We start from the raw sequence: 144,179 nt of genomic DNA, 5'->3' as shown, positions 1-144,179 counted from the left end.
AAATTATAACATTAGTACTCATAGACTCCAATTGCTTTCATCAGAACAGGTCATTATCTGACTTGCTCTTGTCCTCAAAGGGAAAAACACAATTTTGGAGTGAATTCTTAGTGAATTATATGGTGGATGAAGCTATATTGAATGAAGATATAGAATAGAATGGAAAAACTGATTCTTTTTTTAGTTAATCGTTGATAACATGTAGAAACAGACAGTTGCTGGGGTTGATTGAATGCTGATGTAATCAATAGAAAACTAGCAAACACAGCCTATTCTAAAGCAACAACTGGAGTTATTTAATAAAGTCAAAATTAGTAATATAATGCTTTTAGCCTGTTTTTATTGGTCAGCTATAAACATTTTATAGATTGACATTAAAAATTGATATCGAAATTATAAATCTATCTAGAATTGAAACAGGAAAAAGAATTGGTTTAAGTAAGGAGACCTGGGGATTCTCAGATGGCTGAGGGATAAAGAATCTGCCTGCCAATGCAGGAGATGCAAGAGACATGGGTTCGATTCCTGGGTCAGGAAGATCCCCTGAAGAAGGAAATAGCAACCCACTCCAGTGTTCTTGCCTGGGAAAGCCCATGGACAGAGGAGCCTGGTGAGCTAGATCCATGGGGTAGAAAAGAGCCAGACACGACTGAGTGACTGAGCATGCACACACAAGGAGGCCTGGTCCCAAGGTCTGTGCCAGAAGCGCTACAAACCAGCAGTATGATCTTAGGTGGGGTATGGCTGACTCATGTTGATGTATGGCAGAAACCAACACAATATGGTAAAGCAATTATCTTCCAATTAAAAATAAATTTAAAAAAACACGTATAAAAAATAAAATAATAATAATAATGGGAGCTACCATTTATTGGAAGTTTTTTTTGGACCGGGGTCATTTCATTTTCTCAAAGCCTTATGGAGCAGGTACCATTCTTATTCCCATTTTGCAGATAAGAAACTGAGGACACAGAGAAGTAATAATTTGCCTGCACTCTCACACCTCATAAGTGACAGAGTCACAGAGCTGGAAACTCAGGTCTGGCTGGTTCTTAAGCACAATAAATATGTGTCTTCTGTACAAATATGAAGGGTGGAGCAAATGGTCCCCTTCCACTTCTAAAATTCCTCACTCCTCATCCTTATATGCACTCCCAAGCAGAGGATTCCTCAACTTTTTAATGGAGGAGCCCCTTTTTGCTGCCCAAATGCTTCCAGTCACTACAAGGAGAGAGAGTATAGGAAAGTCACTGAGGAAAAAAAAAAATGGGGAAGGGGCACCACAGCCAGCTCACTGCCCTCCCCTCAAGAATCTCAGAAAATTGGGTGGAAATTTAAAAATACAACAAACTTGTGCATGTAACAGCACAAGAAGCAGACTCCCAAATACAGAGAACAACAGTGGCTACCTGTTGATGGGGGGCTCCGTATAGGGGTGGGAAGTGGGAGATACAAACTACTGGCTGTAATATAGGCTCACCAATGTGTTGTACAACATGAGGAGTATAGCCAATACTTTGTAATAACTGTAAATGGACAGCAAGCTTTAAATTGTAAAAAAAAAAAAAAAAAGGAAGACGACGACGAAGAAGAATTTAAAACATAAAACAAAAGTAAAAATAAAAAGGAAAAAAAGGAACTGTGGAAATAGCTCATCAGAATGATCCCTGCCACAGCTAGGACCTCTTGCCCACCATAGATGGTCTCGCTAAGAAGATGCAGGACTGTGGCAAGGGATGACAGCATATGCTAAATCAATAGCTGGAAAATATGCTTCATTATAACTGCCTTGCAGGCATTGTCCTTGGGTCAATCTTTCCAACTCATAGCCCAGACAGTCTCCTGGCACTCTGAGACAAAATTCACAATAACATCCTACATAAAATACAACTCTGCTCAAAGTAGTTTTACATCCAGACTATTAATGAGAAATTGCTTAAGAGACCTGGTACCCTGATCTCAGGAAGAGCCCTAGGGTCAGGGGGTGTATATAGTAGGACAAGCAGAGGTTTGGATCAAACCCTTTCTGTCATGCTCTGTGTGGTCTTGAGAAATTTATGTCACGTCTTTGAGCTCTGGTTTCCTCATCTAAGGGAAAAAGTGTAACAGAATGTAGCTCATAGGTTCACCATCAACATGCCCATCGACACAGGGTAGTTATGAGAGTCAGCAAGATCATGGTTGCACAGTGAGTGCCTGACACAATGCAGGAGCTCAATAACCATCAGTTCTCATGTTCTGTGTTCCCATCACAGAAAGATGCTTCTCTCACTAGGTCATCAAGGAAAGATATTAGCTTAATTACTCCAAAGTTGGAAAATTTGAGTATTATTTAAATTTCATCTTAATTTGAAAAAACCTCAGGATGCTATTTTCAATGAAATGTATCAATCATAACACTTGGAACTCAGATGCTACACTTTGGCTAAATGACTTACTGTGTAAATGGCCATTTACAACACACTTGAAAACTACAAGTGAGCTGCCATAGAAAGATAGCCTTTTCTCAGACTCTTTAAAAAAATTTTTAACTAATAATCTGCTTTAATCAGATTTGTTTAAAAGGACAGAACCACCATTGCACATTGACTTTACCGAGCACACAGAGAGGGATATAAAACCTAGATATTGGTCTCTTAGTTTGTCCTTTCCATCAGAAGTTGGAATAAGTAGCTGACTCCAGAGTTGGAAATCCTTGTAAAGGGGGAACTCAGTGCCCAAGAATCTGGATTGATAGATGCCAGGGAGAGGCAAAAAATAGATCAAGGCCCCTATCAAGGGCCTTAATCCCTACCAGTTTGTCCAAGCCAACTCTGGAAGCCCGATCTTGTTCTTAACTCCACTGCCCAAGGACTAGACATGGTCATGTGCCCTGGCACCCAATGAGATACATCCTTAAGAGCCCTGTGGGTCTCCCATACATATAGGGATACATCCATGTCTATATATTAATATTTAGGTGCATAGTCATTTAGCTGCATTGAAATACATTGAAGCATTATGGATATAATTTTAGCAAAGTAAATGGCAACTTTTTATATGGGCATTCAAGAAAGAAAGATGTCTCTCTTATGCAGGCCGTAATTGTGGAACTTATGCTAATGGAATCATTGTAACACTTTATTCATAAGGGTCATTTATAAATGATGTATGAATGTCCATAAATGTCTCTCTTATTTGCTATTAATAGTTAGGAATGCTATTATTTTTACATAAGCCAAGTGAGATGCCTTTCAAAGGAAAGCCACAATAGATATAATCTGTTGGAATGAGTCTGCAGACAAAATAAGCATATTTTTGCTTGGTTATTAACTACAATAAAGTATTTCCACATGGGTTATTTAAGGTTTTATTTAGATTTCATCTTTAATTTGGAAAAACCTCAGGGTGCTATTTTCAATGAAATGTATCAATCATAACACTTGGAACCCAATTATTACACTTCAGCTAAGTTACTTACTGTGATCTTACCATTTACAGCACACTTCAAAACCATAAGTGAGTTGTCATAAAAAGATGTCCTTTTTCCCAGACTCTGCTTTTTTTTTTTAAACTAATAATCTGCTTTAATCAAATTTGTTTAAGGGGAAGGGACCACCACACATTGTCATTACCTGGCATAGTGAAGGGAATATAAAACCTACAGTTTCTGGTCTTTAGTTCATCCTTCTTATCAGAAGTAGAAAGTTAAATACTGTCTTGCCCTTCTTCTCAGTGTTAGAGGGAAGGTTTAAGAGTTAGAAGTTCCTAAATGATCTTGTTGGAATTTGTTATATCCTGTTAAATGTTCTATTGATAGAATTTTATGAAATTATTTGTTTCAGATGTAGCAGAAAAGGCAAATATTTTCCAGGGTGATGTTTAAAGATAGCCCAGGGGCTTCCCAGGTGGCTCAGCACTAAAGAATCTGCCTTGCAATGCAAGGGACAATGGTTCAATCCCTGATCTCGGAAGATTCGCATTTGTCACAGAGAAGTTAAGCCCGTGGGCCACAACTACTGAGCCCACTCACCCTTGAGCCCATGCTTTGCAACAAGAGAAGCCACTGCAGTGAGAAGCCAGCACATAGCAAGTAAGAGAGTAGCCCCCCCGGCCCCAACTAGTGAAAAGCCAGCACAGCAACAAGGACCCAGCACAGACAAAAATAAATAATTATTTTTAAAAAATAAGGGCTTCCTAACCTAGATGTCCATTGGCAGACAAATGGATAAGAAAGCTGTGGTACATATACACAATGGAATATTACTCAGTCATTAAAAAGAACGCATTTGAATCAGTTCTAATGAGGTGGATGAAACTGGAGCCTATTGTACACAGTGAAGTAAGTCAGAAAGAAAAACATCAATACAGTATATCAATGCATATATATGGAATTTAGAAAGATGGCAATGATGACCCTATATGTGAGACAGCATAAGAGACACAGATGTAAAGAACAGACTTTTGGACTCTGTGGAAGAAGGTGAGGATGGGATGATTTGAGAGAATAGCATTGAAACATGTATATTACCATATGTGCAATAGATTTCCAGTCCAGGTTCAATGCATGAGACAGGGTGCTCAGGGCTGATGCATTGGGATGACCCTGAGGGATGAAATGGGGAGGGAAGTGGGAGGGGGGTTCAAGATGGGGAACACATGTACACCCATGGCTGATTCATGTGAATGTGTGGCAAAAACCACCACAATATTGTAAAGTAATTAGCCTCCAATTAAAATTTTAAAAAAAGAAAAAGAAGAGGAAAATAAGGGGGAAAAAAATAAAGGCAAGGGGGAATGAGAAAGTGAAAAAAATAAGTAAATAAGGGCTTCCCTAGTAGATCAGCTGGTGAAGAATTCACCTGCAATGCAAGAGACCCCAATTCAGTTCCTGGGTAAGGAAGATCCGCTGGAGAAGGGATAGGCTACCCACTCCAATATCGGGCTTCCCTGGTGGTTCAGACAGTAAAGAATCTGCCTTCAATGCAGGAGATCTGGGTTCAATCCCTGGATTGGGAAGATCCCCTGGAGGACGGGACAGCTACCCACTTAAAAAAAATAAAGATAGCTCAATGGATGTTTTGCACAGAGAGTCACTCAGAGGTAGCATGGGCAGTGGTCATCCAGCTTTTAGACTTCTGTGCTCCCCAAAAAAGGTATGAATGTGGTAGGCCCAGGAGGGTCCAGACTGCCACCTCCACTCTTTGGAAGTTGATGGTTGAGACCCAAAGGGAGAGAACCACAAAGTAACTTCCAGCTAGAGACTGAACTGTGCCATGCCACATGAGACCTGCTAGCAGAGGGAGGGGGAAAGAACCTGCCATCCTCTTTGTCTAGCTTCTCTGACCACGTGCCCTTCCTCTCTGTATGGAAAGGTTGGACTTCAAGCAGACCTAGAGTATCAGCTTCCCGGCCCTGCCCCGCAGGTCATTTCCAAGCCTCAGTGTCCTTTAACTTGCAGTTTTGATGCCTACTTAATAAAAGTTCACACCACCTAAGAAGGGAGGCACTTTTAGCTTCTTCTGATTACCACCAAGGATGACAGGTGGAACTCTATGAGAGCTGGGGGAGAGAGCTGGGGGACAGGGCTGGAGGAGGAAGGATCCCAGGCTCAGAGGTCAGCAGGTAGAGGACAATCTCAGTCAGATTTATCGTTTTGCCTGGGGCCAGATTAGTCTAAAAGCTTCACGCTTTTGCACAGATCTCCCCCAGGATTAACAGCTCACGGAGGGGTCACGTGCGTATGGCCTCACTCTCACCCCTCTGGGTAAACATCAGAAAATCTGGCAATGTACCATCCAATTATACATCCATCCTTTGGCCTCATGTGCATGATGGTTCCGGGGTCGGGGAGGAAAGATTTTTGATAACACAGGAAACTTTCAGTTCCTGTGAATAAAACTAGGAAAGCTTGTCAACCATGCCCAGGGCTGTCAGAGCACAGGCACAGGCGAAGGGGCGGAAATTCTGGTTAGGACGTTGCTCCTTATTCCAGGTCAGAAGCTTCATTTCTCTGACTGGACTTTTTAATTTTAATTATAGAAATGCAAGGCCAGGTGAAAGAAAACTGTGGCAAATGTTAATTAGACAAAGAGAAAGGGATGGATGACTGGATAGATAGAGAGACAGAGAGATGGATGAATAGAGGGATGGATGGAGAGAGATGGATGAATGGATAGACTTCATGTGCTTAGACATTGTTTTGTTTAATTCTCACAAGCCTGTGGGGCAACCAGTCTTGTTCATCATAATTCACATATAAATAAACGGAAACTGATACATATGTGTTAGTATTCATATGCATCTTTTTTATTCCAAAATCCATTTTTGAGCATGTCATGCTTACTCTATTGCCTTTCCTCACATATGTCACGAAACTGGGTTATATAAGTAACACTTTAATGGGCCAAAATTTGATCCAAGTAATATTATAGAATGAGATTGAAAGTGAAAGTAAAGTCGCTCAGTCGTGTCCGACTCTTTACGACCCCGTGGACTGTAGCCCACCAAGCTCCTCCATCCATGGGATTCTCCAGGCAAGAATACTGGAGTGGGTTGTCATTTCCTTCTCCAATGAGATTAGAAAGCAAGAAATAGATGTTGCCTCTCTGATCTCCAAAGTGTCATAACGTACTTCCAGTAACGAAGACAGCCAGGCATCTCAGATAGTCCTTTTCTCTGTGTCCTAGCTTTGATGCATGTGGTGTAATAACAACGGGTCAAGAAAAGATGGTAGTTGTGCTGTGGGTTACATGTTCAACCCCTTTGATTTTTTTTTTCTTATAATTTAGTCTGTTGTAGAGTTCAGTTGAGTTCAGTTCAGTTCCGTCGCTCACTCGTGTCCGACTCTTTGAGACCACATGGACTGCAGCATACCAGGCTTCCCTGTCTGCCACCAACTCCTAGAGTTTGCTCAAACTCATGTCCATTGAGTTGGTAATGCCATGCAACCATCTCAACCTCTGTCATCCCCTTCTCCTCCTACCTTCAATCTTTCCCAGCATCAGGGTCTTTTCAAATGACTCAGTTCTTCCCACCAGGTGGCCAAAGTATTGGAGTTTCAGCTTCAACATCAGTCCTCCCAGTGAATATTCAGGACTAATTTCCTTTAGGATGGACTGGTTGGATCTCCTTGTAGTCCAAGGGACTCTCAAGAGTCTTCTCCAACACCAGAGTTCAAAATCTTCAATTCTTCGGTGCTCAGCTTTCTTTATAGCCCAACTCTTACATCCATACATGACTACGCGGAAAAACCACAGCCTTGACTAGATGGACCTTTGCTGGGAAAGTAATGTCTCTGCTTTTTAATATGCTGTCCAGGTTGGGCTTCCCTGATATCTCAGTTGGTAAAGAATCTGCCTGCAATGCAGAAGACCCTGGTTCAATTCCTGGATCCAGAAGATCCCCTGGAGAAGGGACAGGCTACCCACTCCAGTATTCTTGGGCTTACCTTGTGGCTCAGCTGGAAAAGAATCTGCCTGAAATTCAGGAGATCTGGGTTCAATCCTTGGGTTGGGAAGATCCCCTGAAGAAGGGAAAGGCTACTCACTCCAATGGTCTGGAGAATTCCATGGACTGGTCCATGGGGTCGCAAAGAGTTGGACATGACTGAACGACTTTCACTTCACTTCACTTCATTTCACACTGGTCATAACTTTTCTTCCAAGAAGTAACTGTCTTTTAATTTCATGGCTGTAGTAACCATCTGCAGTGATTTTGGAGCCCCAAAAAATAAAGTCTCTCACTGTTTCCCCATCTATTTTCCATGAAGTGATGGGACCGGATGCCATGATCTTAGTTTTCTGAATGTTGAGCTTTAAGCCAACTTTTTCATTCTTCTCTTTCACTTTCATCGAGAGGCTCCTTATTTCTTCACTTTCTGCCATAAGGGTGGTGTCATCTGCATATCTGAGGTTATTGATATTTCTCCCAGCCATCTTGATTTCAGGTTGTGCTTCTTCCAGCCCAGTGTTTCTCATAATGTACTCTGCATACAAGTTAAATAAGCAGGGTGACAATATACAGCCTTGACATACTCCTTTTCCTATTTGGAACCAGTCTGTTGTTTTAGAGTTAACCTAACTTAAAGCATTAAGTTTATAGACACTGCAAGAGATTATCCCTTACCCTAGGTATGCCTTGGATATTTATAATTCAAGTAGCTTTAGCTGGAGAGGGAACTTGAGAGAGGAAAGGGCAGTGCAAGTGGGCAAGTAAAAATAGGATTGCTGAGAAACTGGATAATTTAATGAAGATCCCCTGAGAAGAGAATGGCAACCCACTCCAGTATTTTTGCCTGAAGAATTCCATGAACAGGGGAGCCTGGCAGGCTACAGCCCATGGGGATGCAAAGAGTCGGACATGACTAAGTGACTACCACCACCACCACAACTCAAAGCGGGAAAAAAAAATTGAGAATGTAAAAAGAAGTCTGTGGCTCCCATAGAATTAATTGTAAAGAAGATATTATCAAAATTTTTGTCCATTTTTCTGTTACAGTCATAGTATCAGATTAAATTATTAGGAGAAGAATGCAAGTGAGTTCATATTTTTACCCTTTGCCACCAGGAAAATCACATATATGCCAAGTTTCTGAGCTATTAGAATGGCTTAAATCAAGCAAGTCTCTTGGGTGGACATGCTTTTTCTAGAGGGAGAGTGAGATTCAGCGGGAAAAGCTCAGGTGGGTCTCGCCCAGGAGGAAGGCACACTAGCTAACTGGCAGCCTTTGGCAGGACCCCAGTCAACAGCGAGCAGAGAAAGAACCAGAACCAGGTAAACCAAACCTCGTTCAGTTTTACTGTAAATGTCATTGCGTAAGATGACAACAACTGCCCTTTACTGACAGCATCCAGTTAAGACCTTCAATTATATTACCTCATTTAAATTTTATGGGAACTCTATCAATAACCTCAGATATGCAAATGACACCATCCTGATGGCAGAAAGCGAAGAAAAACTAAAGAGCCACTTGATGAAAGTGAAAGAGGAGAGTGAAAAAGTTGGCTTAAAACTCAACATTCAGAAAACTAAAATCATGGCATCCAGTCCCATCACTTCATGGCAAATAGATGAGGAAGCAATGGAAACAGTGAGAGACTTTATTTTTTTTTTGGCTCCAAAATCACTGCAGATGGTGACTGCATCCATGAAATTAAAAGATGCTTGCTCCTTGGAAGAAAGGCTATGACAAACCTAGACAGCATATTAAAAAGCAGAGACACTACTTTGTCAACAAAGGTCCATCTAGTCAAAGCTATGGTTTTTCCAGTAGTCACGTATGGATGTGAGAGTTGGACTATAAAGAAAAATGAGCGCCGAAGAACTGATGCTTTTGAACTGTGATGTTGGAGAAGACTCTTTGGAGTCCCTTGGACTACAAGGAGATCCAGCCAGTCCATCCTAAAGGAAATCAGTCCTGAATATTCATTGGAAGGACTAATGCTAAAGCTGAAACTCCAATACTTTGGCTACCTGATGCAATGAACTGACTCATTTGAAAAGATGTTGGGAAAGATTGAAGGTGTGAGGAGAAGGGGACGACAGAGGATGAGATGGTTGAATGGCATCATCAACTCAATGGACATGAGTTTGAGTAAACTCCAGGAGTTGGTGATGGACAGGGAGGCCTGGAGTACTGCAATCCATGGGGTCGCAAATAATCGGACACGATTGAGCAACTGAACTGAACTGAACTATTGATTCTACCATTTTCAACCCCATTTTAACAATAAATAAAAGGGGCTTCAGAGAAATTAGGTAATTTATTCACACATACAGTGTGAGTGTGGCAAAGCTGTAATTCAGGCCATCTTGTTTCCAACCTCTAATATTAAATGTGTGTGTTTGTGCTAAGTTGCTTCAGTCATGTCTGACTCTTTGCGATACTACGGACCATAGCCCGCCAGGGTCCTTTGTCCATAGGATTCTCCAGGCAAGAATACTAGAGTGGGTTGGCATGCCCTCCTGCAGGGGACCTTCCTGACTCAGCAATAGAACCTGCATCTCTTACATCTCCTGCGTTGGCAGGTGAGTTCTTTACTACTAGCGCCCACCTGGGAAGCCCCTAATATTAAATATTAACATCTAAATCCAAATAACTGACTATCCAATCAACTGTATTTTTTTCCTGATCTCTGCTAATATTAGAAAGAGCAAACCAAACCATAAGAGGGATTTAATATAAAAAACAAATTAAAATATATCTACACTGTGTTCTCAGAGCAGTAGAAATTCACTGTGTTATTACCTCATTCATTCTGTAAGTAGATAGGAATTTATTAAGAATTTATGTTTAGATACAGAAAACAAGCTTACAGTTACCAAAGGGGAAAGGGAGTGGGGTGATAAATTAGGGGTATGGGATTAACATATATAAACCATTGTATATGAAATAGATGAGCAACAAGGATATACTGTATAGCACTGGGAATTAAGCCCACTATCTTGTACAATACTGTGTAATCTATAACATCATAATCTGCAAAAATACTGAATCACTATTCTGTACACCTGAAACTAAGACAATACTACAAATCAACAACGCTTCAATAATAACTGAAAAAAGGATTTATGTTTAGACTTAACAAAGATCGTCAATAAAGTCTAATATTAAATGCTATGTTTGTGTATTAGGTATCTACTATAAATGTATTTTATTATATTAGCAATAAGGTTATACAAAATATTTTAAACACAGTGTCAAATGAGATTTTTTTAAGAGGGCAGGAGTTTCTGTTTTAACGCACAGGTTAAACCAACTAACTATTCCCTGAACATGACAGTTACTGAGGTTTTACTTAGCTGATTTGCTAAGTCACAACTGTCTGGTTACCAAATTAGTGCATTCACGGTATCTGGAATATACTCAAATAACATTTACTAATTGCATTAAATGTATTTTTCCTTTTCCATACTCCAGTGAAATCTCCATCTTTTGGCTTTAAAACCACATTTTTAGTGCCCATTGTAATGCATACTGAGATTCCAAGACAATTCCATAAACACATCATATAAAGTATAGCAAGAATATATATGCTATTAAGTAAAATAAACTGGAAACTCTTGTCTAACATGACCATAATTCATTTCACAAATATTTATTAACACTTTGCTTTGCTTCGCCTGAATGACAGGGATGTGAATATGCATATGGACTTTTAAAGGAGTGTTTCAATCATCACCATAATTAAAAAAACTAAAGCCAGATGGCCTATCAACTTAGCAAGGCTTAGTGCAAGAAACAAGCAAATCAGCGGTGACGCTGCCTAGAAAAGACCATGCACATTTCTCGGTATGTAATAAGCACACGATTAATACTTCCTGGTTGGGTAAAAAAGAGTTCTGCCAGAATATATTTTAAAGTAAGATTGACAACTTAAGTAAATGTATATGTAATTGTATACAGCAGTAAATGTATACTGCTGTCCTGCAACATAACACTTACCAGGGACTCAGAAAGACAAAGACCAAGATAAGAGAAGGCTTCTACACCATTAAATAGACATCAAAGAAAGTCAAGTCAGAATGGCCAGGCTCTCATCCAGGCCCTGCCATGTACGAGCTGTATTTCCATAAATTACTCTGCCACCTTGAGCATGTCTTCAACTGCACCCTAACTTACAGGGCTGCTGTCAGAGTCTGTGTTAATAAAAGTGCCTAGAAAGTGCTGACACATGAAGACCCTCCATGGAAAGTAATTAGTGTAGTGTTAGGGACTGAATTGTGTCCCCACTCCCAAAATTCATATGCTGAAGCCCTACCTCCCAGTACTTCTGAAGGAGACTTTATTTGGAGATAGGGCCTCTACAGAGATAATGAAGGTGGTATGAGATCATATGGGAGCTATCCTGGTGGCTCAGATGGTAAAGAGTCTGCCTGCAATGTGGGAGACCCAGGTTCGATCCCTGGGTCCAGAATATCTCCTGGAGAAGGGAATGGCAACCCACTCCACTATTCTTGCCTGAAGAATCCATGCACAGAGGAGTCTGGCAAACTACAGTCTGTGGGGTCTCAAAGAGTCGGACACGATGAGTGACTTCATCCAATATGACCGGTGTTCTAATAACAGAGGAAATTTGGACAAGCAGAGAGGCACCGGGGCTGTGAGGGCCAAGAGGGCAACCGTGATGAAGAAGCAAGAAGAAGGCAGCATGTTCCAGCCCAGGAGACGGGCCTCCAAAGAAACCAACCCTACCTGCACCTGGACCTTTAGCCTCTAGAACAATGAAAAAATAAGTTTCTGTTGTATAAACCACCTGGTCTGGTGGTATTTGTTATGGCGGCCTTAGCAAATTAACATGTAGAGTCATTGCTATCTTTCTCAAAGTAGCTTCATTTAAGAGAAGTCTAGAATTGAATGACAATGTGATTGAGGGAAGCTCCTAAACGTTGTCTTTGGAGAGGGTTCAGCATTTATCCCCACATCTAGTCCTGCTCCCTGGCACATAGTACCTTCTTAGTAAGTATTTATTGAATGAATGGATGAATGAATATTAATAAGAAGATAAGTCTCCAGTGCCAAGTATACTGCAACCAACAGCTGATAGGTTCCTGGGAACAATGGCTAAATGCTTATTAGAAGCCAGGTGCAGTGCAGTAAAAACTATAAAAAGCAAATGCAAGAACATAAAACTTTAGGAGTCTGAGGGTTTTTAGAGAAAGGAAAACTGGTCCATGTTACCACTTCATTATCTTTGTAAACACTGCTGTGTAATCGCTAGTCCAGGGGGGCAATGCTGCTATGGGAAGGAGCCACAGGCTGGAAGCTAGAAGTTTGCTTTCTTGTTCTGTCACTTGTGAGAATCTATGGGGGAAAGTCACTTAGCCATTCTGAGCCTCTGTTTCCTCTTCTGTAAAACAGCAATATCGATACCTACCCTGCTTACGGCATAAAGCTGTGGTGAACGTCTAAGGAAAAGCTGTATGAAGATAATCTATAAACTATAAGTGTTATGTGGATTAAAGGCATCCTGTTTATAATGATAACCTTGAATCAAGTAAATACTAGCTTATAGTCTGTATATAAAGTTTTTTTTTGTTAAAAGCAGTACACAAAAGCATTCCATTTAAATTGACAATCTGTTTAAAAAGTTCAGGCCATGTAAATGTTTTCCTGGAAAATTCACCAATGTGGTACTCACACCTGATAACTCTGGATAAATGTGGTCATCCTTCATTGTTTTAAGATGGGATTTTTAATGATAATTATTTGAATTTTTTTTTGATTTGGGCAGTTCTGATTCTTAGATTCATGATTTTCTAGAATTATTATAGTAATATTAATCAAAAAGTTCCAGTGAAAAATGGAAATTATTCTTCTGAGTGATAAGGATACAGAAAAGAAAAACACAAGACATCTGTGCAAATAGAGATATATTTTAGATTTGTTTAGTTGTTTAATATATTTACATTTCAATTATTCTAAAAATTCAATACAGAAAACATAAAACCTTATTCCATAGACATATCCACAACACATTTTCCCCTGCCTTACACAAAACTAATGGAAAGGAAAGCAAAACAATAGAGGAAAAGAAAAAGGAGGAAAGTACAGACAGGTAAAATCAATATTTAGCAAAATTCTATAGTTATCAATTAAATTTTTTAAATACTGTCAACACTAATTTTTTAATAAATAGTAGCAAAATATTAATTAATAAATGTTTAGCATTCTACTTAAATATTTGAGAAGCAAAAAACAAAGGAGAAAAGGAAAGATACATCCATTTGAATGCAGAGTTCCAAAGAATAGCAAGGAGAGATAAGAAAGCCTTCCTCAGTGTCCAGTGCAAAGAAATAGAGGAAAGCAATAGAATGGGAAAGACTAGAGTTCTCTTCAAGAAAATTAGAGATACTAAGGGAACATTTCATGCAAAGATGGGTTCAATAAAGGACAGAAATGGTATGGACCTAACAGAAGCAGAAGATATTAAGAAGAGGTGGCAAGAATACACAGAAGAACTGTACAAAAAAGATCTTCATGACCAAGATAATCACGATGGTGTGATCACTGACCTAGAGCCAGACATCCTGGAATGCGAAGTCAAGTGGGCCTTAGGAAGCATCACTATGAACAAAGCTAGTGGAGGTGATGGAATTCCAGTTGAGCTCTTTCAAATCCTGAAAGATGATGCTGTGAAAGTGTTGCACTCAATGTGCCAGCAAATTTGGAAAACTCAGCAGTGACCACAGGACTGGGAAAGGTCAGTTTTCATTTCAGTTACAAAGAAAAGCAATGCCAAAGAATGCTCCAGCTACCGCACAATTGCACTCATCTCACATGCTAGTAAAGTAATGCTCAAAATTCTCCAAGCCAGGCTTCAGCAATACGTGAACCATGAACTTCCAGATGTTCAAACTGGTTTTAGAAAAGGCAGAGGAACCAGAGATCAAATTGCCAACATCCACTGGATCATTGAAAAAGCAAGAGAGTTCCGGAAAAACATCTATTTCTGCTTTAGTGACTATGCCAAAGCCTTTGACTGTATGGACCACGACAAACTGTGGAAAATTCTTTAAAAGATGGGAATACCAGACCACCTGACCTGCCTCTTGAGAAATCTGTATGCAGGTCAGGAAGCAACAGTTAGAACTGGACATGGAACAACAGACTGGTTCCAAATAGGAAAGGAGTACATCAAGGCTGTATACGGTCACCCTGCTTATTTAAATTATAGGCAGAGTACATCATGAGAAACGCGGGGGTGGATTAAGCACAAGCTGGAATCAAGATTGCCGGGAGAAATATCAATAACCTCAGATATGCAGATGATACCACCCTTATGGCAGAAAGTGAAGAACTAAAGAGCCTCTTGATGAAAGTGAAAGAGAAGAGTGAAAAAGTTGGCTTAAAGCTCAACATTCAGAAAACGAAGATCATGGCATCCGGTCCCATCACTTCATGGCAAATAAATGGGGAAACAGTGGAAACAGTGTCAGACTATTTTGGGGGGCTCCAAAATCACTGCAGATGGCGATTGCAGCCATGAAATTAAAAGACGCTTACTCCTTGAAAGAAAAGCTATGACCAACCTAGACAGCATATTAAAAAGCAGAGACGTTACTTTGCCAAAAAAAGTCTGTCTGGTCAAGGCTATGGTTTTTCCAGTAGTCATGTATGGATGTAAGAGTTGGACTATAAAGAAAGCTGAGCACCAAAGAATTGATGCTTTTGAACTGTGGTGTTGGAAAAGACTCTTGAGAGTCCCTCGGACTGCAAGGAGATCCAACCAGCCCATCCTAAAGGAGATCGGTCCTGGGTGTTCATTGGTAGGACTGATGTTGAAGGTGAAACTCCAATTCTTTCACCACCTGATGCGAAGAACTGACTCATTGGAAAAGACCCTGATGCTGGGAAAGATTGAAGGCAGGAGGAGAAGGGGATGACAGAGGATGAAATGGTTGGATGGCATCACCAACTCAATGGACATGAGTTTGGGTAAACTCTGGGAGTTGGTGAAGGACAGGAAGGCCTGGCATGCTGCTGTCCGAGGGGTTGTAAAAAATCAGACACGGCTGAGTGACTGAACTGAACTGAGCTAAATATTTGCAATGCAAATCCTGTCAGTTTCTCATTTTCTTTACTTACAGTAAAAAAAAAAAAAAAAAAAAAAACCTAGTTTCATGCTGTAAGTATGTGGTCAATCGCACCAGTTCTTAAAGGCAAGACATCAACGTTAATGGAGTGACATCAGAATTTGTGGCCTACTCTGACACCATAATTTGTAAGTTTTATTTTATTTATTTTTTTAACTGAGGTAAAGTTGATGCACGGGCTTCCCTGGTGACTCAGATGGTAAAGAATCACCTGCACTGCAGGAGAATTGAGTTCAATCCCTGGGTTGGGAAGATCCCCTGGAGGAGGGCATGCCAATGCACTTCAGTATTCTTGCCTGGAGAATTCCATGGACAGAGGAGCCTGGTGGGCTACAGCCCATGGGGTCCCAAAGTGTTGAACCCGACTGAATGACTAAGCACAGCATATAGTTGATGTACAATATTATAGCAAGTAGCTTTTAAATTCAAGCAGCCTTTTCACAACTAAAGGCATAAACAATTTCACAATATCTTACTAATAATACAGATTGGATTACTTTTTCCAAAGTAATTTTCCCAAGTCAATCTGACATAAAAAATTTCCCCATTCAATTGAGCAGGGAATAATAATTGATTCTAGTTCCACATTTGTAACCCATGTACTATTATAGACCAAGTTTCTTCACTGATATATTGAGAAAGAAATTTTTGGCTTATTTGTCTACCAGAATTAAAGTGTGAATACAAGCAAATGATTTGGATGTATTTGGTGGAGGCACCTGTGTATTGGGGGGTGCATTCAGATTAAGACAGGCACTGTTAATATATGATTCCTGAGTTTGCCCCAAAGGATCATTATCTTAATTTCTCTCCAGATCAAGAGGATGATAAACAAATTTGTAAATCTAATAAAATTTGTACTCAAGAAGAATAGAAAAATATTTTATGCTTTTCCTAGTTGTTTAAAGGTCTTTGAACTGTTTTGGGGTTTTTTTCTGTGTAAACTTTACTTCCTTTTGGGATAAGTTTTATCCTGTTTGTCTCAGCACCAAGAGATTAGCATACAATTTCCTATGCCATTACAGATATTTTGTAGATACAATTGATACATGAAAAAAAGCTTATATTTTTCCTAGGTTTATCTTTTGAGTGTCTTGTATGCATTTCCTTTTTTTAGTTTATTCTAACATGAAGAATTCTAAACATAATAACTTGAAAAAAATAACACAATGAACACTCATATACCTCCATTTAGATAAAGCAATTGTTAATATTTTTCATATTTGCTATATCTTTATATATGTATATAGAGAGATATTCTCAAATATACACAATATCATTATTATACCTAGGAAAAAATTTAATTATCAAATTTTATAGATTAAAAATTATTCCATAAGTACCACCTATATCTAGTTGTTACATATATTTTCCTAATTACCTGTGACTAAAAAAAAGCATCTTACAGCTCATTTGCTACTGACACTTTTGTTGCTGTTTCATATATTTCATGAGTTGTGATAGCTCTTTGTTATCTTTCAATCCAGATCAGTCCCCTTTCTTGCCTTCGTTTTCATGCTATTGAACATTCTTAAGCATTCAGGTCCAATTGTCTTATACACATTCTGGTTGTTTTCTCATAGTGCATCTTAGTTTGTACCTCCATCTCCTGTATTTCTGAAACTATAAGTTAGGTTAGAGGTTTTATTAGATCTAGATTAAACATTTTTGGCCAGAATAATTCATAGATGGTACTGGGTACCTCAGGTTTTATTATATAGTAGCATATATACTCATCCTTCGGTATCCTGGGGGGATTGGTTCCAGCACCTCTGAGTATACCAAACTCCACAGATGTTTAAGTCCCTTATATAAAATGGTATAGTATTTGTTTATACCCTACATATATCCTCCCATATACTTTAAATCATCTCTGCTGCTGCTGCTAAGTCGCTTTAGTCGTGTCCGACTCTGTGCGACCCCATAGACGGCAACCCACCAGGCTCCCCCATCCCTGGGATTCTCCTGGCAAGAATACTGGAGTGGGTTGCCATTTCCTTCTCCAATGCATAAAAGTGAAAAGTGAAAGTGAAGTCGCTCAGTCATGTCCGACTCTTAGCGACCCCATGGACTGCAGCCTACCAGGGTCCTCCGCCCATGGGATTTTCCAGGCAAGAGTACTGGAGTGGGGTGCCATTGTTGCTTATAATATCTAATATAAGTTAAGTACTATGTAAATTGTTATAAATACAACGTAAATGTTTTGTTAACAGTCGCTAGCACATAGCAAATTCAAGTTTTGCTTTGGGAACCCTTCTGGAATGTCTTCCCTGAATATTTTCAGTCCTTGGTTGGTTAAATCCATGGAGGCAGAACCAGGGTCAACTGTAATGTCAGGTTTTTCCTCGAGGAGTCGTGCTAAGTTTCACCAGTTGGTAAAGGTGGTGACCACCTGACCTCTCCATTGTCAACTTACTCTCCAAGGTTTACAATGAATATCGTATTCCTCAGCATCTCTCACCCGGTGCCTTTCGCATGCACTGATCATACTCATACCTGAACCAACTACATTAGGGACTACAAAATGGTGATTTTCTAATTTTATCATTCCTTCAACACTTATTAGTTGACATTTTTCTCTAAGAAAGAATTTTCTTGTGCTTTGTCTATTTCCTCCTCTTCTCTAATTCAATGATCATTTTTAATACTTTATTTTTTAGCCTTCATAACATCTCTAATGTAAGTAATATCATCCGTGTTTATAAAACAGTGAAGAAACTGAAGTACAAAGAATCCAGTAACTTGCTCTAAATAGCTAGTAAGTAGCAGATACAGACATGGAACTTAGATCTCTGATTCATACTCTTATATAATGGCTAATACATCATAGTTATCTCATAATATACAGCCTCCATTGATATGAGGCATCTGTGTAACCCCTCAATTACCAAAGACTTTTTTCTCCTCAAGTACCTCTACTGTGGAACTGTGACTAATCCTCTCCTTAGAAAATTCCAAAAGCTGATATTTAAATGTTAAACCATACAGTATAGACTGTATGGTTTGGACTATTATAAATAAAAAATAGAAAATAGGTGATGTGATGGCCAGGAATTGGGATGACATTCCTCACCCTCTTCTCCAGTTATTAAAAACCACACTAAAAAAATCTGGGAAGCTCTTGGGGATGGAATATTGGCTCACCCACAGGTTTTAGACTGAGCTCCTTGAAACCAACTTTGAGATAATTCCCCTGTTGGCATTGACCTTCATAGGGTTTGGCTGGGGAAAAGATGATTTTTTCACCATGAAGCTAACTTTGTTTTATTATAATTAAAACTACAACTGTTGGACATATTTGCACCTGGGAGACTAGTACAGTCTGTATCTCCCTATTTCTTCCCCACCTCCCTTTTCTCTCATCATTTCCTCATCCACAAAACAGTTATTAATGAGAACATATGAGATTATGTAAGACAGTACACAGCATGCTGACATTACTTCTCTTTATTTCAGTTCCTTTTTTCCTTCTTCCTATTTTCTCTCTCTGTCTTACTCTATATCTATTACTCCTTACTGGAAAGAAGCAAAGAGCTTATAGCCTCTTGTTAAAAAAGAAAAAAAAAGTGACTTAAATTTGTTCTTCTACTAACAAGCATTTACTACTAAGAATTAATGATTAGACAGGTATAGTGTAAGATTGTAGAGAGATAAAGTAGTGAAAATTTTCCTAGAAAGTGCCAGAGAAAGCATCCTTTAGAATGTTGTAAATGCAAAAATTAAGATCTGCATCTGCACGATGGCTTGGAGAGTTATTGAGGAAGAAATGTCCTCAACAACATGGCTCAAAGAGCTTTTGAAGGTCTGGGTCTCCCATAAGCACTAATTAGGGATGAACAGTTGATTTATTTCCTTGTAACAAGAAAAAAATGTATATGATATTCTACTTTAAGTCAATAAAAATCTGAAAGTGGGATTAATATGAACATGAATTTATCTCAGAGAGAAGACTTGTAGGAAAAGGTTTCTTGAGAGATGTGTTGGAAAGTGAAAGCAAAGATCCAGAACCCGGAAATAATCTTCATGAGCAGAATTTACACAGTCACAGTCCTGGACAGATCAAAGTAGTTCATTCCTAGAATTATTCTTTCAGCTGTCAGTGCTACATTTGCTTCACATCCTTCAGTAGTAGTAGGGGCTTCCCTGGTGGCTCAGACGGTAAAGTGTCTGTCTGCAATGCAGGAGACCCGGGTTCAATCCCTGGGTTGGGAAGATCCCCTGGAGAAGGAAATGGCAGCCCACTCCAGTATTCTTGCCTGGAAAATCCTGTGGACCGCGGAACCTGATAGGCTACCAGTCCACGGGGCCGCAAAGAGTCGGACACGACTGAGTGACTTCACTTCACTTCAGTAATAAGGATAGTCATTAGAAGATCTCAGATCAAAATCAACCCATATTTAAACAACAAAGCCCAGAGATGAGTCAACCCCCCTGGGCAGACTTTGAGCCCAGTGTAGACAGCTAGTTTCTAAAGTTTAACTAAGCCTCCTCCACAGTGAACTTGCCTGGGCCACTGTGAGTGAGCTACTTAAGGTGTCTCAGCTTCCTCTTTTGTACAGTGAGGACAAAGATGCTGACATCTTTCCCAGATCCACTTTGAAGAACAACTCATTAGCAATCATAAAGTACTTTGAAAATGTAAATGCTGAATTATAATTTTCATCAACAAATTAACCTTGGTGCTTTCCACTCAATCACTGCCTCCTGGGTAACTGATCAAAAGTGTTGGCTGACCCAGGCGCTTCTGAGCCCAGGATTCACCCCTACCTCTGCACAAAGCATGGCTCCTCCAGAGACCCCCTGGGAGCCCTTCCATGCCCCTGTCACCACACTGCAGAAGTTTTTCCACCGATGATCAGGACACAAGGACCCCAAATGTGAAGGATATTCAAGATTGTACTTAACAAACTCTTCAAGGAAATTCTCATAAAGAAAGTAACAGGCCCAGCCCTGGGAAAGTGTAAATCACGTTTTCTCTGGGTTTTGAAAGTTTCCAATTATGAAAGCATGAATTTATGCATTTATTTTTAACAAATATTTGCTGAACACCTAAAACGTGCACATTAGAATGAAATTCTTTATTGCTCAGCCAGTAGGAATCCTCTAGCAATCAAGATCAATAATCTATGACCCAGTGATCCATGTTAGAAGATTAAACCACAGTCTCAAAGTCAGACAGTCAGGTGACACACACATCAATTTCTAATAAGGGGAAGAGGGTGGAGAAGTGGAGGAGGCAGGACAGCGCAAACACCCAATTGTCCACTGAGTCACTGACTTTACCCAGTTCTCAGATCTTTCAAAGCAGTTAGTCAAGCACATCTTTGTACAAACGACTTCTTACTCTAGTTAAAGCAATCATCAAGTTGTAGATTTGATTTTAACTGGATGTTCTCCAGTATGGGATAACAAGTGTGCCAAGCCCTCTAATACAAAATGTACTTTAAGCTGAAATCAAAGGTGCTTCCCTTATGACTTGTTAAGTAAGTTGGGCCATAAACCCAAGTGGAAATAAGTGTGGGGAATATATCCCATTAGTAGGACTTGCATAATTTTACTTGAATATTCATTGGAAGGACTGAAGCTGAACCTCCAACACTTTGGCCACCTGATGCAAAGAGCTGACACACTGGAAAAGACCCTGAAGCTGGGAAAGATTGAAGGCAAAAGGAGAAGAAGGTGGCAAGATGAGATGATTAGATAGCACCACCGACTCAATGGACATGAATTTGAGCAAACTCCAGGAGATAGTGGCAGACAGAGGAGCCTGGTGTGCTACAGTCCATGGGGTCACAAACAGTCAGGCACAAATTAGCAACTGAACAACAACAAAAAAATTTTACTACACTTAATTGACAGCTGCAGATGGAGTGAAACATAGACTCCTGGTTTAATTGGTGTAATTCCTTTCACAATTAACCTGAGCCATTCGAATGTTCATGCACTTATCTAAGTCATTCAACATTTTTGACACTTATTATTATTCATAAATTTGGAGTGATTACATCTGTCAAGAACTTGTAAAACAGAAACAAACTGTGGAATCTGGATTGAGTGTTAGTATATAGATTCAGGACCCAAGCATACCACTTTCTAACCCCTTGACTAGGAGAGTCACTTAAATTCTCTTAGCTTGAATTTACTCCTCTATAAAATAACAGTAAATGTCCCTCCTAATTTCAGGGCCACTGTGGAATGGAATTAGGTGGCACAATGGGATGACACACATGAAAATGCTTTGTGAACTATGAATCATTCTACCAGTTTAAGGGATGATGATATTGACTATTTCTATAAGATCTTCATGGAACAGGTGAATTTGGAAACCCTTCAGTGAATAAATTAAAAAAAAAAATCTGTAGATGCCTGGGTGAGAGAGGAATTTGGGGGAAAATAGATACATGTATGGAGAACACAATGGCACCCCACTCCAGTACTCTTGCCTGGAAAATCCCATGGATGGAGGAGCCTGGTAGCCTGCAGTCCATGGGGTCGCTAAGAGTCAGAAACGACTGAGCGACTTCACTTTCACTTTTTACTTTCATGCATTGGAGAAGGAAATGGCAACCCACTCCAGTGTTCTTGCCTGGAGAATCCCAGGGACAGGGGAGCCTGGTGGGCTGCTGTCTATGGGGTCGCACAGAGTCGGACACGACTGAAGCGACTTAGCAGCAGCAGCAGATACACGTATATGTATAGCTGAGTCACTTTGCTGTCCACCTGAAACTATCACATTGTTAATAGGCTATACTTAAGCACAAAATAAAAAGTTTTTTTAAAAAGTCTGTAGATAACAGTACAATGACTATAGGTAATTATAAAGACCCATTGGTTATCATGAGGAGGAGAAAAAGAAAATAAGCTTTTATTCAGATTCTGTCTTTGGTTAAAAAGATAAAACTGGCTCCAGTGTATTTTCACAGCTATCATATTTATGTTCTTTACAATTAACTTCTAAAATATTCATATGTAAATGGCATGCCATAAAAATAAAGGATTCAGAAAGTTACCATATGTGGCAAGAATAAAGAAAAAAAACAAAATATTTCTCCTTATCCTAAGAAGTTTCAGAAGTTTAGGAGATATGGTTAGTAAAATTCAATATGCTCTCAGACAGTATATCCTCATGAATAGAATATCACTTTAAAGATAGTTGAACTCCCTAGTATCACCAAAGCCTGCAAAATGTTGTTCCTATCTTTGATGAGATAGAAACTATAATAAACATACAGGCAGGTGAAATGCAATATAAATTTCCAAAACAGAGCCATGAAACAAGTTTACATATAATAGCAAATATTTGCAATTATTAGTATAAACATATTACTATAAAAACAATAAGTGACAAAATGAAATTATATGTAATAATTCTTATAACAATGTAAATTTAGTCTTTTCTTCACTTTCTTAAGATATTTTTACGTTTTTCTAAATACTCTCGAAAGCATTAGTGTGCCATCTCTTATTCATTCAGAATGCTACAACTTCTTATAATTTTTGTATTATTTTATACAACTGCCTTTATGTATTTGAAGACACATTTGAAAGCCAGTATACATTCAATTCATCACCTCAACCCTCCTATCTCAGAAGACAGGGAAGATAAAAGTTAGAGTCCTTGTGGAGTAGAAGGAAAGACAGAGTCAAGCTCTCCTCTCCTTCTCCCACCCCACCCCCTTCTCTTTCTCCTTCTCTCTCTCTCTCTCTCTCTCTCTCTCTCTCTGTCTCTTTAGGACCCTCATCAAAAATATTAGTAGAAACTGTTAGGGGAAAAACACCTCTAGTTTTCAACCATTTTACCCAAGCATTTTTTTCCTTTTAACAGTGTATTCATTATCTATTGCTACATGACAGGTCACCCCAAAATTTAGCTTCTTAATATAGCAAACATTTAGTATTTTGCATATTTTTGTGGGTTGCGTATCTAGGTATAGTTTAGCTGGGTACCTTAGATTAAAAGTCTCTATGAGGTTACAATCCAGGGATCGACTGGGGTTATTTATGGCCATCCCAAGTCCCACGTAGGGCTGAAGGATTAGCTTTCCAGCTCCCTTGCATTGTTGGAGCCAAGGTCAACACCCTCCTGCACTTTGGACTAAGGGCCTCAATTCCTTGCAATGCTATGTGGGTATCTCCACAGAACTACCCACATCCAGGCAGCACACTTCCCCTAGGACAAGTAACCCTAGAGAATGTGCAAGAGAGCACCACAAAAGAGGTCACAATCCTCTTGTAACCTAAACACAGAAAAGCCATCCCAACACTCTTGCCACAATCTATTCAGTAGCAGCAAATCACTAGATCCAGCCCACACTCAACAGCTTAAAACAGCACTGCGTATCAGGCTTAGCACATGCTAGAAAGTGCAAAACAGTGACAGATGATTTTATTTCTACTGTGCTGAAACAAAATTGACATGTTTGGCATGACTAACTCCACTCATTAAATGACTTTGATGAATCCAATTCTCCCCAACTCCCCCAAAAAAGCTAATTTTTTAAAGCCATTTTCAGAATCATTTCTCATCAAACCCATAAACAGTGTAAGATGTGCCAGGCACTGGGCTTGGTGCCGACAGCAGAAAGAGAGAGAGAGCTTCTGCCTTCATGAGGTTTTAAGTTTTGACCCTGATTGTTTAATTCCACACCTTTGAACATTGTTTTTAATCTTTTAGTTATTTGAATTTGGTTTGGTTTGGTTGAAACAAGGAACAGTTACTCCACTAAATGAAAATGCACTTACATGCCCTTCCAAAGAGCTCCAAAGTACTGAGCAGTCAATATCTCCTTGGCCCTTAGACCCTCTATATAAACAAGTTGAGACTCATTTTACCTTTATACAGACCAGCATATGAAAGAATTAGATGCCTGTCCTACAGGACAAAAGTAAGAACAGATAATGAAATAAAAGAATTGATCCAACCTGAGTGTCTATTCATTTTCCTCCTCACTAGGAATTACTGCATTTCTTCTGAGCTCAACAAGCTGGTTTAGAACTATCCTTAATTTCACAAACCTACTTATGTAGCTCATTCTTTCTCTTTCTTTATCCCTTGATTTACCATAACCTCAAAAGCCTTTGCACTCTGTGACTCTGCAGGATTAGCCCCTTCACCTTTCACCTGCCCTTGCCCTTGCCTGAAATCACGGAACCATTGTACCACACTGTTCTCCCACATCTCTGCTCTTTCCTTCCAAACACACTGTGCTTTGCCCTATATCTTTGAGACCAGCTTCAAAAACCCATGTCAGATGTGCTTTTGCCCTTTGGAATTCTTGTTCTTCCATGGACTTGTAATCCCCTTGACTTTGATGAAGTCCCTCTTAGCTGACAACAGCCTCTTTCTATACTAAAGGCCCCTGATCTTCATCTCCACAATGCAAATCACATCATGCCTATTCCAACCATTAGAATTTCCACTATCTCCAGGGTTTGTGTCCTTGTCTGAAATAAAATAATGGGATAATCTGTGAAGTAATAGTTGGTGAGGCAGGATACCTGAATCCTAAGTCAGAGTTACCTCTTTAATTCAAGGAAAATTATAATAACATGCTGTGCTGGAAGTCCACTCACAAAAGTGATTTCAGGTGTGTTTCCATCATATTTTAGTATGACTAGATGAAGGTTACTGAGCACATAGTTAAAGAATACTACTCCATTGATATTGTTATTAACTCAGCATTTCCACGGTGATACAAAATGCCACGCAAGGTGCATTTCTGGTGTTTGATATCACATCTAAGCTTGGGCCACTGCTGGTCTAAAATGCATGTCAATAAGCAGTCATAATAAGCATTATGATTTTGGGGGGGAACTGGAATTCTGAAAAACTTAAAGAGTAAAACATTTCCGAAGATAGGATTAAAAATCAAAGATAGTTGCACACCCAGTTGAATTTCACAAACATCACTGGCTCCATAAGTTAATACCAGAAAACCTCAATGTGTCATAGCAGTGAGTGGTCATAAGAGCATAATGTGCTGTCACTGACAGACAAGTAGGCCATCGGGGACCTGTAGGGAAACTAGATGACTTCATGTCTTCTACTGTGGTTAGCAATACACAGTCGAGAGCAAGGCCGGGCCTCCAGAGGCAATCTGCAAAAGGGGCAGACAGATGTTCTGAATCTTAGAGTCCAGCAGGAGTGAGTGTATTTAGGTCAAGGAATAAGATTGAACAAGGAGAGAAAGAGCAGAAATGGAATTTGCTATGTGACCTCTAGAAACATTTTCAATAGAAAAGTATCTTGATGTGTGCATTCTAAAAGAGAAATGAGATTAGCTCTGAAGTATAGTTAAACTAACATCAAAAATCTAGATTTAAATGGCATTACATTAAAACTGCTGTGGTATTTGAGGGTTCTACAGCATAGTCCATAGAAAATAAGTTGTTTTAAAACAGAATTCAATGCACCAGGGAGCAGCATGCTTTTCTTAGATGAAGTTTGTTTTATATTAGTTGTTTGGTTAAACTTGCTTAGAAAAATAATTTCAATTTTATATAGCCCTCCTCTTCCAAATAATATCCATGTAAAAATATGGAAATTGACATACTCAGTAAAAGTATGAGTCACATTGGAGTCACTGGGATGTACTAATGTGTGTGTGTGTGTGTATGTATGTGCACTCAGTTGCTTAGTCGTGTCTGACTCTTTGTGATCCCATGGTCTGTAGCCCACGAGGCTCCTCTGCCCAGGGAGTTCTCCAAGCAAGAATACTGGAGCCAGTTGCCATGCCCTCCTCCAGAGGATCCTCCCAACACAGAACTGAACCTGCATCTCTTGTATCTCCTGCATTGGCAGGTGGGTTCTTCACACTGAGACACCTGGGAAGGACAACTATATATATATTTGTATCTATTTGCATTTACTATCTATTTCATATTTTATCTTTTCCCATTTCACATATATATACATATAAAATTAAAATTGCTTGATTCTTCAGTGAGACTAAGAAACATGGGTGTAGAATCCTATATGAACTCAGCCTGTATGTATCCTAGATGTATTCTCACAACTCCCACACAGGAGGAAATTGTCATAACAGGTGTCTTCAGATAATGGAATTATCTCCTTTTTAATGTATTTTATTCATTTTTGGCTATGCTGTTTTGGCAAGTGGGGACTACTCTTTCGTGGGGGTACATGGGCTCCTCATTGTAGTGGCTTCTCTTGTTGCAGAGCATGGGATCTAGGCATCTGGGTTTCAGTAGCTGCAGCACATGGGCTCAGTGATTGGGTCTTAGGGGCTTAGTTGCCCTGATGCATGTGGAAACTTCCCCGACCAGGGGTTGAACCCATATCCCCTGCATTGGCAGGCAGATTCTTAACCACTGGATCACCAGGGAAGTTCAAATTACAGACTTATTTAAGCAATTATGCTGGTAGCTGTATTACCAAATCTCCATCTCTTTCCCAACTTAATACTCTCTTTTGCCTACTATCTGCCCTTCCAGCCCCTGCCTCAGATACATGTAATACTCACTCCAGGCTGGATCACCTCCATAGACTGTGGTTGGCTTCTAAAAAATCCACCAAGTTTATATGATTATTGTACTTCTAGAGTCTACATCATCCCTACCCCTAAACTCTCTCCATCCTTATCATGAAGAAAATGAGAAAATGACATCAGTTGTCCCCACACAGCAGAAGATCCATGCAACTTTTCACGCTTTGATCAACTCATGCTTTTTGCTCAATCTTCCCTCCATTTTTGGGTCGTCCCAAGGATGGTTTGCTGATGTTTAGGTACTATCTCCACAGAAGTGGGGAGAAGGCAATGGCACCCCACTCCAGTACTCTTGCCTGGAAAATCCCATGGACAGAGGAGCTTGGTAGGTTGCAGTCCATGGGGTCGCTAAGAGTCGGACACGACTGAGCAACTTCACTTTCATTTTTCACTTTCATACATTGGAGAAGGAAATGGCAATCCACTCCAGTGTTCTTGCCTGGAGAATCCCAGGGACGGGGGAGCCTGGTGGGCTGCCGTCTATGGGGTCGCATAGGGTCAGACACGACTGAAGCGACTTAGCAGCAGCAGCAGCAGCCACAGAAGTGGGCCTCTACTCATGTAGAGGTCTCAGCCTGGACTATTTCTTCCTGTTTCTGAAAATCACACTAAAGAATAACATTGGAATATCAAAACATGACTAGTCAAAGTGACCTGTTGTGAGAATAAAAAAAAAATATGTTTACACACACACACTATGTTTCTAATCCTGTGTTTGGAGCCATGGAATTCAGGAATATGGCAAATAATCTTAATATATTATTAAAATATAAAATGATGACTTAATAATCAAGAAGGGCTTCTTATTCCTCTTTGTTGTAATGAGAGTAACAACTTAGTTCTCAGTTGAAATTTTTGGAAAAGGGTGACTAGTTTAAGGCATGAAATTTTTGTAATTCAGATATAAAGCTAAGGACAACAAAATCCTTGAACATTTAAAGGAAAAAAATGAAAGAAAAAGAAAGAAATGATTCCTATCGAACACCAAAGCTGAGTTTTTTCCACTTTTATTGCAACCCCCCATTTGTGGTCCTCGTCTACACATCTGTTGACCTAGTTTACAAACTACTTGTTTTTCTTGGTTTAAAAACCAGTCAGAGATAAGTGGGTGCCGCCTCCCCACTGTGGTGGTAGCAGTGTGGGCTGTGGACAAAAATTCAAATTCTGAATCAGTAGGGGTCCAGGTACTCATTTTCCTCTTGACTTCTGTCTAGGGCTTAGGGCTGTTCATAAGATTCAGTAACACTCTTTTTAGTATAAGTCACTCATAGACTAACATTCAGGGTGAATTTTTCTTGCCATCTGACATATTAGAAAAGACATTTTAATTTAATTGACACCATCAATCCATAAGCAAGTGGTTATATGCCTCTTTGTTCTTAGTTTTCTCTTGGCACTGATAGGGATGGCTAAAGAGAATAAAAGATGATCTCTGCTTCTATTGTGTAATATGTGACTGAACAAAAATACAGAACACAAATTGTCACGGACAGAAAGTAATCATTCTAAATATGCATGCACTAAGTGCCCTAATTATAATACCCCATTAACTTCTCCCACCATCCAATGAAGTAGAATACATTATGATCTCCACTTTACTGACAGGAAAAAGTGAAGCACAGAGAATCTGTATAACTTTCCCAAGGTTATACAGCTAATAAATTGCAGATCCAGGATTCAAACCCACACATTTTGATTCCACAACCTTTGCTCTTAACTAACATGTTATACTGACCCTCAAAACCCTTGAGTGTTATAATAATTTACAGAAGAGAAGATAAATGGGGGTTGGAGAGGTTCACAGAGAAAGTGGACTAACTTGGAACATGGTAAATGACGAGACACTAGGCAGGCAAAGAGCAAGGAATTCCAGCAAGACAATGAATGAGCATGGAGCACCCATGGAGGAGTAATGAGGCCAATCTGGCCTGTGCGGGCGGGGACAAGGAGAAATCAGATGAGATTCGTACAATGGGGAAGTTGCTGGAAATCCGGAACACTTTCAGTAATAACTGAATTCCTAGGAGGGTGAAGTTATTATAATTGGGTTAAAAGACATTATCTCCAAGACATATTTTGTTACATTCCAACACAAACACAGCTTCTCTCAAGTGTAGTGATCTCTAATCATTTCACTATTGGCAAAATTGAAGAGGGGGAAATACCAACTGCGAGGTTAGGATCAATGCAGGCTTATTTTTAGGTAGGGTGGGATGGCATCCAAAGAACCAGAGTTTTCAGTACTGATGGACAGTCCATTTTGATTTGGCCTCCATCTGTGATCTTTGTCTCTTAGACATGAACCAACCCTGTTTTTAGGCTAAAATGCAGTTACAGCCATTGAGGCCTGGAGGAGAAGCAGATTGAAGGAAATTTTCTCAATGCCACCTTCTCTTTGGAAGATCAATCCTAAAGGAAAATCAGCTGAGAGGCAAAAACAACAACAACAACAACAACTGTCTCCTGCCTGCACAAAGTAGCAAGGGAGGCAGGGCAGAGAAACAGAAACACATGTAAATCATCTCTGGGCATGATGAGCTGGGCAAAACCAGGGTGAAGCTGAAGAAGGCAGGGGTGTCTAAACATGTTACCAGAAAGTTAGAAAAGAGGAGGAAGGAAGTAGGCTACTCAGGAACATGGCCAGAATATTGGAAGAACAGGGAGCAATTTCATAACCTCTCAATGTCTCCAACTTCCTACAGTGTTCCAGAGAAGAGAAAATGTGCCTGAGAAGGATGATTTATTGGACAATTATCTCTTTCCGCCCTCTGCTCTCTGAATGTGGACAGCAGAGAAGTCGACTGAATTATATTTGTAGAGTTCTCCGGATGAGCTTCCTCTCAAGGCTACACAACTTTCCAGTTACTCATGAGGCAGCTCTACTTTCTTTCTGCACAACATCTGTAATTTTCACTTTGCCTTTCTCAGCCCATACTCGCTCCTCACTGACTGAGGACTGTTTACTGCACCAAGTCACAAAAATCATTGCATCTACCCTTTGCATGTTTATCCAAAGCCCTGGCTCCCTTTTTGCTTCTTCCCCTCGTTCCTTCATGCTGATTCTACCCTGGACTATCTGCTCCCCAGAACATCAAATCCCTCATGTGTGACACCATCTTTCCTCCCTTTTCCTCCAGCCATACTTTCTTGGTTTCCCCATCTGCCTCATGGCAAATATCCCACAAAAAAGAGCTTTTCTGGGCTCTCCTTCCCCAGGAGGTCTCTTCACACCCCAGCATCCTGAGTCTCCACTTACTCTGGTCCTTCCTTGGTTCTTATGACAGTTGTGGCGACCAGTGATCAGCAAGGAAGAGAGGAGCAGAGGGAAAATTGTGCTTTGGGCTCAGTAATTACTCAGATTTCATCTGTGCAGCCTGAGAGTGAAGAAAACCTGTTTGTATGGAACATCCTACAGTCCCAAGTGTGGAAAGCCAATCTCATTTTTCACCTGCTGACATGATTAACTGGGAACTTCCAGGCATGGGGTGACTGGTTGGTACCTCAAGCTTGTGCAAGCAAACCACTACATGAAGAATGCCAACAGATTCTAAACCATCAGGTAATGGTTTAGTAGAGGAGCTATAGCAGGGAATATGTACCAAAGAGATCAAAGCAGTTAATCCTAAAGGAAATAGTCCTAAATATTCATTGGAAGGACTGATGCTAAAGCTGAAACTCCAATACTTTGGCCACCTGATGCAATGAACTGACTCATTGGAAAAGACCCTGATGCTGACAAAGATTGAAAGCAGGAAGAGAAGGGGACGACAGAAGTTGAGATGGTCGGATGGCATCACCGACTCAATGGACATGAGTTTGAGCAAGCTCTGGGAGTGGGTGATGGACAGAGAAGCCTGGCATGCTGCAGTCCATGGGGTCACAAAGAGCTGGACACGATTGAGCAACTGAACTGAACTGATGTACCAGCACCTTAGATCAATTTCAGCACACTGTTTATTTTAAACCTGTGTTCCACAGCTATCAGGCACTTGATCATTTTACTGTTGTTTGTATTACCAAATGAAAGGAAAACAGTTTGGGGCTGAGTATTTTCAGTGTTACCAGTGACTCAGTACCAGGTACAAGACTCATTTTACTTAAGATTGTAGGTTGAACTCAAACTGGAGTCCTTGAAAAGAAAGATCAGTTCTTTATCCAGTGCATTAAAGAAAGTATTTCTTATTTCTATGAAACACTCAGGAAAGAAAATATTGTGCAACAGCTAGAAGAGCACTGCAAATATCAGGGTTACCAAGAGTTATCAAGAAACCTTTAAAATAATTTAAAGTGGTGATATAACAAGTAACATATGGTGTCTCTATTGATACAGTAATCCTTACCCCTTGAACCTAACTTGTACTTGTGCTAAGAAGTCAGGAGAACTGTTTCTGGTTGATCTCCCAATGCAATTTCCCACAGTTTAGTTGAGTGGGAGTGGTACTGATGATTTTCTCGTTTATTTATCCACAAAACACTAAAAAATGTGACTTTATTGGAATTATCCTTCTATGAAAAAAGAAAAACTATTTAAAGAAATGACTTTAATAAATGAATCAAGATAATGCTATACCATGAGATTAAAATATATCAAAGATATGTGGACCAGAACTATGATTTTCTCAATTCTTTGCCAGGTACCAAAGCAATTCCAAGAAGTCTTGTTTTATTAGAAGTTGGGTTTTTAAAATATTATCCATGTAAGTTCACAGTGAGCAGACAACTACCTTGGAAGTTGAGTTAAGAAAAAATAAAATTCAAAGGTTGAAAAACAACTAAAAGAGCAGCAAACTGCTCTGAATCATTAACAGTACTACGCATGCACACAGAGACACAAAAACAGCTAAAAAGGCAAAGACAAAATTAAACAGTAATGATGATTTATAGTAAGATACTCTGAGACATGACAGAAATCTCAGTACGCCAAAAGGAAAATCTTGTTTGCTCAAATTATTTGTTTCTTCTGTCTAATGAATGTAATTCTAATATACAAGTGATAACACTGGCATTTCTTTGAAATGTTGATTCAGTTTAATTATGAAAATCACCAAGGTATTTTCTAGCTGCTGCATCACTCCCTGTACTAAAGATTAATCACATCAACATCATTCATTTAATCTTCAAAGAGGAAGCAGTTGTCCACAAAAGCCTTCAAATAGCTTCATCAGTGCAATTTTTCAGTCTCAAACACTTAGCTGGCAGCATGTGATGGAGAGTAAGGTCATTATATTCATCTATTTCCTAATCTAATTTTTTTTAATGTTTCTACATTTAATGTAGATTTGGGTAAGTGTGGAGTTTTTGCCTTCCCATTGTTTGGCAAACAGCTCAAAATATGAAGAAAAATATGGATGGTGATTAACAAAATATTTGGTCCTTGTGGTTTCAATTCATAAACTGTAATGTTCAGGCCCCAAACTGGTACATTTTCCCTTTGGGGCTTTGTTTAATGTGAAAAGGACTATGCTCAGAAACCCTGTGTTTTCTCATATATTGTAGACAAAGAAAAACTTGCTGCATGAGAGACTGTTCTCAAATGAGGAACTAGAGTTAAAACAGTCTATAACAAATAAAAATTCTTTGGTGTTTTAAAATGCAAGGTGGGTTTTATATTTAAAAACAGAAATAATCAAATGACATAAGTTTATGTTACTCACTTATAGCATCCTTCCCCTTGTCGAAAGCAATAAAAATTGTTTCCTGTATTGAAGACCAACAGGCATCAGTGTCCCAGAAAATCACATTGTAACATTTGACGCACTGATCAAATCATAGTACCAGTCACTAAAAACTACTCAGCTGCAATCAAAATCATTCTCAGAGATATATAGAGCACCAAAAGGGCTATGGAAGTTGAGTCATTTGTAATTACTGTACCACTTTGAAGGGTTATAAAATGTGTCAGAAAGTAAAATTTGCTGAGTCCCATTACCAAGAAGCAAAACTTGCTAACTGGCACATTAAACTTTGCATCTTATAAAGGAATGATTTATTTAACTTTTGACTGGTCCACTTGGGGAAATCACTGCTTTGCAATATTCAGTGACTACCACAAAGGGGAAAGAAAGGAAGAATCGCACAGAGACATTCTCACGTGAGTATCTGGCAACCATACAATGCCAAATTTTTAAGGCACAATCTGGGTCCAATGGGACAAATAACAGAGTGTGTTGGGATTTTAGGCAAAGAGACCAAGGCTTTGAGTCATGAGAACAGTCCACAGCAAGTGGCAATGATATGAGGCCAGGGCACAAATTTTGTTTCCACAAATTATATGAAGACAATTACAGTATTTCAAATATCAACAGCTTTTAAATCACTTAAAATAAAACTATAATGAGCTTTGTGGAACTGAATTCTAATTGATACAACATAATTTTAAGATAAAATATAAAAATGAGAATAACCTCAGCCTGAAAAGGTTAGTGTTGCCATTTGTCCACTGTGTGTGAAATCACCAGGGTAACATGCAATTATACGAAAGAAGAGCAAGAAACTGCATTATTTACACACAGGTTCAGTATGGTAATCAGAAAAAAAACTTTGCATTTCTTAACTCATGTATTTATGAAGTTTTATTACCTAGTTTATGTAATACTCTGTTAGACATTCTGGGAAATAGAAAGGTGAAAAAGATAAACTGTCTTCTCTTGAGAAGCCTTTAACTATGGTAGAAAAGAAAGAGAGAAAACATGACTTTATGATAGAGGGCCAAGAGACTAAAAAAAGGGAAAATGTGTCTCAGAATTCACAAATAAATTTCTTCCTGGTCAGAAGATCACGGAAGGCTTCATGGCATTACAACACCTGTGCTTCTGAGGATTTACCCATCCCTAAGAGGTTGAAAAAAACAAGTTTGGGAAGAAGAAGATTAAGTTTTCGAATTTAAAGTATTCTATCTACCCTTCCAAACATTTAATGCATTTTATGCCATCTGCAGAGGATGATAAAAGCTCTTTTCTTTTCAGAAGTGTCAAAATGATTTTTATAATAATATATAAATAAATTTATGAAGACTCGATGCTCATTCCAGCTGGGTTTTCTGAAACTGAGCCTAAAATACCCATTTTAATGGTTAATGTCAGACATTTAATGCAATTAATATAAAGTGTGATAAACACAAAAAACAAAAAATTGGAGCAAGTGTACTTCAACATATTCTGGAAAAAAGAGGAAGTGTTTACTTTTCAAATAACAAAATAAGCTTATTTCTTTCATGTAAAATCTGGCAGGAAACAAAATGATCATAATTTAGAGATATTTCATACCCTTAATCATGCATTTCATAGATTTTTTTTAATTGTTTCTTCTCTCACTCTCTAGATGGAGAGAGACAGAGATATATTCAATGTCTGCCTGGTTGCAGAAGTAGAAATTTAGTGGTGAAATAAAGTGAATCTCATCTAAACACCTGTAGTAATGTTAAGAATTCAAATATTATATTCAGTAAAGGGCAAAAAATAAAACAAATAATTAATAGAGTTTACTGAATTCATCTAACTGACAAGCACTTCTGGTATGCTTCTGGTAATTTCCATTATCACCCTAAAAGTAAAGAACTAGATAATATTGCAGAGCTAGATAATATTGGGAAATCAACAAACTAAAATCATGTTTTAAAATATGTTTTCCTGTTTGCAAGCATATAAAGGATAACTACAGGTGGCTCAACAAATACGAAGGGTTCAGGAACAAAAATAATCATATTCAAACTAATACCTGATCTGAGTCCTATTCTGAGATCTGGAAAGGGTCTCACTAATATAAGAATATGCAGTGGCTCTTTTAACTTCAAGTAACTGAGAAGCCTCTTTCACGGAACTCTAAGGAGCTCAGAATCACCTTTCTGACCATCTTTCCTGTCTTCTATATATCCTCATAAAATATTTACTGTTCTTCTGAATGACCACTCTGATTATCCTTAGACTCCTTTCAGATTCCCTGATGATGTCATGGAAATGTTAAACCCATTATGCTAAGTTAGGACCTCCATCTGCAGTGACCTCTTGGCACCAGCTTCGAGGACAGCATGATATTTTTACATAAAAGTTAGTCCTCATTCAAATCCTCGAGGTCTGATCCTGAAAAGAACACTGACAGCTCAATCAACCCTAATAAATACTTAACAAGGTCCATGGAAAAAAATAATAATACAATTCCTCCAAAAAATCCATTATACATTCACAATTGAGTCATAAAAATGTCTATTAAAAGTACAATTATTCTACCACATTTTTATTGGAAAACAAGCATTTATCCTAATTTACAGATTTAACCCAAAGGTGGTACATGACATTCCTTTTCATTAAGCTATTAGAGGAGTGACGAGTGATGGCGCCCAGCTCTAATTATCTTTAATGTAGTGTTTCAAATTGATCATGCATAATGCAATTACAAATCATAATTAAATTAATTTGTATTGATTTAAGATTTTATAAGTTGCTAATAACTACAGTATAGTACATCTATTTCCGCAAGCTAACATTAATATTTTCAAACTGCCAAAGTATTGCCTCCTTTTCACTCCAGTTTTGTTCTCATTAAAAAGTTCACAAATTTGTCAGTACTTCATGCAGGTAAAAGCTAACATCAAAACCCTACTATAGGTAGAAGCCTTGAGTATTTTTAAATCCTCCAAAGGTTTCTCTAAGAAATGATGTCTAATACATTTGCAAGGATAGGATCACCTGCATTTAAAACTGTATCTCCTTCTGAAATATTTTTCCCTCATTAAGATTGAGGGCAGGAGGATAAGGGTGACAGATGGATGGCATCACCAACTCAATGAACATGAGTTTGAGCAAACTCTGGGAGATGGGGAAGGACAGGGATGCCTGGTGTGCTGCCGTTCATAGAGTCCCAAAGCGTCAGACACAACTTGGCATCTGAACAGTAACAATAAATCTCCTAACTATCCCACCAGACACGACTACCTTTTTGCACTTAATTCCAGCTTCTGATAGAGTGACTACCTGTGGGAAACCAAAGAAACCCACGGAAACGTAGAATTTCCTTCTATAATATTCAAGGAGATGGAGAAGTATCTGAGAGCCAAAAGAGGCCTGACCAAACTTTGTTCAGAAACAAAGCCCAGGGAGCTGGGCCTTCCTAGACACTTTTCGTGTCTCCCTAGCCTAACCACACACAAGGAATAGAGTTCCCCTAGAATTCCACATCTGAAGACAAACTAGAGAATCAGCTAGGAGCCAGACAGTCCCCAGACCACTAGGAACATCTCCTCCTCTGTTTTTCTTCATAACTGAGGGGAAGTTGGAAGAAGGAGGGGACTGAGACATGACTCCAAAAACCCCATCAGTACGTTTCCACTACAGAAAAAATATCTTGAACAAATTTGCCAGTTCAGTCGGCCCAATTTCTTCACATAATAAAAGAAGGATTCCTTCCCCTCCTCATTCTGGAATTTCATCCAGCAAGACCCACTGGCATAAACCACAGAGATATAATCCAGTCCTTCCGTTCCCCACAAGCCTTGGAACTGGGATAGGGTCGTGTAGATTGTTCCTCTCTCACCGAGAGTGGGTCTACAGTTGAGGGTGTTTTTGTTTTTGTTTTCTTCCCAGTGTCTTTCTGAATATATTAAATGCCTCAAGTTCCAATGAGGGGGAAATGAAGTAATCAATGTTTGAGAGGGCAGGTTTGGAAATGCAAGTGAAATGTTTATGAGAAAGCCTCAGAAATGAATACTGCAGGAAGTTTCCCGGATCGCAGCTGCCTTCTCCTATGACTGGTCAGTAGCAGGCACCCGCGAAGCTTAGGGAGCAAGCGCAGGATCACTGCCAACCTGAGGCAGGCAAGCCGCTGCTCACTAGCGACCCCTCCAGATCTCAAGGGGAAACGAGCAGAAGCGGGAGCACATCCGGGACACTCTTCCCGGGCCAGGAGGTCCGGACGGACCCATCCCTGAACCCATCCCCGAGGCTGCAAGCGGCCGGGCGTAGACTGGGCGCCAGAGCCTGGCGCAGGGAATCCAGCTCGCGGGCCGCCCGGGCAGGGGAGCGCCGAGATGTTGGAGAAGAGCATCCCTCTCGTCACCACCGTAGAGAAGCCTCGGGGGATCCTGAGCGTAAACTGGGCAGGAGACGGAAAAATACTAACAGTAAACTCAGGCGGAACCCACGCGGGGTTCCAAGAAGAAACCAGGGCAGAGGCTGCAGGGGCTCAGGGACCCTCCCCCTGCACTGGCCGCGTTGGGCTTGAATTCTCTTGTGTATGGGGTCGACCATCAGGACGATTTCAGATACAAACAAGTTTGAACGACATTTCTGTACATATTTTCCAGTTATTGTATAATACACACACACGCAGGCAAGAAAGTAAATGGGGTCGAAAACAAAGAGGGTCCAAAACTTGAATGAGTTACCAGGTCCTGCTCCTCTCTCAACCAAGGCACAGCCAGCAATACATAAACCCCTCTCATCCCCGCTGAGCCGGAGGGACTGCGTGCGCAGGGCACGCCTCGTGGATAAATGCATGTGTTCGGTTATTCCAGGGTTCTGAGGCCTCAGTTAGCCCAATCCTCATCCCCAGCTGACCAAATCAGTTCTTCGGTCTGTTTCTGAAGACATCCATTTCCAGTCAAGCACTTTGTCACAACAGATGGGATCCTGGTGGTGACTCATTCTCCCACACACTACACAGAGAAACTCTCCAATGGACCTTTGCGTCTTTGCCTAAGACTTTGCCTAAGACCTTGGCACTAAGATCGGGTGGGAGTGGAACAAATATTTTAAAGTAATCTCCAAACGCATTGCTACGTCGGAGGATAAAATTAATTCAACCAAACGTATCACATTCTTTTCCTTGACTAATAATGTTCTTAAATGTAGATGTGGACGTCCTAGGACTCTAGCTACAGTCTAGCAGTACGCTTGAAACTGCTGCCCTGAGATTGAAGTGCCAGCCATGAATTCTCCTAAGTGTTCTCTCTCTGGAATTGAGATAATGAAGCCCTACTCTCCAGGAATTAGAACATTTGTCGGGGGGGGGGGGGGGGGGGAGGGGCGGAATCCAACCACATGAGAGCTATTTGAAGAAAAAATAAGACCCTGATTTTTATAAAGTCTTACAATTGAGACTGAATTTAAGTGTTTGTTTGGAAAAGATGAGTTTGATATTTTGTGGGGTTTTTTGTTTTTGTTTTTTTTTTTTTTTGGCATCGGTATGTGTGACTAGCAGTGAGGGTTGTTAAATTTCCAAGCAGGAATCAGCTTAAAATGCATGGATTCTATTATATGTACAATTTAATCACAAGGTATTTAAAATAGACATTTCCATCTAAAATCCAATCAGAAATCAACACAGTTCCTCCAGGCATTAGATGATCATCTCGATTTTGCATTTGTAAACTGGGAGAAATAAATGTGACTTGTGGATACCAAGAGGTCAAGTACGGCTGCTCAAATATTTTTCTTACAAAATGACGGATTTATTAGACAAATAAGTAGCCCGGCTGATGCAAAACCCCCAGTGATTGAATTTTGACGTTAAGTCAACAACAACTCGAACTACATCAGTGCTTCAAGATTTAGTTATGATGGTAGAGATTACTGAACAAATAAGAGCCCGAAATGAATACAGATTTCTGAGGCTCTGCCCTGGCACCCTCTTCTTGACATTCTCCTCCATATGCTCCCCCTATTCAGACTGTATTATAATTAAAGGACTTGCTTATGCCTAACGATTGGAAAAGAACTTTAAAATAATTAGGCATATTTTTTCTGTTAAAGAAAAAAGGACAGGCTTGGGGGGAAAGCCAATTGAGTTTTATTATAAATTCCTTCGTGGCCTGAAAGTCACCCACTATTTTCTAATAGCGAGATGCAGTCTGTGTTTAGTTTTTTGAAAGATCTTATTTTCATTAACAGTTTTAATAACCTACTCTCCTCTCCTCGCACCGCACCCCCAACCCCGCCCTATCTCTTCCTTTAAAACACAGCTTTCCAAAAGATTTGAGAACTTGGGCCACGTTGGTATCCCACTCGTGGATCTGAATCCACTGCTAAATAATTAAACCGCCCCTAGAATTCACAAGTATTTAGATTTCACCTTTCCTGGGTCAAAGGCGACCCTCCTACTCCCCCGCCCCTGGCCTCTAACCCCCACCCCCACCCCCGCCCCGTGCCTCCCGGGAGCTGGCCACGGTGCTGAAAATCCTGCGTGAATCTTATGGGAAGGGAAGGCTTTTGCTCATGAAAGGGGGCTTAAATAATTGAGACTATATTTAAGCATATAGTAGTTAATTTCTTCTCTTTTCATGGAGAAGGGGCTAATCTGCTCCTTGTGTGAAAATCTGCCTTTTATTTATTCTACGTGTGACGATCTTACTGTAGTGGAATTGGTGACTCAATTTCCATTTAAGTCTTGTTGAGTCAGCCAAGAACTCATTCCTTACACCTTCTCCTTCTCTTGTTTCTCAATTTTCGTCTATGGTTTGACTCCCCCTAATCTATGGACCTGCTTATTTTGCAAGGACAAATCTATATTTGATTTTAAAGCTTCGTGTGATCAAGGGCTTAAGACAATTCTTTCTGTAGCCAGAAATTTGCTTTCTGGGTATCCCGGCACAGACTGCTAGAGGCAATAAGCTGGTACCAGATCTTTATCTCAGATTTTATTTAAATGCAGTAATAATTGCACTCTGTAAAATAAGTTGCCCATCTGGGGGCTTCTCTCTCAGTTTGTCATATTTCCCTTCCAGGTATGCATGTGCCCATACATAATTTTTACATATGTTTTTATCATGCTGGTTTTTAAATCATCCATTGTATTAGCTGTTTTCCTAAGTAAATAAACCTGGAAATACAAAACTGCTAGCCCTGAAGTAGCAATAGAATTCATAAATAGAAAAGAATGTTTCATAATTATTTTGTCACTCTCCAGGACTAGGTAATAAGTTATGCAATTGAAGCTCTACTACAGGGTGGGTGGGTGGGTTGGGGTCAGGTTGTAGTTCTCCGTTTTTCCTTTTTTAATACTAATAGTACCTTCAGTCCAATAATACATCTGTTTACAGTTTGCCTGAACTTGTTTCTGGATTTATATTTCAATATGCTCTTTAGGATGCAAAATCCTGTCAAATTAAAGAGTGCTCTTGTCTTGCCCGCTTCCAGCAAATCACTTGCAGCATCTAATAAATCCAGCTGGCGTTCTTTCCATAGCCCAATGCTGCCGAAATCATTATTGTCCTGCCTCGTTTCATGTCAGAGGCCTCTTCGCCTCATCTGTCATGAAACCAATTTCACTTTATTTACATCCATTTGCTAGTTTAATTACTGTGCTGATGAATAGCCTGAAGGAATTAAGTTACGAGTCTTTGGAAACCCAATGCGACAGATATATGGGCTACCTTTTAACTACAGGGAAGGAAACGAAGGCTCGTGTGGCATGCACCAAAATTTAAAGATAATAAGTGTTTCTCTGTATGCAACTACTCTTGAGATTCAGGATGATCTGACTTTATGTATTCATCATCTCCTGAGTGAAATACAGTGCTTTAGAACCCCTCATATTTACAGACTGACTGCAGTTCTCTACAAGACAATTCTCTATGTTTTAAATGCTTCTTTTTTCTTTTACTGAAAGAGTTATAGATGATTTTTTAAGCAAACCAAACAACCTAATGGGTGTTTTTAATTAAAGGCACCTAACAATGTTAACATTTCTCTATAACTGAGGACTTACTTCTATATGAACACAAATAGGTGCATTTGTGAAAATTTAAAAAATTAATATATCCAATCTAATACACAGTACAAAGTACTCTATTTACATACTCTAAATAATGTAACAGATATCATTTATATTTTTGTTTATCACTGAGAATCTCACAAGTATCTTCTTTAATGTATTTCTAAATCATAAAAAAGAACATTTTGCTGCCTGTCTCTTCTCCACATCCCATATATAGAGTGCTATGAATCTGTTAATGACAGAGGATTTGTGGAATGAGTGAATAATCTTTGTTCTCAATATATATAAATAGTCAATCACTTGCATATATAGACATTTAAACCTAAGATGAGTAAATTTTTCAGTCATTTCACTATCCTATAAATACTTTAGTATACGCCTGCTATCATGGCAACATTAAAAATCATATTCAAGGGTATTCTTTCTTAAATCATATCATCAATTATAGGTTGTAAATTTAAAATGGATAATCCAGAAATTGAGTCTTCACATGGGTCATAATCATTGACTATCAATTTAGAAAATAATGATACCTAAATGAACATCTGATTTTATATTTTCTCTATCCCTAGGTAACACATGAAAAGAATGGAACTTTTAAATCTAAGTGCCTCTATGTTTTCCTCTTACTGCTATTTCTGAGAGTTCTGACATTTTAAAATCAGTACTTTCATTTGATTTCCCTAAAAATTCTAAGTTTGTGGCACAGGACAAACATATTCACTGCTTCAAGAAAAAAAAATCTAAATTTTTCTAATAGACTTACTGTACTTTTTCATGTATGCCATCTCCATGTTGAGTACCTAAGATTGTGCAAACTTTCTAAAGTATTTATCTAACTGAAATTATTTTAAAATATTCAAGGGGCAGAGATAATTGTAAATAAACCAGAAGTGAGCAATAAGGGAGTTTTAAATGTTTTCCTATTTCCTCTCTTCCAAAAAGAATTACTTTTTGCACCCTGTAGACTCTGCAATTTCATTTATCATAAAGCCAGCTTAAAAGAAGGGATAAAAATGTAAACAGTTTACATGTACTATCAGAAGAACTAAAGGTGGAGCAAACTCTACTGTCAGTGCAGATACACACTGATAAATTATATATTCATTACAAATTCTCTAGACACCTCCCTTTCTGGCCCCCCTTCTACCCCCTAAACACTCATTTGCCTCATTCCACCTCTCCTACTACTTTTAATAAAGTTTGTCTACAAAACAAACTTACGTAGCAAAAACAACTTTTTGTATCAAGAGTCTTGCTTACAAAAGTTTTGCAATAAAGCAAGTCTAAATAGGACTCTCCAGGTAAAATTAACTTCTATATTAATAGAACTAGATACTATTCAAGATCTTGTGGTAGGGATTTATGAACCATCTTTAACTTGACAGAAAGGAAATCTGCAGTGGATGAGTCTTTAGTTATTTTCGTTCATTTTTCAATAAGAAACACAAATGATGGGGGGTTTTAAATGCTTTCTCTTTCCCTCTCCCCCCTCCCCCATTACTTTCATTCGCTCCCTTTCCAAGGCCCACTTCTCCCTCTCCAGCTCTTTTTGATTAATAGATCCATGTGGCTAACGGCCTGACATATGGTGTTCGAAGCAGCTTGAGATAGTACCTTAGGCATCCCCTACGGCCATTAACATATTAGGGGCTTATGTGCAGTCAGACAGTCAGACCTCATCTAGAGCCTTCGTGTTCAGAAAGGCTGCACCCCAGAGCTGTTTGATAGAGAGTTTCAATAATGCACCACTCTTCAATTTTAAGGGAGTTGCTCCTGGTGCTGAAACTCTGGGGCAAAACCAGAAGACAGTTGAGAGATATGACTCCACCACACTCAACAACAGTAAAAAATTGTGCTTAGTACAATACAGTAAAAAAAAAAAAAATCTGTTTGTATAGAGATATGCACGTGGAGACGCAGCTTCAAGCTCACAAACACGCACCAGCTCCTGAGTATTATCAGCAAACAGGCAACATCAGCTGCTTGGATTTATTTTGTTTAAAGTCTTCTTTATACTGGGAATACCAACAATACAATAACAGTACAGTTACTGATAGAGACGATTCAAAAGTGAAAACAAAATACAGCATAATGTTAAGGAAAGGAACAGCTCTTAATCATGTAGCTTGGTATTTTCTTCTAGTAGATGAAATTAAGTGCATTTTTACATCTGTAGCCTTGAAATAAGAAAGGGGAAGATAGTGATGAAACTTTGGGTTTTAAAAGATGTGATTATATTTTAAATACAGTTGCAGATCAAATTCCTGGAAAGATTACTATTATTGCTCTACAAAACCTAAAGTTACAAAGTCTTGACAATAACTCTGAAAGGTGGAGGAAGCCTCTAGGATGTACATATATGTGTAAACATATATATATATATATATACACACACACACACATAATGTATACACGTGTGTATGTATACAATTTTGGCGAGGGAGATGATACTCAAAATCAAAGCAGGCATCCCACTTGAAGCTTATTTAATTCACTTTAACATCGTAACTGAAGCTTGAAATTCCCTTTACTCAACGTTCTTCTCCTTCCAGCCTCCTGCTGATAAACCGCTGTACCCCTTTTGAACTGTACTCTGGCTGTTTGCTTGGCAAATAAATGCTGTTCCGCCCTATTAAACCTTTTAGGTAGTTTCATCTTCGGATTTCTCAAATACAGAGCTAATAAGGAGGTGCTTTGATGCTGTTTTACTTTCAAACTATAGCCTCGAGGCGTTCAAACGCGCAAAAAGGTAACCGAAAAAGTAAACTGCCACGAGCAAGACGCACCCTCCCTTTCAAAATCGCTCCGACCCTCTGGAGCGCACTGCTTGGCAGCCGAAAATCGCCTGTTCCCGTGCAGAACTGCGTCCTGTTGGCAGCCCCCGGGGTTCTGAACCCGTGCCACGTAACCCGGAGGATGAGGAGAAGGGGAAGCACTTTTAAGTTTAAAAGCCCTGGGATTCCTTGAGGGATGGGAAAGACAGGAGGCAGAAAAGGCAAAGCTTCCCCAAAGTTGATTCCAGACAAACAAATATCAGACGGGAAGTGAAGATTAAGAAAAGGCAACCTGTTTAATCACTCCGTAATCAAACTTTTGCATAAGGCGTGGCGACAGAGCTACAAGAGCGTGTTCTTAGGCGCTAAATCTGCTTTCAAACCTCGGGCTCTGATTACACTTTGGAAGGAAGACCCCGGCGCGTACTAATGCCTTTCACACATTAGATTCCCCTACAAACGTAGACACGCGCTCGCGCGCGCCAGCGAACACACACACACACACACACACACACACACACACACACACACACACACCTCTTAGTTGAATATAAGCAAATGAAACAATTGAAACCATATCTGTTTTCTTTAAAACTGGGATGAAAGAGACACCCCCTCAAAGGCGTCATGGTTCCTCTCATTTAGGTATCTTTTCAGAAGACATTAAAGCCCCCGGGAGATTCCTCTGCCCAGAGTCAAACGGATCCTACCTGCTTTTTAAAATGCCTGTTTTTTTCCATTGCTAACTCATAAAATACATTTTAAGCAGGGTAGCTGAGCTCCAGTCTCAGCCTCAGACCTCCTTGTCACATTCTGCTTCTCTTTCTTTCCCTTTCTTTCATCACAACGCCTTGGTAAAGTCGCGTAAGTGATCAAAATTAACATAAATCATTATTAGTTATTAGGATTTGCTCTAAATTACACTGTGACTATCGCACCAGCCCCATCTGCCGCCCCTGCTCTCACAGCAATAGATTGCAGATAAAATAAATGTCCTTACCCCATTAGAAGGTTCCTGTCTCTGTAGCCAAAAGCCAAACAAAAGCAATAAATACCGGGCTTTTTCTCTCCACTATTCAGCTGTGACTCTTTTCATCAGCTCTTCTTCTAGAAAAGCTCGATAGCTGCCTGAAAATATTGCATTTTATATCACCAAAGGGCGATTAATATTGCATTAACTGTATTTAACATTTTTTTTAAGCGCGAGTACTCTACAATGAGTTAGTTTCCATTAAGTACAGGGGGTATCAGAACTACTGCAAACCACTTAAGATATCCGTATAAACACATTATTTGTCTCACACTTTGTATTTTTACATATATGTAATGTTAGAGTGTAGCGCGCGATGTTTGAAGTAGAAGAAGCCGTGCTAATGGTCTGCTTAAAGGATTCAGACGCTGACTGGAGACAGCAAGATCCCTGCCTTCATTAAATGTTTATTGTCAACACTTGGAGGGGGCGGGGGTGGGGGGGTGGGAAGAGACTCGTGCAAGAGAATTTCCAAGGCTGGAAATTGTCAACACTTTGTTTTATTCTGGTCATGCCTACAAAAGTTTGCATGCGTTATGCTGCCCTGAAGCCAGGCCTCAGAGCTACCAAACTTTGGTTTGCAATTCGATTTACCTAATCAATGCAAGGAGTCTGCCTCTCTTTCTCCTGCATCCCTCCTTCGCCACTTCTCTCCAGGCTTCCTTACTTTCCCTTCTCTTTTTCCTATCCTCCCTAAATCGGAGAGAAGCGACCTCCTGGACACTCGTGTTGGGGGCAGGGGATGGGAAGCAGGCGCTCCTCGCCCCAACTCTGGGGCTCAGGAACTGAACACTGGTCCCTCTACTTGAGCTTAGCCAGCACCTCTAGGGCCCAAAAATTTCATCCTCCGTGTTTCAATCCAGAACTCCACAGAATCCTCCGGGACGAATGCCGAGCGGCCAGCCTTCCTTCCGCGCCTGGTATAAATTCCTCCCTAATAAGGTCAAATTAGTAGCAGGTCTTTGCTGGGTGCATCCTAACAGCAAAACAGAGACCGAGTCTTTATTGCTCCCCGTTCTTTTACAAAAATGTCGACCAGTTTTGAAAGTTTTGCGGTGTTTAAGACGTCTGTTGACTTTAGGCAGACGGTGGGGAAGGAAGTCTTTTTAATCTCTGTGAGAGACTGGTCCATTGCCCTATTCTCGCAGGACGCCCTCAGAAGCACTTACAGGGTGGGAAAGAATATTCTGGGGGCGCTTAATTATCAGCTGCTGAACTCCAGCGCAATTCCCAGAGGTGATTCTGCCCACGCACTGCGCATGCGCTAGCTTGGCGGGCCGGGTGCACGTCCGGAGCGCGCCGGGTCCGCCCGGCGCTCCCAGCGGTCCGCGCCCTGCCGGTCACGCCTGCGCACGCGCGCCGGACGCCGGGGACTCGTTCGTTTGACCTGCTCGGGTCATCCACACGGCCTGGCTGAGTCCCGGCCGGGGCGCGTGGGCGGTGGCTCTCCCGCCGTCCGAGAGGAGCTGCGGCCTCGGGCATCTGGAAGCCTCGGGACCCGGGTGGCGGCCGGCGGCGGAGGGGCGCAGACTCAGCGTACCCTGGGCGCTCGGCCGCGGCCCGCACACCTCGGACGTTGGGATGCCTCACGCGGAATGCCCGGGTGGAATGAGTGTTTCTAGGGAGAACGGGGACCTTGCCTGGTTCCGGGGAGAGTGGGTCCCCTCCGGGCTGCAAATTCTGACACAATCAGCTCTGCCTGAGGTTTGAATAGGTCCCCGCCAATGCGCCCGCTGCAAAGTTCAGCGGGAAGGCGGACAAGATGCCGTAGGGGGCTGGAGGGGAGGGAGCGGCATCACGGGGCCGCCTCTGAAATCACTCCCGGAGCGAGAGGAGCGTTTGTCCGCTCGCGTTTCGATGCCCTGCGGAGCCACGGGATTTCGAGGAGTGGGGGAGGGAGGGCTGCCAGTCTCCCACCAATCTGACTAGACAATTAAGAAAGTTTTTAATTAGCTTCTTGTTATCATTCATTTTATTAATTTCCAGAACTCTCAGGCCATGAATTATTCAAAGGACAAACCGACCCGAGCCGTGCCGGGCGCCCCCGCCGCACGTTCGCGGCCTGGCTCGTGCCTCGCCGCTTGCCCGCTGCCCCGCGAGGGCTGGAGGCGGCCCGGCCCCGCCAACCGCGGTGGCACAAAGGTTTGATCAAATATTAAATAACGTAATTATTGCGACAAGACTTATCTCGCAGGTGGGAAAGAGGTCCCCCCGTGAGATTTAGAATTTGGCTGCTATTTTTAAAAAATCAATTAAGCTTGCGTTATCCTTTGAAACCCAACTCTCAAGGACTGGGGCTAAGACTGCAGCGGCAGGAACACCCATCGGCTCACCCAAACCAGAGTAATTGTGATCATCACCTTTGTCACCTCGCTGGCCGCCATGACCTTTTGAATGGGGTGGGGAACGCTGCTTTTAGCCAGGTCAAAAGTCACAGTTCCAACTTCAAGGATTAGAGAATGAAAAGCCCACCCAAGTGAAAGACGGGGTAGGGATGCTGCAGATAAGATTGGCAGGAGAGACCAGGGCGACAGGGCAGGGAGTTGAGGGCGGGAGCTGGCCAGATGAGTCCTGGACCCAGGGTACCCTGTCCTCCTTTGGCGCAACCTTGTGTAGGAACGGGACCGAAGTCATCTTAATATCACAAGAAATTAAACATCGATAACAGTCACGGCAGTGAGTGCCTACGGTTTATTTATGAGTGTAATAGAAGTTGAGAGCAATTTCAGAACACGCATTAAACAAAAATCTATTCAAAAGTTAGTTGAAGCGTCTTAAGGACATCATTATCTAGACCGACACAAGGAGCGGGACCCAAAACTAGAACTGGGTAAGAGGAAATTTAAAACGAATGGATGACTTAAACGTAGCAGATGCATTTTATGTTTACTTTTCTTTTACCCTTCCTACTCCACCTCCGCCTGGATTTCCTGAGAGGCTGAAATGCAAACACAGCACAATTTTCCCACTCTCTCCAACTTATTTTGAGATTATTTAAAAGAACCACCCACTATCCCACTCAACGACTGGTGCAGGAATTCGCTTGAAGTTCTGCTCTTCAGAACCAGAAAACTTTGAAAGGTTAACTACCACTGAGTAGCAAGCCATAGCACTCTCTCCAGGAGGACATTTGTTTGCTTGTTTGTTTCTTAATGGATTGACAGTTAAAGGTATCTTAGACTAGTCTTATTATTCCTTGGGACAGTACACAGATTCACTTACTAGAGGGCAAGGCATTTCTTGTTTTGCACAGTTTCCTACTATGTAAAATAGGAAACTCTGCAAAGCCTGTATTTTCATGATCTGTTTTATTAACATAATATTGTCTTCTTTGTATTTGGTAAAGATTTTACTTAATACAGAACAATGCTCAGGTTCTTATTACATACATTGATCATCATTATATAATACAAATATATCTGTCTGCAACATTTCTGTTTGGGGCAGACTGATTAAAAAACAGCCTTTGTAAATCTGTTTATTTGTTCATTCCTGGTTTTCCAACAATGAGATCTGGTTATATTTTTCTATAAAATAACATTAAAAAAACATGCATTTTATTTAAAACTTTGATGACATTTCAAGTTAATAACAGAAACAAATCAATTTTGATGGAAGAGATCTATTTTTAAAAATACCTCTGCTTTTTTTAAAAAAACATTAACAACTGTTTAAAATCACAGCTTTTAAAATGTACTTTTTTTTGAACATCAAGCATTTTGTTTCACAGATTTGCCAGTGAAATTAAAAAGATTTGGCTAAAGTGGGATGACTTCAGAAGATATAAGCCTAGCTATTAAGAAACTTGATACATTTGGCATCTGATCTAGTCCCAGGTCACCAATAGGGAATCTCTAATCCCTCCGGAGCAGTAGGTGGCACACTAAAGTTCCAAATGAACAGAGGCATTTGACACCATGGCTGGACAGATCAGTGGATGGTTTTTATTTATGTTAACCTCCAAAGAAAAGTTATTTAGTTACAACATCTTCTTTGAAACTTTTTTTTTTTTTAGGCTAGAACGATACATATAAACCTCCAAATGCCTCTGCCCCTGAATCCTGATTCAAATATTTTGAAGGTGCCTGGCTATTTATTACCTTCCACCTCTCTGAAGTGAGGGCTGTGCTTGAAGAGATTCTGCAGTTAGAAGAGGAAAAAAAAACAAAAAAACTTTGATAAACACAGACAACTAATATAGAATTCATTTTATTCAAGAGCACCACTTTCACATGAGTTATCTTTAAGTGAATTCTGATTCAGCAGAAAAATACATCATTCTCATCCTTTCCCCTCTTTTCGCACCCGCCCCCCAACTTAAACATCCTCCCCTTCCCTGTATTTTTGGTTGAATTGAGTCTCATTTGTTGACCGGCTCTACTGGGACTTGGCCCAGTATAAACACAAAAATGCACCCAAATCATAAAACTGTTCTTCTTTCAGTTATGTTTTATTTGTAACTGTACTGGGACATATCTCTCTGTTGTATTTTGGTGCACAAAAGTGGTTCTGATAAGGGAGGAGGGAAAGATAATAGAGCAAAGACATAACCAAGGAAAAAGCTCAGCAGACATCCATGGACAGGTAGATCAATCCGTGAGGCATTTCAGGATTAACACTGGCAGTTTGTAACCACTGTGTGAGTGTGTGCGTTCAAGAAAATATTTACAGTAATCTTCCTTTTTTCCTTTTCCTCTAAATTCAAGAATATGACAAGAATGTTGTGTTTTCGGTGAAAACAGGCAGTCGACTGTGAAATCACACTATCCACAAAACGGTCTATCAGAAAGCTAGCCCAGTTTAGTGCTCAGTTTCAAATGCATAGAATGTTTGCGCTGCAAACAATGATATACAACGTAATTAAATAAATAATGCCTAACCAGAGTGAGATCTAGTTGTGTTTCTTCCTGCACCTTTCAGATCATGCATGGTTTCACTCTTTCTTATCTGTTCTCAGTTTTTTAGTTCTTATTAAAGGATGGTAATAAACCATCTCCACCCAGTCAAGATCAAGGGTGTCTTGTGCACCAAGCAGGCATTTTACCTAACCACCTTCAATTGTTTTCTCTTTTTAATCCATCAGCAGTTCATAAAGTACCTTGATTATTACTATGAAATACTATACATGATTTTCTATTTGGGAGACTGATAGTGCAAATTAAAGTTCTTGCTACCCAACATTTATCCCCAGCAATAAATTACTTTTGGATAGTAATAATAATGAAACAGTTGTTCTGCTTCCCCCCCTCCCAACATGCAGACCCTTTTGAAAGAAATGGAGGGCTTTAAACCTGTCTTTCTCTCATCTGGGATTTAGCTGATTTTCTCACAGCCAAGTCCTGCTCCAAGTGAAAGCAGAATCTTCTCACTATTTCAATGATTTCATGTTCTCCAAAAGAGAAGGGGACCTAGAAGAGTAAGATGGGTCTTGATCTGTGGAGAAAACGGGTCAGAGTATCTCTCCTACTGTCTGCTACCCCATCAATCTATTTGAATCAATAGAGAGAAAAAAAACAAACAGTAGTTTAAAATAAGCCACTTAGAAAAATAAATAAAAGGGCAAGCACGTTCTATGAGTGGAGGGAAAAGCTTATTTTGAAATGGTCTGTTTTCTAAATCTTAGCAATAAGAGCACATATGGAAAGAGAAAAACCTGGCTTCAATTGTTTTATTTTCCTAAATAAATATTTATTTCAGAGCCTCTAAAATTCTGCTTCTTAGTCAGCTCTCTCCCTAAAGACCCTCACCGACCAATCAGGCCACAGGAGTATATAGGCTGGGTCACTGGAAAACTTGGATTTCACCTAAACAAGCAGCCACTACCCCCACCCACCTCCTTCCTTTCAGCTGGCCTCCCACTTCCTTTCTGGCAATGGAGAGCAGTCACCGGAGGAGTCTTATTGAAAAAGAAAAAATAAATCAAAGAGGGTTTGGATGGGGTGTAAGACTTAGAGAGAAAATTAAACACGGAGACAGAACAACTAGCTTTGCTACCCAGAATTTCACCTTCGGGTTCGTTTGGTTTTTTGGTCTTTGACTCAGTTCATGTGCGTAAGGTTGGGGCGGTGGTAATAATTGTGGTGCTCTTTTTTTCTCTTCCTTAGGGTTGTGGGGTGGGGGGGGGGGGATGGAATGAAGCTGCAGAATACGGCTCTCTGGAGTTACATTTCTAAAGTATTTTTTTTCTTTGCTTTTGTTCTGTTTTGTTTTAGTTTGTCTTTATTTGTCTAGTTTTTGGTGGTTGGTAGGTTTTTTGTACATTGTTCCTTGGTCCCCAGGATATTCTGATAAGTGTCTCTGGTCAAAAACAGTCCATTTCCCTACCCTTCCCGTCTCCCCCCACCCTCACCCCAAGAACCATCCTGCTCCTCAAACCCCCTTCTCCAGTCTCCTCTTTCCTTCCCCCCACTGCTCCTCCCCCAAGTGCTCCCGCTTCACGTCCAACCTACTCTCCCGCATACACACTGGGCACCCAGTCCTTTAGGCTGGGGAGGGTAAGGACGGGGAGAGCAGAGGGGAGGTGGAGAAGGAGCGCTCGAGGAGGGACTCCTCAAATGCAAGCAGGATAACGGCCGCTGTAAATCCGGGGGAGGGGGGGTGATGGTGGTAAGCAGGCTCGGGGAAGGCCCCCCTCCCGGCAAAATGCCCCCAGCTCTGCCCCGCCCGGTCCCTCCCATCTCCCCCCCCTCAGTAAGTGGCGGAGAATTTCATCCGCTTCTGCTTCTGTCTCTGGTTGCAAAACCACACCCGCACCACGTTCTTTTTGAGGTCCAGTTTCTCGGCGATGGCGGCGATCTTCTCGGACGAGGGCCGGGGCTGCACGGCGAAGTAGGCCTCAAGGGAGCGCTTCTCGGGCGCGGCGATGGAAGTCCGCTTGCGCTTCTTCTCGCCGCCGTTGAAGAGCTCGGGCTTGTTCATTTTCTCGCGCTGCGCGCCCTCGGCCTCCTCCAGCCACGCCTGCAGGATGGGCTTGAGCGCGATCATGTTGTTGTGCGAGAGCGTGAGAGACTCGAACCTGCAGATGGTGCTCTGGCTGAGTGAGCCCACGCCCGGGATCTTGAGGTTGGCCAACGCCGAGCCCACGTCGGCCTGCGTCACGCCCAGCTTGATGCGCCGCTGCTTGAAGCGCTCGGCGAACGCCTCGAGCTCGCGCGGGTCCGTGTCCGAGTCGCAGATGGACGCCAGGCCCGCCGCGCCCACCACGGCAGCCGCCGCCGACGCCGCCGCCACCTGCCCGGCCGCTGCAGCCGCCGCCGCCGCCGCCGCGCCGTGGTGGGCCGCCGCCGCCACCAGCCCCGGGTGCGGCAGCCCCGACGGCATGTTCATGGCGGCCGCCGCCGCCGGGTGCGACAGGTGGCCCAGGCCGTGCATGTGCGGGTGCGGGTGCGCCGAGCCGCCCAGCAGCCCGCCGCCCGGGCCCCCGCCGCCGCCCCCCGGGCCACCGCCGCCGCCGCCCCCAGGGCCGCCACCGCCGCCTCCAGGGCCACCGCCGCCGCCGCCCCCCGGGCCGCCGCCCCCCGGGCCGTCGTGGGCGCCGCCGCCCGCCGCGCTTGCGCCGCCCGCGCCGGCCATGAGCGCGAGCGAGGGCGAGGAGATGTGATCCAGCAGGTCGCCGGGCTCGAGCGCCTGGTGGTGGTGGTGGTGGTGGTGGTGGTGCGCGAGCGGCACGGTGGACGTGGACGTGCAGGGCACGCTGTTCATCGTGTGGTACGTGGCGTCCGGCTTGAACGGGTGGCTCTTGCCTTGGGACACGGCGATGTCTACAGCCGCCAGCGCCTCGGCCCGCGCCAGCAGCGTTTCGTCTAGGCTGGCGAAGAGGTTGCTCTGCAGCTGCAGGCGACACAAACCAAACCAAAAAAACAAACAAACAAACAAACAAAAACACAAAACAACAACAACACAAAACAAACCAAAAAAAAAAAGCAAAAACACGAAACAAAACCACACAAGCCAGAAAGCACAGCGAGCCAAAGGCAACACACAAAGCAACCAAAATAATAACAACGGGAGTGGGGATAGTGGAGACCGGGAAAGACAGAATAGGGACACATTGGGGACGAGATAGGGAGTCAGATGAGAAGGGACAGGAGTGTGAGGAGAGGGGGGCAGATGCAGAGGAGAGAGGGACATGGGGACACATTCCGGGGACGGGCGTGAAAGACGAAAAAGGAGGGGGAAAGAAGAAGAAATGAAGATGTAACTCGCAGCCGGGGACCCGTGTCACGCACCCGAACACGAACAGAGACCGCCTTTCCAAGGCATGAAATCAACAGAGAAAGTGGAGGGAAGTCGAGAGACCTGGCCCCAGCGCTCCCCACTCCGATCGCCGGCGCCCGACACGGAGGCGGAGGCGACGGGAACCCGACATTAAGCGCCACGGTACAAAGCCTGCCTCGCAGCGGGATTCTTCTAAAAATCCCCGCCCGCGCATCCCCGCACTGGGATTTGTGCACACATCAGCACCCGACATGCAGCGTCTCGGAGACGGGAAGGGGGCGGGCGCGCGGGCCGGGTCCGCGGGCTTGGGGCGCTTACCGGCGGCGTGGGCAGGCAGGCCCGCCGGATGGCCTCGGAGCTGGAGTGCAGCGACGGGTACTTGTGCTCAGGGAGCGTGGGGTGCATGGCAAAGTGAGGCTGCTTGCTGTTCATGGACATCATCTTGATGGCTTAGCATGTAAATCCACAAACACTCCGAAAGTCCGCGGGAAAGTGCGCACGCCGGCTCCCCCGGCCTCCCTTCGGAGGCTGCAGCCGCGGCGGCTGGCGGCGCGGAGGCGGCGCAAGCGCCGGGGGCCGCTGATGCTTCTGCCGCCGCCGCTCTCGCCCTGCGCTCCTTTTGACCGCGCAGATCGCCGCGCACCGGCCTTGCGATCCCACTTCTCCGCGAGCTCTAGCCCCGTGCGCCGACGGGATGCACTCCTCTTACACCTGAGCCCCAATTCTCGCGGCCGGTCCGGGGAGCTCTCGCGAGAGCTCGCGGGCCAGCCGCGCTGACAGGCATCAGCTGTCTCCGTCTGTCTGACGCGCGCTCTCCCTCTCGGCGGCGCCGTGCGTCTGCGCGCGCGCACGCACTCGCCGGGCCGCGACCGGCGCGTGGGAGCCGCTCTTATAGTGACCACCAGCTAGGACAGCGCAGGTGATGCACCTGTAGCTACCCGGACATGCGCACTGAACGCCTCACCTTTCCCATCGCGGGTGTGGAGAAGATCAAAAGGGCCAGCTATTGTCTGAGGGTAGGCACCTTTCAAGGCGGAGAAAGACAAGAGGCTCGCTGGCCCCTAGGTGGTTTCCCTCCCTCCTCCACGCCCGGACCCAGATTGCCAGCCCTGAATATATGCGCATCACTCGGGAACACCTCCTCTTGGGGACGTCTAACAAGCTGTTATATAATGTATACAACTGAGCATTTGTATGTTAAATTATGCCCGCGCGTTCCTCTGTATACAGTATAAATAACACAGAAATGCAGAAGGTGCTGTCTTTTGCTGCAAGAACCTGTTTCTTTTCATGGTTTATAAATAGGTTCCTGGAGAATAATCGCGGTGACAGACATTTGTTTGAAGCAGTCAGCTGGTATTAATTTCCATATAATTTAATTTCCTCCGCACACTTCGTTGTTGTTGTTGCGAATATAACTGTATCAGGCACCGACAGTGACAGCCACTTAGGAGCCACAAGGAGCCTGTGCTTTCTACCAGGCAACGGCTGTTGAAATGAAATTGTGCATTTCTCTTATTGTTTGTCTGCTTTAACCGTGTACAAACCCACATTTCAAACGAGCTCCGGGTGATCTGAGGCTTCTTGTAATCAAAAGGAAAAATAGTTTACAGGGTGTAGTTGGGATCCTTACCTCGCTTCAGCGTACACACACACACACACACACACACACACTCACACACTCACACACACACTTCATGTTGGAAACTCCAGGAAAAGGAAATTGCTTCAGAGAAAAGGGGATAAGGTATTGAAGAGAACTTTATTTTCCCTTACCTCGTGTTGGATTGTTTGCCTCTTTCTCTATGCATCTATCTATAAATAGATGTATATACACACACATTTTTTTTTTCTTCAATAGGAGACAGAAGCCAGTTTATAGAAAAGCATGACTAAAAAATTAATTCAAATAACTTTAAAAGAACCGGACTCGAGCTCTGTTCCAACCTTTAATTATTTTTATTTTATTATTGTGAAATCAAAACGTAAGAGGAATAAATCAATTAGCTAACCTGCTATATGGTCCTTATGTGGCAGACAGATCAAGGGGCTCCCGGGGAACCCAGTTCAGGTGCCCGAGTCCCCAGGGACTCAGCGCTTGCCCTGGGTGATAATAACAGCCCAGATGTTATCGCATCTGCGGCGAGAGTGCTGGATAGTGGCAAGGGGCTGCTTGTGGGAGGCAGAGATCAGAGAGATAATCTTTCCAGTCTGTCTCACACCAAGGAGATCTGTATTTCCACCAAAGATTAGATTCATTTCTATAAGCCTAATTTGCGTTCGCGTGGATCTCTTTGGATAAACGCGAGCGTGTTTAGCGGACCCATTCACTACTCACAACCCAAGAACAGCCCACAGGCGTCACCAGGGCTTTTTTCCTCTCTGTCTTTTCCCTCTATCTTTCTCTCTCCCCCACCCCCTTGCAGCTCGAGAGGGGAGTAAGAAGGATGCTCTCTTGCTAGTGTGAGAAGGAACCTTGTTTTCATCCATTACGCGGTCCCCTGGGACTGCTAAATGCAACTTTATCTCTACGGGGAATGGACGGCGAGCAGGACATCGCTGGAGGGAGCGAGTGAGTCTACGGTAGTCGTCGCACCGGGTGTCCAGGCTTAACTTAATCCTTCCTGACACCTACGGCGGCGGTTCCCTGAGCTATTCTTCGGGGGTGGGGGCGGGGAGGTGGGGGTGGAGGAAGGACCTCGCAGAGGAGGAGCGCCTAGATCCTGTCTCCCCACCGCCCCCCCCCCCTCCCAGGGAAACAGTGGCTTTTAGGGACCCCGAAGAATGCAGGGGAAACAGACATTCAAATAGCACTGGTTTGGGGCTACATGGACCCTGCGTTGGTGGAGGGGAGGGGCAGTGGTGGCGCCTGAGTCCCCAGAGCCCATCTCAGTTTACCTTCCAACTCTTGAGAGGGTACCGACTAACCCACTGGTAAGTCCCTGGCCTGAGGGCAAGAGTTCACCATCTTGTTGAGATTCCGTTCCTAGTTCACTTGAGTGAACTGGCCCAGTTGGGGGTGGGGGGCAGATCTTTGCCCAGAGTATCTCACTTTTCTCCAGGGTTGGGTACAATTACCAACTCACTACCCACCCCTCCCAGTAATGGATTGGAAGCCCATTTAGAGCACATCTGTGTGTACCCTGGCACTTAGGAAAATACCCCCATAGAACAATACATGTGTGTAAGAAGGAAGAGAAGTCAGATGGGAAGGGCTGGGAGCAAAAGGGAGTTCAGCAAGCCAGGGTCATTGGGGTGGGGGGCGGTGAGGAGGGGGGCCAAAGGGAAGATCACTGAAGGGGTCGCCTCTCTAGCTAAAAAGGGATGCAGATTCAAACAGAAGGGCCTGTTGTCCTCAGGTAGAGCTGGATATCTTGATTCCAGACAGCTTTTTCTCTGAAATCATTTATTTCATCCCTCCCTCATTTACTTTCTACCCTACCTTCCTTCCTCAAATACTTGCTGAGCACCCATCTTGGCCAGGGCAAGACATTGGAGATTAAATGAAGTACAATATTCAGGTATCTGCCCTCTAGGCAGCCTATGAGAGTGGGGTAGCTACAGGTGAATGGGGTGTTTTTTGTGGTCCAGGGCAAGACCAAGGTGCAAAGACAGGGAGTTGGTGGGGGATGATGCTTGGGAGAATTAACCTGCCGCTTCCCTGCCGGGCCTCAGTTCCAGGCTAGAGAGTGGGAGATGGTGGTGGGTCTGCAGGCAGTTCTTGGATCTTATCAAGCCTTTCCCTACTTTCCCCAGGGCAGTGAAAAGAAAGGGTGGCCAACTGGGGCTCAGTCCATCCATGTCACTGCTTTGTTTTCCAGGTTTGGCGAGTGCAGTAACTGGATGTCCCGTGCCTGAACTAGTGATACCCACATGGGGTCAGAGCCCTGGCATAGAATTCTGGGCAGGATTTTTTTGTTTTTGTTTTTGTTTTCCTGTTTAATGACCAGCACAGATTCCCTCCTCCCCCATCTCATAGCTTTGCATTTTATCAAGAGGGAGGTAATGAATGCACAGCTATTGATTTCCAAGGAATTTCTGCCCCCAGGGACAGGGAGTCTATCATCTGGATCAGAGACACATTTCTTTCCCTCATTAATTAATTTTCTCCTCCTTCTTTGGCAGGCCCCACTTCACGTTTCCTTTGGCAGCGCCTCTTTCTCCAGCTCAGGGAGCAGACGTTGGTAGGTGGGAGTGAAGACCGGCGGGAGAGAAGCAGCGCACGGGAGGGACGGGCCGGGGGTGAATGCCCCCCGCCTTTGACCACCCCCTCCCCACATGCTCCACAGCTGCCACCCGCGGGGCAGACTTTCTCTCTCCAGAGGAGCGCGGGGACAATCTGCCCCTGCCTCCCCCCCTCCCATCCCCCGCCCCGGGGTTGAACCCGATTTATTAATCCACGTCCAGGGACGGGGATGGGGGTGGGGGCGGTCCTGAGGGATGTCCACTGGAGTGGAGATTGTGTGTGTACAAGGGGAGGAGGTCGGACCCCACGTTCTTGCCCAAACCCGGGGAGCTGGGCCAACCTGCAAGCCCGGGCGCCCCCAGAGGGAGCTCTGCTCCTCGCAGATCAGGGGTGCCCCGTTTCCGCTGGGCTCCTGCCCAGAAACTCGGCCCATTCACCGCGCAGCCAGCGCCCTGCGTGGGGGGGAAGTCGCCAGAACCCGGAGTTGGCCGGCTTCCGAGGCCTCCTGGCTTGTCTTCAGCGATGAGGCTGAACTGGTCAGCAGGGAAGTGGCAGGCCTAGAATTGGGGGGTCGGGATCGGTCCTTGGAGGAGGGAATGCACTTGGGCCTCAGATCCCCTCCCCCTCCGACACCGTCTGTCCGAAGGGTGGGACAGAGGAGGGACTCCTGCCGGACTTTTGCTTCCCCTCCGGGCGGCGGTGCGAGCGCCAAGCCTGGGCTGCTCTGACCCAGGGCCTCTCTACCCCTCGCGCATCCCGGCCCAGCCCTCTGGCCCGCCCGGCCCGCTCTGCCAGCCAGGCCGTCCTGGGCGGTTGCCCAGTCCTGTGCCAGCCCCGAGGCCCAGCCCAGCTCAAGGCGCGAGTCCACAGCCAGGCTCTCGTTGCGAGAGCATGTAGATTTCCCGAAGGCCTCTTCCTTCCTTTCTACCTCCTCTCCCACCTGCACCCAGGCCGCTTGTCTCGCTCGGTCCCAAAAGGCCGTGGGTGAGTTATTGAGGCCCGTGATGATCAGCTCCTGTAAAGCTCCGGGCTAGGACCCGCGGCGGAGGTTCTCGAGGAAGCCGATGGATAACCCACTGCTTTCATTTCTCTGGCCGTTTAATTCAAAGGCAACGTCCGTTGGGAACATTGCGACCACCCCACTCTCTTGATACACTTGAGACCTGGGTGATAAGGCAGTAAAGTTCACTGTTGGTCATTATTACTCTTGGCCGTTACATTTGTAGATATCTATGTATATATACCTCCACCCTAACCCCTCGGTGGACTTAAACCCACCTACCTTGTGAAAGCCCTAAGGATGATGCATGACCACGTCTCCGTCCTGACAGGGGCCGGCCTTCCCCTCCCGCTAGTTGCCAGAACCAGTTTCACTCTCCGAGTGACAAGGGTGGGACCGCTAAGCTTGGTCACAGGGCCCCTGGGGTTTAGGTCCCAAGGGAAGCAGACCTCCCCCGCCCCGGCCCCTTCCGAAAAGGGAGATCGCGCTGGTCAGAGAAGGGGCTTCGAGGTCTCCTGGTTAAGAACAGCAACGAACCCATCAACTCTACAGTAGACACCCGCTTCCCTGACCCCATGCGACGAGATGGAAGTTGTGTCGCCTTCCTGTCCCCGGAGAGCCGCCGGCGCAGCGCTCCTACCAGAACGCGCGCTCGCGCGAGCTAAAGAAAACCGGAGCACCCCAGCCCCCGGCGAGTGCAGTTCCGGGGACGGAGAGACTAGCGCCCATCGCACTCCGCAGGCTCGGCTCTGACTGCAGGAGCGGGATTCCCAGGAGGGTCCCAGCGCCGCGGAGCAGAGCGCTAAGCCGAGTGCGCACGCCGAGGTGCGGAGCTGGGTCCTGTCGCCCGGCTCCAACGCTCGCCCGCGCCGTCGTCAGCCGCCCCTCCTCCCCGCTGCCTGCACAAATCAAAGCCCCTTGCGAGGGACTGGGAAATAGTTGCCTTGTCATGTAACACATTGCCCTGATTTATTATAAAATTTTAACGAAATCATGCATATTTTAACAGTCTTTAATCACTGCATGAAAATTTAATTCATGGACTGTAGCGCGTTTAAATAAATGAAGTGTTAATTCATTAGGATTAATTAATTTGTTAAAGGATTGTGTGCAAGGTTAAGGTGGAAAGAAAACTCTTTGTTGGTTTCGCGGATTAATCGCCAGGTTTCGCGAGTAGTAATAAAATGAAAGGAATCCTCAGCGCGTGTCCCTTCTTTGGGTGGATCCTGAACGGGAGCCTCTGAGAGCGCCCTCAAGAGCGCGGGAAACTCGAGCTGGAGGGGCGCGGGCAGGTCTGTAGTCCCGGGAACCTGGGGGAGGTGGGGGAGCCTCACTGGCTTCGAGAATCCGGGAAGGAGGGTTTCGCCGGAACCAGAGGAAAGAAAGCGGGATCGCAGCCCAGACAGACGGGCCAGACCTCACCTCCCCACCCCCAGCACAAAGATGACCCGGTGAGTGAAGCGAGGTCGCGCCTTCCGGCCCTCGGAGCGCCAAGCCTCGGCTTAATGGACAGATGATGGCCCAGCCCTGCCACCTCCTGAGCCTTCCAGTGCCCAGGGAGTCACAGTCTCGCCGGCAGGCCGCCGGTTCTGGCGGCGAGGGCGAGCCTGGAGTCCCAGGGGACGCGCAGAGGAGGCGGACCAAAGCCAAACTTGACAGCGCAGGCTGAAGCAATCGGGAAGCCTTTGTCCATCAGGAGCCCTATTAGGGTTTCTTCAGCACCTCTTTTGAGACGTCTGAGAAATAGGCGCCCACTTGCAGGATAGCGGATACACACGCAGAAGTAGATGTTCTCTTCTGCATCAAACTCTTATCCATCCTTAAAAGACCCAATACAAACAGCACTTCGGAAGCCACCAGGTTTCCTCTCTGCTCCAGGCTATCCCGGGTGCAGACACTTTTGTACTCACCAATGTTATATAAGAATTAGAGTGGACCAGACCTAGGTTCTCTTTGGTATATGCCTATGTGAAATCCTTGCCTTAGGGTATTGGATCTTTACATCCTCAAATTATGTGTCACACTAGGCGCACACTTCTACACATTTGGGTAATCCAACTAACATTAGAGAGGATCTACTTCCTGTTACGGAGAAGCAATGGCAACCCACTCCAGTACTCTTGCCTGGAAAATCCCATGGATGGAGGGGCCTGGTAGGCTGCAGTCCATGGGGTTGCTACGAGTCGGATAGGACTGAGCGACTTCACTTTCACTTTTCACTTTCATGCATTGGAGAAGGAAATGGCAACCCACTCCAGTGTTCTTGCCTGGAGAATCCCAGGGACGGGGAGCCTGGTGAGCTGCCATCTGTGGGGTCGCACAGAGTCGGATACGACTGAAGCGACTTAGCAGCAGCAGCAGCAACTCCCTGTTAAGACAAAGCAGACCTAGGAATGTACTTAGTTTCAAGAAGTGGAGCTTCAAAGGCATTCTAGACTGCCTCTGTCATAGCAGACTGATCAACCAAGCCTAAGCTTCAGATGGGTTCTTAAAAGAAAACTGCAACTTAATAGATGCTTCCTCTCTGAGTGGGGTTCCGAGAATTAGGCAATAAATGTTCACTATGCACTCTGAGATCATTGCTTAAAAGGTTTTCTCTCTGCCAAGTATTATTAAAAGGATCGGGTTACATCATGATAGGCAAAGACTGTGGTAGGACTCCCTAGAATAGGAACAGAGACCTTCTTATGAGGCCTCAGGAAACCCTGCTATAAAAGGCCAAACTCCATGAAATGAAACTGTTCTCTACTTACGTCATTCACAGGTACAAAAATGAGGGGGGTAAATTCTAGTGCATGAATTACACTTTGAATAATTGAATACCATTCAAGTATATAGAAACAAGTTCCTGAAACAGCTTAAGAATCAAGACCAAATTTCTTCCCTTGTTCAGCGGTACCATTAGAGGTTTCAAACCAGTGTAAATATGAGTTTATAAGAACACACAGCAGATTTGATATTAAGAGGCTATATATCTTAATGTCTGCCATTTTAGGTCTCAGTTGATCCATTAAAACAGGAAAAAGACATGTAATTTTGGATGGGATAGAGATTTTAAAAATTAAAAGATAAACACTAAAGGTCATGTCAAAAAAATACCTAGCATCTTGCCACATTTGCTTAGCCATAGCATTTTAAAGAGATGAGCAGTCAAAAGGTACTGTTTTTATAAGGACATGAAGTGATGTGTCTTTTCCCTTTACCACTTGCACATCTTTTTCAAACATAGCCTTAGTGCTATTTTGAAATTCATCTAAATGTCAGAGTTAATGTGAATCTTTATAAACTTAAAAGTGGCACACACACAATCCCCATCACTGAGCTTCCATTTAGGAGCAGCCTTAGATCCAGGGCACAGGCAGGAGTTAAATGCTACTTGAAAAGAAACATGCTAATACTTCCAAAATACTACTTTAAAAAGAATCCTTGGAAATTTCAAATCCAATCATCCTTTGGCCTGCAAATGTGAGCTCCCATGCATCTGATGCTTGAGGGATGAAGACTATAAGCTCTGGAGTCTGAGGCCCAGCTCCAGGACAGGGTTCTGAGCCCATTCTAGCTGTGTGATCACTAATTCTCAATTCACTTATTAGTAAACTGGAGAAAATTCTTGGCTCACAGAGTTTGAAAAGATTACAGAAGACAGAGGCTAGCAGAGTACTTGGTATCAATAAAAGGTAGTTTTTGTTTGTTTTGAGTGTGTATATACAATAGATATATTTTAAAATGGGACTGGGCCTCCCTGGTGGCTCAGTGGTACAGAATCCGCCTGTCAATGCAGGAGGCTCCGGTTCAATCTGTGGGTCAGGAAGTTCCCTTGGAGAAGAAATGGCAACCCACTCCCGTATTCTTGCCTGAAAAATCCCATGGACAGAGGAGCCTGGTGGGCTATAGTCCATGGGGTCATAAAAGAGTTGGACGTGACTGAGTGACTAAACAACAAAATGAGACTACCATATCTGTCATGACATTTGAAATTATGGTAAAGAGGTTAGGAGTACAAAAGTGTCATTAAAGTCAAATCCTGCAGATTATTTCCTTTAATTGAGTAATGTCAGGTTATTTTAATATGATACATGAGATAGTGTTTTGGAGAGGATGAAGCAGTGTTTCTGAAGCAGCTGGGAAATACTCCAGCCCAAGAGAGACACCCTCACCCCCATTAGGCATTAGTCAGTTAGGCTACACACTCTGCATTTCCATGACACAGTGTCAGTTTGTATTAAAAACTAACACACTCTTGGTGAAAAATAAAAAAAATACAGACAGAATTAGAGTGAGGTTTACCCCCAAGTTTACTCTATTCAGAAAGATTTTAGATTTCTACATTTAATAGAATTTCAAATGCATATCCACATTGTCAAAGATATTTAAATGTCAGTATCTATGAAAGTTTATCCATTAACTTAAAGATTATCAGAAAGACAAAGTCATGCAAAAATACTTATTGGAAAAAATATGATAGAACAAAAATTACACTTTACATTAAGCCTTTTGTGTGTGTGTGTGTGTGGGGGGGGGGTTCTTATTACTTCTAAAAGCAGAGGTCATGATTTTCCAACTCATAAAAATGATTTTTTTATACTTCTATGGTTTCATTGAATCCTGAGTCAATTATAACAAAGGTCAGCAAATTTCTCTGTAAAAGGCCAAATAGTAAATATTTTAGGCTTTGTGGGCCATAAGGTCTCTGCTGCAACTATTCAGCTCTGCTCTACCAGTGCTAAAGCAGTCCTATCAGATAAAATGTAAAACGTGTAGCTGTGTTCTAACAAGACTTTGTCTAGAAATACTGAGATTTAAACCTCATATCATTTTCCTGTGTTATGAAATATTCTTTGGATTTTTTTTTTTTATTTCCAAAGTTCTTTTATTAAAAAAAAAAATTAAAAATGTATAAAGCATTTTTGGTTCACAGGCCTTTCACAAAAACAGGCAAAGGCCAGAACTGGGACCACTGGCCACAGTTTGCCAACCCCTGTATAATAAGAGCAATACAATAAAAAATGCTAAGTTGTACTGGTCTTTGTAGGCTAATTCAACATGGGACAACATCAAGGATTACAGTGTTTATGACATCCTTTATTCAGTTCACATAGAAAAGCATGCAGTATTAATGTAAAACAGTACAGTATTAATGTAAAATGTTCAGTGCACATTAGATAAACAAGTCATTAACATACAAACCATTTTTAAAGGCCTATCCGGGCATACCAAACATGTTTAGAATATACCTTTTAAGAACCTAAATTAAAAATTGTGCTTAGCTCACCTATTCTCACCCTCCTCTCAACACTCTTCATGAAAAACCATCTTTTTTCTGTCCTACATAAAAGATAATCTTTTAGCCAACTGAAACTTCTTTTTCTTAAGTAAGTAAAACAGTGCAAGCAAGACTGCTACCATGCATACAGAGTTTCCATAAAGAACAGTAACATGCAAACAAGAACTTTACCACGCCAAAGAAAGCTCCCCTGGGACATAAGCGGATCAAGAACTTGGCAATGAGTGCTTTTGCACCTGTGTATCTGAAATAATGAAAAGCTACCATGTTTAATCTTCTCCAAACCCAACTGTTCCCTAACTTCTTGCTAAAGTAGGCAAATTTCTGACTTTCAACACACACAAAAAGATAAAAGAATGAAAGCTACCAGACATAAAACAAATATTTTCATACAGAAAATGCATTCTCTCTTACTAGCAACACATTTTCACAAAAACTGGACAAAACATATTGTTAACAATGCAAACATTTATGTAAAACCTAAAAAAAAAAATCAGTGAGTACTGGACTAAGGTTTGAGTGCTGTTTCTCCATCGTGGCCTTGAACAGGGGTGCCATCGCCTTCTCAGTGAATAAAAGTTAGACTATCACTAAACATAAATAAAAAGGGGCAGGAAAAATAATTTCCACCCTAGGAAGCTTTAAAGAAAAGTGTCTTATGAACAGTATTTAGACTGCACCAAAGCTTTTATTTAAGAAATCCAAATTCTGAAGACAACTGAGGCTTACTAATAGGTCATTGTATCCGAATAGATGAATCAAGATTCAAGAAAACAAAATATACCCAAACCAGACACAAAAGGAACCCTCTCCCTAACTTCTCTGGTCAAAAAAATCCCTAAATGAAAATGAAAGACTAAACTCCTCAAAATGAACAAAAGTATCCAGGGTACAGGCTAATCCACCATTCTGACTTGACACCTGACTAAAGATTATCAATTCAAAATTGTACAGAGCTTTTATGAGGGGGAAGAAAAGTAACTTTAAAACCTTATATTCCTCTCAGGACAAAAACATAAATGACATCTTTCTAATTTGTCAACTTTTAGTTGCTTTTGATGGGCTGGCATTAGAAAGGCTGCTCTGGATTTTTCTTTTTGCTGATTGATTCACATTTTTATTCCTTTTTTCAGGCACAAAAGAAGTAGACCAAGGAGACTGAAGGTGGTTATGAAGACCAGGCATCTCTGAGGACATCTTAAACAAAGATGACCCAAACCTTTGATCTTCAAATAGCCGGTTTGTACTGCTTAACAAAACACCCTGGGAAAACTCAGTCTGAAACAAACAACTTGGTGGTTTGATTTCATTGGTTCCTGGGTTCGAACTGGAATGGAGTGAAAAATCTTCATTCATTTCTTGGTCAGATGGAGAGAGGAGAAAAAAAGAATTGGGTTTCCATTCATTTCCATTTTCCAACTGATCAGTAGTTAGAGAACCTTTAGAAAGGTTTGGTTTAGTTCTTTCTTCCAACTTATCTGTTTCCTCAAGGAATTCACTGCACTGAGATGACTTTGATAACCCATCCAAGTCCAGCGACTTAAAACCGTTATTACAGGGGCTCTTGCTGTTGTCTGACTCTGACATCATCGAATCCAGCTCCGAGATTTTGTCAAGGTAAGCTGCATCCATTGATGCTTCACTGGATGTTCTTGTCCGATTCATTTCAAAAGAGCGGAGAGAATTCAACCTCTTGGATAAACATGAACCTGGTTTCTCACTCAATTTTGAAGAAATTACTCCAACACAATTTGCTATTGTGTTCTCCTCTGAGCTTTCAAAGTCCAAGCTGGGGGCATAGCTTGTGGAACAACAATCCCAAAACCCTGTCTTCGGGGAAGTAAAACACTCTGATTTCTTTTCACTCTCACTTCTATCATCTTCTGAAGAATCTTTATTACACACATTTGGAGAATCACAGAAATCATCAAACATCAATTTTCTGAGATGGTTTGACTGCTTTTTAGAACCTCCTGCTTTGACTACAGAGCTCTCTCTATTATCTGGCGTATTGAGCTGAAGACAGCTAAGGGACAAAGGAGCACAGGAAGCTGGAAGATCGTAGAGTTCTTCATCTTTGTAGGGCATGCAGTCACTTGGCTTATTTCCCCATTCTCTTTCCAGATAGGTATCCATACTTGTATCTGTCACAGTGAGCATTGTTTCCACTCGCTTCTGATACAGGTCTTGGTTCTTAGAACAATTTAGTTCTGTTTTGCTGGTGCCTTCCTGCCTGACAGAACTGCTAGAAGGTTTTGCCAGGTGAGAACTCGAGGTGGCTGAGCCAAGTTGCTTTCTGGCACCATCACCTTGGTTCTTGGATGCCATATCCTCCTCGGTGCCTTTGCTCCCCTTGCCGTCTGTAGAAAGTGCTCTCTGACAAACGGCATTCATCACTTCCTTCTCGGCACTTGAATTCTTCAGCTGTGTAATTTGAGACTCCAGTTCCTCTATATATTTATCGCTTCGTTCCAGCGCTTTCTTGAGACGATTGGTTTCACGTTCATACTGCTCTACTTTGGACTGCAGAGCAGCTACTGTAAACCTTCCAAACCTGCAAGGAATGGAAGGATAGTTAACCTTACAGTTTAAGCTTTCTTCTTTCTAAAGTTTAAGAATGCAAACTGTCTCCACCCATCCTAATTTCATGGAACAGTGACATTTCAGACTGCTTAATGAAGAGGATAAGAGCAAGGGCAGATATAGTATCTTCAAAAGAGGGTTTCCCCATTTATGTAATTACAAGCATATGATAATAACAGGAAAGACCTAATAGGACACTTCTGTGGTCAAATCATGCTAGTGCTGACAGCGAGGCAGAAACTTGCTGATGATTTCCCTCCCCAAGTGCTGGCGCTATCAATTCAGCTCATATGCATGAAGAGTTATACCCTAAAACAATGGCAAAGATTTATGATAACATTTGAACAGTGGTCCACATCTTGAAATATTTACATTCAATCATTTTCCTATCGTACAGCAGTGTTTTACAATACATTTCTTATACAATGTCACCTTGTCAAACATAAAATGCCGATTTGAAATTCAGAAATCTTAGCAGTTCCAGCAGGGAGTGGTTTTAAATACTTATTTGGACCCTTTCAATTACATCTACCCTTGATCTGAAGTTTTCACTTGGCCTTTCTGAATACTGGGCTTTAACTCATTTCAGCTCTACTTATTTTTTGGCATTTTACACAACCGTGTGGGACATCAATCTCATTTCTTCTAACTTTGAGATACAAAGTCAGTGCTTGAGGTTCCAATGTAATACACAGTAAACATTTTCAGATTTTCTGAAAAGTATAAGAAAAAGAACACAACAATAATTCACTCCTCTCACTTGGGATTATCTTGTGTTCACTATTCCCTTAAGAATGAGTACTGGGTTTGGCTCAGAAAGCAGTTTTTGAGTACCAAATGTATGGCTGGTGGTATATTTGGAGCTGATGATAAAATCATTGGTAGGACTGTCCAGCTCCAAGGGACATAAAATATCTACAATAAGTTCTATCTGATCTGGCCACCAAGGAAAAGTCCATCTTTCAGGAAACTGCTTCATAGGAGTCAATAAACATAGGTTTTATATTCTAATCCCATGAAAAATAACTTCTCTCCACAAAAGCATTTTAAAAGGCTTTTTATTAATCATTTTTTTCAATGACTTAAATAGAGATACATCTTAAAGAATTCAGGGATTGTCTGTTTGGAGCAAGGTACTTAAGAAGGTGATTTTTAAAACTTGTTTTAATCTATGGGTTTGTATTTTTCTTTCTTTTTTTCCCTAATTACAAAAATAATTAAAATTAATACAATGTACTAAGTATTAAAAAATTAAAAAAAAAAAGGAGAGGGAGTCAACAGTAACTGAGCGACTTCACTTTCACTTCTTTCATGCATTGGAGAAGGAAATGGCAACCCACTCCAGTGTTCTTGCCTGGAGAATCCCAGGGACGGGGAAGCCTGGTGGGCTGCTGTCTATGGGGTCACACAGTGTCGGACACGACTGAAGCGACTTAGCAACAGTAGCAGCAGTACCTCTTTGAGTCAACCACTGTATGTTCTATGACTCCCACTCAGCACCCATCACCTCCTCCTAAACTAAAGCCCAATTCATTCCCCAACTCTCCCCTAACATGATTCCTGCTCTTATACTAAGGGATAAGAATAGGGCAAAGGTAAATATAGACTCATAAAATCTCAGGATTAGAAAGGGCCTTAAAAGACAGGTTGCTGAATATTCATCTATTCCCTGCAATTAACTGAACTCCTAAAAAAGAGCACACTCCTTTCAACTTCTAAAAATCAAGCAGGCACCGTAACAAAAATAAAAACAACTACAATAAGTAGCCTCCTTGTTTTAAAGACAAAGTTTACAATTACAAGTGTTTGGTTAAATCAATGATGGGTGGTTTTCCTTCTTAGCCAAAGAAAAATAATTTTGGTTTGTAAAGGTGGTATTTGACAGAGCAGCAGTTTCTGCAAGAGAATTTTAAAAGGTGGATAAAGATCTTTAAGTTCATTCAGCAAAAATATATGTGGGGTTTGGAGACTTGCCTAGTTGTCTAGTGGTTAATTAAGACTGTACTTTCAATGCAGGAGGTATGGGTTCAATCCCTGGTCAGGGTCCAAAGACCCTGCACAGCTTAGTCAAAGTGCTAAGAAAACAAAACAAAACTGTGAGTTCCTGACTGTAACTAGTCTGGCATAATCAAACCCACATAATTTTTAACGGAAAAACTGTGCAGCATGTTTAGTTAATGCAAACAGCAAAAGTGACCTTCTTAAATTTGCTTACCAAGATAAAACTTCTTTTTTCTTATGCAACTTTAATAATAAAACTATCCTCAGATGAAATATCAATAACCTCAGACATGCAGATGACACCACACTTACAGCAGAAAGCGAAGAACTAAAGAGCCTCTTGATGAAAGTGAAACAGGAGAGTAAAAAAGTTGGCTTAAAACTCAACATTCAGAAAACTAGGATCATGGCATCCAGTCCCATCACTTCATGGCAAATAGACAGGGAAACAATGGAAACAGTGACAGACTTTATTTTGGGGGGCTCCAAAATCACTGCAGCCATGAAATTAAATGACGCTTGCTCCTTGAAAGGAAAGTTACGCCCAACCTAGAAAGCATATTAAGAAGCAGAGACATAACTTTGCCAACAAAGGTCCATGTAGTCAAAGGTATGGTTTTTCCAACAGTCATGTATGGATCTGAGAGTTGGACTATAAAGAAAGCTGAGTGCTGGAGAATTGATGCTTTTGAACCATGGTGTTGGAGAAGACTCTTGAAAGTCCCTTGGACAACAAGGAGATCCAACCAGTCCATCCTAAAGGAAATTAGTCCCAAATATTCAGTGGAAGGACTGAAGCTGAAACTCCAATACTTTGGCCACCTGATGCAAAGGACTGAGTCATTTGAAAAGACCTTGATGCTGGGAAAGATTGAAGGTGGGAGGAGAAGGGGACAACAGAGGATGAGATGGTTGGATGGCATCACTGGCTCAATGGACATGAGTTTGAGTAAGCTCCGAGAGTTGGTGATGGACAGGGAAGCCTGGTGTGCTGCAGTCCATGGGGTCGCATTGGACACAACTGAGCAACTGAACTGAACTGATCCTCAGATAAGGGAAAAAATCAAATCAAAATTATTTGATTTTATATCATTATTTGATTTAAAATCAAATAATTTTACTATATAGTAAGTCAGCTATTCCCATAGGATGTCCTTGGGGACTCAGTAGTGACAAATAAGGAATGTTTCCCAAAATATTAGCAGCTTCTTATTCTAGGTTTTAGCCTGAAATTCAGATATAATGTCATTTTATGATGCTATATTTGATGATGCCCCTCATTTTTTATTATTATGTTTTTTTAAAAAGTTAGTTAACAAATGTTCTGAGTTGAAGTCAAAATGATAGCCTAAGTGTATTTTTTGTATTACTTTGGAGAGAAAGCCAAAGTGCATGAGAACTAACAACAGAGGCCAGCAACAAAGCACATCTGAGAGGGACAAGCAACGAGGAGTCACTGATGGAGCTGCTGTTTTCTAAAAGGTCACTGCCCTCAATTCTCCAAAGTTCTACTTCAATACTTCATAATACTTTGAATTGTCAGACCTTTTTTCCATGCTAATAAAGACCCTGGGCTGGTGGGCAAACCAAAAGATATATATAGTGCAAGTCAATGAACTGATCAACTAAATTAATTGATCCATGTAGTTTATCTGTTTTCTGTCTCTCTTTCTCATTAGAATATAAGCTCCAGGAAAGCAGGAATCATGGTTAGCTCCCTAGAACAATCCTTGGTCACAGTAGTTTCTCATTAAATATTTCTTGAATAAATGTTATTTTCTTACTTTAAGATACATCAATGCTTTACATCAAGACAGAGCCAACACCATAGGTCCCTGGGCCTCTTTTACGTGTATTGTGAGTCACTGTATTAGTAAACTAAATGTTCCATATATCTGACTGTTTATTTCCTTTTTTTTCTACTGACACCAAGGAAAGCAAGAGAATGAAATACACAGTAGAGTTCTTATTATACAGGCTTGCTGTTCTATACTCCATTTAAAATAACTTTCCACTTTCACCTTAGGAAGAGAATGACAACACATGAGACTTCTGACATATTTTTAGCTTACCCTGCTGCTGCTGCTGCTAAGTTGCTTCAGTCGTGTCCAACTCTGTGCGACCCCACAGATGGCAGCCCACCAGGCTCCCCTGTCCCTGGGATTCTCCAGGCAAGAACACTGGAGTGGGGTGCCATCGCCTTCTCCTTAGCTTACCCTAGATACTGATATTAAATTTGGCAAAAGACAGTTTACTTGCTCATATAGAATAACAATTAGAGATGCATAACTGATGCTATACTTCCATGGAAGGAAACAATGAGGATAAGAGCTTATTTAACTTGGGTTTTAATACTTCCTTATTCTCTAATTCCAGATATTTCCAGAGTACATAACATTAAATGAATCAATGCCAAGGCAAGCTAGAGGGATTTCTAAAATCATTTACCATACTTCCTTTTCCTGAGCAAATTTCAAAATAGAGTATTTTTATAAACATTCCATTAGAGACCAAAGGCTTTGATTTTCAAAGCAGCAGTGATTTCCAAAGGCTTCATTACGTCAGAGAAAACAGAAAGCAGTTTGGGAGCCGCATCTGATATCAGAAGTATGTTTTGCTAGAATCTAAGAAGTTTAAGGGATTTTCCCTCGTGCAGCATTAACTGATGTACACGTTCTGGCTAAGGGCTCTCCTCTCCAAAAAACAACATAGGTACAAGAGTGTTCCTGTCCCTACTGGAAGTAAGAGAAACGAAAGTCCTACTGGTTTGACCTCTGCGGTATTATAACTAGAATAAGGGCATCTCTAATAATGAAAAAGTCCCAAGACCAAATTTTCTCATAGCTCATCACACAGGAGGAAAAGAATGTGTTTGAAGGGGTGAGAAGAAGTAAATATGGTAAAAGAATAAATGCCAGAACCAGGTGTGAAATGAATGAACCTCTAGAGCTCTGCGGCCATTAACGAGCTGTGAAACTTGAGTGAGTGACTTTGCCTCTCTAGTTCTCAATGGTAGCCCAAACAAAACGGATTAATGCAGCAAGCCCAGTAGGTTGCCAAGACCACCAAATTTCAGAAACATCTTCTTGAGGAACAAGAGGGGCTCTGGGGAAGTGAGCCCCTCTGCCTCATGTAGCTTTGATTTTATATCTTTTCCTAACTTGGCACCTGAGCTAAGAGTGAAACAAAGTAAAAGCAATCTTTGGATCTGGGCCAGCGTTTGTGATCCAGCCAATCTGTGACCAATCGGGTCATTTCTCTCCAAGTTTGAAATTGACTGTGCACGTGTTACCCACTTCACACACAGACAATAAAACATAGAGCTGTGCTGTGACATGACATTTTTACAGAAATGGAAACTCAAAACACAAAACTGGCCAACAAAGATGAGATGTAGCAAACAAATCGTAAAGTGATTAATGCTAGTAGTCAGTCAGTCAGTCAGCTGAGTTGCTCAGCTGTGTCTGACTCTTTGCGACCCCACGGACTGCAGCACACCAGGCTTCCCTGTCCATCCCCAACTCCTGGAACTTGCTCAAACTCATGTCCATTGAGTTGGTGATGCTAGTAGGAAAGTTAGAATCAAACGGAAATATAGAGAAGAATAGCTGACCGTAGGAATGCTGAAACTGTTGCTATTGAAGAAAACCTAGGTAAGCCAGAGGAACTGGGAAAGGCGAACTTACGGACGCAAACTTAGGAATATGACAATTTGTTGAAGTGTTAGAAAAATTACTGCCTTTATTATCATAAGCTATATGATAAGAAGGCAAGCACAATTCAAATTATTGTCCATAAGTTTTCAATAAAGAAATGACATTCCAATTCTCAATGCTTCTATATATAATTCATTGTTCTATATAAATATTAAGTACTAAATAGATATCAATTTTACTATTTTTTCATCTTTATATACATTTATAGAGATTCAATGTTTTGATAAAATTATTAAAGTTTATAGAACAATGTGATTTTTCTCACTGATTATTAAGATTGCTTTGCATGGTTTTAGGTTCAGTGGTCATTGTTATGGTTCTATACAACATGGAAAGTGAGGATTACCTGTACTAAAGTAATGCTTGGTATGTGGGAAAACCAAGTAAACTTAAGTGAGTCTCAACAATTGTTTTTTAAAGAACTATTACACATACCTAAGAAAAAATGACCCAGTCATAGAGCAAATTTTATTGTAGCGCTGCCTGGCTACATAGCTGCAGTTGCATACCTTCTCATCCCCTGACTTGCAGAGATACCAGGCAAGTATCTTCTTCACTTTAAACATGGAGGAAAGGTAGAGCTTCAGGAGAACAAAACTTCCTATTGTTCCCTTCCCTCAGTATTTTATCATAAAGCATGATGTGTGAGCTGGAGATTCCTGAAGTCTGAAAATGCCTCTCTTTGATTCAGTTCAGTTCAGTCGCTCAATCGTGTGACTCTTTGTGACCCCAAGGACTGCAGCATACCAGGCTTCCCTTTCCATCACCAACTCCCGGAGCTTACTCAAACTCATGTCCGTCCATAGACTTGGTAACGGCATCCAACTATCTCATCCTCTGTCGTCCCCTTCTCCTCCTGCCTTCAATCTTTCCCAGCATCGGGGTGTTTTACAATGAGACAGTTCTTCACATCAGGTGGCCAAAATATTGGAGTTTTTCTTTGATTAGATGTAACTTAAGTGAGTAGTGTGTAATAGGAGCTCCTTGGGACCTGAGTTGGGCTAGAAGCAGGAAGGAAAGGAGAGGTCCCAGCATGTGCTTTGCCATGCGCATGTGTGGAGAGGATGGGGAGGGGCGTATTCCAGGGAAGGCGCACAGGGAGGGCCAGCACTGAGGCAGCTCCAGACTGTATCTGCTGGTGGGGGCCTTTCTCTCACCCGCTCCCAAAGACCTGTCTGTGTGTGACCCACATCTATTCTCATCCTTCTGGGTGTAACGGCAGGACTGGGGAGAGCGTTCTGTCTTTAAACTACAAGAGAAGCTTTGGGAAGTGCCCTAGACATTTTCAGCCACTGCTGAACCCAATGACTTGCCAGGGTTTCTTCAAGAGAGTTTTCTCTGTTTAAAATGAAAGACTCAGTTATGAAAATGCTACATTCCTTGAGACTTTGGTAATCATAAAAGTTACTATCTATGGCCAATCCTGTCACAATAGTTGAGTCCACAAAAATTTATTAAGCCACATGAAGCCTACTGAGAGAGAACTGGGAAAAAACCTTCCCTCCTGAGGACTCCAAACAATGTTTCTATTCCCTGGCCCAACATCCAAATAAACAAATAAAAGTGAACTCTGGGGATGGACATTACCAAAAGTGTAACAGGTAAATCTACAGCAGTGTAAGTGACGACTAACCAATGACGGTGACAGTAGCAGCAGCAGCCACACTTACTGAAGTTTACCTGTGTCAAGCACATTGCTATATGCTTGACATATACTGTCATGTCACCTTTGTGAAGCAAGATCTATGTTTCTTATTTTAAGGATGAAAAAACGAGATACTTAAAGCACTCGTCTCTTGTCCCAGGTAATACAGAAAGGAAGCAGCAGGAAGCCAAGTCTGTCTAAGTCCAAATACCATGTATGAAACCACGAGATGCCTGAACGTGAGACCCCTGCTTAAGTATTATCGGCACCTCTTTATACTATGATGTAGTAAAAATGCTAGCATGTCTACTGAGTGCCAAGTCTAGCACTGTTGTAATATTTATTAATACATACATTTGCTAATAGAAATATGGAGAGGAAATAACAAGATGTAGGAAGACATTCAGATCTGAATGCACAAAGCCAATAAACATTTATCAAACATCTATCATGTTCTAGACATTAAGTTCAAGAGAATTTTCAAGCTGCCAAAGATCATTTATTAAAATGGCCTTCCAGGAAACTGTAGCACAGATCAACCTGGCAAATGCCAACCCAAAAAGGGTGACTATTTTAACCAGAGATATATAAACTAAATTTGAACTAGAATCATAAACTGGAAGCTCCATCTTTAATTGTTCTATGTATAAAAAACATACATGATCTTCTTGTCTACCTGATGCACAATCAGCAGGCATTTTCAACTACAAAGAAACAAAGCTACTGATGAAATGAGCAAAATTTTAAATGCAAAAATTTTAGGACCTAAACATCACATAGTACTTACTTACACAGGGGTATAATAGGAATAAAAAACATAAGCTATGCTATACTGCATCTTAGTTTTATCCCCAAACAGAATGTGCTCCAATATTTGCAAGAATTAAAAAAAAAAAAAGCCACAGTTCCTCCCTAAAGACAGAGGTCAGCCCTTGCAGCCATTCCTTTTTCTTCCACCTCTCAAAAAATAAAGGCAGTGTCTGGATTTGCAAGTTTTCAAACACAGAACCAAATTTAAAATAATAGCTCATATTACTAACACGACTTTAAAGACAGCTTTTTTGTGTATGTTTATTTTATTAAACTAATCATGCATCTGCCACTTCAATTCTACCTAGAAATTCTTAATAGAGAACACTCAAGTGTTGGACAGTATATGCAAATTGAAAAGGAATAAGTTCCTTTTGTGGTAAGTCTCTAAAAAGGGCCATCCCACATCTGTATTTGCTGCCTGTGAAGATGGACTACTCTTTTTACTGTGAAATACATTACGTTCTATTTGATAAATGTATTTCAGTTCCATACAGGAATGCCCTAATTTTCTATCCTCTAAGAGCAGCCTTGAAGTTGACATGACATAAATGGCGATCCTAATCTTTCATGGAAGGAGAGAATCTTGAGACATGCTATTTCATATCTTTTTACAGTCCTCAGAGGAATAAAGGATTTCATACCTTTCCCCAAAGTATACTAACCTTAACAACAATAAAATCTCAATAGTATAAAAGAATACAACTGTGGTTGGGGGAAAAAAGCATACTTAAAAATCTCTGGACTAATACGATCTATACATTTGTCACTACAGTTAAAGCAATCTCTCTCTCTCAGCATGAGAAATAATATAAAACAAAATAAAACAAAAAACTGCGATCCAGCCACTGTAATTATTACTCAGAGACAGTTACTGAAGACTAATATATGCTAAGGGGTGATGAGGAAGAAAACAAAAGGACATTATCCTTGTTCTCAAGCAGTTCGTAATCTTTCTGACAACCTTACCGCTTAGTCATTAGCATGCACTGCAGGCTCCTAAAATATCTTATCAATACAATAAAGACAAGGTGACAGAAAACTGCAGTAACTGTCCACCCCCAATTAGCTGAATATCCAGAGAAGGGCCCCTCAGGCGGCTGAGGGGCCTGAGCACACCCAGCTGTCACAGTCTGGCCCCAGGGTATCATCAGGCTCCCCTGACAGTCTACAAGTTCCCCTTCCGGGAAAACCAAAGGGCATAGCAGAATCAGTCAGCAGATCAGGCTGGGGTCAAATACCAGGAATCATTGTGTTTGTCAGAGCAGAATCATGAGAAACAAAAAAGGCCAGAAAAGGTCAGGTAAGAGAGAACAGCCAAGGCCTGCAAGAGCAGAGGTGTTGCTGAGGAAGCTGAAAGCCAGGCGTGGTACTGGTGGCATGTCTTGAGACACAGTTGAGGAGGAGTTTAGAACTGTGAACTAGGAAGGGGCGCAGCTCACAGTCAGCATGGAGACGGGTAAGGGCAGGAAAACCTGTTCAACTGAGGAGGCTCAGACTCAAAATATAAGCCCTGACACTGTCTCCTCTTTTCCTCTTTCAAACTCTCAATCTCTAGGATGATTTTGGAAGACTTCAGGGAATCCCTCTGCTCTCCTCATTTGGAGAATGCCAGGAAACTCTCTCTGCCTTCTTAAACCCTATATACCTTAAGCTTCAAGAAAGCTCAAGTCTTAATTCCCGGTCAGTTCCCTCCAAACAGCAGTGTAAAGCATTAGAGTGTGAGAATGCTATGTCCTTTTGCTATGTCCCAGAGGGAAAACACACACACACACACACACACACTTATATAGATACACACTGAGTTCATCACACACACAAAAAGAGTCTTGGGAATTCCCTGGCAGTCCAGTGGTTAGAACTCTGTACTTCCATTGCAGGGGCATGGGTTCCATCCCTGGCCAGGGAATTAACATCCTGCAAGCCATGTGACATGGTCAAAAAAAAAGTCTTAATTCCAAGGAGATGGAAGATTAACTGAGCATGACAGTCATGGAACTGATAATCCTTAAAACAATACAATAAAAGAACAACAGGAAATCTTAAGAGAGTCTCATAGACAAAATGACAACTGGGCTCAGTCTCAAAGGATGGGTAGGGATTCATCAAGCTGAATAAAAAATGAAAGGCTAATGGAGAGGACCAGGGGCAAAGGAAAAGACATGAGCAAAGGTACATGTCACCACATGCAAATCCAGGCCCAGTGAGAAATTCATCAGGGCCACAGCAGCATACATGAAGAGGAAGGTTGGAGAGGAGCTAAGAAGGCCACGCTAAAGTCCTATCAGTAAAGAGGCTCATGTACTATACTAAGAAATCCGGCCTTCAATTTGCGAAAAATGGAAAATCTCCCAAGGTTATTAACAAGAGTGAGATGATCAAATTTATATTCTAGAATTCAGGCAACATACAGCAAATGCTCCAGAGCTGTGACAGGACAAGAGCAATGAGGCAGAGGGCTATTAAAATTGGCTAAGCATGAAATCACGTGGATCGAAACTAGTGGGAACAAGAAGAAGAGGCATTACACAGGAATTTAATAGATAGGATAGAATATACTGGACAATAAGGAATGGGATGAGAAGAAGCGGTGGAAAACGCAGGAAAGGAAGACTGAGGTTTTTATCTCGGGCAACCAGATAAGTAGTAAAGCCATTAACGAGGACAGAAACAAAGCGAGAGGATAAACAGTCTCTAGCGTGGGATGGATAATGGATCCAGTTATTTAGACACAAACCTCCACCAGTTCTCTGTGCTACGTGGTGTGCCAAGGACATACAATTATTTCATCTTCAAAGTGGTACATTATGCACATTTTACATTAAAAATTAATGGCTCCAACAGGTCAAGTAATTTATCAAGTGTTATTTATCTGTTTATTTAATTACTCAACAAGTATGTATCAGGTGCCTTTCAGGTGCTGGGGTTTTGCAAGTGAAGGAGATGGGCAGCAAGGCTAGAATCAAGTCATATAGGCTTCATTCAGATTTCATGTCACCTGAAGAGTTATTAGAAGAGTTATTAGAGAACAAGCCTTCTGTACTTCAAGTTAGTTGATTTGAAATATTTAAGAATTGCTAACAATGTATTTCGGAGAAGGCAATGGCACCCCACTCCAGTACTCTTGCCTGGAAAATCCCATGGATGGGGGAGCCTGGTAGGCTGCAGTCCATGGGGTCACTAAGAGTCGGACACAACTGAGTGACTTCACTTTCACTTTCATGCATTGGAGAAGGAAATGGCAACCCACTCCAGTATTCTTGCCTGGAGAATCCCAGGGACGGAGAAGCCTGGTGGGCTGCCGTCTATGGGGTCGTACAGAGTCGGACATGACTGAAACGACTTAGCAGCAACAATGTATTTGCAAACATTAGTGCGGAGTAAATTAAATTTCCTGTTGAATATTTTCAAGCATTCACCTCATAAAGCCACGGTTAAATGTTAAAGAAAGGGAAGGAACGAAGGGAGGGAAGGAGGGAGGGGAAGCTAGGAAGAAGTGGCCCTCTGCTTCTGCACCTTCTACTTCCTGACTCAGTCTTAACTGCAGTGATAAAATCATGGCACGGTGAAGCAATACAGCATAAGATTATTAGCAGACTCTGGAGCCAGACTCTCCAGAACTGAACTCTGGCTTTGTGTACCTTCTAGCATTGTGATTTGGGGGAAGATATTTAAACTTTCTGTACTTCAGTGTTTATCTTGTGAAATGGAGCTAGTAGTAGTACCTATCTAGTAGGTGGGTGAGGTGGTTAAATGAGTTAAAGCTTGAGATATAATAGAGCCCATAGTTAATGCACAACCAATGTTACAGTATTACCTGTCTTCTTAGCCCTTATTACTGTCTGAAATTACTTGTTTGTTTAGTTGCTTGATCTCTTGTTCTGTCTTCTCCATTCTAAACTCCACAAGAGAAAGGTCATGGGGACAACTTCAGAGGACTGCTTTAGATGGAATGATCAGGAAAAGCCTCTCTGAATCTGATAATGGGAGAGAGCCATATAAAGATGTGGACATTCTAAGAGAGGGAAAAAATTCTAGCATGTTTTAGAAACAGAAGGTGGCCAGTATGGCTAGAGCAGGATAAGCTATGGGGATGAGATGGAATAGGCAAGCATCGTGACTAGCTGGCAAAGTGTCCAGATTGTATTTTAGGAAAACACTGGACAGTTTCAGATAAGAGATTTAATAGCGTGATTTACACTTCATAAAAAACCATTTTGAGTATAGCAAAAATTGAATTGGGCAGGGGAAGGAGAGAGTAGAAGAAGGGAAACTTGAATCCAGGTAGTCTGTCTCCAGAATTAGGCATTTATTTAACTCTTGTGCTTTGCAGTGAATTTAAGGTACAGGATCTTGAGTGAAAGTATAAAATAGACAGATGGAAACATGAATCTACAGTTTCGGAGAAAAGGCAAGGCCAATGATTTAGATTTTATTTTGTAATCGTTGACATAGTAAGAAAATGATTATTAAAGCCATGGGAGCTGATGAGACGGCTCAAGGAACGCACAAACACAGCAAGAGGGGAAGAACGAACAGCTTATGATTTATGAAGTCTATTCTGTCCTCCTCAGAACACTTCTTTTCGTGTCCTAATAGAATACTGATCACCACCCAGGAGTATCTGGAGCATTCATCTTCCTCCAGAAGTTGCTGCTACCTGCTACCTGCTAAGTGGCTTCAGTTGTGTCCGACTCTGTGCGACCCCATAGACAGCAGCCCACCAGGCTCCTCTGTCCCTGGGATTCTCCAGGCAAGAATACTGGAATGGGTTGCCATTTCCTTCTCCAATGCGTGAAAGGGAAGTTGCTGAGGCATGGGTAAAAACTGGTCCATAATGATAAGTCTTAGGGTTGCTGGGCAGTAAAAATGATGCTTGCAGGGAAACACTATCAAACCCACAGGTCTCACTAAAGATACAATAACATTACCAAATACATAATTATAGAATGGAAAGCCATTATTAATCCAATTATAACCAAGTTTGATTTAAATGACCTATGCAATTCTATGTATACAAAATTTTGTATATGTACATATATATTTCATACCCTACACTATTAACATAAGTTAGAAGCTAAGGGCATGGGCCAGCTGCTCTGTTTAAGCCTCAAAATAGGTGGCAACATGACACAAACTTTGCCCAGTGAGACTAGAGCAAAAAGAATGGCACAACTGAACAGAGCAACCTCAGAGAGAGGGCATAATACTTTCAAATGCTTTACAAGTCATTAATAAGCTTCATAATATTTGAAGCTAAAAAATCAAGAGGAACTCCTAACTCTATCAAGGACAAATATATCCAAACTTCTAGGCACAGTTTAGGAATATGAGAAATGCAGTTCTACCTTCCTTCAGCTTCTTGTTTTTGTTTCTTACTATGTGGAGGTGTGACACTCTTGGGATCCCCCATTAAATGGGAGATGGAGAAGAGGAAGAGGAAAAATGACTAAATTTCTTCATTAAATCTTTGGCAAAATGGAAGGGGAATTCTCTCAGGAGCTACATTTTTATTCATTTACTCAACAGATATATACTAGGAGCAGAACTCTATAAAATGCATGGCTATAATAGTGAATAAAACTATAGCCCTCACTCAGAAAAATATGAAATAAGTAATAGTTGTTCAGTCACTAAATCATGTCTGACTCTTTGCAACCTCATGGACTGTAGCACTCCAAGTTTCCCCGTCCTTTACTATCTCCTTGAGTTTGCTCAGATTCATGTCTATTAAGTTGGTGATGCTATCTAACCATCTCATTCTCTGTCACCCGCTTCTCCTCCTGCCCTCAAATCTTTCCCAGCATCAGGGTCTTTTCTAACGAGTCAGCTCTTCACATCAGATGGCCAAAGTATTGGAGCTTCAGCTTCAGTCCCTCAAATGAATATTCAGGGTTTAATTCACTGGAATAGTTACACAAAACTTTAATATTCATCGAAATAATTACACAAAACACTAATTATTAGTAATTGTGATTATGTGCTAAAAAGGGAAAGTACAAGATAGTAAGGGGAACCTAACTTTAAGGGTCAGAAACAGAATTTGCATGGTTCAAAGCATCTAGGATACTGTCAAGAAAATAAACTTTCAGTATTTCTGGGCTGGCTGGGAGAATGGCTTTTCTTCACATACCAGTCTTGCAAACTAAAAGACATTATCACCCCCTCTTGAGTTCCGAATATCAAATCTGATTCTCTTAGAAGTCCATGTTAGAGAAAACTGAAAGGGCAGGCAGATGGTTTTCTTCAGGTAAAACAAATTAGAAGAGAGAGACTAATTCAGGAAGTGGCTACATCAAGTCAAAGAAAAAGTTGCATTTTTCTGGACCACCAGTTTAGCTATCAGGATAATGAAGTTTTGACAAAGAACAGAATGGATATTATTGAAATCCAGAAGAGTATGCTTAGTGGGATAGCTGCCACACTGCACAAAAGGGTTTCCAAGCTAAAGTTGAAAAAGGAAAAATATCCAGGTACACATTGAGATTAAATATAATGGAGGGTAAAAGACTAGAAAAACAATAGCAGAGGAGATAAATGATAATCCAGATTTCATTTTAAAGATTATACCACTGTTTTTATACAATACTATTTACTTGAAATCAATGTAAATGTCTAAGTCCCCTTTGTTCACACTGGACTGTAGTCTAGTTTTGGGGCAACAGCATGCTATTTGCTTGAGTGTCCTAAAAGGGGGGCTTCTCAGGTGGCGTAGTGATAAAGAACCCGCCTGCCAATGCAGGAGACATGGAGATGCGGGTTCAATCCCTGGGTCAGGAAGATCCCCTATAGGAGGAAATGGCAACCTGCTCCAGTATTCTTGCCTGAGAATCTCCATAGACAGAGGAGCCTGGTGGGCTACAGTTCATGGGGTCAGAGAGAGTTGGACACAACTAAGCAACAGAGCACCCCGCAAGTCCTTAAAATAAATACCTTCTGCCATGGACTGAATTGTATTCCCATTCTCCCCCACCCCCCCACCAAATTCATTTGTTGAAGCCCTAACCCTCAGCATGACTATATTTAGAGACAGGGTCTTTAGGAGGTAATTAAAGTTAAATGAGACCATAAAGAGGAGGCCTTAATCTAACAGGACTGGTGCCCCATAAGGAGAGAGACCAGAGTACACACTCTCTCTCTGACATGCAAAGACACAGTGAGAAGGCGGCTGTCTGCAAGTCAAAAAGAGAGCCCTTGCCAGAAACCTAAACTGCTGAACCTTGACCTGGGATTTCTAGATTCCAGAACTATAAGCAAATAAATTTCCAATGCTTAAGCCACCCTGTCTATATATTTGTTATGGCAGCCCAAGCTAACAAATATACCTTCCTAATTTTTTTCCCGTTCTAGTATCTAAATTTTAAAGCTCTCTTCTGCCTGATTCATAGAGTATGTCTGAACAACCTGAAAGATACATTAGACACTCAGGCCACGTATATAAAAAGTACACCTTGACAACTAACCGAGTAGAGGAGAAAAGTAATTTGTCAAGACACTTCCTAATCAAGGAAATGAAGTGGAACGGATGGCTTCCGTTTGCTTGCATTTACTTCTGAACTCTCGAAATTTCATACTGTTTTCACAATAAAAACAGGAGCGCTCCTCAAGTGAACCAGATTTGGGTATTTTCAGCTGTGGTCAGCTTCTCTCTGCCTCCCACTAGGGCTTGGTGATGCAGAGGTAAACAGGGCTATAAATCAAATGCTATACTTTTAATACCTCAACACACTGCACATTGATCTGGAACAGGGGTCAGTTCAAATCGTTTTTTAAGTGAACCTGTTCCCTTGCCCTGAAGGGAAGCAATGGAAGCTAAAGACAGCAAATCACAAAGTTATATGAGATTCAGAAGTGTGACTGCTTGTGAAAACAGACAGAGGTGAGGTTTCTTTAGGTGAGATTCTTCAGTTGCTTATCAGGTAGGAATCAAGGATATTTAAAAACACACATCCTGGTGGCTAGTGCTAAATCTGAAGTCTGGTGGGCAACTTTTCAAGAAATAAAAGCTACGAACAAAATGGCTTTAGTTCCATTCAGCCTGCTGTGGGAAATGGCTAATGGATAAACATTATTATGACTGGCAAGGCGAGCTGCCAATAAATAAGAAGAGCAGAGATTCAAACCACCATATATTAACGGCAACACTTCCTAAGCTTATTTCACTAATTCATCAAAGTAGGACATTATCTGAAGTGAAAAGAAAAATGAGCTTGGAGAGCACAGGGGAAGGAACTATTTAAAAGTAAAAGCTATGCTTCTTTCTCTATTGGTTAGTTATCTCTGCTTTGAGTAATTATGGTTTACTTCTACCATTTCCTGATACCACAGTTGGTTTTACTGAAGGCAATATTTTCTCCTTTTCAAATGACAAGTAGAGAACTACTTCTGGTAGGATAAATTTCCAATGTTTGTTTATGCCTTTCTTGTCTTTTTCCATTAGGAGAAAATGGCTGGACAGGAAGAAAGTGTGGAGTTCTGATATGCCACTCCTCAGAGGGATGGGGGGGTCACATTTTCTTTTCACTTGTAATTTTTTTTTCCCCTAGAACAATAACAACCTCAAGTGCAGTCTCTCATCTTCTCTTAATCTTCAAGTCTTAATTCTCAACTGTTTCTTAGCATTTTAAACTAACTGTTCAAAATTTTGCAATCTTGTATCTTTTGGAATGGAGTGAAAATATCCCCATCATCAAAGAATTCATTTAATTGCACAGTTCAAATCAGTACAAAATTCAACAAATGAAGCCTTAAATTCTATTTCGGACAGGCTTTTTAGGGTAATGGGGAGTGTAACAGCTTTCAGTGTGATGTGACAGAGCACAGCTCTGGGGCTGGACTACCTGGGTTCGAATCCTATTTCCACCACTTACTAGCTGTGAAGATTTAGAAAACTTAATTTGATCTCTATACCTCCATTTTATCATCTGTAAATGGAGAATAATAGTAGTTCTATGTCACAGGTTGTTGTACATGGTAAAGACAAAGCAATGGATGAATTTTAACTATCATTAAGATTATTTCAAAAAATGTCCAAAAGGCATCATATTAGTCTCCCTATTCTTTGTTAGGATCATTAAACAGTTATATGTAAAACCAAGTGGAGGCTCACCAGTCTTAGGTCACGTAAAACAAACCTCTTGATAATTAGGTAAGGAAAAAGGATAAGAAGGAAATCCTTTCTTCCGACATTAGCATTAACTGAGACTAAGATTTTACCAATAACCTAAGTATACACTTGACATTTACAGGTAAGACATTCTACTTAAACTCACATGTTTCAACAAAGAATCCAATGAAAAATATAATGTAACAGCAGCTTATTCTAAAACATTGACATAACCTGAAATACTGCTCTATGAGCAAAATACATACTTCTGAGGTGATCTGTTATCAACTTCAGCTTTCAGTCGCAAATTCTCCCTCACCAGGCCACCATTTTCCAATTTCAATTTTTTATTTGCCTTAAAAAAAAAGTGTTGAAAATAATTAAGCACACGTTAAAAACAAATGTGTAAAAATTATGACATGAGCCATCTGTATTTTTCAGAGCAACAGTATGAAAAAACTGAATACTAGAGCATGTCTTCAGAAACTTAAAACCACCATTGGGAGTGACTTGGGAAACTGAACATGATCACACATTTTAATCCAAATTCCCCAAGCACTTTGCAAATATTCTATCCAGGGAAATAAACGGAGCTATGTTAGTTAGCTTAGAGTCGTTAAGGGACTAAACTAACGGCAAATTTTTTTTTCCTTTTTCATATAACTGAATACTCTAAGCATGGTAACAATATACCACATGCAATTATTCACAAAACTAATGGTTAAGTATCTTGCATTATGAGATTGATTTTTGGTTGCTATTTTAAAAGTTTTTAGTGATAACATATCCAATATCATTAAACTACTTGCCTGCTTCCTTCAAAATGGCTTTCCCAAATGCTCTGGCTCACAACTTCTTGGATCAATATTTTCTAATAAGTATGGATTCTCTTTTGATTTTTTTTTTAATCGCAAGTATGATTTCCTTCTTTGAGTTGCATGATACCTAAAAACTGCCTGACAAAATATTTATTGCTAGAAAATCTAGAGGGTCAATATTGATCCTGCTGCTGCTGCTGCTAAGTCGCTTCAGTCGTGTCTGACTCTGTGCGACTCCATAGACAGCAGCCCACCAGGCTCCCCCGTCCCTGGGATTCTCCAGGCAAGAACACTGGAGTGGGTTGCCATTTCCTTCTCCAATGCATGAAAGTGAAAAGTGAAAGGGAAGTCACTCAGTCGTGTCCGACTCTGCAATCCCATGGACTGCAGCCCACCAGGCTCCTCCGTCCATGGGACTTTCCAGGCAAGAGTACTGGAGCGGGTTGCCACTGCCTTCTCTGAATATAGATCCTGGGCAGCCCCAAAAGTAGAGTGTCTGTTGTAGAATCTTCTTAGAAGTGACTTCTTTTAAATCTGCTAGTCATTGTTTCTGAATTCCAACAAAAAATAAGACTCCCTAGGCTAGGAACCAATCTCACTAACCTAGCAAGAGAAATTCATTGTCTGACTATTAACATTCAAAGTGTCAGAACAACTGTCAACAAAAAGGTTTAAACTAAGAAAATCTGAATATAGATTTTAAAAATCTGACCAATAATTTCTAGAATTCTTGACTATATTACTTGCCCATCCACACACAAATGCCCCAAGAGGGTGACAAGAGAAGTAGGACGGAGGACACTCTTTTCAACACCCAATCTCACTCTCTCAGATGTATCCAGGTTCCTTTTGGATTCTGAGTACCTGCTTATCTTCATGGATGCAAACCAACCAGGACTGTGTAGAGTTAATTCTTTAAGTGACTGATAAACACCATTACTGCCCCTCTGAAGACATAGGAAAGGTAATATAGTTCTTCATACACAAACAAACACACACACACACACACACACACACACAATGAATTAAGCCCTCAAGCATAGCACTGTAAGAGGAGGCACTTAGTGAATGCTTTCTGATGATGAATGACAAGCTTAAATTAGAACCTCATTTGATTTCTTTTCCCCATCCCCCTTGACAAGGTCTCTCACCAGTCCTGAGGCTTTCTAAGATTCTCTTTATGGGCTGGCTAACCCTCAATTATCAGAGATATTTTCAAGTTCAGAACTGGATGGGTAAAGTTACAAAGGGGAGAGTCCTGCCTATTTGTTGCAACTAAGAGAGTAATAAAGACTTCAGCTAACTATTATACTTTGCAATCTCAACATTGGCTTCATAATGGTTCAAAACTCACTTGTCTTGGAAACATGAGGAAAAAAGTCCATTTCACTTAATCTAGGTAGTCCTTTATTCTGAATCTTCAGCATTCCTATATTTGTTTTATAATATGCTGTTATTTTGTATTTTGCATTCAAGTTTTGCCTCTGCAGTCCATTTTTTTTAGTTTATGTTCCAGTTTATTGCCTAGTTCTACCTAATTCCTTCACTAGGTATTCAAAATGGGCTTTTCAAGTATCTCAAATAATTGTGAGGTCTCAAGGTAACTTTGGGTATTGAATTTAACATATGATCTTTAAAAGAACAAAGAAAAACTGTATTTTATGTACTTTCCTTTTACATACATCCCTTATACCACTCTCTTTTTTTCCTTATACCACTCTTATAAACTCAGAGTTTTCATACATATCTTCATGCTCTAAGAAGCATTTATTGCCAAATATTTTAATGAAATTCAATAATATAAAAGAAACCATACAGAACTTGCTGATAGTTCAAGGACAGTTAATGAGGACATGGCTGATTGATAATCACTGTGACTTCTCAGCTACCTTTGCTTTCCATGTCCTCTTCTCTTCTCAAACTAACACGGTAATGGTGGCCACTATAAACCAAAGGAACAACACACTTCCCCTAGACTTGTAGCAAACTCAGTGCAATTACATCCCTAGTTTCTTTTTTCTCTTAAAGCACTATGTTCCCAACTTTGTCTCATCTTGGCCTTCCTGAGCCCAAATGGCATTTATTTTATACGTGGGTATGCAATTCGACTTAGTATTCACACTAAATTGCAGATAATTCTCTGCTACTTCATCTCATTGAGGATCAGAGAGCCAGTATGTGGCAGCGCATCTCTAAAATATGTAGAGCACTAATGATTTCAGGAGGTGGAAGTCAGCAGTTCAGCACAGTAACAGTATTTTAAGAGAATGCAGATAGGTTGAATAGGGGGCTATGAACCTGGATACCACAAACCCATCTCTGTTCAGCACAACAGGCCTCCACTGTGGATAAACCTGAAGCCAAGACAAAAGGCTAGTCCCTCTGGCCAGCACAGCTCTACATCAAATGCTGATGCCATGGATTTCATCTCCTTTCCTAGACTGGAAAATCCTAGAGGTCTACCCTTTTCACCTATGCTTTATCTTCTTGTGTGGATGAATAACTGAAAAAATTAAATTGCCTCTCAATATTCTTTTGCGTGGAGTAGTCTAAAGCCATCACTCACAGTTCTCTTGGAATTAGTAAGTCTTTAACTATTTACAATATTAAAACTTCAGAGAAAGGGAGTGCTAGAAAAAAGATGGTCCAAACCTTCCATTTTATAGGTAGGGAAATGGACAGGTCTGTCTTTATGCATATTTGGCAGTTACTGACATAAGCTTTTTAAAAAAAGGAAGCCAAATCACAAAGAGGGGGAAATAGAAACACATCCTTTAAACTGATGTCGTTCTTCCACAAGAAGATGTAAACTCATACAGAGGCACTACAAAGTCTCCAATTACAGTCACAAATAGGACTACCTGATATTTCTTGGCAGCTAATAAGATTTAAGGAGAAAAAGTTTTCTTATTGTTTATAAATGCTCACCCAGGGATTTGTCCTTTCTCCCCAAATCTTCTAAAGGATGACTCAAAATAGTATGGCTATTTATTCTTTTGAAGGTACTTAAAATACTACAGAATTTTAAACACAACAACTTACCTCTTTGAGCTTATCCACATCATCTTTCACTTTTTCATAGATTTCATTAGCTGTTCTAAGCCTTTTCTTCCACTCTGCTACAGTTTCTGGGTCAATTTTACTTGGATTATCTGCAACTGGAAGTTTATCTTCATTCTGGTTGCCCTGCATCAAGGTTAAAGGATCCAGAATAGTCTTGATCTGTGATTCCAAGCTGAGGTTTTTACTCTTAAGCTCGTCTACCTCTTTCTGCAGACAATCTATTTCATCCTGAAAAAGCATTGCACAGCCATCAGGTAGACACAGACACTAAACACATACACACGCTAGAGTGAAGTCGACGTGTTTTCAAAATTTACATTAAAAATCCTGTAGATACATAGATTCTTTATGTATCAGAATAACTTTGTAGACAGAAAGTCGTCACACATAGCTGAAATTCTCAAAATGTATTTTGACTGATAAAAATTGGCACCTCTATTGCTTTTAATTCAATGATCGTTCGTGATTTAAAAAGACAAAAATGTCAAATCTTTAATCCCATTTAAAATATTCAGAAAATTTGAAAAGTCACATGAATTCAACAAGGAAGTAGATTCCTCAGAAGAAAATTCTGAGGCATGTTTAATTCCTTTAGGCATTTGGAGACTGCAATGGCACCCCACTCTAGTACTCTTGCCTGGAAAATCCCATGGATGGAAGAGCAGCCTGGGGTCGCGAAGAGTCGGACACGACTGAGCGACTTCACTTTCACTTTTCACTTTCATGCATTGGAGAAGGAAATGGCAACCCACTCCAGTGTTCTTGCCTGAAGAATCCCAGGGATGGTGGAGTCTGGTGGGCTGCCGTCTATGGGGTCGCACAGAGTCGGACATGACTGAAGCGACTTAGCAGCAGTAGCAGCAAGGTGCATTTAAAAATACAGTTTTGATCAAGGTAATCTGTAGTTTTGGCTGACGTCTCTTTTTTGCTTCATATAGAAGTAAAACTATATACCATGTCCTTTCACCTTCCACATCAGAATAATACCTGTTATTTTGAACTCTTCTACATTCTAGCTCTTTAACTATCGCTGTGACTATTTCAAATATTAGTTTTCCCCATGTAGAACCACCTTGAATCCAGCAATGAAACATTTGGGGCTAGAACTCTCTTCTGTGATACCATTTATTCATCTATAATGAATATTTCACATTAAACTAAAATTGTTAGGAATTCTGTTCTCAGAAAATAACTTCAACATGCCAGCAATCTCCTAAAGCATTAATTTGATTAGTATCTAAGTGTGATAAATATTAATTACATAAATAAGAATACATTTTAGTTTTAACACAGATAGAACTATTTACTATTTTAAATTATGTTTTGAGTTAAATGCATTATAAAATGAGAAAAGAGCTTTACTTGTTTGAATAAATTAATGAATAAATATAAACAAGAAAACACATATGAATGAACATTTATTCAGTCATTTATCTATGCCCTATTTCAAAAATTTTTTGAAGCAGCTGAACTGGTTTCCATTTATGTAGTGTAATTTAAAGATATTTTGTGTCAAAGGAAGAGAGCAATATTATCCCATTTAGTCAATATAAAATGACAACTGGACTTAATGTTTATTCAAAAGTATATATATCCATTAGCATGAAGCTAATTTAGAAAAAATTCTATCACCATGTCAAATCACCTACATGTCAAATCACATGCAGAAAACAACTGCATGATCTCACATATATGTGGAATCTAAAGAGTCAAACACATAAAAGCAGAGTTAAACAGTGGTTACCAAGCATGGAAGGTGGGGGAAATGGGGAGGTGGGAGAAACAGGAAGATGGTTAAAGGGGTACAGAGTTGCAGCTAGAGATAGTCTAGAGACCTCCTGTATAGCATGATGACTACAGGTAATAATATTGTACTATCTACTGGACACTGCTGAGTAGATTTCAGGTGCCCTCACCACACACACACACAGAAAAAGTAACTATGTGAGGAGATGGCTATGCTAATTAGTTTGACTGAAGTCATCACTTCACCATGTATATCAAAACATGTTTTACACCTTAAATATACATAATTTTTTTAAAACATGTTTTAAAAATTCAACAAACAATTAAAAAATGTTTTTTAAAACATGCAAAAAAAACAAAAAAAAAGAATTAAGCAATAGCATATCTCAAACCAAAATCTCTTTGTCAGTAGCTGACATAAGTATATTTTCTTTACCAAAACTTATCAGACTTATAATTAGCAGTGAATTTACAGGTAGAAACAAAGACAGAATGAAGGTTATAGTACTTGTTTGCATTCATAATGCCTCATGGGGTTGGAAGACTGACTTCTACATGAGAGTTTCCTTTATCTCCCAACTTCTTGAGGGAGCAACTTAAAAAATGATGTTTCTGTTGAGCACAAATTTAAAATTAAAAGCAAGAAAAAGAGGAAATGTTTCCATCTGTTTCCCTATTTGAAACAGGAAAAGAAAAAAGAATTTATCAAATAAGATATTTTTAAACTGGCATTTAACATAAGATTTCACTGGATACTTACTCTAAGAAGTCCAGACTGATAGCTCAGTTTTACCTAGAATTCAATGCTGTCATTATTTAACATTTACTTAGTATTTACCTCATATTCTTTGTGGAGTAATTCAAGTCTGGTTTTCCGAAGATGCTTCCTGACTGTATGGCTTAGCATAGGTTCACTTTCACTTGTTCCTCCTATAGGACAAAAAAAAAAAAAAAAAAAAATCTAACCTTTCTATGTAGACTCTAGCTTAATTTCTATCCTTTTTCTTACATCCTCTTTGTGCTGCCATGCTTTTCTGTACTTCAATTCTGAGAAAAAATAAGTAAGTAACACCATCAGAAATACTTTCAGTAAAATATCATGTTATGTTTACTTACCTGTGTATCTTATTAAACTCAATGAAGGCAAAGGCTATATTTATTAACTCATTTGAACTATTGCAAATTTTGAATACCATACAACTGTTAATAATAAAATCAGTGATTACATCTAACCAATAAGCTGTATAATTAAAATATTATTTGTTGTATAAATCAATATTATCTATATATAATTATCAAATATATTATCTTATATGTCACATATATGATATACATATTATAATATATATTACTATAGCCAATGTATTCAAATATATATAGTTACTAGTAACACAACTGAAAAGATGAATGTGTCTTTTCACTGATTCTAACAACCCAGTTACGATGGATTATAAATCACAGCATTAATTGTATGCCCACAATACCTCACATATACACACTCAAAATGTATTCTTCCTGAGAGCTCTTCACTTATCCTGTGGTTACTTTCTTTGTACTTCTTAGCATCATGATAACAAAGGCATTTACAAACGTTCTTTTTCACAGGACTCCATCCAAATACAAGGATGGATAAACCATTTTACTTCAGAGAATTTATGAAATATCATTTAGATACAAATGAATGAAGAAAGAAGGGATGTGAAAAGAAGCTGGGAAAAAAACATTTAAATTATTTTAATCAACAAAGCTCATAGTCTGCAAGGAAAGACCTGACTCCTAGTAAAGATCAGTGCAGATGAAAAAGCAGAGGCCGAGAGATTAACACTCCAGTTTGCAGCACAGCACAGAAATATTCCTCTATAAGACTTCACCCAGGTACCCAAGAGAGAAACCTTGGAGCCACCTCCGATTCCCTTTCAGATTGCTTAGTTTCAAAGTTCCAGTGGTTCTTCTTTCGTTCTAGCATATATATCTTCCTTTCTATTATAAAAACTTTATATAAGTCCATTTTCCCTAATTTGGGACTATTACAAAGACAAAAGGTTTTTTTCCCAATGATTCATGCTCTCATCAATTCACTTTCAATTTTTCCTAAAGCAGAAACAAATAAAAATCATTTTAGCAATCTAAAAGAAATAGCACTATAAAAGCTCTTTAAATGTTTCATTTTCCAAGAATCTTCCAGTTCAAGTTTTATCCCTACCACCTTCCCCACCCCACTTTACCTACATGACTGTAGCACTGAATGTTCTTTTTCATGCCCTTAATCCAGACTCACATTCTCCCTCACCTGGGCAAGAGCCTGACCTACTCATGTCCTGATTCTCCCCTGAAGCCCAAACTATGTATCATCACCTGAGCAATATTCCTAGTACACACTTTGGATTATGCCATTCCCCTGCTCAAAACCATCATGCCCACCTTACCCTTCTCACCCATACAGCAACTCCCTGATTCAGTCTGTCACTCAAGATGCTCTGCGCTGAAGTCTTAATTTACCTTTTCAGCTTTATTTCAACAGTCAGACCCAACTAGACTTTCCTGTTTCCCAACTGCAGTGAATGCTGCTCCCTCTACAAGAAATGGCCTCTCTCACCTTTACCAACTGAAAATTTATCTATCCTTAAATCTTAGAGGCCACTGCTGCATGAATCCCTTCTCCATGTTCCTAGCTGAACTAGCTTGTTTGAACTCTGTGGGCCTTTTTGTTTGTCTGCTTTTTAAACTGTTGGCTGCAGTTAAGAACTGGTGCACCCATATAAATAAATAAATAAATATTAAACAAAACAAAACAAAACAAAACACTTCATCCATATGGACAGCCTCTACCAGAATCAAAGTTCCAGAAGGCTCTGTGATTTCTCACAGTGCTTCATGCTCCTCAGTTGCTCCACTTATATACATTATGCCAAATGACCAATCCACCCAGTATGATACTGGCAAAATAACACCACCAAAAGTTGTCCATTTCAGTTTTCCTCCAGACAGACACTATTTAAACACTTTTAAATCAGTTTCTATGTGTTTTTACAATAGACCCTTACCAATAATTTCTTTGCAAGGATTTTCAGGAGTGATGGGGACTCTGCAGGCTGGACATTGGCTATTATTCTTCAACCACAAGTCGATACAAACCGAACAAAACACATGGTTGTTGATGCATATGACAGGTTGGCGTACCTTTGAAAAAGGAAACACTGCTTTTAGTACAGGGCAACAGTCATAACCAGAATCTCAACAGGTTTAGCTTAGAGCAAACAAATCGCTGCTCTAGAGTACAGCAGCAGGTGCTTTAAGAGGCCATATCTAGTATTCATAAAAACTGCTTCTGCTACCACACTGTTTCTTACACACGTGTGACAGTTACTAGCTTACATATCTGGTCATAGAGATGGAAACTTTTGATACATTAAGAAATGGTTTTATTTTGTTCCAAATCACACTTACTGCCAAAGAGAAAATGCATTTTGTTCCACTAAGGCTGGGGCAATTTTTCTTCAACTGTTCTAGTCAAGGATTATAAAATGTCAGGTCTAGAAGGTTCTTTGAAGATTATTTAGTCCAGTCATCCATATAATGTTTGAAATCCTTCCCTCAATTCATTCCACTATATTACAGAGCAATAGCAATCAACAATTTAGCACTGGCGTCTTACAAGAATGCCCTCGAAACCAGAGGCACGAAAGTTAAAACAACCCTAAAAGACAGGACATACACTCAAGTGGTTTATAATCTAAATAGCAAACAATGCTGACAGAAATACTGACGTACATCAAATAAATCAATCTTTGACTCAATGTAATCAAGTACAAATACTTTACATTTATATTGTCTTATATTTTACAATGAGTTTCCCATGCATATCCTCTCTGTCTACTCTTGAAAGATAAACAGTAAATATACTTTACAAATAAGGAAACCAAGGTGAAGAGATCAGGTGGCTTGCTCGGGGTTAACAATGTATGTGTTTTGTTTTGGCTGTGTGTAGCTGTTGTATCAGAGAGAAAATAGAAGAAGCTGATTTAGTTTTCTACCTGACTTTATACGTTAGTTTACATATTTCTTAAAAATCTGTATTTATCTCCCCTTTTAGAACGGAAACTCTGGAAGAGCAATAACTTCCTTCGTATCATTCACTTCTGAATCTCTGGTACCTAGGGACAGCCTAGTACACAGTAGGTACTCAATAAAGGTTTGTTGAATAAAGTAATTGCTATTAAGACACTATTTAAAATTCCACATATTGGGGAACTTGCCAGAGGGAATAATGACTGAATATTCTTCAAACAGCATAAATGTAACAAGATAAAACAAAAATAGAAAAGGACACAGAAGGGTTTCACTTTATTTATGTGGTATTTTTACCATGGGACTCAAAATACTTTATAGCCATTTTCAGTATTTTGTTGTAATAATAAAAACACTACCACTGTAGAGTCCTTCTGCATAAGGGACGAGAAGATCAAGGAAAAGTGGAATGAGTAGAGGGGGAATGAAAGGCAGAACCACCACAAACCACTTTTCACAAACATCGATGTTGCTCTATATCTGCCTCAGAAGGATACTGAGTATCTTGCTCACTAATTTGAAAGGGGTCCCAACTCTCAAAGACATCACAAATGTACAACAATCCATGCCAGGCAGGCAGTCATTTTAAGTCTCCCTGCAAAGAGCTCTGTGGGTTTAGTTTGGCTTTCCAAACATTCAGATGCTCCCTTGATTATGAACACTAACAGAAGAAAACTAAACAGAGCAGGTAACTGCACAGATTTAGACTTCCTCTTGGAGAAATACCAATTCTAATTCATTGAGTTCAACTGATTTGATAGGGCTGATTAAAACACAGACAGACAGACTTTCAAACACAGTAAGACCATGAAGCACAGCACTCCTTCCCAAGCGCTCCTATCAACAACAAGGAATGAGGTCTCATCTGGGAGGTACTCCTGGTCAGAGTCTCAAGAGGCAGACAAACCTGAACTCTCTTTGAAGGTTAGTTTTTTCTAAAAATTCATCTATTTCTGAAGTCCAGACCATAATACATTCACGGGTGTTTTAATCTTATCCCTAAGTCAGAAAATGTTTTCAGAACAAAAAATTCTCAATGAAAGTACCAGGAAGATACTTCTCTGCCTATCCGGTAGCTTCCCCAAACACAGGCACACAGACACACACAAGCACATACTCCATGTTCCTAGAAGGCTCCTGGCAGGATGTGTACCCCCAAATTAAGATGGCTGGTTAACAGTTATCTCCTTGGACTTTTAGGGCAGTGAGTTTATTTCTGGTTTTAGTCATTAATTCATCTGAAAATGAATGAAAGTCAATGCTCAAAACATAAAACTGTGCATATTAAGGGGATTCAAAACACTCTTCCACCCCGTATAGGCTTCCCTCATTAGAAGCACACATCTAATTGGCATTTTCTAAGTAAATGCTCTCATAACAGCCGGGGCTGGACCCCGGCTAACAAAGATTAAATATCTCCCCAAACTAAAAACTTCCCTGGTAGCTCAGCTGGTAAAGAATCCACCTGTAATGCAGGAGACCCTGGTTTGATTCCTAGGTCGGGAAGATCTGTTGGAGAAGGGATAGGCTACCCACTCCAGTATTCTTAGGCTTCCCTGGTGGCTCAGCTGGTAAAGAATCCGCCTGCAGTGTGGGAGACTTGGGTTCAGTCCCTGGATTGGGAAGATCCCCTGGAGAAGGAAACAGCTACCCACTCCAGTATTCTGGCCTGGAAAATCCACGGACAGAGGAGCCTAGAAGGCTACAGTCCATGGGTCGCAAAGAGTCAAGACACCACTGAGCAACTTTCACTGCAAAAAAGAAGGCCTCACACGTGGTGGAAATCAAGAATTCTGCTTTGGTCTATTAAGTTTGTGACACCAACCTGGCTTTTAAATGGACAAGGCAAGGTCTGAGGATCATTGGCATAAAAGATGGCATTTAAAGTCACAGGACTGGAGAAGATCCCCTGCATGGGCAGAACAGTATACATTCCGGCACACAGAGGAAGAGGAGGAGCAACTGACAAAGGGAAATGAGGAGGAGCTGTGCTGGAGGACAGGAGAACATGGTGTCACACTAGGAAGTTTTTCAACAGTGGTCACTGATGTCAAATGTTGAAGAGAGACTGAATTTGATGTGGACAGAGAAGTGACTACAAGATTTAACTGCATGGAAGTCACTGTGGTCTGTAATTGACAAGCACTGTTTCCAGTGAATATTGGCACTGGGATGGAAACTTGATTTGAGAGTGCAAGACAAGGAAAAGTGAAGAAATGAAGACAGAGACTACAGGCAGGTCATCTTTCATGTTTTGCTGTAGGAGAGAGCACAACATGTGGCCACGGAAAGGAATGATAATGCGAATGGTATGGTTAAAAAGCAGATATTAGTTAATGATGGAGGAAGACAGGGAGGGATCAGAGCCATAGATAGCAACGTTGCTAAGCAGTCAAGAGGGGAATGAGATCCAAAGCACAAGCAGGGAGATAGTGGCTCATATGGAGTGAGGAGCTATCTTCCAATTTAACAAAAGGGAAGAAAGACCAAGGCTATAAGAACAAACACAGAGGATGGAAGATCTGTTGACAGAAAGATGGGAGAACTCATGTTCCAACTACTTATATTTTGTCTATCAAATAGGAGGTGAGATTACCAGCTGCAAGTCGGAAGCAGGGAGGAATATCAACTGGAGAAAATAGATTAAAGCAATTATTTTGAAAGATAAGAAAGTACATTTACTAGGGTCATGTATGGAGCAGGATGGTCAAACACTGTTGAGTCTGTGAGTGGCAACGATGGCATGAAAAGGCTGAAGTAACACTGGAGTAGTCGGTGAGATGAGAAGAGGAGCGGAAAGTGAGACGCTCACAATCAGATTACAGGAGATGGCATAGCTGCTTTCCCTAAAGTTTTGTCCTGGGATACCTTATCTGACAAAGTCCTATTTTCTCTCAATCTCATGTATTACATAGTGTTAACATCTTTTCTACAGTAATAGTTCCCGAGAAGCCTCTGTAACTGGATGTCAGTAAGTGGCAGAGCTTAGGCTTCAAAAGAAACCTGGGGCAGACTCCAGCTCTACTACCTATTGAGCTGTTTGACTTTGGATTAGCCTGTTAGTTAAACAATGGCATCAGTTTCCGGTTCTGAAATATATGGTTTAACCTAGTACACTTTTCATTCAGCTGTTGTTTAAGATTTAATAATATAAAGATGTAAGCACAGAGACTTCCACTCAGCAATTCCTCAAGAGAAAAGAAAGAAAAGGAAAAGAAAAGAAAAAAGGGTGGGGGCAGGGAGACAAGGACTATATTCACATGCCTGGGAGCCAACTGCATGTTGGGATCTTAAAGCTGCCCCAACCATAGTATGCCCAAAGACAAGCCCAGCCTCCACACATTCACCCCGCTCCTGTACTCCCTCTTGTCTAAGTTAATGGCATCTCCACCTCATCCCTTGGTCTAGAATACTCAGTTGTCTGACTCACCCTTTTTACTCACCTTCACCATCCAATCTGGCACCAAATTCTGTCATCATGTATCAGTCTAAAAAGCCAGGGATTTTAAGATATATCCATATCTTATGTATCACCAGGAAAAAAGGATGAAAAATTTAAGACACCGGAGTGGGTAGCCTTTCCCTTCTCCACGGGATCTTCCCAAAACAGGGATCAAACCCAGGTCTCCCGCATCACAAACAGATTCTTTACCAGCTGAGCCACACAGGAAGCCCTGTAAGATGCCATGGCTTATAAAATACAAGACTCCAGAGACGGTATAATGTGCGGAAAAAAAATATATCCCCAAATAGTCGAAATGTGGCAAACCTACCACTAAATGTTCTTTTACTTACCATCTATCCCTTCTTTTTCTATCTTCAACTCAGTGAGTTCAGGTTCCCCTTCTCTTACCCCAGCTACTGCAATGACCTGTTCCAAGCATCCTTGCTGTCACATGTTCACTCCTGTCCACCTTTCACACTGATGCCAGAGCCACCCAGCTACAATACGGAGCACTGCTCTCCTGCAAAACAACTTTTTCCCTCTACTCACAGTTTCGAGTACAGCATCCAAAGAATAATGCAATCTGCTTCTTAAATGGCCATTTCCTTTGATCCATTTCAACACTGGACAAAACCAATACTTCAACCACATAGATATACACCTGATGTTCATCAAAAAGAATATGAAGAACACAGACTTATTATTTACTGGGCTCTCATTTTTTAGCTTGATATGTTCTGCTGGCCTGCAACTTACCCAATCAAAATAAAATCCTTCCCATCTTTTGAGATGAAAATCAAAGTTTACCTCTTCTGTAAGACCTTCAGTAATCTTTTTTTAGAATTAATTGGATCTTTATTGAATTCTCATAAGCGCATTTCTTATGCAATGATTTAATGTTCACTGGACTTGGAAAATTATTTATATCCTGCTTTTCCTATTTGATTTTAGGCTCCCGGGGGGCAGGGGCACTGTCCTGCTCATCTTTGTGTCCACCACCAACAACTTATACAATGTACACTCTAATATTAATATAAGTGAATTTTGATGTATTAAAATGAAAGGCTGAGGTAATGCTCCTAAAAACATCTCAAGAAGCAAAAGGTCAACGGCCACTGCCAAATTTTGAAAAAGTGAAAGTTTAACCTTTTCATTTAATTTGCCAAAATGATACAGAAGAACAACCGCAGGCAGACTACTTGGCTGTCAGCTGAAAGCCGCTGGCAATGTCACCCAAAGGAGACTCGTCTGCACTGTTAATACCTGGTATTATGGCCACCATTGTGCTGGATTTTGAGACAGCTCACTACTTTCATTTCTTTGGACCATATACTTATCAGATGAAGATTTCTAGACAATGGTTTAAATTTACTTAGGAGAACAGGAACTGATAAATGAGAAGGAACACCTAGAACAAATTACTTGTTATTTATTTGACCATAAACTACAGAAACAAAATACAAAGAATGTAGCCCTCCCTCAACTCCTGTCCACCCATCTTCTCTCCTCAGATCCTGCTATATATAACAGCAAAACACACACATAAATAATTTCCTTTAATAAGATCTTCTCAAGATATGAAACAGTCATAATTTGCCTATATTATTAGACTTTTTATTCTATTTACTCTCAAATGAGATCTGTGGCATTAACATAGTAAGCACCCTTATGAAAAAAACATGCAAGACAACAATGGCAAAGATAAGTGGCATGTACAATTCCAAACTCATCTGGAGTAAGCATGCTGCAGTGATATGCCGGGGTAATGCCCAGTGAAGCTGGTGAGGAGGAGGAAGAAGAGAAAGATAAGATGAAGGAATGTGTGAAAAGAAGGCTCTTCTCTCACTGGAATGGGCCTGAGGAGGCAGTCCTAGGTACAAGAAATATTAGCCCAATAATATATAATTCTACTACGTAGTGTCTTTTATCTGAAGACGTTTCAGTTTTGAGAGACTTTACCACCAAAAATCCCTTTCTTAAAAAGCAGATATCTGGAAGGAGTCAGACCTAAAGGTGCTGTCCATTACTATCCATCCTGTGCTTAGTCCCTCAGTTGTGTCTGGCTCTTTGTGACTCCGTAGACTGTGGTCCACGAGGCTCCCTGTCCATGGGATTCTCCAGCTAAGAACACTGGAGTGGGTTGCCATGCCCTCCTCCAGGTCATATTCCCGACCGGCAGACTGAACCCAGGCCTTCTGCACTGCAGGCAGATTCTTCACTGTCTGAGCCACCAGGGAAGTCCAAAATCTATCCTAGACTTCCCTAACAGGAGTTACACAAGGGTTTAGGGCAGGGTTTGTCAATTTTGGCACTACTGACATTTTGGAACAAAAAGTTTTGCATTGTAGAAGGCTGTCCTATGTATTATGGAATGTTTAGCTAGAAGCACCCTGAGGCTCTGTCTACTAGATGTGAGTAGCACTGCTCTGAAGAGAATCAGAAATGTCTCTCAGTTCACTTCGGTTCAGTCGCTCAGTCGTGTCCAACTCTTTGCAACCCCATGAATCACAGCATGCCAGGCCTCCCTGTCCATCACCAACTCCTGGAGTTCACCCAAACTCCTGTGCATCGAGTTGGTGATGCCAGCCAGCCATCTCATCCTCAGTCGCCCCCTTCTCCTCCTGCCCTCAATCCCTCCCATCATCAGGGTCTTTTCCAATGAGTCAACTCTTCGCATGAGGTGGCCAAAGTATTGGAGTTTCATCCTCAGCATCAGTCCTTCCAAAGAACATCTAGGACTGGTCTCCTTCAGAATGGACTGGTTGGACTTCCTTGCAGTTCAAGGGACTCGCAAGAGTCTTCTCCAACACCACAGTTCAAAAGCATTAATTCTTTGGTGCTCAGCTTTCTTCACAGTCCAACTCTCACATCCATACATGACCACAGGAAAAACCATAGCCTTGACTAGACGGACCTTTGTTGGCAAAGTAGTATCTCTGCTTTTCAATATGCTATCTAGGTTGGTCATAACTTTCCTTCCAAGGAGTAAGCGTCTTTTAATTTCATGGCTGCAATCACCATCTGCAGTGATTTTGGAGCCCCCCCAAAATAAAGTCTGACACTGTTTCCACTGTTTCCCCATCTATTTGTCATGAAGTGATGGGACCAGATGCCATGATCTTCATTTTCTGAATGTTGAGCTTTAAGCCAACATTTTTTACTCTCCTCTTTCACTTTCATCAAGAGGCTTTTGAGTTCCTCTTCACTTTCTGCCATAAGGGTGGTGTCATCTGCATATCTGAGGTTATTGATACTTCTCCAGGCAATCTTGATTCCAGCTTGTGCTTCTTCCACCCCAGCGTTTCTGATGATATACTCTGCCATGTAAGTTAAATAAGCAGGATGACAATATACAGCCTTGACGTACTCCTTTTCCTATTTGGAACCAGTCTGTTGTTCCATGTCCAGTTCTAACTGTTGTTTCCTGACCTGCATTCAGGTTTCTCAAGAGGCAGGTCAGGTGGTCTGGGATTCCCATCTCTTTCAGAATTTTCCACAGTTTATTGTGATCCACACAACAAAACGCACTTCCATCCTATTGAGAACTGCTGGTCTGGGAAATGTACACGAATTTCCCTAACAATCTAATGGGGTTGATAGTATCAAATTAATTTGCAGCCAGTGGAAACTGACACTCAAGGAAATAAATACGTGTTCTAAGTGGCAGAGCAAGCATTCGACCACCATTAAACATGCAAATTGAGTGCTCTTTCAATTAAGAAACAGATCTTTCTTCCTGAGAGCAAGTTTAGTAAACAATAATCAGGGAGTAAGAAATAGAGGAAACACACCTGAAAGAATCAAGACACTGGGATCAGCAGGGATTGCAGAAAAGAGATACTGTATTAATGGAGGTGATGCAAGGGAAAAGGCTGTAGATAAACTTTACCAACTGGTCTGGCAAATACATTTAAAATCAATTTCTCTGCTCTTCAGTCACCTTTACTCGAGACTAGAGCTAACCTTTCTTTTCCCTTCTCTTGCACCAATATCAAAACTTCATGGGTTTCACTAGAGGAGGCCTACTACAGAAAGACTGAAGAACAAAGCTGAGGGATAAATGACTGTAGGAAGAGCCTACCTTCTCAACCTTACAAATTTGTCAATTTTTAAAAACAAAATTCCTGGATTGCTCTTGCTATGTTGCAAGAAATCTTTGGCTCTGGGCCAGAATTTAGGACTAGAACTTTAAAACTGTGTAATCCTGAGAACTAAGCTACTTAATGCCTATTGGTCTGGGTCTCCAATTCTGTCTGGGTTAGAAAGAAAGATAATACACCTCCCCTCTCCCACCTTTATCCCTACCTAGAAGGCTTTCAGGATAAACTGGAATCTTATTTGTGAAGTAAATTATATGCCAGCTATTATATGCCAAACTTGAAAATTACTAGAATATATCAACACTTTTTTGAATTAATTTTTATTATACTCTATGTGAAAACACACTATTTTTATACTTTTCTGAAAGTGTCTGCATTCTTGAAGCTTATTTTAATCTAGATAAGGGAGAAAAAGCAAAACTTTTACTCCACATGGCTTTTTTTCAAAGCAAATTCTTGTGATGATTATGTACAAGGCTGGTTCTTAAATCCACTCTTGGGAACTGAGGGGCAATCAAGACTCAAACATGGACTCAATGTACTGAGGAGGATGGCTCTCTGGCCAATCGGCAGCCCTTGATGAGCACTGATTAATGAATTTAGTCAACCGAGAGTTAGGACGCTAGGTTGCTAAGGTGTTACCTCTAGCCCTAGAGGTAACACCTAGCCCTACCTCTTTTCAACCTTTGAAATCAATGATGTGTGTAGAAAGCAAAGCAAGAAGTCCTCCCTGAAAGAAAGGTTCTTTCCCATAGTATTCCCAGTGGAAAATAGTCTATCCTACGACTGGACACATCGTAAGAAAGCTAATTTCATTTCTGATTATTTCAGCCAAAAAGTTTCCATTTATATTAAGTATAAATCTTAATATTGTACAGCTACACAAAGTTTGATTCCCTTCCAAACGAAAATGCTTTTAATTATTTAATGAGTTGCTATCATGTCTGTTCACTCCAACACTATTCTGTTCCATCTATATTCCAATCTCAATTTCAAATCCTTTCCAAATGATTTCAAATACTTCAGTTTATGTATATTTATCTTAAAGGGTGGTACCCGAATTTGGATTCATACTCAAGTGAGAAATAAATGGATATGCTATATCACTGTTAAAGGGTATTAGAAGTCTAGTCGCTTGCCACTTCTCTTGAGAATCTCCTTTGTCCTTTGATTAAAACCAACTGCATTCCACATTTGGCTGTCACTCAAGGCAAAACGCAGAGTTGGTCAATAAAACTATTACGTGCAACAGTTTCTTTTCACAGCTTGAATCCTAATTGAAGAGATAAAAGCCTGGAATTATCTAGAGATAAAGTGGTCTGTAGAATTCTGGCAGCAGTACCAAAATGTCACTTAAATATCCTGGGCTGGGTCATTTCAGCTTGCTGGCCTACTAGCTCAAGGCACGGGAAAAAAATTAAAGCGGAATAGGCCAGAAAGTGTTATATAGGAATCGTCTCACAGGGTGTGTACTTCACCTCTCCAGGTGACACAGAGCTCTTACAATATTGGCAAGGTTGCTAAACACTGAACAGAGATAATCCACTTTTAAGACTGAGGTACAGTTGGGGGTGGCAAATGCAAAATGTTTAAACTTTTCAATTTTAAGTACATTTGTATTGAAAAGGCAAAGCGTTAACCACATACATATTTGGGCTATCTCGACTACTGCTCCCCACCATTCTTCACCTTCACCCCCATTCCAAGCAGCAACTACCTCTTCAAATTCAAAGTCTCTCCCACCCCTAATTTCCTTAAGTAATATGCATCTCTTTTTTTTTTTTAACAGTAACTCTTCGGGATAATGGCCCCTGATTCTGTTGAAAAATAAAAAATGAAGACCTGTTAACTCTGTAAGGGACAAATGGCGAGAGCAGCAAAAGATGAGGCCTAGCCAGGAAGGGCTTGAAGGCAGACTCCAGAGGTGGCCAGAAATGTGTGTGTCAGGGAAATGAAAGGCTGTCTCCAGCACCCCATAAATAATGGTGTGGAGGGGAGGCCGAGTAGCACAGGCAGATCAGATTTGCTTTAACTACACAAAAGGCAAAAGAATATGGAACAAACAAAAAAATCACTGGATGTACTGTGGCAATTTCCAGAACAAACAGGTCCTACTCTTCTGGAAATGTAAATCTTCATTAAGTGAGTGTACTGGCCTCAGGAAGCAACTGGGAGGAGCAGTGACTGAAAAGGTTGGTTTCCTCATTTTTGAGGGTTTGTCTGCCTCAGTGCCCGTAACAAAGGTTAACATTTCTTAAATGATAAGTGTCAAGATTCACACTATGTATGTATGTATGTACGTGCTTAGTCGCTCAGTCAGGTCAGACTCTCTGCGACCCCATGGACTGCAGCCTGCCAGGCTCCTCTGTCCATGGAGATTCTCCAGGCAAGAATACTGGTTGTTATGCCCTCCTCCAGGGGATCTTTCCAACTCAGGGACTGAACCCAGGTCTTCTGCATTGCAGGTGGATTCTTTACTGTCTGAGCCACCAAGGAAGCCCTAATACTACTATCATTCCCACTGTACAGATAAGGAAACTGCTCTTAGGGACATTAAGTAACTTGTATAAGTTAAGTAACTTGTATAGAATTAGTTAAGTGGAAAACCTGGATTAGAACTTAGTCTGAATACAGTACTCGGGGTTGTCAACCAATTGTGCCTTTTTGTCTCCATAGTAGACATGAGAAACTGTCTATTTACAAATCATTAACCTTTTGCAATATTGCATAGGAACCTGGAATGTCAGGTCCATGAATCAAGGCAAATTGGAAGTGGTCAAACAAGAGATGGCAAGAGTGAATGTCGACATTCTAGGAATCAGCAAACTGAAATGGACTGGAATGGGTGAATTTAACTCAGATGACCATTATATCTACTACTGCAGTCAGGAATCCCTCAGAAGAAATGGAGTGGCCATCATGATCAACAAGAGTCCGAAATGCAGTACTTGGATGTGATCTCAAAAACGACATAATGATCTCTGTTCGTTTCCAAGGCAAACCATTCAATATCACAGTAATCCAAGTCTATGCCCCAACCAGTAACGCTGAAGAAGCTGAGGTTGAACGGTTCTATGAAGACCTACAAGACCGTTTAGAACTAACACCCAAAAAAAGATGTCCTTTTCATTATAGGGGACTGGAATGCAAAAGTAGGAAGTCAAGAAACACCTGGAGTAACAGGCAAATTTGGCCTTGGAATACGGAATGAAGCAGGGCAAAGACTAATAGAGTTTTGTCAAGAAAATGCACTGGTCATAGCAAACAGCCTCTTCCAACAACACAAGAGAAGACTCTACACATGGACATCACCAGATGGTCAACACCAAAATCAGATTGATTATATTCTTTGCAGCCAAAGATGGAGAAGCTCTATACAGTCAGCAAAAACAAGACCAGGAGCTGACTGTGGCTCAGACCATGAACTCCTTATTGCCAAATTCAGACTTAAATTGAAGAAAGTAGGGAAAACCACTAGACCATACAGGTATGACCTAAATCAAATCCCTTATGATTATACAGTGGAAGTGAGATTTAAGAGCCTAGATCTGATAGATAGAGTGCCTGATGAACTATGCAATGAGGTTCGCGACATTGTACAGGAGACAGGGATCAAGACCATCCCCATGGAAAAGAAATGCAAAAAAGCAAAATGGCTGTCTGGGGAGGCCTTACAAATAGCTGTGAAAAGAAGAGAAGCGAAAAGCAAAGGAGAAAAGGAAAGATATAAACATCTGAATGCAGAGTTCCAAAGAATAACAAGAAGAGATGAGAAAGCCTTCTTCAGCAATCAATGCAAAGAAATAGAGGAAAACAACAGAATGGGAAAGACTAAAGATCTCTTCAAGAAAATCAGAGATACCAAAGGAACATTTCATGCAAAGTTGGGCTCGATAAAGGACAGAAATGGTATGGACCTAACAGAAGCTGAAGATATTAAGAAGAGATGGCAAGAATACACAGAAGAACTATACAAAAAAGATCTTCACGACCCAGATAATCACGATGGTGTGATCACTGACCTAGAGCCAGACATCCTGGAATGTGAAGTCAAGTGGGCCTTAGAAAGCATCACTACGAACAAAGCTAGTGAAGGTGATAGAATTCCAGTTGAGCTATTCCAAATCCTGAAAGATGATGCTGTGAAAGTGCTGCACTCAATATGCCAGCACATTTGGAAAACTCAGCAGTGGCTACAGGACTGGAAAAGGTCAGTTTTCATTCCAATCCCCAAGAAAGGAAATGCCAAAGAATGCTCAAACTACCACACAATTGCACTCATCTCACACGCTAGTAAAGTAATGCTCAAAATTCTCCAAGCCAGGCTTCAGCAATATGTGAACCATGAACTTCCTGATGTTCAAGATGGTTTTAGAAAAGGCAGAGGAACCAGAGATCAAATTGCCAACATCTGCTGGATCATGGAAAAAGCAAGAGAGTTCCAGAAAAACATCTATTTCTGCTTTATTGACTATGCCAAAGCCTTTGACTGTGTGGACCACAATAAACTGTGGAAAATTCTGAAAGAGATGGGAATACCAGACCACGTGACCTGCCTCTTGAGAAATCTGTATGCAGGTCAGGAAGCAACAGTTAGAACTGGACATGGAACAACAGACTGGTTCCAAATAGGAAAAGGAGTACGTCAAGGCTGTATATTGTCACCCTGTTTATTTAACTTATATACAGAGTACATCACGAGAAACACTGGACTAGAAGAAACACAAGCTGGAATCAAGACTGCCGGGAGAAATATCAATAACCTCAGATATGCAGATGACACCACCCTTATGGCAGAAAGTGAAGAGGAACTAAAAAGCCTCTCGATGAAAGTGAAAGAGGAGAGTGAAAAAGTTGGCTTAAAGCTCAGCATTCAGAAAACGAAGATCATGGCATCCGGTCCCACCACTTCATGACAAATAGATGGGGCAACAGTGGAAACAGTGTCAGACTTTATTTTGGGGGGGCTCCAAAATCACTGCAGATGGTGACTGCAGCCATGAAATTAAAAGACGCTTATTCCTTGGAAGGAAAGTTATGACCAATCTACATAGCATTTTCAAAAGCAGAGACATTACTTTGCCAACAAAGGTTCATCTAGTCAAGGCTATGGTTTTTTCTGTGGTCATGTATGGATGTGAGAGTTGGACTGTGAAGAAGGCTGAGTGCTGAAGAATTGATGCTTTTGAACTGTGGTGTTGGAGAAGACTCTTGAGAGTCCCTTGGACTGCAAGGAGATCCAACCAGTCCATTCTGAAGGAGATCAGCCCTGGGATTTCTTTGGAAGGAATGATGCTAAAGCTGAAACTCCAGTACTTTGGCTACCTCATGCGAAGAGTTGACTCATTGGAAAAGACTCTGATGCTGGGAGGGATTGGGAGCAAGAGGAGAAGGGGACGACAGAGGATGGGATGGCTAGATGGCATCACTGACTCGATGGACATGAGTCTGAGTGAACTCCAGGAGCTGGTGATGGACAGGGAGGCCTGGCGTGCTGCGATTCATGGGGTCGCAAAGAGTCAGACACGACTGAGCGACCGATCTGATCTGATCTGATCTGAACCTTTTGTTATTAGATTTAATTCTAGAAAACAGCTAACCAGTATAGGAGGGAAAAATTCACCAAAAGTGTCTGCTGTTATGAATGAGTTCATCTGAGATTTTGGATGTAACTTATTGAAGACACAAATGCTAACAACAGAGGTTCAAATGCTGGAGATTCTACGCCTTAGTTTCCTTATCTGAAAAATGGGGAAACCAGCCCTACCTATCTCACAGCACTGATGAGAGTGGTAAATGAATAATAAAATGCATACAGAAGCATTTTGTAATCTGCAAATCACTATATTCTATTAGTTATCATTTTTGTTAAAACACAGAAAGCATAGGTATGGAAAATCAACTGGGCAGAAGACATCTTCAACACAGCCCATTAACTAATGGAAACTAGATATAATGTGCACAACTAAACCAAGTGAAAATTATTTTCCAAGGATATTTTATCAGCCTTTTAACAGGCCACTGTTGGGAGTAAATTCACTCAGAAGTTAACATGTGGAACTTCAAGTCAGGAGCCAAATGTAGACTGCAGCAAACAGAATCATCTTCTCCTCCTCCCAGCTACAAAGGTAGGCAGTAGTAGCAAGTACCAAGCTCAAATAACCACCCTCCAAAGGCCATTCTTAAGCTCTCCCGTCAGAATTGATCAAGCCATCTCTATATCCTTTCACAGTATCTTTGCTATTTCCTTGGCATTTCATTCTGATGTATATCAAGAGCTATCGGTTTCTCCCAAGCCTGACTTCCTACTACTTCCTGAACTCAGAAAATTCACATAGACTTAAAACAGAGGATTAGACGATCATACTGACTGGCACTCAAATGCTTTGCCCATGAAGTCTGCATTTCTTAACGCTATGCCTGTGGTTGCAGTTTCAGTGTGGGGCATAAACACATCACATTCATCCATTCCCCACAAATGTATAAACAATTCACCGTGGGGGGTGGGGTAAGTTTCTTTTGGACCTACATAGTAAAACAATATATTCTTTTAAAAACCGAACGGGAGGCACAAATGGAAATGAAAGAGGAGACAAACGCATGAGAACCTTCAAAACTCCGTTTCTAATTCAGAACTCTTACAACTTTCTCCACCTGGTTTCATAAACACGGTAGACACCTCTTGTATCACAAGAGAGAGGGTATTCTACCTCGTGGCTGATCCGTTCTTGGAATTAAAGACCACATCTCCCATTCTAAACGCCATTCAGGGGTACGTACTATTCACTTTTTCAAATTTTGAACCCAGAGCAAAGGCCACTCTCAAGGCCGAGTGAAGTTAAGAAAATTATCTTGAAAATGGAAAAGCCTCCCCAGCCAGCACCGAAGGCCCAAGAACAAAACACTCTAATTCGTGCAGGGGACGATGGAACCGTCGCGAGGCTCCCAGAAAACGTGATTTCAGCCGCGATGGGGTGGCACCGGGGGGCGTGAATTGCAGGGATTCATTTCTGACCAGGCCTCCTTCGACGCCGGGAGTCACCCGGCTGAAGCCACCTTACTTCCCCACCCCAAGCCGCTGTCATCCTCCTCCGAAAGGCGCACAGATGACTCCGTGAGTCCTGACTCGTCCCCTCTGTCCCCCGGGGACGCGGCCTCCCTGGCCAGAGGAGAACGCAGGGTCGGCGTCCTCACCTAGCCCGGCGCCTCGCGCCGCGTCCCCGCCGCACACCCAGCCAGCCCTGGGCTCCGGAGGGCCCCTGCACACCCAACCCCGTTTAGGAGCCGTGTCAGGCATCACCCATTACCTTCCCCAAGCAGATGTGACACGTGATGGGCAGAGTGAGCGACAATGTAACGTTCTGCACGGTCTGAGCCATGGCAGCGTTCAGAATCCCGCCAACACGGAAGTCCCGCCGACCGCGGCTTCTCCCAGCGACTGAGGCCGCGCGAGGCCGGCTACGGCGGCCGGGCAGGGCCACGACGCGCCGGCCGCGGAAACGAAAACGCGCTTTCCCGACGCGCGGCGGCCTGAGTCTGGTCCCTTCCTCCTTTCCTTCCTTTTTAGTTCGAAAACAAACTTTCCTCGGTTAGGGAGCTGCAAGGATTCCTGAGAACGCGAAGGAAGCCGGGTTACTACGGGCGTCGAGGATCTTGAAAGTTTAAATGAAAGTTTGAATGGTAGCGAGAGGAGAGGAAGGATGCGGAAAGGCGATTTGAAATCCCAGGATCTTTCCCGGAAGATGGGGAGTTGGGGGAGAGTTTTCCACCTAAAGATTAAACCTGACAGCCTGCAAACGCGGCGCAGTCAAAAACGGAAGAGGAAAGACATTGTCTCTACGTTTAAATTTTTCCAAGCAACTTTGTGCGCTCAGCTCTCTTTACATTCTTAAATGATGTAATGTCACCTTAAAAACGACACGCGGTGGTTTCAGAAACGTTGGGTACCTTAATCGCTGCTCTCCGTGAAGACATGCTTTCACTGTTGGTTCTCCTGTAGTTTCTATCCGAAAGAGACTTAACGTTCAGAGCCGTGGACTGTGATTTACACCCACATGTGAGAAGCTTCTAATAGTGTGAACCATCCACACTCCCCTACAGCAGTCGCACAAGCGTTTAATTCTTCATTTCAGGCGCCTGGCTGGGAATGAAATGTACCCCTAGGCTGTTAAGCTCTGAGGAAGAATGTGAGGCTATAAGTTAGCACTTCCTACCAATGGAAAAAACAAAAAACAGTGAATCAAGTATAAATAACAGATTTGGAGTTTAACTTCAATTTAAGTAAGGAAGAGCCAGTGTGATCAATTTATGTAAACAAATGCAATCTGTGAATAAGATTTAGAAACAAAACTGTAACTATTTTTAGTACTCTTCTTGCAGGGGAGAGCAGTATAATTACAAGAAGCAATCTCATGGTTAAAGGGATTCTGCACCTGGACTGCAAGGTAGAAATCCCAGCCTGAACAAATGCCTGGCTCTACTGGCTTTTATTTGTTTAACTGTTGTTTAACCCCTCTGCTTCTTAGCTTCCTCATTGGTAAGGCGTGTGTGTGTGTGTGTGTGTGTGTGTGTGTGTGTGGTGAATGAGGTCAGTGTATGTTTACTATCACCTCTATAAAAAGAACAGATAATGAGATTGGCACAGCCAGCAATTCACTTGAAGCAGCCAGTTCCAGTTCAAAATCGACTAATAAGTGACAATGAGAATTCTTCCATACAGCTCAGTAACTTAATTTCCTAAGAATTGGAGACCATCCCTGAGCTTGGAATTGGAGATCTGGGCAAAATAGTCACATTGTTTGTCTGTTTAACAGCCACTTTTCCAGAAAGCCTGGGCTAAAAGTCATCTGGTTTGGCTATTTTCTGGCTGTTTGAAGTCATATTCAATGGGGTCTAGGCCTCACATGTTTTGCTAAAGCATCTTTCGTATTCCTGGCTATAGGTTGCTGCTGCTGCTGCTGCTGTGTCGCCTCAGTCGTGTCCGACTCTGTGTGACCCCATAGACGGCAGCCCACCAGGCTCCCCTGTCCCTGGGATGCTCCAGGCTATAGGTTAAGGCTTAAGAATGAGAAAGATCCAGGTCATTACCTACTGTCATTCAAGGTTTGCCTTTTCCCCATCTTACTGTGTTCTTCCTTGTTCTTGTCACCTTGTTTAAACCTATCATGGTGTTTTAGTACCTGTCATCCCCACAATCTTGAATGGGATAAAGGGCTGAGAATATTCTGTCTCTCCTACAGATCCCTGGAGACTATGCAATAGGAAGATATGTTGAAGATAATCTGAAAAAAAAAAAAAAAAAAGACTTTTCTAAAGCTACTAGGGAAAGTTCATTTATTAATTATCCTGATGATTGGTGTTAATACTGTCACAAAAAATATATTTAGAAAATAAAAACCTGCATTTTAAGTAGAATGATTAAAGTGAAAGTGTTTGTCACTCAGTCTTGTCCAACTCTTTGCAACCACATGAACTGTAGCACACCAGGCTTCTCTGTCAATGGACTTCTTCAGGCAAGAATACTGGAGTGGGTAGCCATTCCCTTCTCCATGGAATCTTCCTAATCCAGGGACTGAACTTGCGTCTCCCACATTGCAGGCAGATTCTTTACCATGTGAGCCAGGGAAGCCCCAGAATATTTAAACCTAGACCATTTCCAACAGCCCTCCCCACGTTAGCTATCATCATCATAGCTTCTGAATGTTCTTCTAGTGCTCTGACCATGTAGCTGTTTCTGTGCTAAGCTAACTTTATTACATTTTATTATAGTTGTTTATGTGCTTGCCCCCACAACAGTTTCTTGAAGTCTGGGATTGTATTCAATTTATCTCATATCTAGTACTGAGTGACTAGTCCACAAGCCATAATATTTTCATTAGCCACAAACTAACTTTATGAGCAAAGAGTTGGACATGGCTGAGCAACTGAACTGAACTGAACTGAACTTTATGAGAGACCTGGCTACCTTAAGCATTGTGTTTACCTGTTATTCACTTCAAAATGGAAAACTGTTTTACATTGTGCTAATTATAACCATAATAAGAATCATCTTGAAAATGATGTCATTTGTAAATATATAAAATAATAAGCAAAAGTTCCCCTAGCCTTATGCTTCACCTCTAGATCCTCTGTGGTAATCACTATTAACATTCTGTAGTGTATCTTTACATTTTCATTCATATATTACTGTGTGTATAAGCACAGATAGGCTCATACCATAACATACCTGCTCTGCTCACTAATGCTTCGTAGATAACACACACACACATTTCTGAGTAATACTGTTAGCAATATAGGCTAATTAGGGCTTTCTCTAGGTCCAGATTGATTCTAGGTCAATTCCCAGGCTTTGCTTTAAATAATGCAAATGCTTTAAGGCCAGGAACTCATTCTTCCCTCTGCCCCATGAAAGGCATTTCTCTTTTTTGACAAATCATATTCTAAACAGACATTGTATGGCCCAAATCATTAAATAGTATTGCTATTATGTTAATAGGCAAGAGTACATGGCTCATTAACTTTCTGCTCAATTTCTTTCTCAACTTCTTCCTGGCCCCATGAAGTATCCTGTGACCTGAGAAGTTTGATCAGATACAGCACCTGGAATGGGCTAAAGCCCCTCTGCTGCTGCTGCTGCTAAGTCGCTTCAGTTGTGTCCGACTCTGTGTGACCCCATAGACGGCGGCCCACCAGGTTCCCCCGTCCCTGGGATTCTCCAGGCAAGAACACTGGAGTGGGTTGCCATTTCCTTCTCCAATGCATGAAAGGGAAAAGTGAAAGTGAAGCCGCTCAGTCGTGTCCGACTCTTAGCGACCCCATGGACTGCAGCCCACCAGGCTCCTCCATCCATGAGATTTTCCAGGCAAGAGTACTGGAGTGGGGTGCCATTGCCTTCTCCAAAGCCCCTCAGATCCTTAGAATTATAAATTTTTAGAACTTGGAAGGATCTTTAGGGGTTTATATTCAGGCCTTTCCTTTTTGCAAATGGGGAAATCAAGACCTAGATAAAATAAATCACCAGGTAATGGTAGAATAAAAACTAAGTCCTAGATTGCACTTAAACTCTTTGAGATTGTTGGCTAAATGCCTTAGTGTAAGTGCAAGATGTATTATTATTAATAAAGTAGTTCAGTAATAAAAAGTCAGTCATAATAGAATTTCTTTGCTAAGAAAACCATCAAATAGCCATGGAACACCTTTTACCCCTTGTTTAAATCAGATTCATTTTTATGATAAATTATTTAAAAGCAAGTTTAAAAAAATATAAAATCTTAAGTGCTATTAAAAATTGATTAGGAATGCATTATTCTTTCATTGACCCAGTTCAGATTGTTTTTTAATTTTTTTGGTCAAAGCTAATAAATTTGAGTAGATGTTTCAGACAGACGTTTTGTAATCATTTGGTCATCAGTCAATTAATCACAACTTCATAAATATTGATTTCAGATTACGTTTATTTTTCATTCCTGAAGAAGATCTTTTTTTCCCCTTTGGTTTTAAATTTATACACCCCCACTTGGATTGTGGTTAACACTGAGAAAACTCATAAAAGTTGGATTAAAGATTAATCAGAGGTGCTGGCCCAATTGTGTGGATGTCAAGCATGGTGCCATCTTCTCACGGACTGGAAATTCTGAGCTAAAATGTCTCAGGATGGTGTCATGAAAGATGCTTGTTCCTACAGCAGACAGAGGAACTTAGGCTTTCCTTCCACAGTGGTTTTTTGTTGTTGTCTTCTTGCCATTTTTCTTTTTAGAACAGATGTTGGAAGTTAGCATTCATTCATTTAATGTATTTTTACTTAAAACATTTCAGAAGACGAACTCAAAGTTCATCTCATGGAGCTTACATTCTAGTAGAAAAGTTGCAGTTATACTGCCTTGGCTTAGAACCAAATCCTGGCCTCTTGAGTAGCATTTGAGGTTTTAATACTGAATTTGCTCATCAAATTTGTATGTAATCACAATATAAATGATCACAGAATAAATAAACAAATGTAATTAGTTGTTATTCCACCAACATTTAAATATTTTTTATGTGCCAGGCACTGATATAAGAGTGGATAGACAGCTGTAAATCAGACAGTGTCTCTGCCTGTATTTATTCGTTCAACAAATTATTGATTATCAGTGATGTGCCAGCCCCTGTACTATTAATGAGTCACTTTATAAATGGGAGGACTGAGTCCAGGTCTTCTATTCCACTGTAAAAATGTCTATTACGACAGTGATTTCTGTTCTGGGTGTTCTCATGGTTGGTTAGCCCCTGGCATTATGATGTAGCAAGTTATAATTTTTAATATTTTTAAATGTTGCAAATTGGGTGGTTGTTTTAAATCAGGTAATTTTTAAAAGAATATTTTAGTTCCATTCTGAAGGAGATCAGCCCTGGGATTTCTTTGGAAGGAATGATGCTAAAGCTGAAACTCCAGTACTTTGGCCACCTCATGCAAAGAGTTGACTCATTGGAAAGGACTCTGATGCTGGGAGAGATTGGGGGCAGGAGGAGAAGGGGACGACAGAGGATAAGATGGCTGGATGGCATCACTGACTTGATGGACGTGAGTCTGAGTGAACTCCGGGAGTTGGTGATGGACAGGGAGGCCTGGCGTGCTGCGATTCATGGGGTAGCAAAGAGTCGGGCACGACTGAGCAACTGAACTGAACTGAAGGCTAAGAGGTACTTCACAAATGTTTGTTGAATACTGAAGAATAAATGTAAGAAATATTACCTCCAGGAATATTACAGCAGGAATCACAAGACAGAGAGGTTGTAGGACTTGCCAGAATAGCAGAATAGGAACTCCAGCTCTAAGATTCTGGCTGGTTTGTCTTTAAGGTGCCCCACAGGGACTCCCCTGGCAGCCCAATGGTTAAGATTCCATGCTTCTGTTAACAAAAGAATATGGAGTCCAACTGCTTGCCACTCAAAAGCCAACAAACAGTCCAAATTGGGGGAAAGGAAAGTGTATTTTATTTCAGATGCTGGGAACTGGTGTTGGGGGGTGATGAACGCCTGTCCAAAGGCTGACTCCCCCCACTGACAGTTAGAGGGGGAGAGCTTTTATAGATGGAAGGAGGGGGGCTACATGCAGAAACAGTATAGTCACCTCTGACAGCTTCAGATTGATCATCAGTGGTCTGACCAGCATCATCTTGATTGTTTTAGGTGCAGTTAATCTTCATTTCCAGGGTCGGTTTATTTCCATTTCTTTGAGGCCAGTTCTCAGAATTGTGGTTGTTTATGTCATGGGTATCAGAGAAGGCAATGGCACCCCACTCCAGTACTCTTGCCTGGAAAATCCCATGGATGGAGGAGCCTGGTGGGCTGCAGTCCATGGGGTCGCTGAGGGTCGGACATGACTGAGCAACTTCGCTTTCACTTTTCACTTACATGCATTGGAGAAGGAAATGGCAACCCACTCCAGTGTTCTTGCCTAGAGAATCCCAGGGACGGGAGAGCCTGGTAGGCTGCCGTCCATGGGGTCACAGAGAGTCGGACACGACTGAAGCGACTTAGCTAGCTAGCTAGCTATGTCATGGGTATAGTTTGATCATCACGTAGTTAACTTCTTCCACCTGGCATTTCAGTAGCTGTAAGATAGTTCGTAGTATATGGCTCAGAATATTATCTATAGCCCTTGAGAAGGAACTTAAAGGTCCTTGACTATGCTTAACGACCACATTATCATTATTTGGTCTCCTTTGACTGTTTTGTTTCTGCATTTCTCATTCCTCTGATTAAATTTATTCTTTGACTGAAGTTTTCCACAGATAAAAGGCAGGCAAAGGATATGGTGGGGTGGAGGTGGGGGTGGGGCAAGGACTATAGGGTCCTGCTCTGTTTCACTTGCACTGCAGGGGGCATGGATTCCATCCCTGGTCAGGGAACTAAGATCCCACACGCCATATGGTATGGCCAAAAAATAAATACTTTTAAAAGAGAAATTTAAAAAAATACTTTAAAAAAAACTGTTAAAAAAAGATGCCTGACAGATAACAATCCTATTCTTCTTGCCCTTAGCTTAGGTTTGAGCAGTCTTTCCAAAGCGAGAGTCTCCCATAGGAACTCAAAGCTAGGACGCTGTTCATCCTATTTACTGAGGCCCTACAATTAACTGCATTCTACCTCTGAGTACCTCTCTAACAAATGCACCCTGTACTTGGCCATAGAGTCCTCACTGCATTCTACCTCTGAGTACCTCTCTAACAAATGCACCCTGTACTTGGCCATAGAGTCCTCAGCAGCTGGCTGGTGTCTTGCCAAGTGGCTTTACCTCTTTTAGGTAAACCCTCTTTACACACTCAACATTCCGAGTCATTGTTTTAGCAGTTGAATCATTTATTACAAATGTTATTTAAAATATAGCTCCATTTTCCCACATTACCACCCTCAATTCTTTGATCTATGACTTCTCTTTCTTTTCCCCCTCACTCCATGGAGCTGACCAACTCCATGACCAAGCCTTAAGTCTCACCTCTTTCATGATGCTTCTTCTGTCTGTTTCAGCCTCCTTATAATCCTCTTGCCTTTCAGATGCTGATCACTTATGATCTATATCCACCAGTTTTTGTACCTCATGCATTTATTCTGCCAACTATTATTTCACACCTATAGTCGATCACTTGGAGGGGGTCATGGTAACCCACTCCAGTATTATTGCCTGGAGTATCCCCATGAACAGAAGAGCCTGCCAGGCTACTGTCTGTGGGGTTGCAAAGCGTTGGACATGACTGAGCGACCAAGCACAGTGGATCAAGCACCACCGTGAAAGATGCTAAAGCTAAAAAGCTGAAAGACAAGGCCAGCCCCATCCTGGTGAAAGTTATTTTCTAAATGCAGGAAGTTGTCAATTATACACTGAGTTAATTCCTACGGGAGTTGAGAGGGAGAGCACCAAGCTGGGCCCTGTGCAGAGGCAGATACACCTCTGTGGGGCTCTACATGTTTGGAAAAACCTCTTTATAACTAAACTGGAGGCCCCTGAGCAAGAGGAATCCTGCATTATCCATATGTGACACAACGCACAGTGGGTCTCAGCAAATAATGGTTTAGTGATTGGCTGTCTATCCCCTTTTATGCTCTATGTCTCTCTATATATTTATATATCACCATTTAAAAAATGTGTATTGATTTATTTGAGCTGTTGTTCTCAGGATTAGAAAGAACAATTGTATGTGTGTGTTTGTGTGTGTATGTATTCTTACTCAAGAAGGGTGTTTTCAAATTGTCATTCAAATTAAACAGCGAGATCTGTCTGGAAAGGCAAGTCTCTGGGCAGGACAGCTGCGCAGTAAAGTAGTCCAATAGCCTCTTCTGTTACCTAGCATGTAAATTCAATTTAGAGGAAAAGGTGCAGCCACATCACAGAATGGGCTTCCCAGGTGGCTCAGTGGGTGAAGAATCTGCCGACAATGCGGGAGACGCAAACAGCTGTGAGTTCGATCCCCTGGAGGAGGAAATGGCAACGCACTTCAGTGTTCTTGCCTGGAGAATCCCATGGACAGAAGAGTCTGGAGGGCTACGGTCCATAGTGTCAGAAAGAGTCAGACATGACTGAAGTGACTGAGCATGCGTGCACATCACAGAATAGGTGATAGATGATATTTTCTCATGAACAGCTGGGGGATCATGGCATAAAAGTGCCTTTCTTTCACTCTTACTTCAACAACTGCTTCCACGGTCTTCGTTACCCTCCCTTAGAGAGTGCTGTCCTCTACTTTCAGAAGCTTGACATGGCCTCCAGAGGGACAGTAGACTCCTTCCTAGTAGCTAGTTTGATGACCATTCAAAGAAAGCATGAAATTTTATGATCCCTTTAGAACTATCACATACACAAAACAGTTTTGAAATTGTGGGCTTTTTTCGCGCATCTGTTCAGTCAGTACTTACCAGACTCACCTTAATCAAATTCATGGACACTGAAACAGGAAGAATGCAGAGTCATGAAAAATACAGAGGCAAAGCCCTTTCCGATGACTTGTATCTTTCATGTAGTGATCGTTGTTTCAGGAGAATGAAGAGTCTGGGGGGGACCTTGTTCCCAGCTATGGAATCCTGGAGAGACAGTCACCAGAAAACTCCCTTTAAAAAAAAAAAAAAAAAGTTTTTTTTAATTGGAGGAGAATTGCTTTATAATGTTGTATTGGTTTCTGCTGTATAACAACTTGAATCAGCCATAATTATACATTTATATTTCCCTTCCTGAAAACTTTTCTCTGATCTTTGGAATCAGAGGCTCTCTTTACTGGATTGGGTTGGATACACAGACACTGCTGATGAGTCTCTGCGCCTTGGAGTCTTGGCACTGCTGTCCTCCTTTAGTGACTTCTTTGTCCTGTTGATGTGCCATTTCTGCACATTAGCTGCAGCCAACCTCTGCTTCCATTCACCTCTGAGGCCCTCTGCCTACTGCAAGTGAATATGTCAGAGGCGCACATTTAACTTTCAGAGGGTGGCCTGGTCTTTGGGACAGATAACTTATCACCCGCAGGTATGAGAAGTACCTTTTAGAGGTCAAGCGGCTGGACCACTGAACTTTTTGTCTTTTATTTATTTTTAAGATTCCTCAGTATATTAAAAAATAAAAAAAAAAACCTCCAAAATAGTTATCATAAATACTGTCATGAAATTTTGAATATTGACATTTAACAAATTAGTTCCCTTAGTATTGTTGTTGTTCAATCGCTAAGTTGTGTCCAACTCTTTGTAACCCCATGGGCTGCAGCATGCCAGGCTTCCCTGTCCTTCACCATCTCCCGGAGTTTGCTCAAACTCATGTCCAATGAGTCAGTGATGCCATCCATCCATCACATCCTCTGTCTACCCTTCTCTTGCCCTCAGTCTTTCCCAACACCAGGGTCTTTTCCAATGAGTTGGCTCTTCATATCAGGTAGCCAAAATATTGGAGCTTCAGCTTTAGCACCACTCCTTCCAATGAATATTCAGGGTTTATTTCCTTTAGGATTGATCTCTTTGCAGTCCAAAGGACTCTCAAAAGTCCTCTCCAGCACCACAGTTTGAAAGCATTGTTTGTTCATCCTCTGGCATCAATTGTTCATCCTTTAGAATGAAATATACCAAATCCTTCATGGCAAAATAAAATACAGTATAATTATTTTCACATTGACCAAAATAACTACAAGATTCGCCCTATAATCTTAATTCTTGGCACTAAAGGCAGTGTTAACTTGTAAAAGTTTGATTTGTTTTTGTCTTCAATCCATGGGTCGCATCCCCATTAGTGGGCCATGAAATCAATCAGTGAGCGAAAAGCAGGGAAACCAAGGTATAAAAATCTCCTTTACCCTCTTTCCCCCAAAACCAGGATGAATTGGCTGAAATTTTTTACCTGGAATTTGTGTTTGTCCCATTTCTAGACCACAAGCCCTTGGTAATTTATACTGATTTTCTTCCCTTTTCCCATTCCGTCACCTTCACCACCATCTGTCTTAGTTGCAGCCAGCACACTGAGAAACTTTTAATAGAAGAGAACAGAATATAAATACACAAAGCTTTGCCTGTGATAATGGTATTATTTTGTGCTGAGTTGTGATGCAAAGTAGATAGTTCTAACTGTGGTTTATACTAAAAATGTTAAGAGAGAGAACTATTATCTTGATATACAAATTTAGGCTGAATGATGGATGTTTCTTTTTAATATCATCAGTGTGTCTAGGATGAAGTCTTTAGATTCTGAGATAACACTGCAAGTCAAAATTTGAGTCATCTGACAAATGAATCTTCTCATCCTTGCCCTGCTAAGCAAGAAGGTCATTCACAACCCAACGGGGCTTTGATGGAAACTTTCTTTCCCTGTTCCCATTCCCTCCTCCTCTTGCTGCTGCTGCTGCTGCTGCTGCTGCTGCTAAGTGGCTTCAGTCATGGCCGACTCTGTGAGACCCCATAGATGGCAGCCCACCAGGCTCCCCTGTCCCTGGGATTCTCCAGGCAGGAACACTAGAGTGGGTTGCCATTTTCTTCCCCAATGCGTGAAACTGAAAAGTGAAAGTGAAAAAATCGCTCAGTCGTGTCCAACTCCTAGTGACCCCATGGACTGCAGCTTCCCAGGCTCCTCCATCCATGAGATTTTCCAGGCAAGAGTACTCCTCTTACCCCTCCTCCAAATCTCTAAATAAATAAGAAATCATCTCAATTGCATTGCTTTAACTTTGCAAAACTAAGGAGGAGCAAAAGGAAAAGGTCTGACTTTCACCATCATTTCCTTCACAAACATGTAACTCTGAAAGAGCTGCAAAAGGTAACCCAATGAGAATGGTGGTCCAGCCCAACAGACATTTCTGGAAAGTGTCCGATGTGTTCCTTACAACCATGATAGACAGCCCTCCATTCTTCCTGTTTTATAGCTAGAAAGTCAAGGTTCAGAGAGGTAGCAAAACTACACAGCTGTTAAATGCTGTAAATAGTTTTTCTGTCTCATGTTTCAGTGGCTGTTCATTTAATGATCATTTGTCAAGGATGTCCAGTGTTCCAGAAAACATGCCTTATACTTGGAGGATATTAAATTGAATGAGACATGGGATCTGCCCTCTAGGAGCTTGAATTACCCTGGGGTTAAAGATACGTTTAAAACTTGATCAAATGTAGTTGGATAAGACAGCCGTAATAGCCAGAATAATGACGCACTTATTCTGAGTCCAGTGGGAGGTCACACCCCTGTGGGGACCTTGAGGAGAAAGTCTTTTCAGCGTAGGGATCAGGAAAGTTTTTCCATCCCCAGGAAAGGACGGTTAGAATATCTAGCAGTCATAGGGAACAGCAAGGCTCCTCAGAACAATGGGAACCATGAGTGCAGAGGAATTCTCAGTAAGAGAGAGCCTTCTTGTTAACAGGATGTGGGGAAGAGGCAGCACTGCAACCTATCAGAACCCAAGGGGACCTTCTCTGTCCACATCCTCTGCTGTAGCTCCTCTCTGAAGTACCCAGATAAAAGTATCTCATGCATATTTTGTGAGTTTTTCAGATGCTAAAAACCGCCAAATGGAGGAAATCAACTACATGACGATCAGGAGCACGCAGCCCTCAGACCTTCTGGCACTTCCCATGGTTACTATTACTACTGGCTCTTGTGACAGCACCCTGTGACCTCGTGCGTGCTTGCACGGTCAGTCGTATCCCATTCTTTGCAACCCCAGGACTGTAGTCTGCCAGGCTTCTCTGTGTATGGGACTTCCCAGGCAAGAATACTGGAGTGGGTTTCCTTTTCTCTTCCAGGGGATCTTCCCAACCAAGGGATTGAACCAGTATCCCCTGCATTGGCTGGCTGATTCTTTATCCCTGAGCCACCTGGGAGCCTGTGGCCTCATCATCAACCAGTCAGAGAATTGACCAGGAGCTGATTACGTACCCCACACCACCCCCTCCTTATTTGGCCTTTGAAGATGCTTTCCTGAAACCCCTGGAGGAGTCTCAGGGGGTTTTTTGAGCATAAGTCCTGCATTCTTCTCAGATGGCCCTGTGATAAATTTTTCTCTGTTCCAAACTCCAACATCTCAGTTTGTTTGGCTTCACTGTTCAGTGGGCTCAGGAACTTGTCTTCAGCAACAAGGACTGTACAAGAATTTCTAGCTTGCACAACAAGGTAAGGAGTGGAATATGGGCTATGACTGAATTTTATAATTTACTCAATTTTCAGCATTGTGGTCCTTGGTACTCTCTGCCTGGAAGAATAAACACTTTCCAAACTACCAGGTTTGTGTGCATGCTAAGTAAGTCACTTCAGTCATGTCTGACTCTTTGTGACCCATGGACTGTAGCCTGCCAAGCTCCTCTGTCCATGCGATTCTCCAGGCAAGAATACTGGAGTGGGTTGCTATTTCCTCCTCCAGAGGATCTTCCCAACCCAGGGATCCAACCTATATCTCTTACATCTCCTGCTTTTGGCAGGCGAGTTCTTTACCACTAATGTCGTCATAAATAAATCAGTTGTGGGCAAAGTCGATGTAATGAAAATCAGGTTTTAAAAAATTGTTGCAGGAATTTATTTTAGAAAAACAGAGTATAACTTGGGACACTTCAAATATGCAAACCTCTCCGTGAAGGAGTCTTATGTCTTGATTTCAAATCTATACATAAAAGATTAAAAACCAGATTAGTGAACTAGGATAGTAGAAAGTTTATATAGATATGAGAAGCTAATGCAGTCAGTGGATAGTGGACAGGTCTTCACCGGAAGATCCAGTTTTATTGAATGATAGCAGGATACTGTTAAAAATAAAATTCAAATGTATCCAAGTTTCAAGGGATATGTCATTATTTTGGCAGTTCTACCATTATTTGGATAGAGGTGCAAGAGGTGAAATACCATCGTACTCTTTAAAGTACAAAAGCACAAGTCTTTGGGAGTCAAAGCACGTGCTAAGTGGAAAATTTTTAAATTATTGCCTACAGCCTTTTTTTAAGCTGGTGAAAATGTTTTATTAGAATATCCATGCTTTTTAGGGGAACGTGGAGGCAGTGTTCTAGAAGAAGAAAGCAAAGCCAGAAGAAAATGTATACATTCTATATTCATACTGTGTGTGTGTGTGCTATATACATACCCTACCTCATACACACCTCCCTTCACATACCTATATAACTGACATCTCTCATAGTGAGTTCAAACAACCAGAAAGCTTAGATAATCAGTGTCAATACTACACAATTATAATTGAAATTCTTTATGATGATTCCGTGACTCTGAAGAATCCTGAGATGCCTCTGGGATCCTCAAGGGTATATTAAATTATGTCAAGGTAAATATTCTTGTTAATTATATTTTATTATATTTTTTAAATATTGATTATCCTTCCATGTTATACATATTGCTCTTATTTGACCTAAATAGTTAATTAACTATGTTTTAATTTGTGTGTGTGAATATTTGTGAAAAAAAGGTGCTAACATGCACATTTAATTTCATAACTGGTCTTCAATGGTAGCTGCAAATGTGATGCTTAGTAAAACACACCTTTAATATAAAAAGACTATAACCTAGATACCCTACTACTGCCTTATTTATATGCTTGCTTCTACATTAAATTTTTGAGACATTTGGTTGGAAAAAAGGGTTTCATTGGTTTATGAAAAAAATTGACAATGAGCTCTTTTTGTCCTCTACTTTAGGGCTTAGTTCCCAAGTTTTTGTTCGCTCACTCTGTTTGTCTGTATTTGTTTCAAGTTCTGATCTTCAGTGATAATGCTTGGTTTGAAAGAGGCATCTCTGGGCAATCAACATTTGCCAGAATGTGCTCCCTAATTCTCTCTAGATTTGCTATTCAGAATAAGCGAGATTAGGTATTCAAGTTAGGGCACCCATCATTTTGAAGCCCTCTCCTCATCCCCAGCCCCAATCTGTAGGGATGATTTTTAGAATGGTAATAATGGTCAGCTTACAGGATTCCACTTACTGGATTCCAGTCACTGTTAAGAGCTTTAAGTGCTTCTGTTCATTTAATTATGGGGACAACCCTATGAGAATGTTACTATTAAACTTTTGAAAAAACTGAAGTGCATTCATTTGTTTAAAAACTGAACATTGAAGTCATACTATGGACCAGGAGCTCATCCAGGTTTGGGTCCATAGCAATGAATACAATAGACACAAAATCTCTACCTTCTCAGAGATTATACTCTGGCAGAGGCTCAGAGAGATTTGGAAACCCTGCTTAAGTTAGGACAGTTACTATGGGACATAGAGCATGTACTCTAACCCCTGCTTCAATATTGTTTTCTCAGCCTTGTAAGTTCCACAGGAAACCTCAATCTATGGTGACTTTGGACTTTAAGTCAACTTGTCACAGAATTGAGACTTCCCTGGGAGTCTGATGGTTAAGAACCCACCTGGCAATGCAGGAGATGCAGGTTTGATTCCTGGCCAGGAAACTAGGATTCCACTTGCCACGGGGCAACTAAGCCCACGTACTGCAGCTGTTAAGCCCGTGCACCACAACTAGAGAGTCTGCAAGCCACAAGATCCTGTGTGATGCGACTAAGACCCAGAGTGTCACAACTAAGACTTGACACAGCCAAATAAATAAAGATTAAAAAAAAAAAAAAAAACAGAAAACAAAAATGTTGCAGAATCTATTTGGTTCAGCAAGTATTGCTGAGTGCCTGCTATTCATGGGCTCCTCTGTCCATGGAATTCTCCAGGACAGAATATTGGAGTGGATAGTGTTCCTTTCTCCAGGGGATCTTCCCAACCCAGGGATTGAACCCAGGTCTCCCACAGTGAAGGCAAATTCTTTATCAGCTGAGCCACCAGGGAAGCCCTTAATGGGAATAACACAAGACTAAGAGTTGTGCCTCTGACACTATTTAGGGACAAAGTTCCAAACTTTTCTTGCCTTATAGGTAGTAGATGAGATGCCACCGAGTTAACTTGATTTTTAATGATTCTATATATCTAAAACTTTAAGTACAATGTTTAAAAATGTACACTTTCCAAAAGCATATGCCTCATGCTGACTTTGGAGGCTGTAAGCCTCTTGGAGGGTTTTGCAGTTTTCAAATACTTCATCTGATTAGCTCAGCATAATGGCCCAGCGAACAGGTTGGAAAGATGCTATCACTTCAGTTTTACATTTGTGGAAACTGAGGCTAAGTGGCTTACCCTTGGGCACAGAACTAGAAAATATGGGGACAAACACTCAAATTCCTGTCTTTGCACAGACTCTGGCCCAGCTGTCTTCATTGAGCTTGTCTTGGAAAGAATTGTTCTTTAACCTCTTACTATACTGAAGGCACTATGAACGATGGTAAATGAAATATGGTCCCTACATATTCTTAAAGCACCTGTAGTTCAGCAGTTGGGAAGAATGCTTGTACATAAATAACCCCTAAAAAAGAATAAAATGGCAAGAGTCTTAAGAGAGATTCAAATATGCAGCAATAGAAATTGATTGGTGGGAAAGATTAGTTTAAGTTGACTAAAGAGAAGACTTCCTAGAAAGATGCTGTTTGAGTTTGTTGTATACAGATATATGGAGTAGGGGAAAAATGGAAGTGACAGCATAAACTAAATTATGGGAATGTTATTGTTGTTGTTTAGTCATGAAGTTGTGTCCAACTCTTTTGCTGCCCCATGGACTATAGGCTCCTGCCAGGCTCCTCTGTCCATGGGATTTTCCAGGCAAGAATACTGGAGGGGATTGTCATTTCTTCCTCCAGGGGATCTTCCTGACCCAGGGATCAAACCTGTGTCTCCTGCATTGCAGACGGATTCTTTACTGCTGAGCCACAAGCCCCATGCTGCTGCTGCTAAGTCACTTCAGTCGTGTCCAACTCTGTGCGACCCCATAGACAGCAGCCCACCAGGCTCCGCCATCCCTGGGATTCTCCAGGCAAGAATACTGGAGTGGGTTGCCATTTCCTTCTCCAATGCATGAAAATGAAAAGTGAAAGGGAAGTCGCTCAGTCGTACCCAACTCTTAGCGACCCCATGGACTGCAGCCCACCAGGCTCCTCCGTCCATGGGATTTTCCAGGCAAGAATACTGGAGTGGGTTGCCATTTCCTTCTCCAAGAAAAGCACTAAGGAGAAACCCACAGTTCAATTCAGCCGAAGCATAAGTAAGTCATGAAGGGCAGCTATAGAGAGACTGGTTGGATGGGCTGAGATCAGTGGTGAAGGTCCCAGGACCTAGGACTTTGTAAGCTCTTGGGAGCCAATGGAAATTTCTGAGCAAGGGAGTATGTGATCAGAGTTATTCTTCAGAGAATCCAACCTATCAACCAATGTATAAAATGGATTGGATTGTGGAATAAAAAAGCAGAATATTATATGTGCTGAATATAGCCCAGAATGAGAGAGATGAAGCTCCACAGGCTAGAATATTGAAAGAATTTCTGGACCAGGAACGACTTGGTCTGGACTTAAGAGGAATGGCCGGATTTGCTGCGGGAAGTCTTGGTAGATGACTTCCCATGAGATTATAGCATTCACTCTCATCAGGGCACCTGCTGTTCCTTCGGGGAATAAAAAGACATATGTTCTTTGAGCAACAAAGTGAATACCAAACAGGAGAGTGCCCTCCAGAGTGAATCCAAGGGTTCAGGAAGCTCTGAAATTGATTCAGAAATGCAGAGTTAGGGGCCAGAAATGCCTCCTGGGCTGCATGACCTAATCTTATGACAAGCTTAGGCCAAGAGAAATCTCTGGCACCTCTCTGGGGTCACAAAACTGTAAGTTTGACTCTTAGAGAGAATATCAACCTTTATGATATTCCCAATAGCATCAAAACTAAGCAATCATCATTAGATTTATAGAGGCGAGATGGAAGAAATCAGACCAGGTGGCTGGACAAAGCACAGAAGCTCAGCCTGAAGCGATGTAGCTCTGCTGTAAACAGCTGGGAAACAGCTGCCACTGACAACCCCTGCTGACATGCTGCTGCTAGCGACAGGCATGCTCAGTGCCAGGAGAGGTGACATGAAATCTGCAAGGCTAAGCACTGGGGCAAGAGGACTCGTAGGCCAGGCCTGAAACGTATATTCGAAGGCAGGCCTCTTCCTGCTGCTTAACTTACCCTATTTCTCTTGCCCAGGAAAAATGCCAGCCAATTATCCTTGTTTCAAATGGAGATCGGGAGGCTCCATTTTGAGTATCTTAGGTCTTATACGCCATTACTATCTACATTGCAACCTTCTTGCAATCGTCAGACTTCAGACTGTGTGTGTTTCAGAAATTGGCAAAGTGTTGTCCAAGGCCAGTCATCATTGTACACTCCTCCCAGCAGTGCATGGGAAGTCCAGTTGCTCCACAACCTCTCAACAGTTAGGTTTTATAAATTTAGCCATTCTAATAGGTGTGCAGTGTTGTCTGTTATGGTATTAATTTTCATTTTCCTAAAGGATCTTTTCATGTGCTTATTTGCCATCCCGTGTCTTCTTTGGTAAAAATGTCTGCTTAAATTTGGACGCTTTTTTTCTTTTCTGGTTGAAAGAGTCCCCTGCATATTCTAGATACAAGTTTGTGGTCAGATATATGCTTTGCGAATAATTTTTCCCAGTTGGTGGCTTATCTTTTTATTTTCTTAATTCTATCTTTTAATAGCAAAAGTTGTTAATTTTGATAAAGGCTTGCTTTCTTTCCCCCATCTCTTTGATTCTTTCAAGTCTAGAAAAGAGGCAGACCTTGGCTGTTGTTTGAGCCAGGCTGTAGCAAATAGTTCTCAACTTTAGTCCAGAAATTCCTCTTTCTATTTGATTGTGATCCCATGGTTTTTATGGCAAATAGTAGAGACATAGAGTAAAGTATCAGGTGAGGTGGAGGTTTTCTGGGAACTATCAACAGATCTTAAGTCCATCCAAAACCAGCATTCAATATACTCAAGGATTTTAAGGGAGTTTCTCTTCTATTCAGTGAAAGCAGATTCCTTGACACGTTGCTTCTCAGAGCTCCTTACATCCCTTGATAAATATGACTGTGAGAAGGAAAGGTTTGATTCTGAGCCTGTGACTTATGCTGGTAGATTTCCTTGAAGGACATCTTAAGTGACTCAAGTATTGACTATTCCTGATACACTTTCATCATCACCTAGACACTTCAGAGGTGACAAGATTGCTTTTTTGTCTAATACATTTGTTTTTTTGGAGAGGATAGAAAGTCAAGACTGAGAATAATGACCTTACTTCCAGAAAGACATCTGGAATATCCTGTAAAAACCGTATTTCGTGTTCCTCTAAAACTTTCTAAATATCAGAACCAGCTAAGTCATAGCAGATATTTGTTTCCATCCCTATGCTTACTAAATCAGAGTTTCTAAGCTGCTTGTCTCCATGTGATTTTCATTTACACCCCAATTTGAGAACATGGGCAGAAATGTCTTTTCTTTTATATTTGATCAGTCATGTCATATGAATACCAGGCTTTGTGTTGGAGCAAAATGATCCCAGGAAGGCAGAATTTTTATCCAATCCATGTCTTTTATGATCAAAATTATGTGCTTCCAAAGAAAGTGTAAGGAAAACAGGAAGAGATTCCAGTACCTGCTTCTGGGAGAAAAGGAGTTAACTTGCAGGATGCTAACTGATTATTACCTGCTCTAGGCAGGAATGTACCTAAGTCTATTGGCTGCAGGCAACAGAGTCCCTGAGGGGTGTGGGGCAGAGGCTTCTGTGGTTGGGAGGCATTATTTGCTGCCTGTTCTGTGGGGCTGAGAAAAGTGGATGTCATTTTATTGAAGTCAGGAGTGGAGAAGAATGGCAGAAGTCATTTCCTAGAGGTTTGGCATTTGTTTGCAGAGGTATGATACATATTAAAAAGCATGACTTAAAAATTTTTTTTCCAACAAAACTCAAACTTTCTTGTAGTTGTTTACGGTAATCGGTATGTTAACACAGTGCTGAAACAGAAATGGTATTCGTGAAATACAAAAAAAAAAACAAAAAACAAAAAACAACCTGTGGGCAAATAAGACATCCCTTCATTACATAAGACCATCCAAAGCCAATGGAACTTTGCCCATATTGGATACACACTGTTCCCCTCCCCCCACCTCCTCCTTGCTCCTGTCTATGTATTTCCCCCTAAGTATTATCATCATTCTATCCATCTTTTAATGATAGGCATAAATACCAAGCACTGCTAAACTCATGCCTATCCTTTACCCCCGTTGTTTAGCTTGAAAGGTTCTCCACTTCTTGCTACTGTCTCCTTTCGGTTCTTCCTCTCGGCAGGAACTCATTGTTTTGCTCATCTAGGTATGTTTCCTCACTATCATCACAGTGCCAGACATGTATCAACATCTGTTTCATTGTACTTGCAATTTTTTCCCTTTGCCTAAAATGTTTTTTCCTTTCTACAATTTTAATACCACTGAAAATTTAAGATCAGAATAAATTCCATGTCTTTCTCAAGTTCTCACCTGCCCGTGGAAGTCTACCATTATTTCTGCCTCTTCTGCTACTCTAAGAGTCTGTACCTCTTTGGCATTTTTCACAATCAAATGAGCCACTATCTTTTCATGAGTTTTATTTTCTTAACCAAATTGTAAGTTTCCTCTAGGCTGTATGTCTGCCCTCACCTTCTTCACATTCTCCCATTCTCAGAAATCTGGCAATTTTAGTACTTCCTGGAGAAATTCAATATATGAAGAGGAGATTCTAGAGACTGGAGTAATACAGAATTGTAATTTAATCTGCAATTGAAAGCATATCTGAATTGTACCTATACTCAAATGATTACCAAGTTCAAAATGTCAGTGGTGATGAAGCTGAGAAATCCTGTAGCAGAAGAGGCAGAAATAATGGCTTCAATTGTGATGTGGAAAGTGTTTGCTAAAAGCAATGCTAGACGCTATGCCCTCGTCTTTGTATTATTTCTTTTTTCTGGGAGACTTTTAGATTTTCATGAACAGTTGGGAATGAATTTATAATCACAGCAACTTGTGATATGAGAGTGGGACGGCTTGGTTTCTAAGTATGATCCATGCTGGAAATTAGAAGTTAAAAGCTTTTGTTCATGCAGGGTTCTAGAGGTTTCCTAAAAACCTCTCTATGCAACTATTTGAATTAGTTTCAGGTGAATTTAAAGATGATCAAAGCTTCATGCGTGAAAAATCAATCCCATAGAGATTCAGAATAGCTTCTCCTGGTCATTTATGAACTGAACTGGGGAACTTTTTGAGTTTTATGTACTAACTGTAGCCATGCTCCCACATAAAACTGCAGGGGGAACTGTACTTACGCAGGAGAGACTGTGGTATGTAGCTGCATGCACACACAGCTTTCAAATGACTTCCACTCACCTACTTAGACCAAAGAGGCTGTCAGTTAATTTAACAAACTATCCCTGTTCCCTGATCTTTGGGCCATAAAAATTGTTCATCTGCTCAGTCACAGGCCATTTAATTTTGGATGCATCGTTGCCAGTTGGTTACAGTAATTAGCATTCCCTATATTGTGGCAGCTTCCCTGAAGCTATGCTAAGTAGGGTTGCACTTTTGTGTAGAAACATAAGCTGGGTTGTGCAAATGAGCCTGGCCACCCATCTTCGAGACAGAAGCCCTAACTACCATCTTCTTGGCTCAGGGTGCCTTCCAGGCCCACCTGCAGACCTTATTTACTGATTATTAATGACAAGAACCGTAGGCAGCTGTGAAAGGCACAGCATGGCAACTCAAAGCTGCAACTCAGAACTATCCTCCGTGGGACTGTAATTTTCTTGAATGACACCTGACTTCATTTTAATTTCTTTCTTTGCCCCAAATGCACTTGTGCTGGAGAAATGCAATAGAAATTCAATGAGCTCCCCGTTTAATAGGCAGACTTGCACCATTTGTTGGTGCATCTGCTAGGTTCCTGGCAGAAGTGGGGCATTTGGAAAGGAAATATACATTTGTGTTTGTTCCAGAGTTGGCACACAACCCGGAAGGCGATGATTCAGCAGAGCCCCTGGTGAGATACCAAAGAACAAGGTTACCTAGTGGTTTACTAGCTGCCAGTCTATGGAGATCATATATTATATGGGTTTAAAAATCAAATTTGATTGAATACATGTTAATTTTCCAACATTATTGTGCATGCGCAGGAGATCAGATTTTTATTCCAATTTTGAGGGACATGGTATTTTGTGGAAAACTCAGAAAACGAATTGGCTTCTTTAGGAATACAAACTGGAATTCGTTCTTTGAAAGGCACACATCTGCATTTTAGTTTGTACATCTACAGAGTTTTGGTTTCCCAGGAAACCACCATGCAAGACTTTGTAAGAAGGGTTCACCACACATTGCTTTATATCCATGGTGATTTTATTTCTTTTTCTAATGTGCCAGAAAGTAGTATTTCACCAGTGGAATTCATTGTTGCATGTTTAATTTTCAGATTAATAGGATGAACACCTTGAATGTAATTAAAAATAGGTTATGTTTTCTTCTATTGATAGATGCTAATGCAAATATGGGGCTTTAGCTCACATTACTTGCCTTCTTGTGTCTTACTGCCAGGCTGAATTGTTCAGAGGAATGAAAGCATCTTAAGTTGAAATTTTGGGGGGGTGAGGAACTCATAAATTTTATGATGGATTAGTCATTTCGCTGTCCTATTTAATCACCATATTCTCTAAGTACAGTGAACTCTGCTAATTAAAAAATGATCTACATAGTCGGGGTACAATTAATCTTTATTTGCATATGTTTTGAGGTAAAATAAAGTAAATATTACAAGGAGAAAAAGAGAGCTACTAGAATATTTGGTGATTGTGTGTGCAGTGGGAAATGGTGAGTGCCATTGATGAGATAGAGACAAGAGAAGCACTGCTTAGTCTAGTTATTTTACTGAAGTTTTTAAAATGGAGCCTACAAAGGCTCATCTTCATAAATGCCAACATAAGCATAGGAACCCAATAAGAACCATGGATGTTTGGGGAAAAAATTGGGCCCAAGTACAATAGTTTCTCATTTCATTTGTTACCAAAAAAAAAAAAAAAGAGAAATAAAAAAAGTATGGAAAGCCCAGCAGAATAGCCACAGCAGGAGAAGCAAGGAGCAAATGGATTTCAGAACCCATTTTAGAAATTCCTTTAGCCCACATCACAAGAGCTACAGCGGGAGGAAAAAGTGGGGCATGTCTGCATTGTCCACAATGTATTTCAATGAGAGCAGGCATCTTTCAAACTCATACCAGGAGAGAAAAGCTAAGGTCTGCTTTCAATGGCCTTCTACTGCTATTCATTTCTTTCAGGTAACAAAAATGTTCTAGCTTTCGATAGGGGTGGAGGAAAGAATGTAAATCCTTGCCTGAGAATGTTGTGGTGAAGGGCTTTGGAAAAGCTTTATTGACAAGTGCAACCTCAGTTATAAATGAAGGGAAAGGCAAAGTGTTTGTCAAGGCAGTTTTTTTTAGTGGGGTCTCCCAGCAGGTGATTCTGGTCAATGTCCAGAATGGATCAAGAATGCAGGTATTCAGAGCCACTAAAATTCTGAGCTCCATTTACCACCCTCAGTGACTGTGGAGGATGGGGGATTAGAAACTCAGGAAATGAGCAATTTATTGAGTGATCAGGAAGAGAGTTCATTTTGGCCAAGACTTTTTCTAGGAGAGTCTATGGTACAGGAAGAAACGAAGCCCTAAGTTTTTGAACCTTTCACTAGTTATTACTGCTGCTGCTGCTGCCAAGTCGCTTCAGTCGTGTCCGACTCTGTGCGACCCCAGAGACGGCAGACCACCAGGCTAGTATGGGACAAATATACATATTGTATTCAGTTTTATCTGTTAACAAAAACAGTCGATACCTCTTGGTGATCTCTCAGTGAACTGGATCCAAAATGGTGAGAAAATAAAATGACGGTGACAGGCATAAAATCATATAACTGAAGAACTGAAAGGGACCTTTAACATCATTAACGTACAAAAAGCAATTAATTAGAAACGAGTTTCTTCCCAGGAAACAAGCGAAATACACTTTTTGCCCCATTTTAGTGTCTATTTAAAACAGTGGCTATGCTGCTTAATTCTTTGTAGATTGGTTCTGCATTGCTATTGACACCAGGAAAATGAAGAACAGTTATTAGATAATTGAAACCCAGCATTCAAAAATTCTCTGAAGAGGGGAATTCCCTGGTTGTCTAGTAGTTAGGACTCTGTGCTTCCATTGTAGGGGACATGGGTTTGATCCCTGGTCGGGGAATTAAGATTCCACAAGCCACACGGTGAAGCCAAAAAACAAACAGAAGATTCTCTGAAGTGGATAGCTACCCTGTCATTGCAATTGTTACTGCAATTCAGAGGTGGGTCTGCACCTGCCCCAGCTTTCCACTTGGATGATACTGCATCTTGGAAGTTACCTTTAGGTAACCAAGTGTTCTCTAGTCATCCTGGGTATTCACATCTAGCACCATGTGGATTTGGAATGGGGGCGGGGGGAGGTGTTTATCGTTAAGGAAGATATTTCCACTTATGGTGACATTTTGGCATATTTAAGTTTATGGGGATATTCAGCCAAAAAAAATCATCTGAGGCAGGTCAGATTTGCTGACTACAGTGAAATGTCCTTTGGATTTGATTTAATCAGATGTGATGAGGCCAACAGATCGGGAGACAACTGCCATGAAGGAAGAAGCTCTGACTTCCAGTTCCCTAGAAGCAGGAGGCATGGCACACAGGGCCACATGGGGAAGCACCTGGGTCAGTCAGGAGGCAGAGAGGGGAAGGGAAAGCATGGCCGCAAGCCTGTAGTTTGGTTACTGTGGGAAAGGCGAGGCAGGGCAGCGTAAACACCTTAGGACTGGCTAGTTTGAATAATTTCAGTGGGCTATCCCTAGGCTATAGGGATGATCCCTAGTTGTCTGGCATGATTTATTTGGAACAGAGGAAACACTGACTTGGTGTTTGAAAGTTAGTTAAAAGAAGTGTTTGAGGTTATGGGTTTTGGATCTGTCGGTTTGCATATCAGAGGCTCACTCCCAGGCAAACTGCTTCCTATCTCTAGGAATTAGCTAACCTTGAGAGGAGCAGGCCCTCCTCTAGTCTGCAGGGTCCCCAAGATGCCAAAACATCATAAACTGTACAAAAAAGCATAATTTATTAACTCTACTTCATTGACTCTACTTCAGCCCTAAAGCCCCATCCTGTAGGGCTAACCTCCAATCAAACATAAGATCTTGAAGTTGACTGGATATTGGTCTTCCTCTCCAAAGGGAAAGTGGAGCCATGACAACAGATGGGAGCTTATTTTAAATGTTTGGCCAAATAACTCTCAAGGAAGCATAATAATAATCATAATTACTACCTATTGGTCTGTTACTCTGTGCCAGGTACTATGTTATGCACTTGGCATATATTATTTATTTCTTTTTTGACAATGTAGGTACTGTTTTCTCCATTGTGATATGAATAAACCAAAAGTTTGGAGAGGCTTAGCAACTTGTCTACAGTTACTTCAGCAATAGAAAGCAGAACAGGGCTTCTTATCCAACTCAGACCACAGAGGTTAAGGTTTGGATCCTTAACCTGTACACCCAGACTCTGAGATTTCACAGGACAGTAAACAAGAAATGGCAACAGAGATGGAGAGCCTGACAGAGGTTTGGCAGCATGTTAGCTTTGCAAAACAAGACCATTTAAAAATGGGGGCAATGGCCAGTGGGAATTTGCTGTATGCTGCGGGGAGCTCAAATCCAGCACTCTGTGACAACCTAGAGGGGTGAGATGGGGTGGGAGGCAGGAGAGAAGTTTAAGAGGGAGGGGACATATATACACCTATGGCTGACTCATGTTGTTGTATGAAAGAAAAGAAAGAAAGTGTTAGTCATTCAGTCATGTCCGACTTGTTGCCATCCCATGGACTGTAGCCTGCCACGCTCCTGTGTCCATAGGACTCTCCAGGCAAGAATACTGGAGTGGGTTGCTATTCCCTTCTCCAGGGGATCTTCCTGACCCAGGGATCGAACCCAGGTCTCCTGCATTGCCAGCAGATTCTTTACCATCTGAGCCACAGGGAAGTCCATGCTGATGTATGGCAGAAACCAACACAGTATTGTAAAGCAATTATTCTCTAATTCAAAATAAATGAATTTAAAACAACAGAAATAAATAAATAGATACACATAAAAAAAAAAAACGAGGCGTTGTTATTAGACTATTCCAACAGAAGAAAAAAACAGAAGAGACATGTAATCTCAGAATACAAGGAACATGTTTCCATGGAAATAAGTGTAATTTTATGAAAACTCACTGTAGTGTCTTCATTTTTCTCCTGCTACCAAGGATGGCATCCAATGGGCCAGGTCTGGGATTGGCGTGGAGCAACACAGCTGTACAGAGTAGTGATGAGGGGCTGTGGTAGCCCCTGGCACTGCTCAGGATTTGCTGTCAAGCTCTGCAGGAGGGCATCCCCCAGTGTGGTGAAGGGGGCATGAGGCTGGAGAGGTAGATGACAGCATACAGCTCTTTCTAGAAAACTACTTTCAGAAGCTCAGACAAGGCACGCAGGAGATTTAAGGCAACTATAAAGAGAAAGGGATGGATCTGGTATCTTGTTTAAGTGAAAGACAACAGGAAAAATCATGTTCAAAACAAAATTTAGCAAGGCTGATGGGGAAAAAAGTATGGATGATTGACTAAGAACATGGGAACTTTTTGCAAAGATGCCAGGGGACCAAATGTCCTACATCCTAATTAAGGACAAAAAGGGGACATTGGTTAAAATAGCAGCAGCAGGAAGGTAATAAATCAGATGGAAAAAGCACATGATGGCTGTAAGTTTCCTAAAATACTGGAATTACGTGTACGAAGCTCGGTTCCAACCCTTAGCCTCATTAATTCTTTGCTGTTGACCAATATGAACGATGGGATTCCTTTTCTTGTTCCTTTCATTTCTATTTAGAGCTGAAGTGAGTTCTAAGATGGGTCTTTTCCATTTGCCATTGTGCTTTTTTCACTCTGAGAAAATATTTGTGCATTTCTCTTTTAGAGCTATTGTTGGAGAAGGCTACTGAGACGGCACAGTTGCTAGTTGACCCTTGAGCTGAACCCAGGCAGTCAGACAATCCCACCCCTCCTGTGTCCTTGGAATGAACATGCTGCCTACCATTCCCATAGTGGAGACACAGCCTTGAGAGAGTAAGGTGTTGTTGAGATCGCCTGGGCTGTGCCCATGACTGAACCCTGTTAAGGCCTCTCTATGAACTTTTAAAGATGCTGGCAGGTGGGTGTGGTGAGCTAGTCATCTTGTAGCCCCCAAGATGAGCCTTATAAGTAAGTCTCCTTCCCTATTTTAATGGCCACCCACCCATCTGGAGTGGGTTTCCTCTTTCTCCAATCTCTCTTTGCCTTCTATGTACAGGGGCCAATTTGCAAACCAACAGCTCTCCAGATTAAAATAAGGGACTTTCTTTTTTAAAGCTGGGAAAAACAAGGTAGATTGAATTGGGAGATGTCCTACTTAGGTATCAATTTGGCCTTTAGAAATGACACCAGTGCTATGTCTTTGTATACATAGACTGGTGCTACCTATGACTGTGCCCGGGAGTTTATAACTCAGTGATTCAGGACACAACTTGTGGGGGAGGGGGAGGATGAGCTTTGTGATAAGGGTCCATCAAAATCAAACACAGTGTGTGAAAGATAGTCTGGCATCCAGGAGACTTCAGTTCTTATTTTTTTCTTTTTTCCTATCAGTTTTGGAAATGTTAGTTTTCTCTCTATTTATACCTTTGCACTTATCTTATTATCCTAGCAAGCTATAGTTATTAGAAAAGAAATGGCAGATATGTCTCAGGCTTCTTGCACAATTTGAAGCATGATTTTATGAATCTCTTTATATTTATGACAACCTGGCAAGGGAGATATCATTTTATATATTTCATAAATGAGGAATCAGAGACCCAGAAAGCTTAGCTGACTTACCCAAAGCCACACCATAGTGGAGTTGAGACTGAAAACCAAGGCCTTGTTCTGGTACCCTGCACAAGGGCTTCTCCAGCTGTAATGTGTGTATGGGCTACCTGGAGACCTTGTTAAACTGCAGATTCTGGTTCAGTAGGCCTAGACCTGGCCTGAAATTCTACTCTTCTAACATGCTCCCAGGTTTTGCACTTGCTCTTGGTCCCTGGATCACACTTTGAGTAGCAAGGTATTACATACCCACTGTTGACAAATAGGCGGAAGGCTTAAGTTGTGTTCTTCTAGAGTTTAGGGGGAAGTATTCATTCCGTCGTTCACCGTGAAGTACCACGTTGGCTATAGGTTTCTGTAAATGTCTTTTTCAAGTTAAGGAAGTTCTTTTCTGCTCATAGTTTCCTGAAAGTTTTTATCATGAAGAGATGTTGAATTTTGTAGGTTTCTGTAAATGTCTTTTTCAAGTTAAGGAAGTTCTTTTCTGCTCAAAGTTTCCTGAGAGTTTTTATCGTGAAGAGATGTTGAATTTTGTCAAATACTTTTTTATGTATGAATTGATATAAACAATAAATAAATAAAACAAAATGAAAACAAACTCCTAGATATACAGAGCAAATAGATGGATGCCAGGAGAGGGACAGGGGATAAATAAGGAAAGGGAACAAGAGGAGCAAAACTCCAATTACAAAATCAATAAACCATAAGGATATAATTATAGTATAAAAGTATGTTCAATAATACTGTAATAACTAACATAATATTGAACATCTACTATATTTCGATTTTAAAAAGTGACCAAAAGCAGAGTTTTCTCATATACCACTTGTCCCCACACATCTTCTCCTATAAACATCTTGCACCGCAGTGGTACATATGCTAAAATTTATGACAATATGTTAACACATCATTATTACTCAAAGTCCATGGTTTCTACTAGGGCTCACTGTTAGTGCTATACATTCTATGAATTTGGACAGATTATATTTTAAAATGTTAACTTATGTTTTTAATATTTATTAAAAACATCTTTAAAAATATTTTTATCAAATTGGTATTGCTATCTCATATTATTAAATTTACATTTCAGTTTTTATGTCGGTGATTCTTATGTACTCTATTGTGTTTGTTTATGATTATTTACTTTGTCCATGATATTAACATGCTTTCTTATGTTATTTATTTATAAAAGATTTTTGTATATTAAGGCTTATAAATATATATAACTTTATTTTGTTAAATATATTAATTTACTGAAATCTCTTAATAGTTTCAATAGTCTTTCTGTTGATTTGTAAATATTCCTTGTCATCCTGTCATCTTCAAACAAGGACAGTTTTCTCTTTCCTATTCCTTTCCTTTGCAATATGTGTATACATCTTATTTCTTAATCTAGTCTTTCTGCACTGGCCAAATTTTCCAGAACACTGTTAAAAATAGCAATGACAGTGAGCATCTCCTATTTCTGTCTTTAATTATCAAGGGTCTAGTGTTTGCCATTTAGAATGATCTTTATCATTAGCTCCTAAAATAAACTTTTAACATGAGAATTTTTTTTTCTATTTCTTGGTTACAGTGAGTTATTATTAGCAAAAACTGATTCCTGATTTCAGTGGGAATAGCAACTTCACTTTCACTTTTCACTTTCATGCATTGGAGAAGGAAATGGCAACCCACTCCAGTGTTCTTGCTTGGAGAATCCCAGGGAAGGAGGAGCCTGGTAGGCTGTCATCTATGGGGTTGGACTAAATTTGTGGCATAGTAGGCCAAAACACCTGCCTGATATCAGTATAAATATTTTTATGTTAAATTGGATGTAGAATAGAATGATATTCAAGGGATACCCCAGTGCTAGACTTAATGGTTGGCCATTATGATCCAGGACCTTTTCAACTACATGCAGGTGTAAATACGTATTACTTGCACATGTCGTGGTACATTCACCAGAATGGGTTACTAGTGTGATTAAAGGTAAGGACTCAGGTTGTTGATAAAGGAGATTTATTATCTCATTCCCTGCATTACCAGTTTGGTCTAAAGCCTGGCAACTTTAAAGCTTGGTTTACAGGTCAGAAGCTTTGGCAATTATTGGGGACTGGCCAGAAAAGTGATTATCTCATACCCCAACCAAGACTTTCTGAATCAAATCGGATTAACAAGACCCCCTAGGTGACTCACATGCACATTACCTTTAAGAACCACTGGTCTAGTGCAGTAGCTCTTGAACGTTTCTATGGAACTGAGTTGTCTAGCAAGTCTGCCCGGGGATCCATACCAAGTAAACCAGAATCTATCAAGGTCGCATCCAAGGTCTCAGCATTTTTGAAAACTCCCCATATGGTTCCAAATATGCAGCCAAATTTGAGATCCAGTGGTCTAGAGCCAATGCAGAAATCTTCAGAGAGAACCCCCTCCCCACCCCTGTGGCTTTTCATAAGCCTCCAATTTCAAATTGGAGTATGAGAGCAAGAGTAATGTCTTCATCTGAGCTAGAAGCCTCTGAGACTAGAGAAAGGAGGTTGCATTCTCTATGGGTTCTCCAGAGACTCAAGCCTTCAACTCTACATTCTGCATGACTTTCAAGAGCTTGTAGATGCTGTTAGTTAGGGGTAGTGTCTTCTCTAATGTGATTTGTGTTTGACAGTCTCTAATGAGTGTTACTTGGGGTAGAAGAGTGACTAGCAAGGTAATTCCCATACTGTACAGGGTATCCTGTGTCTCTCACTGTAACTCTTGTTATTTTCATTTATAGTGATGGCAGCCCAGAGTCAGTGAAAGGCAACATGGGAGCCGTCTACCAGGGGGAACTTCACTCTCAGTAATCAATCTGGAGGCTTTGGCTCAACACTTGGGTGATGGGGCTACATCCTAAAGAGCACCATTGGTGCTGCTTGAGAAAGACCTATGCCCACAAAGTTCCCTAAGTTAATTTTTTTTCCTGCTGGGGAACTGCCTTCATTTGCATTGACTCTCAGTGACCTACCTTCAGGCAAGCACCTGCCTGCAGTCAGAGGTGTGGCTTAAAATAGAACTGTGTATTTAATGAATAGCAATTTCCATGGAGGGCTCTTGGTGCTATCTCATGCGAGCAGCATCTACAAGCTTGTGGCCCTGGCTCAACCAGGCAGTAGGTAGGAGACTGCCTTTTGTTAGGACTATGTATTCATAGAAGCAGTTGTGCGAGTGATAACAGGGCACCACTCAAAACCTCGGAGACTTTCGACCTAAAACCTTTCTTGTTCGTTTCATTAACGTGATTATAGCTTTTTAATTTTTTCTTTTATATACTCACTCGAGACTTGGATCATTAGCACATGCCCTTCCCAACAGAGGAGGCTGACTTAAGGTGAGAGGGAAACAGCAGGAGAATATGAACTTGTAAAGATTCAACCTCCCTGGTAGTCTTGTAGCTGGAAAACAGACAGAAAAATTGAGACAATATCATGAATCAGCTAAGGTATTGTTGATTCGAGTTGTTGCAAGTAATTTCCTGGGATGCAGGCAATTTTTAATGTAGAAAAATGCCCTTAGGGGCTTGGGGAATAAAAACAAACCACCTGAGATATTTAAGTTTAGGAAAAACAGCTATTTAGCCTGCATAGTGGCTACTTTTTCTGCCGTATTTTAATGTATGCAAATATAGTTTGTATTATGACAATAATCTCATGGCAAGTCCGAATGAAGTCAATGTAGATGGATCTTTGATGCAATTTCAATTTGAAATTACTGTTAGAATATTATGAGTGCATTGTAGGGGCAGCATGCAGATAGGGCTAGGAGAGAATATTGATTTTTTAACACTCATTTTAAAATAAAGTGTTGTATGTCAAATGATGTGATTAGGCAAACTATTAACATTGTAAAGCTCTCCATTTAAACCACCTGATGTGAAGAACCAACTCGTTGGAAAAGACCCTGGTGCTGGGCAAGATTGACGGCAAGAGAAGGGGATGACAGAGGATGAGATGGTTGAATGGCATCACTGACTCAATGGGCCTGAGTTTGAGCAAACTCAGGGAGATAGTGAAGGAAAGGGAAGCCTGGCGTGTTCATGGGGTCTCAAAGAGTCAGACACAACTTAGCAACTGAACAACAATGCTCTCTATAAGGTTTACTTTTTATGTGTTTTAAACAAATCAATATTGAATTCTACTGTTAGTCTACTATATGTATGTATACTTGGCACTACTTAAGGTAAGGAGAGAGTTATCCTATATAGCCAATTCAAAGATTTTTTTCATAGAGCCATTAAAATTTATTTCAATATAAGCCATAGATATCTATTGCTTTTTCATTTGATCATTAATCCTTTTTAGATATCTATAATTGTAATCACAGTATAGAATTCTGGTTTGCAGGGTGGTAGCCGTGGTTAAAACCTGCACATTCACAGTCTTGCTGAGAAATTTTGATGTCATCACTCAGCAATTATTGAGCATCCATTGGGAAGATCCCCTGGAGAAGGAAATGGCAACCCACTCCAGTATTCTTGCCTGGAGAATCCCATGGACAGAGGACCCTGATAGGCTACAGTCCATGGGGTGGCAAAGAGTCGGACACAAATGAGCGACTTCACTTTCACTTTCATTGTATGTAGAATTCTTTAAGTCAGAGGAATCATAAAAGTTATAGAAATCTTGATTCCTAGCATGAGAGGAAAACAGAGGGAACTACTGTTTAGATTTAGATACCCACTCTTTGGGCTTTCCAGGTGGCTCAGTGGTAAAGAATCTGTCTGCCAAGGCAGGAGACACAGGAGATAATGATTTTGATCCCTGGGTCAGGAAGATCCCCTGGAGGAGGGTATGGCAATCCACTCCAGGATTCTTGCCTGGACAGAGGAGCCTCGTGGGCTACAGTCCATGGGATTGCAAAGAATAGGACATGACTGAGCAACCGAGCACACACACACCCAGTCTCCACCAACCGCAGGCTTATTCTCATGTTATTAAAAAAAAAAAAAAAAGCACACAACAAGCTCCTGAAGCAGTTATTATCCCTGTTAACAGATGGAAAAAGTCAGTCATTCAATATCGTACTGATTATTAGTGTTAAAGCAGGGTTCAAAGTCTGGTCTCTCTTACATCAAAACCTTGCCTTTTCTATTAGAAATAAATAAAGCATACATGGAGACATTTTGCCATGATAACAGTTTTTCTAGACCAATATATCAATGTTGATGGGATGCTAGAAAAATCAAGACCTAGAGTTAATCCTGGAAGACTTACTGGAGAGGGTATTGTTCTTTTCAGAGAGCATCTTATACATAAGTATTACCATGGCCCTCATCTACCTGGTAATGTTATTAATTTGTTGCTGGCTTCTGCCTTATAGAATCTTGGTGATAACTTACTAGCATTAAGAAGTATGCTCGTCTTCCTGAAATCGTTAATGTGAAATAGCTCTCCTATCTCTGGCCATTTCTGTGTAACCATATTTTTCAATTTATATTACAACTTTATAAAGTGTGGACTTTAAAGCAAATTATCTCCCAATAGTCAGTAAGAAATAGATTATTCACTCTTAAAGCAGACTGGAATAGTGCTGAATTGATTTGCATCTATACTAGCCATTCCTTGATATTATTATAGCTCCTTCCTTTCTTACAAAATTAGCCACATCAACAGCTTTGATAGATTTGTATAAGTTGTGTACCTTATGTGATTTCTTACAAATGCTAGTAAACCAACTTCTGGATGATAATCTCACTGCTTACTGTGTTTACAGATAAGAGAGAAAAATAAGAAAACTTAGGGAGAGGTTAAATTACTCCTGAGTGAGACTTCCTATGCAGTGATGTTTTCCAAGGAATCAGTTTCAAATTATGCCACTGTTGTTTCAGGCTGGCAGTATTGGACCAGAATTCTATTTAGTAAAATGAGTGGTAACACAATCAATATCGCAGGTTGTGCTAGTTCCCTGTATTGTTGTAATGCTCGTTTCCTATGAAATTAAATAATCCCATCTTTGGCTTCTATGAAATATTGAGTTTATTAAGGCAAGCTTTTTGTCCCTATTTAGGGCATGGTCTCCAGCTGAGCATGAACTAGAGGATTCTATAGAAACTGATTGTTTGCCTCCTATAGAATGATTTGGGGGTCTCAGAGCTCTTTGCATGACTATCCACAACTAATCCATAAATCAATACTGATATTATGATCTGAGGATAACTTTATTGTATTTTATGTATTAAAACATAAGCACCTGATTTTTTTCTTTAAAAAATAATATGTTGATCTATCTTTTTTGAATTCATGGTGTGGATCCTAATAGCATAAAATTATTTTAAAAATTTGATATTAAATGATCTCCTTTGAGTCAAGTGAGAAATGAGTAGCAAAGTTATTGCTTAGAAAAGCTGCTAGTTTGATACAGTGGGAAGTGCTATTGAAGCTGCTGTTGGCTAGAGGTGATTGTGAAACCACTTAGAGAACTTTCAGATGCAAAGTTAACTCTTAAAAGGACAAGCTCTATTTCTCTGGCTTGAAGCCAGGCCATGACACCAAGAGCTGGAAAATCTAGGTTCTGTTCATGATTCATTACTGTCTAATTATCAAAGCAAGTCATTAAGACCCTGTGCCATGTCCTGTAGGAATGCTTACCTCTTGAATATGTGAATAAGCCAAGTATTAAGAAGCTACTGCTCATAATCATCTCTTGGCATGTTATGTTTCCTGAAACTTTAATTATATGTGATTTCAAATCTGCTCTTTGAAATTACTGATAGTAATAGGCTCATATTTTTCATTGGCAGTTTTTGTTGTTAAATATTACCTCTGCTTTTAAAATGCATAATTATTCTGTACATGGGGAATGGATCACTTTTGGTACATTTCCAAACTATGACTTATTGTTTACAATGATATTAAAAGTTTTACTCTTTTCTGCTTCACGATTTTAAGCTTTGATAGAAGCTCACCATTTCTCCTTATTGATACTTACCCTGATTTGTCTTCTCTTAAAAAAATGTTTTTTGTCTTCTTTTGAAAAAAAATTGTATTTTATACATAAAGCATGGGCTTCCCTGTGGCTCAGATGGTAAAGAATCTGCCAGCAATGCAGGAGACGAGGGTTTGATCCCTGGGTCGAGAATATCCCCTGGAGAAAGGAATGGCAACCACTCCAGTATTCCTGCCTGGAGAATCCAATAGACACAGGAGCCTAGCAGGCTACATACAGTCCATGAGGTTGCAAAGAGTTGGACATGACTGAGTGACTAATACACTTGCTTTCTGTTCATGTTGGGGATCCTCCCTGTGTGGTTTTATTTATTATGAAAATGTTCATCTATCAGTGCCTCATTTTAGAGGAGTAAGACCCTTCAGAAAATGAAGATCATAGCATCTGGTCCCATCACTTCGTGGGAAATAGATGGGGAAACAGTGTCAGACTTTTTTTTGGGGGGGGGCTCCAAAATCACTGCAGATGGGGACTGCAGCCATGAAATTAAAAGATGCTTACTCCTTGGAAGGAAACTTATGACCAACCTAGATAGCATATTCAAAAGCAGAGACATTACTTTGCCAACAAAGGTCCGTCTAGTCAAGGCTATGGTTTTTCCTGTGGTCATGTATGGATGTGAGAGTTGGACTGTGAAGAAGGCTGAGCGCCGAAGAATTGATGCTTTTGAACTGTGGTGTTGGAGAAGACTCTTGAGAGTCCCTTGGACTGCAAGGAGATCCAACCAGTCCATTCTGAAGGAGATCAGCCCTGGGATTTCTTTGGAAGGAATGATGCTAAAGCTGAAACTCCAGTACTTTGGCCACCTGATGCGAAGAGTTGACTCATTGGAAAAGACTCTGATGCTGGGAGGGATTGGGGGCCGGAGGAGAAGGGCATGACAGAGGATGAAATGGCTGGATGGCATCACTGACTCGATGGACATGAGTCTGAGTGAACTCCAGGAGTTGTTGATGGACAGGGAGGCCTGGCGTGCTGCGATTCATGGGGTCGCCAAAAGTCGGTCACGACTGAGTGACTGAACTGAACTGAAGACCCTGTAAAGGACATTTACAAACTTTAAATATGACTTTATTTTATGATGTTCAAATTATTTAAAATACAAGGCAGGAAATGAGAGGCTCAAGCAGAGTTGTTTTGGAAAGGATGAAAAAGCAAGAGAAAACAAAGGAAAACAGAAGGAGGAGAGAGTGAGAAGACACAAAGAAGCTTTGGAAACTTCTTCTGTCTTTCTAGGACAAGACCTTGTATCTTTGATACTCTTCTGCTCTGGAGTCCTGTGGGGGAATTTCCATTTTTCTTAAGCAGCCCACTGGGCTTATGAGTGTGCTCGGCCATTGCATATGCTGCAGGAGGTGGTAGTATATTTAATGGCATGTGTCTAGTTAGATACCAGTTACAATAAAAGGGAACAACCTCTTTCCAGATTCTACCAATTTTGAGATGTTGGAAGAGAGAAGAGTGTGCCTACAGAATGTGCCTGGCACATGGTAGGGATTTAAGAAATGTCCACTGAGTGAATGAATAACTCAAGGACTGTGAGATGAATAAGGAGTTGTCTGAATCTAGGTGGAAGCTGAGAAAGGCACAGTGCTAGACCATGGAGATGTCAGAGTGAAGTCCTACAGAGATTGGCTCTCGATCTAACCTCACCATCAGTTACACTTAAGCCAATGGATTTATGATTAATGTGATATAAATAGCATGATATAGGTTGTAAATGTCTGGTTCAATAAGTTCTGACAATTGCATAGAATTTGGTAACCACTATTGAAAAAAATATGTAATTGTAATCATACCAGAAAATTCCCACATGCCCCTTTCTGCTCCCACCTCTGCATCCACTTCTATAGATTAATTTTCTATCTGGATTTCATGTAAATGGAATCTGGTTTCCATTTCATAGAAAGAGATATGTGACTTCAGGAACTTAACAATGATTTTGAAGTCCACCTATGTCATTTTGTGATTAGTAGTCTTTTTTAAATTGTGAAGTAGTAGTCTATTGTATGGATATACCTCAGTTTTTTCATTCATTCTCCTGTTGATAGACATTTGGATTGTTTTCAGATTTGGGCTATTGTGATTAGACTTGCCATAAACACTGAAAACACCATCCCTAAACCCTGAAAACCACCAATCAGTTCTTCATTTTGATTCTTTTGTCATATTAAGAATGTTGTATAATAAAACCAGGCTTCCCAGGTGGTACTAGTGGTGAAAAATTCACCTGCAGTACAGGAGATGCACAGGAGATGCAGGTTCCATCCCTGGATCAAGAAGATCCCCTGGAGTAGGAAATGGCAACCCACTCCAGTATTCTTGTCTGGAAAATTCCACATACAGAGGAGCCTGGTGGGCTACAGTCCATGCGGTCACAAAGAGTCAGACATGACTGAGCAACTAAGAAGCAGCATGAGTAAAATCATACAGTATGTAACCCTTGGGGGTTGGCTTTATCCACTCAGCATAATGCTCTGAAGATTCAGTCAGGTCGATG

General features: G+C 41.2%; 2 protein-coding genes across 2 annotated transcripts; both read right to left on the bottom strand.

The window, feature by feature from the left end:
• Positions 1 to 47,933: 47,933 nt before the first annotated feature.
• Positions 47,934 to 54,503, bottom strand: POU4F1 (POU class 4 homeobox 1). The gene is made up of 2 exons (XM_025262710.2): positions 53,133 to 54,503; positions 47,934 to 52,427 (listed from the first exon to the last, which is right to left on the bottom strand). Exons 1-2 carry the CDS (start codon positions 53,253 to 53,255, stop codon positions 51,285 to 51,287), a joined length of 1,266 nt encoding a protein of 421 aa, XP_025118495.1. The 5' UTR covers positions 53,256 to 54,503; the 3' UTR covers positions 47,934 to 51,284.
• Positions 54,504 to 63,061: 8,558 nt separating this feature from the next.
• On the bottom strand, positions 63,062 to 107,952 carry OBI1 (ORC ubiquitin ligase 1). The gene is made up of 6 exons (XM_006052219.3): positions 107,693 to 107,952; positions 91,817 to 91,952; positions 89,611 to 89,702; positions 87,006 to 87,254; positions 83,412 to 83,500; positions 63,062 to 65,838 (listed from the first exon to the last, which is right to left on the bottom strand). The coding sequence occupies exons 1-6, from the start codon at positions 107,762 to 107,764 to the stop codon at positions 64,323 to 64,325; spliced, it is 2,154 nt and encodes a 717-aa protein (XP_006052281.1). The 5' UTR covers positions 107,765 to 107,952; the 3' UTR covers positions 63,062 to 64,322.
• Positions 107,953 to 144,179: the final 36,227 nt, after the last annotated feature.

Source organism: Bubalus bubalis, chromosome 13 (assembly GCF_019923935.1).
Source record: "Bubalus bubalis isolate 160015118507 breed Murrah chromosome 13, NDDB_SH_1, whole genome shotgun sequence".
Classification (NCBI taxonomy): Eukaryota; Metazoa; Chordata; class Mammalia; order Artiodactyla; family Bovidae; genus Bubalus; species Bubalus bubalis.
This window is presented reverse-complemented; position numbering and strand designations above follow the sequence as displayed.

Coding starts and splice junctions, on each gene's coding strand:
- POU4F1 (XM_025262710.2), bottom strand. CDS start 53,255: ATGATGTCCATGAACAGCAAGCAGCCTCACTTTGCCATGCACCCCACG. Junction 52,428..53,132: donor CCTGCCTGCCCACGCCGCCG/GTAAGCGCCCCA, acceptor TGTCGCCTGCAG/CTGCAGAGCAACCTCTTCGC.
- OBI1 (XM_006052219.3), bottom strand. CDS start 107,764: ATGGCTCAGACCGTGCAGAACGTTACATTGTCGCTCACTCTGCCCATC. Junction 91,953..107,692: donor GTCACATCTGCTTGGGGAAG/GTAATGGGTGAT, acceptor CCTTTTTCAAAG/GTACGCCAACCTGTCATATG. Junction 89,703..91,816: donor TCCTTGCAAAGAAATTATTG/GTAAGGGTCTAT, acceptor TTTGTCCTATAG/GAGGAACAAGTGAAAGTGAA.